The following is a 136,431-nucleotide window of genomic DNA, read 5'->3' as shown; positions in this document are numbered from 1 at the left end:
CAGGAAATAATTTTGTCACATTGCTGCTCTCTGGAAGAGACAAAACCACTTATTGAATACAAGAGGCTTAGGCACAAAATAATCACTAGGCTGCTCTGCAGCGTTAAGACTGATGTGCTTCCCAGTATATTCAGAACATCTTTTTCTAAGTCTCCGGAGACTGCAACTTCAGAAATGCAGACATTTGTGAGCAGCTGGGAAGCAGGAATGTTAGAGCTCTGGGTCCCTGAAGTCGTTGGACCCTTCCAAAGGCTGTTGTGAGAAAGAGGGCATTTGCCAGAGCAGGAATTGGACTCAGGTGAGCCTGGTCCTGCAACCTCTGCTCTTCTCTCTGTGGCAGCTGATTTGTCTCTGTGTCTTCCCAGGTCATGTGCCACTTGTGCTTGGGTTGGTTTCCAGGATAGCTGGTGTGAGTCAGTCTGCCAGAAGTATGGAAAGCCCCGTGTTGTGGATAACTCCCAGCCTGACCTTTTGTACGGAGCCAATTACCAACAGCTGGGAAAGGTCTCATCATCAAAGCTTTCTCCGGTTAGTAGAAGAATGTGGCTACTTTTAACGGTTTACTGGCCAAACTAGGTGTGTTCAGCTAGCACACTGAATTGCAGGATTGTAGTAGTTATCTCATGCAGTTGGAGGGGGGGCCCCCTTTGGGTTTTCTTGGGCTGGGTTGTTTGGGGCACAGGATTTGATGAGCTCTGCCTCTGCTGGCCTCCCAAGGCTTTCCTGCTGCCTCTTGCTGCTACGTGACATGGCTGCTTTTGCCTGCTCCCACGTGAATATAATATCAGATTCGGGGCAGGGGCACAGGAGAGCAGCAGCTCTTTTGTTCTTTAAAGGCCGTTTGTAAAGACAAAGGGCTAAATACTGGTTTACTCAGGCAGGTTTTTTTCCTGGTGATATCAAAGCAAACCCATTTAAATAATTACAGCATTTTCCCCATATTTCCTTTACGTACAGTTTTTCACAGACCACGTGGCAGTAATAATTGCCTGTTATTGCAATATATTCCAAATAGACTGGTGCATCTGAGTCTTATGTAGTAATGCTGATGCTGAGCAGCTGTTGTGTTTCTACCTAGAAAAGCTCCATGTTGCTGTGATTGCCTTATCTTGACTGTAGAACATTGGCTTTTGGTTCTTGTTGTGAGTGAAAAATAGTTATTCATAGAGTAGAATTATTTTGCTTTACTACCAAAGTGTTCCTTCTCCTGATGGAACAGGAGGCTATGTTGGGCAAGCGTATGTCAGGATGCGAAGATACTGTAGTCCCAGCACCTAGCACTCTACAGGCCCTTGTTAAGAAAAGATCCTTTGTCCTTCAGTGCATTAATGAGGAATTCCTTTCCACTTACAGCTCTGATAATGGCAACTATAACACTTGCTCTAGCAGCTGATCTAGCTAAGGGAGCAGTTGTTTTGTGTGTTTCTTGGAGGCTAATGCAGTGCTACTGCTAAACCTTTACAGCTCTGTCATGTTAATGCCAAAAAAAGAGAGAGTATTTGATTTTCTTAAAAAAACAAACAAACTGACCACAAGCCTTGCTTTTTGTGGTCAGCTCCTCCTCACAATTGTCCTGGACTCTGTCCACTTCTTTCTATTGAATAATTTCAGCATAAGGCCCTTGTAAAGTTTGCTCTAAAATGGATTCAGTCCAAACCTTTTGTTTGTTAGTAAAGAACAAGTTATAGACAGTAGATCTTTCTTTCTTGTTTAATATGTATAAGCTCCTTTTACAGGCTCTATCCAAAGAACATTCAGTTAATTACTCAAGGCATCTTGTTTTTTGGAGCCACTGCTTGTAGGGGAAGTGAAGCTGCTTCTTTTGTGAAAGCGCAAGTAGTGCTTTGTGACTGTTTTGTTCCCTGTTGTATGGCCCAGCCAAGCGCTGCGTATTCTTCTCTCACTGAGGGGAGACCCTTGCTGTGTCTGATTCTCCTGGTGCTCCCACACAGGGAAGGAGTAACTGACATGAGACAAACTGCACCTAGGAACAAAATTGAGCAGCGTGAGAGGAGAGTTTGGGACCTGGAGGCTGCCAGGGCAAGGGGGTCAAGCTGACTTCTCTACTTTCCCATCTGGCCAGTCCCTTCCATGGCAGAGTGGAGCTGGGCAGGGATGCAGAGGTGGTGCGTGCTGTTGCAGGACACTGTATGCTTGATTCTTCCAAAGCAGGTCACTGATGTTTTCAAGTAAGTGCTGTAAGCTGCTGGTGATTCAAACCTGTGTTTCAGCATAGCTGCCAGCTGATGGGCAGCCTTTCTGCTTCCAGCAGAGCCTGGCACATAGCTTTCCCCCAAAAGGGCTGGCATATAGCTTTCCTGTCCCCTTTCTCCCAGCCCAGGGGAACAGCAGTCACATCACGTGCCTTTAGGGAACGGCCCTCAGTGTTGGGGACCCATGTGTCCTTTCTTAGGGTGCCCAGGAAGGGGTGTGCTGGGGAAGTCTGAGCCTGGTCAGCAGGTAGAGGGATGTTGTGGGCAGGCTACAAGGGCTTCTGCCCTTCCATTAGTCCTGTTCCAGCTCCCTTGCTACAAGCCAGGAACTTTCATGCTACAAGAGCACTGTAACAGCTCCTCAGCTTCCCTTGCCCCCGGATACTGGGTACGGGGAGCAGGGCAGAGTGTTCTTGCCTACATCCCATAGACACCAGCCTCCCGCGGCTGTCTGGTCCACTGCTGCCCCAGGCTGGCCCTGCTGGGGTGCTGGCATCCCAGCGCTGTCGTGGCCCACAGACACACTGGTGACCGGCCTTCATGGCTCACGTGCTGTGGACACACAAGGTGGGAACTGCTTCTCCTCATGTGCCGCATTAGTATACAAAATGGAGGCTTAATGTTAATCCCCTGGGGAGCTGCCATAGAAGCAGCCTGTCAGGACTGTGGCACAGCAGTTAGACCCGGGTGATCAGCGAGGGAGCATTGTGGCTCTGCTCCGGCATCGAGGGAGTGCGTGTTCTCTTGTGAAGTGAGCAGAGCTGGGCCTGGACGTGAGTCTTGGCTTTGGGTGGAGGCATGAGCCAGAGGAGTGGCTTTCAGGATTGCCGGTTTCCATTCCTGGCCTGAGCAGAGCATGGGTTAGTAATCAGGGCAGGAGTCCAGAGTCCCCCTGAGGAGACACCGTGCAGCACTGTAGAGTGGGATGGGACCCTGTGTATCGCTGTTCCTGCTGCCAGCAGCCACAGTCCTTTCCCTCATGTCAGAGAGTCTCAGTTGTGCTCCTGCCCAGTAAATGCACAGGACAGAGCCACAGCATATGTGACGACAGCGAGGTGTCGCTGGCGGTTGTGCCCTCGGAGTGCAGCAGCTCTTTCACATCAGAAAGAAGGAAACATCCAATCGCAGAGACGATTGCCTCTCTGTAAATAGCAAACGAAGTGCCCTAATTCAGCGCAGCAGCAGCTCTTCGGAGGCGTCCCTCAGCAGGCTCCATGGCAGACTGTGCTGGAGCTGACTCATCACTTCCAGCGTGGCAGAGATCGGAGTTTTTAGGCCCTAAGGATTTCACTGTTTCTTTATTAATTTTAAATTGATTAAAATGAATTTTTAAAATACCAAGAGAGACTTGCCTAAAGAAATGGTTATAAAAAAAGAAGGAAATAGTTGGTCTGTGGGAGTTAAGTGTGCTTAACAATCTCTGGCTCACACAGCTGTGAGTACCCATTGCAGCTTGGACGAGTCTTATGTCAGCTGTTCTGTCCTGGTGGATTAGCAAAGACAGGATTAATCCATCATTATTATTAAAAAAGTGAGAATTATGAACTGTCCTTGCTTATACACAGTGCAGACCCGCCAATGTCCTCATCCATGGCAGGATGGTATTACAGGTTTCTGCTCTCAGCTACAAGGCTTTGTCCAGAAGTTAAGATCTCCTAGGGAAGTGCAGCCCTGCAGGAGCATCCCATTCTTTCCCAGCATCACCCAGTGCTGAAGAATCTCCTCATATGGTCCGGAGACTCCCTGGGGTAGCCTGTGGGATGTCTTGTACCAGAACAGGCTGTTGGGTCCTTTGCTCAGCCTCCAAGTAAGGGTGCTGTAGCGAGTGTAGGCAGTAACAGATGAGTGGAGGATCCTTTTCCCACTGTCAGAGGGCAGTTACAAACGAGCTTTTCCCCTGGGCCATTCTCAATTGCTGTTCGTGCCCCCACTTTGTGGGATGGAAGCTGCCTTGCACTGAAGCGAAAGGATTCCTGTCCCTTATGATTTCCTTTTTCTCCAATGTAATTGTACAAGTCAAGGTACTGCAGATATTTAAAGCTTTTCCCTTCTGCCTCTCCCCTTTCACAGTGATGTGGAGGTGGGCGCAGTCTACCATCCAGCCAGCAGCCCAGGGATGCCTGCGGACCCACCTTAGTGAGCACCAATAAGGAGCCTTCCATGCCATGGTGGAGTCCAGAGATGTAGGAACCCCCTTCTTGGAGGCTGCAGAAGCAAGGTCAGAGCCCTCTCCACATGGGGAATCGTCCCTGAAGGTTCATCCTAGGGACTCCACCCCTCAGCATCCTACCTCTGGCTTTGGAGGGGGAATGACACTCACCCCCATAATGCTGCGCTGCAGCACAGGACCTGGCCCTAACTTGTCAGTAGGGTTTGTTCTCCATTCTGATGAAGGTCCGGGCTAGCTCAGACAGCATATACCGTGGATTAATTGATAAATCTTTTTGTCCTGTAAATAAATACCAACAAATTAAAAAGAAAAACAAAAGGCAAGTGGAAAGCCCCGTGGTACTTTAGAGAAGGCAGAGCAGGAAGCTGAGAGGAGTGAAGGAACAGAATATGAAATTTACGTGGAGATAATAAAGCAGCAGGTTTTGTCAGCCCCTTTTATGTCTATCTAAAAAAAGAGACTATTTCAGTGAAACTGAAGAATAAAAATAAAAAAAAAAACCAACCCAGAAAACCTCTGCAAAAACAATTTGACACTTGCTATTGATTGAAGTAATGGAGCAAGCAGAGTTCTAAGAAGTTGCATAAAAGCATCTTTGGTCTGCTTGAAAAATCCCTCTAAAAGATACAGTGGTATTACTCATATGCTGCCCACCTATCTGTCTCTTCTCATCTCTAGATCTCAAAAGCTGAACTGCTCTAAATTCACATGCCAATGCAGAACCTATTTTTCCTGACTCCGTGCCCTGCACTCAGCTATCAGTCTTGCCTGTGATGCTGTAAAGCAGATATTGCTGTGGAAGAGCCTGGCTGATGAGAAACACATAATTCCTGTTCACCTGCTTGAGCATCAAGTGGTGTCAACTGGGATAACTGGAGAAGCCCATCTCTTTCCCTTGTCCTCTGCTATCAGGTAGGATGGGTTCTTTCTTAGGCCTTGATGGCTCGCAGACAGCAGCAGAGCTTTGTCCTGGGTGGGTCATGGCTTCTGTGGTATGCTCCCTTTGGCTTCACCTCAGAGTCTATGAAAGATGACCAAGGACCAGTTTATTTTGTATGGCATGCAGATTGATGTTTTATCTGAGAGTGGCTTCTGTGTAGGTTTTAACATGTTTTATTTTTTTTGCAACCAAGGTGCTTTCCAAATTAATAAATGGTACCAGCGAATTCCTTCCTGTGCTTAAACAGACTCAGATTGTTTTATTCAAATTAGGAAATTATTAAGTAGGGTAAGAAGAACACTGGGTTACAGAATGTTCTCGCTTCATTCATTTTGTCAACTGCAGTTTTAGTTTTAATTATTTATAACACACCATAATGTACTAGTTAATTTACAGTAGCATATTCCTGTACAGTAATGAAATTAGTGACATGAGACTTAGTGCAGCATTTGCTGTTTACTCTTTACTGAGTAATATATGCATTAATTATGTGCATATTAGAATGGCTTTAAAATATATATAGACTTTGCCAGAGGGTTAAGGTGTTTTAGACTTGCTTGTTCTTCATGTAGTTAAAAATAGTATCATCTAAGACCTGATCCTAAAGAAGTACATGAAATCAGTGTGACTATTTGTGGAAGGAAGGTTCTGGCAATGTGAAATTATTTCAGTCTCTGCAGGACCAGGCCTTAGCCAGCAGCCATTAAAGAGCAAGTTTCAGTGCTTTAAGGACAATATTCTTGTGTAAGATTATCTTATTTCTGTTTCCTTCTAGTTAAAAGATACCTGACAAGACTGCCTTCTCTTTCCCATATGAGTTGCTGCAAAGTCTGTTCAACCTCTGCTGCTGTTAATGATGAGCATGGATGTAAAGGTCAGAGAAGTGCTGGCCCTATGGGCCTGAAACATGACTCTGACAAAAGAAAATGCTGTCAGATTCACAAGGCAAACAGGTTTGGAAATAGAGAAAATATTTTTTTTTCACATTTTTTAAGTTTTATCACTTAGCTGTGCTATTTGTAGTAGTAGTAGACATAACATTTGCAGAAAGAAATGTGACAGATCTATTCAGCTGGCAATACTAAGTTTCTCTGTACTGATACCACATCTTGCCAACAATTCCTATCCTGTGGTGAAAGTTGTGTGTAGTTACCTAACAAGACAACTGGCTGTCTTCATTATGCATTTCCATTTTTTCGAGCTAGAGATAAGACCTGCCCAGCTATGCCAGGAATTAAAACAACCCAACATGTCCGTTCTTGTTTGGTGAAAATGCTTCCCTGAATTCTTAGAGCAAAACAATTACATTCTCTGTATTGTCACAGGTTCTGCTATTTAGGAGTAATAGCTGTCAAGCATCAAAAAAACCCACAACAAAACAAACAAAAAAAACCAAGCCAAGGACGTTCTTCTGAGCATGTGCCCTACCTTACTCTCGGTTTTGCTTCTTTTAGCTCCAGGCTAAGAATACTGCTTCTGAAACAAGAGTGATTCACCCCTTCCAGCTATACCAGCAGCCGGCCTCCTAGGGTCTGGTTTTCCTATTCACCCTCTTACAGTGGCTTGCTATGGAACATGCATAATCAATGCTTTCTTGCAGCCTCATGAAAGTAAGGACTGACTGGAGGAACAGAACCTGAGGGGCTTTGCCCCTCAAAATTCAGCGTATGTGAATAGGTCACATCAAGTAATTGAGCTGCATTTTCTTTCTCCCTGAGACTTTTCTGGCGGAACTGCCATCACCTTGCTGGGAGACTGAAGTGGTGAGATGCAGACCTGTGGATGCCTTGCCAGGTAAGCACTCCTGCACTTCTTGCAGCAGAGGTGGGTGGGAGGGCTGGGCGAGGGAGACGGGAGGGTCAGAAGGTCCTCACGCAACTCCTGGGTGACCCACCACTCCTTTTGTTGAGTCGTGCAGCTCCGGCCAGGCTCTGCATGACCGAGGGAAGAGTCACACCCCCACACTACTGCATAGGAGGTGAATACAGGGACTGCCAAGAACAGAGCCTCCTTTAGCCTTCTGAAGGATGAGGGTTCAGGGTGTAAAGCTTTGCCACAAAATCACACCTGACATTTACACAAGCATCCCTTTGGGAGAGGCCATGCCGCACACCCTGCAGGTTTCTCCCAACTTGCAGCCTCCCCCTTTGAACAGGTTGATGCAACAGATGGGTTTTCTAGAAAGCGCGTGGCTGAGTAAACGCTGTGGGGTGGACAGTGGCCCTCTGAATAAATGCCACAGGGGAAGAGCACTCGGTGGAGGTGGACGAGGATGACAGTGGAGATGGGCAAGGGTGACGTGACACTTGGAGAGTAATGCAAAGAAGTGGACTTTATCTCCTTGCAAAGGGGACCTGCGGGTGGCCTTTGGTTTAGATAAACAGCTATCAACAGCTGAGTGGATCAGCTGGGAGTGTAAATGTCTCCCTGAGTTAGCCACACTGGCATGGAGAGGAGATTACATGGCTCAGCCCAACCTAGGGTAAAACATCTAAACGACTAGCAGAGGAATTTCAAAGAAAGCAATGGGTTTGAGCTGGTGTCAACTTACATATTCCCTCCTGGTGACCAGGGATGTCCAGTGTCATGGCAGTGAGCGTATTATGGAGACCAGTAATAGTAATCATACTGGTATGGTGACTGAATTGTGTATTGCAGTTGCTAACTCATATTTGTGTTGTGTTTTCAGTATATTTTATATCACCCTGCTAAGTCAGAAATCCTGGGTGCAGATGGTGCAGGAGTGCCCGGGCGCTGGCAGGGCTGGTGGCTTTAGGCCATCTCACACCACATGGTGCCAGCACTTGTTACAGCTCTGCACTCTCTGTTACTGCCTGGTCTCTAATGTCCCTCCCAGGCCACAGGGAGAGCACCCCTTTCAAATGACGGGCTGTTACAGTGGGGTAATATCCCATGTATGTTATTTAAACATCACAGTACTTTACTGCACAAATGTATGCATTTCAGTAAAGCAAAGTATTACTTGGTGCAAAGACTAATGATGGAATTTGATCTCCAGTAGTTGATGGATAGAAACCGATACATAAATTGTTCCCTTATCAAACACAAAAAGCACTTTCCTGCAGAAAAATTAGATCATAGTATCCAGCCAAGGAACGGAGAATTTCCTCCTTTCTGAAAATGTCTTTTGTCTCTCAGTCTATCAAATTCTACCCCATTATTATTTTTCATACAAGCAATGTTTTCAACCAAGCATTTTACAAGAAGTTCTGCCCCCTCCTCTTGTGTTACATAAGGCTCAGACATTTTAAGTGATACTGAACTGCACATCAGTAGTGGCAACCCAAGTGTCCCCTTCCATATAAGCACTCCAGGCCATGGTGTACAGCATGACACCTGGTTTCACATACTACACCCCCTTATCTCTGAGGGCCTAGTGTCAATTGTGGACATGACCTTTGCCAAAGAAAACTTTAGAAAAACACAATATGCATTTGCTTAAGTCTCCACAGAATTAATGTCCAGGGTAAAGTTTGGCCCATGGTCTTTTATGACACCAACATAATTTTGCTTCTAAGAATAAGGGTTTGGGGATATCAAAAATTCCAGTGCTCCAGACAGAGCAAAGCTAGATCCACCCCATTGTCATAATGTGCCATACAGCGTGAGATGTGATAGTGATGAACTGCCATCATTGCTGAAGCAGAGTATATTCAGACTGGAACACAGTTCACAAGGGGCTGGTGCAAATTATTTTTATAGTGGTACCATTATTTCGCGCACGTCCATCCAGATAAACAAGACTCTGTGTTGTCCAGTCAGTAACAGATTCTTTGTGATTTAGTCTTGCTGATTTTTTAAAATTGTTACCATCAAAATGCTGGTGGCCCATGGTTTCTCATCTTCACTTAGACACCACAACCGTTCAGTACTGGGTTAGCAAAAATGACCTGTGCCTAAAAAGCCCGTCACCCAGGCTCTGCCTGTCGTCCTGACCTCCAGAGTACAGTGCCAGTGCCACTCATTAGCAGCTCAGTGACTCCCTGGGCTTTCAGTAGAGATGCAGGGAGACAGCCAGCACTAACAGTATGGATGGAACAGTAATTTATTACAGTATTGTCCTCTGTGTCCTATTAGGAAGAAAACTGCAACAGTTATTTGTTCAAACCATTCAACATGAACTTAGGCAGGACTTTGTTAATCCATGTTGAGAGACACTGTTCTTTGGTGGCAGTTGGTTTATCACATTTCTTTAAAGAATGTGTGCGCATGTTTCTATATATATATATATATTGCAGAAAGGCAGAAAATAATTGAAAGAATTACTCTTTTCATTTTTGCTTCTAACTTGCTCTTTAGGGATTTGTTAGAAGGAAACCTAAGCAATGAAGAAAGTAAGGAAATCTCACCAGGAGCAACACCCACGTGCAGGTACCAAATGCCTGCAGGTACCTGAATTCAGCTGATGCAAAGAAGCTGAACTTAAAATGCACTACAGAACAAAACAGGGCCAGCTGGAGGATTTCCTGTAAGAGAAAGGAAAAGCCTGGGGAGGCAGCAGGCAGAAACACTTTGCTGTGACGCATTCTTCCTGGCTGTGAGTAGTGTATCTGGAAGGAGGGGAATGGAAATGTCTTGGTTTGGTTATTTGGCCTGGTGAACTAGGCCAAATGTTAACTTCTAGTTAACATTTTTTTCATCTAGCATTCAAGGTGTTAGAGAGATTTATATATTTTTATATAGATATATTTTTAAAAAGTGTGTGTATATATATATGGGGTATTCATTATAAAAGGCTCCAGAAACACTGTGCTTCTGTGTCTGATCACAAAGAGAAACAATAGAAGATACAGAAAAGCTTGTGAGGGTTACTCTGAGTTAAATGACTTACAGCTGTGTAAGGTGTGCAGGATTTGATGCGAGAAAAGCTTTTGTTGGTGAGCAATGGTGTCACGCGTTTCAGGTTGTTGCTCTTTACAGATGGTGGGGAGGTGAGCACTCGACTGCCTGCAGCATCTCCCTCCTGCGCAGGGGAGCGGGTGCTGGGGCTGTGCTGGCTTCCCGGCACCCGGAGGGAAGAGGTGGGTTAGGGGACACCACCAGGAGGATCTCAGTAAATGGGGGCTGGAAGAGCCAAAGGCAGCTGTGGAGGTTGTCAGCGGGAGCCCTCGCTGCTGGGACGCAGCTGCTGATGGGTAAGTGTGTGGCATGATGCAGCCCCTGTCCCTTTTCATCCTGGCCTCACCTCGTCCTCTGACACGGGCAGCCCGTGAGATGTGTGTGAGGTGACTGCAGCATTGCAGGGAGTGAGGCCCGTGGTGCCACCCCTACCCCATGCAGCTCCCGGCGCTCTCAGCTCTGGCTTTCCTACAGTGGAGGTGATGGCAGGTGGCACTCATAGCTCCATAAAATACCTCCCCATAGGTTTGACTATTTCACAGACTTTTAAAGCTGCTAGATTTCCTGTATTTCCTTTACCAGGCATTAACAAAAAAGCTTCTTTAAGTCAAGTAAAAATGCATTTCATTCGGTACTTATCTTGCAGTCTCAATCTCGTCATACCTCTAATTTTAATGTAGGCTGAGTCATTTTCATCCTACTGCTTTAAAATCAGGCTATGGAGCAGAGTCTTGTTCTGGTATGTTTGGGATGTAGAACATTTTTTTCTCTCTCTCTTGGTCAGATCTGTCCTGCCAAGCTTCTATCACTCAGTGCTCTTAGATATAAAAATAACATATAACTGGGGATGATTAGCAGAGCTATTTTTTTACTGTAAGCAAAATTGAAATGGGAAAGATGCCTGCTTACACTATGCAGATTGATTTATAAAAATAAATTAAATGAAAGTATTAGTCCCAATGAAAAATTTAACCTTGTTTTGACACATAATTCCTTGGGGAAGAATTTGCATTGCATATGTGGTACAAGTTATGCAGTACTTGCTTTCTCTGTTTTGTTTATCTGTGGCCTACTGGTTCCTCTCCTGCCTGCCTGTCAAACCCTCCTCTGAGGTTGCAGTTGTTAACGTTTTTATGTGTAAAGTACTACATTGTTCTCTATTCTTGTTATTGAAAATAGCTGATTTGGTTTTTGCAAATCCAAAACTTAAGACAGACTCTTGGCATGGAAAATACAGGTGAAACAGTTGTAGTCTGGTAATGGTATAAACTACTGGAAGTGGTTGTGATGCAAAGCCTTGACAATAGGTAGAGTTATTCCAAATGTTGTATCTGCAGCTACGTATCCCTGCATGTACAGGGAGAGAAAACAGAAAACACAAGGGGAACACTACAGTATCCGTGTGATTGTAACGCGTCTAAAATACTGCACTCCTGGATCTGCCGTTTAGGAAGAACATGGCAAAACTAGAAAAATACTGAAAATGGGACAAATCTAAGATTGCAGGATTGAACAAGCCTGATCTGTTTATGTACAAAATATGGTTGTGAATCTGGGCTGATCTAAATTTGCATTCACAAGTTGTTTTCTTCCTATGAACTTGAATGGTAAAGCAGTGACTGATTTTTATTTTTAAATTTATTTATTTTTGCTTTGCGTTCATTTGAACCTTCATCTCGGCAACAATTTGGATCTTCACACAATGTGGGTTGTAACAGAAGTGAATATGTACGCATTATACCAGCCCATGTAGAGTTGTTTCATATCTCGGTATGTAGCAAGTCAAAGTGCTGCGGTTCTGCCTCAAATTGGCGGCTGTCCTGCTTCCCTGTTGGTGCTGCACTGGCAAGAGGGAGGTGGATGGAAGCCGTGAGATGAGACCTGGGCCTCAGCTGCATGACTGTAATATTCCTCCCAGGCTGGCACAAGTTTAACCAGCCAATGTTGAGTGTGGGTTTTGGCCCATAACATGAAATTAAGCCTGGTGAGGATTTGCTTTATTTCTACTATCAAACAGGCATTAAAGATCTCTGTTCACTCTCAAGTGTAAGTCAGTTTGCACAACCAAGAAACCTCTGATTTGCTAGGCTGGTCTTGGCAAGACTGTCCTTGCTTACAGAGACAGGCTAGCAATAGCTAGTCACATTAATGGAAATGCCATCTCTTTTAAATGGAAAAAGATAACTTGTTTTTATTTGGCTTTATCTGCTTCTTTTCTACTTCTGAGTAGTTTCAAACCCAGTTTACTGGTCTGCTAGGTGAAAGTAAAGCATCTTAAAACAGCAAAGAAATCCAATATGTTGTTCAATAGGGGTTTTTTGTGTTGTACATTAAGTCACTATCAGTTGTCTGCTTAAAAAGTTGGTTTGGTTGAAAAAATGCTAACAATATGACAGATAATTGTGTGTTTTCCACATTTATTGTGGCATATAAGCAACAACAAAGTAGATGAGGGTAGCAGACTTTATTGCCTCTTATAGGAAGTCATACCAGGATTTACAGTTTGTAGTGTAAAGGGAAGTCATATTATGCGTCTTTGAGGCTTCTTACCTACTCTTCATTGCCCAGGACCTTAGTATAAATCAAAAACAGGCTCCACGTGCTCATGAAGGAGGGTAAAGTATGTTACCTTGCACCTGTTAGGCATGAGCTTTAGCTCCCCTTTGTTGCTAGGTTGAGCAGGCTTCATTGCACTGCCTTGGTGTCACAGGGCTTTCCAAAAACCCCTTGCTCCCAAGACACTCCTGTCATCCTGTGCCAACCCAGCAGGAGTCACAGTCCCCCGGGAGGTTCCTGCATGCCCGCATATATGCTCTTTGCCCACTTCAAGCCCAGTCCCAGGAAATAAATCAGAATCCTGCTGACTTTCTGTCAGATGGTTGCCCTGATGTTCAGCCTGCCAGTGAGACTGGTGGTGGTGATCTCTGGGGGTTATTTGTGTTTCCGGAGACTACAGGATCTGCAGCCAAAGACCAGGACTGTTGGACTGGACGCTGGGCAAATGCAAAGCAGGAGGCAGGAGACAAATGCAAGCAGGTGTGGGAGGAAATGTTTGTGCATTGTCTGTTTGCTTGCTGACTGGGAACTAGGCTGGGATGGTCAGTCTGCTCTTGCAATAGCTATCATCTGGCCATACCTTTCAGTCGTTTACAAGCAGGTGGCAGCCACTGAAACAGGCTGTGTCTCATTGCAAGTTCCCTAAAAGCTGACACCTGCAAAAGCTAGTTTTCTATTTGTAGCCATGGATTTATTTGCTGTTTCTAAAACCTTGCAGAAATGCATCTCCAACCAGCTGGATAGACACAAGCTTGCATGTTAATGCAATTTCTTCCCCTAATGACTGCTGCCCTACTGCATCCCATATTGTGCATGGAGCATTCCAGCTTTTGTACAAAACAAGATGCGATGGAGCATACAGCAACATTGACTAATGTCACTTGTCAGGTGCCTTCTAAAGGACAAGGTGAGGCTGACTGTAATACACTCAAGCGGATATGTTAGTCTCAACTTCTCTATGGCTTCAGTACAACAATAGAAATGATCTTATCAGAAACACCACTTCTGGTACTGAAGATAATAAATGTATTAAAACAAATGTAGACTAAAATAAAGGAACACTTAAAATATTAAAAAGCACACAAAGGTGGATCCTGTGAATAATATATGTTAGGGCAGGGCTTCAAGTAGGTTGTCCCTTTGTACCAGCTACATATCTAGATTTAGTATCTAGATAACTAAACTGATTATTTTTTGCTAGAGTACTTCAGAGTTTGAAAGCTCTCAGTTCTTGAAAGCAAATTCACCATTTGCAATGTAACTGATAAAAATGCAGGCATTAGTTGGAATGAAGTTAGTATTTGGCTAAGCAACAATCTTCTATTCTCAGGCTGCATTTGGGGTATTTTTAGGGTATTTTATTTCTGCTTAGATGTGCAGTGTGCACATTGATAATAGCAAGTTAAATTCATATGAGTCTTGAGATCAGATTTCTTTTCTTACCTGTCTCTTCCACTGAGCTTTCTTTAAGATTGCAAAACCTTCCTACAGAATAAAGATTTTTCCCAGGGGATGGCAAAAAAAGTGTTGTGATGCTTTCTGCCACTGAGGACCAGTGTACTTTGTACATGGTGAAAGACTCAAACCAGCTAGTTTGCTGGCAAGAACAAGGTCACAGTGGCTTTTCCCTCCCCAGTTACCCTATTTAATGAATATTTTTCTTTTCTGTCATTTTGGCTTGTGGCCTGCTGATGATAAAACAAAATGACTATGCCCTCTGGCTCCCGCAGTTCTCCATCTGTCTGTGTACACCTTCCTTTAAGAACCGCTGTCCACAGATCCTTCTTCCTGCCCATTGCTGGCTTCTTGCCGTGCTGGTTCCACCCGAGCAAGGACTTGCTGAAGACGTCTAGGCTGAAGCCACCTATTCTCTGCTCTATTATCCAAGTGGTTGAGGCCACTTTACTGAAGCCACTGTCTGCTCCTGGCTGAGCTGAGCTTTCCTGTGTGTCCGTGTAGACTGGCAGCTCTGTGGAGTAGCAGAGCTCTGGATGTGTTCATAGCTAGCACTTTTCTGAGCTTGCTTTATATGGGGAAGAGCAGAGAGTGGCTAGACACTGATAGTGGCCTTGTCTACTAAGGAATCCTCAGCTGGTTACTTAGGGAAACTTGGCAGTCTTACCACATTCTGAGGCAGTGGGAAGGATTGAAGCAGGGGCTGAAATCCAAGAAGTAGAGGAGCTCTAGGTCAGCAGAGAATGGGGCCCAAACTCTTCCTTCAAAAAAGAAATCACTTGCACTTAAACACCAGGGTTTTTGGTGATGTTTCTTTCACTTCTCTTACTGTATGAAACTGCTACCACTGAGGCCAAGACACAAATATTTGGGAGTCAGAACCTGTGTGCTTGGTGTCTCAAATGAAATGCTAAGAAAGTAAGTGTACCTACAGTAATGCATTCTTCTAACACTATGGAAATTATGAAAGTAAGACTTTGTACTATTAATAATCACCAGGTGTGACCTCAGAGGGAAATTTTTCACAGTGAGAACAGTCAACCATTGGAATAATTTCCCCAGGGAAGTGGTTGACATGTGTCCCACATGGGACACTTTCAAGATTTGGCTGGACAGGGTGCTGGGCCATCTTGTCTAGACTGTGCTCTTCCTAGAAAGATTGGTCTAGATGATCCCTGTGGTCCCTTCCAACCTGGGATTCTGTGAGCCTGCAGTAATGCCATCAGCAGTGGTGACATGTCAGATAAGACAGTGAACTGGCCAGTGGTACATGTTACTAGATGTTTATCCTGTGTGTTGGCATGGCAGCCATTAAGCCCAACAGTGTTTTACTTACAAGATTGGTAAAATATTTCTATGCTTTTCCTGTGATTCTTGCCCTGGTTGCAGCAGAGACTTGCTTCACTGTTAGGGCTATCTAGGGCTGGGCTTAAATCACAGGTGGAAGTTATTTGAGCTTAACAGAGGAGGCAGAGCTTCCCATTCACTTAGGTGGTCCACCTGGCAGCATGCACTAGATCTTTGTCCTGACTCTTTTTTCCTTAACCACCTGTGTATTATGCCACAAACTGTTTATGCCACGTAGGACCATAATGTCTATGCTAAGCTGATCAGAGAAAAGAAAAGGGCAAGCTAGTAAGCAACATCTACACTTGTCGTACAGCCCCTCCCTAGCCATGGTCCACATCCGGTGGCTATTGGCTGAGTATTGCTCAAATGCAAAAGGAGGAGGAGGACTGTTGTGGCCAGCTTTCCCACAGGCTGATTTGGAGAAACACATGGTGAACAGGAGAGTTTGTCACTTCTGTTCAGTGATCCGCACAGTTTTGTGGAACCAGACAGGAAGATACTAGCCTAAGCTAATAGGTACGATTCAGATGACCACAGCTTACCTTGGGTTATAATAAACCACGCATATTTGAACAGCATATAAAAGCCAAGCTTCTGTAGATTTTAGTTTTAACTAAATGAACCAAATAAGAATTTTTGAAATCACCAAGCAGTTTTTGAGGAATTCATAGACTGGATTAAATTGTGTTTTCATTGACCATAGAGTACAAATTGGGAAAGATGTGTGTTTCCAGCTTTCAGAAAGTTGAGACTTTCACTTTTTTATATCACTTTTCTAGCTCTGAAGTATGAAATCTATCAGTGCAACTGGAATAGTATTTCTAAAAAGATGCATTGTTTTTCTGAGCCTTTATAAAGCCATTTCAGAGCCTTCCACATGCTACAGATAAAAAAAAAAAAAGTTTGGGCACAGAAGTTTGGTGTTGTGGGACAGCAGAAGATTGGGGGAGGAGGATAGATATCTTTTAAGTCACTAAAATATGATAAGAAGTCAGGTCCCCTCTGAAGCAAGATTAGTAATACCTAGGCCATCCTGATGGCTGTTCACCCATTGTCCTCTTTAAATATGCTGCTGGTGGGATTCCATGGTCTGTTCCAGCACTTAGATACTCCTACCAATAGAAACGCAACCTACATCATCTTGCCCCAAAACTAGCCTGTTACTTCTTGATCTGTACTGGGAAGAAGAAACATGGATAACTGTCTTCAAAAGGATCTGTTATGCCCACCCTCAGCTTTATTTCTAAACGAAACAAATCACATTCTTCCTGTTTCTCACAGAATTGAAGGACAGCTGAGGTTGGAAGGGACCTCTGGAGATCATCTAGTCCAACTCTTCTCTTCAAAGCAGGGGAAACTAGAGCAGGACGTGCAGAGTGCTGTCAGCTGTACTGAATATCTCCTGAGCATGGAGACTGCACAATCTCCATGGGTAACCTATCCCTCTGTTTGACCAGCCTCACAGTAAAGACATTTTCCCTTGTGCTTGAACAGATCTTCCTGTATTTCAGTTTCTGCCTGTCACCTGTTGTTCTGTCCCTGGACATCACTGAGAAGATTCTGGCTCTGTCCTGTTTACTTCCCCTGTCAGTACTTGCACATTGGTAAAATCCCCCCAAACCTTCTCTTCTCAAGCCTGCATGCTCCCAGTGCTCTCAGCCTCTCCCTGGATGTTATGTGCTTCTATCCCTTCATCATACTCATGGACCCTTGTTGGACTCTCTCTGGTATGTCCAAGTCTCTCTGGTACTAAGTGATGTTTAATATTGCCAAATCTTGAGATCACACCAGTCCAAACTGCTGTTCTGCTCCCCAGTGAGAGTAATGGACACAAATACAGTTCCTTCTCAGTGTGTTGCAGGGTGTTTTTCTTGTAGGGTAATGCTCTGTAAGTCACTTCAATCTCTGTATTAACTCTTACGTAAGCCTTTTCCTGGCTGATGACTGTGAAATGAGATGTCATGAACTGCAGCTGAAGAATGAAAAATAGGATTTCTTCTCTCCCTGGTACCGGCAGTTTGGTCACTTCAATCTCCCTTCGTGAATATGGGCTTTAAAAAGTAGAATTACAGATTTCAGAGTTAGAAGATTAAAAGATTTAGGAAATCCTAGGAAAAAATTCCTGCTACTGGCTGTGGTGGAGAGGTTGGATCTATCTGTAGATAGAGAACTCCTGTCTCTTAAACAGCCGAGGTTGCTATGGGTTTGGAGGAACCACAGTGCGTGCTTGTCAAGGAGGCTTCTCTAAATGGGAGAAGTAGCAAAACTAAAATAGGGTTTGTGTGTGGTGGCCAGAATTGGATAGTATAAATCAGAAGGGTTTGAGTCCTTGTCTCAGTCTCTCCCTTGCTTGTTGATCTTGACCAGGTTTCAGCAAGTATAGCTGTATTCTGGGAAGTAGTTTTGTATGAGGGCCTGGTGGATGTATTGCCTTGTGTTGACTGCTGTGTCTGTGTTAGTACAGCAGCGGGGCAGGCAACTGGAGGAGAGTGCAGAAAGCCATGAGCTAGCTCATCTGTGCTGAGGCTGTGTTGCATTGTAAGGCATGGTTTTGGGGGGCAGCAGAAAGGCTTAGCAGGGTTGGGGGGATGGGGTTTACTTGGGGTGGGTTTTTTGTTTGTTTTGGGTTTGGTTTTTGGCTTTGCTTTTTTTCCCCCTTACGTCTTTCTGCCAGCTCTGCAAGCACAGCCAGGGTCCTCAGAGTATCTCCACATGGAGAACTGCATGTGCAGGATACCAGAACATGAACACATGGCTCACAAGTTATCCTAAGCCTTCACGTGGACAGTGTCTGACAGAGGGGTAAGCTGCCTTGCACCCAGGGCATGCTGAGGGTGTCTGTGCGAGGGATTTGTCGGCTGTTGGTTCACACTGTAGCTGACTGTGCTGATTCCTTCAGGCAGGCTGGCTCCAAGACTCACACTGGATCCCTGACATGGCCCTGACCTCTGCCAGGAGCAGAGATGCTGTCAGGCACGCTGGTCTGATGGCACAAGTGGTTTCCTTTACATTAGGTTTTGTAATGTACATCTGTGCAGATCTGGGATTTTATAAATGGTTTTGTTGGCAGCGAAGAAACACTGTGGTGATGGGACCATTGTAACTTGTAATCACTGCTCCACTGGAGAGATGTTTTGAGAAGGCATGCTCTTTTCTATTTGCCCTACTAATACAGTTAGGGGGGAAAAAAATCCACAGTGCAGGAGGCACATGAAGCCCTCTGGAGAAGCAGCAGAGGACTTCAAGCTGGGTGTAGGTACAGTAATTGTCCTGAGTTTATCTGAACTGAGTTAATCATATAATTGATTTGTTAGAGAGGATGTCCAGTAAAAGGGTGTTTGGTGACGGAGCAAGGGGTGAGGTGAGATCCGTGGTTGTTACGGAGCAGAGAGGGGGAGAGAGTCAATGGCTTGTGCTCCTGTGTTCCCGTGGGTTTGTAGGATTAACGTGGTAAATGTAGAGCAAACACAAGGGATTCGTAGCATTCAAAAGCAGCTGATCTGGTGATTGAGAAGGTGCCATTTTGCATCCTTGCCTTCAGGAGGGGCTTATTTTCCTGTCTGTAAAATGGGGATCACAGTCCCTGTCCACAAGCCTCACTGTACCATGTGTTACTGTCACGGAGCTGCTGTCACTGTCTGAAGTGATTTGTCACAATTTCTTTCTTGGGAATCACAGTGTTTCTGTTCGGCAAAGGTACAGCTAACCTAGACGTAAAAAAAGTGAAAACAGTAAGTGTGAGATTGTGTGGTGCGCAGAAAGAGGAGACAGCTTGTCCCAATAAACCATGAGGTGGCATGTTTAGGTGGAGCTGTGAATCTGGTCTGCAGGATGCAATCTAGGATTTCTCTGAGCTTTGAAAGTGTATGTGGTAATCAGAGAGCGGTCATGTTTTCTGCTGCCATGGCTGCCAGTATTCTGGAAAAGAGTTTTGGCACAGACATACGCACCTGGTGACAATGCGTTCATGAATGTAGTTAAAAAACAACCAAACTCCCCCCCCCGCCCAAAACACAGCAGATTGAGTCCCACGTCTCCTCTGTGGAGACTCCCATTTATTGAAGTGGAGGCTCGCGTTTCAGAGTAGTCCCACAGAGCCTGGTGTGCTACGGGGGTGCTGATGCAGAGCCTTTTCCTCGGCTCAGTGCTGCCTCCCTGCCTTGCCTACCCCAGCTGCGGCAGAATTTTCTTCTGGTGCTTTCTGGGCACTTCCTGCTTGTATTTGCTGCTCTGGAAGCCTTGGGAGGACAAACACGAAGGTTTCTGATGCTTATAGTGTATGTAGCCTTTTTCTTTTAACTTTCTCCTTCCACAGACTATCCAGTAGTCCTTTAACAGTTCTGTGTAACCTCTAGTTTTACAGAGGTTTTACGCTTGTGTCCCCTGCCATTTTCCACATTCTCTCGTGCTCCAATTCTATTTTTTACTTACCAGTTTGTCTTCTAATCATCTCCTCCTGCCTGCCTTCACCTTTCTGTCTGAGTCCTGGGCTCTGGCATGTGAGTGGACAGCGGCCAGGGGAGCACGTGGTGTGTCTAGCAGAGAAGAGTGGATGTTTCTCACCTGAGTCAGCCCTGGGGGGCAGCCACAGCAAATAAACAGTTTCCAGATTTGGTCTGCGGTGCATTCTGAAACTGAAGCATGGATGTTTTGGGATAAGCTGTGCACATCGGAGCCTTCTGTTACAGATTAAAAAATACTGCTGTGGGGCAGAAGCAGAACTAATGGCTCCCGGCGATCACACTGAGCTGGATTTTGGCTTTAGGCAGCAGCCGAAGCTATCCTGTGCAACAGGACAGAAACTGGGAGCGAGTGGGACTGTAGGTGTCTGTTGCCAGTGTTTGACTGGGATGGAACAGGCTTGGCCATTGTAACAGTCCCCTCTGCTGCTGCAGCTGTGCTAAGGAAACCTCTGCCGTGGTTATTCACTGAAGACTAGTGTGAACTAAGGACCTTTCAGGTTTTAACGTACATCTGGTGCTTCCTTCCAGAGGTTGTTGCATGTCTATAGCACAGATTATTGCAGGCCGATACAGGGTGTGCCAGATTGAATGACGTGCCGTCTGGCATGGCTGAGACAGTTTCAGTGAAACTCCTGTTGATGAGACACTTCAGCTGACATCATACCACGCCATGGGCTGGCTGATATGGCTGTTGGCAAGGGCTATGTCAGCACCAGTGTGCTCCCTGAGCCACTGCCTGAGGCTTGGTGTAACATCAGTTGTGAGTGGGTATTTCTCTCCACCACCGGTAGGTTGTATCCTGTGCTGTTACCAGGCGAAGCTTCTTTAAAAAATTGCTGGCATCCAGCAACACGGGCTATCTTTAACTGTGGGAGTACTCTTCTATAACCGTCTCCCCACCAAATAGTGCTCAGCGTCCTGCTTCTCTCACACAGGGATGCTGTGAGGATGAATCTAGTCAGGTATATCAGAGACATCTACTTCCACAGCATCCAGGCACCTCACAGGCACTCGATTATAGCAACGTCTGCCTCGTCAAACACCCAGTGGGTCAAAATAATTGCAAAGGGATGCTGTACCTTTTTTAACACTTAATTTCTCTTTTATCGCTTGGGTTAGAGCCTTTGTTCCAAACACAGTCCAAACTGCCTTTGAAATCCGAAATGTGACTGCACCTAGATGCGCCACATTATTTCCTTTCTTTTTCAGATAGTCTAATTCTTTCTCTCCCTTTCTTCTTAAAGCGAGCAGCCTCTGGGGTGTTTTGCAGTACTACTGATGTTTAACATGAAGAGGCTGAGAAACTGATGTATGCAATGATTAAATCACTTTCACAAGGTCATGCAGCAAATCATTGGTGATGCCAAGAATAGCACCCCAAGTCTCTTGGCTCTCTCTAGCCCACCCTAAACACTACAGCCTGCCTTTTCCTGGTGAGCATGATCTGATTCATAATGCAGCAGTTCTGCTGTGAGGCTGGCTACCTCTCTGTGATCTCTCTGCTGCTGCAGAGAAAAGCAGTCAGGCTCAGCCAGCAACAGAGATTGCACGTCCGTAGCAAAAAAGTCTAAACCTCAGAAATGGTATTTAGCAGCTTATCTTATCTACAGATAAGCTCATAAAATGTACTGACTGGTTAAAAATAGGTTTTAAAGTTCTTGGCAAACATTTCAAACTTCATATTCTTTGTTTTTTGCTTCAGTACAAAAATACCATTTCAATGAATCTGATTCATATTGGCTTTTTCTGGTCTTTCTGGAGAAGTACCAAATTATTGATGGGTGGTTTTTGCTTTTAATTGTACTCTTGAATGCTAAACCTATTCCTGCTATTTGCTTGCAGTATGTTTAGGCTATGTTTAGGCAAACGCAAATGTAAGTGGTTACTCAGTGCCTTTGGCACTCTGAACAGAATGTACCGAACTCCTGGGGCTTGTTACAAAGCCTCAGCCTCCAGCACTAACAAAGCCTGTGCAGTCAATAGCTAAAATATAAGAAGTACCTGGGTTTGACAGAGGGAGTTCAGGGGATCTGAGAAGACCACAGATTGTGAACCTGCTCCCAGTTTTTGTCTTGTGGATTGGGTAAATGAAGTAAGGGGTCTCCTGCCTTGTGTGCTAGCAGCTGAGGGTACTCTCAAGGGGCTACCCACGCTGGGTGTGCATGCACTGCCTGTAACGCTGGGGCTGGGTTGCTTTAACATTGTGGTCTGTGGATCCTTTTGCAGTGTGTAGTTTGCCGATAAAGTTCTTGTCTGGCTGTATCAACACTCAGCTCAATGAGTTCCTGAATCATAATGGAGGCTTTCCTTCTATGAACACCACGGTCGTTGGAAGTGAAGTGAACCAGTGCGATGCTGCTGCCCACTGTGTGTCTGTTGGCAGCAGCTTGGGATTTTTACAGTTCTTTGCCTTGTTACTAAACCTATTTTAAGCTCTGATGGAATAAGGATGGCATTTGATCACAGTACTGGGCACAACTGTTTGGCTTTTATAACCTATGTTTTAAACCGGAGGCTTTTACCATATATGTGTGTGTCTTCAAATAACTTCAGACTCGTGGCTTTAGGCTTGTGTGCTCTTTAGCTGGCCTTGCCATTGCCTCTTATGAGAGAGCTCCTGACTTTTGCTCAGGGGGGTGTTGTTTACCTACATGAGAACCCCTCAAACGAAGGAACATAGTGATGACTGGGGGGGCACATGAACAGAGCACTTCCTTGCCTCCATCCTTGGTCTAGTGCTCACGATGGGAGTTAAAGATGTCTTTGTATCTCTGTCTTTTTATTGGATTTTCTTTATTATCATCTCTACATGTGTGCCAGTGTCTTGTGATCTTGATTCTGATCTTTGGGGTTATTGTGTGGGTGGCACACTATGTAAAGACTTTAATATCTAGTGCTGCAGGATAAAACTCTCCTGTCTTGGAAATGATCAGCTGCTAATGCTGGTTCTGTGTTCATCTACCTCTAGCATGCTGAATGAGCAGCCTCTGTCTACCATGTAAAATACTCTTAAAACTGGTGCTCTGCATTTTACCCACAGGACTGAGACTTCTGAGCTTTTTACTAGATTAGATGCATTTATGGTTAGCAGTGAAGTTTAGTCTTGTGTAATTTAATACTGTGCAGAGCAAGGCAGAAGGCTTGTTTCTTCTTGCAAGTGAATGTAGCCAGGAGATGAATGTTTGCCATCTGGGAGGAAAACCAGGACTGGCAGTAACATGAAGTCAGGAGAAAAGAAAAAGGAAGAGCTCTGTTGAGGGAGGGCCAGAGTACAGAGAGGAGGAGAGGCAGGTAGTGAGATGCCCATCATGGTTGTCTCTTGTCTCCTTACGTAATAATCTAAGAAATTCAGGAATCTAAACTACCAAAGCTGCTGCTTTACACTGTCTTTGGGTGGTAACAAAAACCGTGGGACCTCTTAACTGCTTTATTCCATACAAGTGTTTTTCAAGACCCATGCAGATAACTAATATCCATAAAACTAACACGCATTTACTGTGCTTTGAAATTAGGTTTCTGCCCATATATTTTCCTGCTTTCGTGTTTTGATGACCAAGCTTTACCAAATCAAATTTCTGCCTTGTGTTTCTGTATTTCCAAGCTGCACACACATATACCAGCTTTGGTGTAATTCTGCACCATATTCATACACACAAATATCTAATACTTGTGACACCCGGAGAGTGGGGTTGGAGACCTCACTCTAACCTCTAAAATGAGGAGCCCAGTTATGGGACTGCTGGGTTATTGTGCAAGCTGGTGCTTGATGCATGAAACAAAATCACATTCTGCATGGAGTAAAATTATAGCTGCTGAAACCTCTATGCTCTATATAACGTAGGTTAGAAAGAAATTTGGAATAGCTGGTATGTTACAGTAAACTACAGTTCGTGCTGTTGGGGCCTAAGGACTGCTTGTTACTGCAAATGCTGTTTCCCCCTGGAAAACCTTCACTTGCAGTAAACAGGCAAACTATAGTAATTCGGCCAAACACAGGTACATAACACCCCAAAAGCCATGTATGCAATCACTAAAGATAATGCTGTTTGAGCCAGCTTTTAATGAGAAATACAAAGAATTTGATCATTAAAACAATCTAGCTAATTCATTGTTTAAATGTAGACTATAAATAAAACAAAAGCTAACACAAAAAAGCAAGTTCAAGCCGTTTATGGGAAGGGAAATGGCCTTCACTGACGCCTCCTTCTTAGTATTTCCAATAGCATCCAGGACTGAGTGTGCATCATGGATGCAGGAAAAAAGGGAATATTTCAGTTCTTAACAAAGACTTTTTAAGCTGGAGCATGATCTGCTCAGTTGTGGGGGAGACAAGCAGACCACTGACTGTGCTCGCACTGCTGGGTCCTGCTGGCTCTCACCTGTGGTAAGAGGCAGCATGGCTTGGGGGAGAGATCTGCAGAGGAGACTTGCATGCCTGGGTCGTGGTGCTGGCAACATGCTGTCTGTTTCAGAGCTGTCTGTTCCCTCCTGGCCTTCCCCTGGAGTGCCTGGGAAGGTGAGGAGCTGACACCAGGGCCTGTTGGGTTGCTGCAGACCTTCTAAAGCTGGGCATGGGCTTCGGAGAGCTCAGCTGGCTTGACTCACTGTGTTTTCACACAGAAAAGAGTTCTGGACCACTCTGTGCATTTCTCACCACCCATGTGGGCTTTGGAAAGTCATTCCTTTGCCTTGGGCATGGGGTACATCGGCATGTGTTAGCCTGGTAGCATGGGGGCCATGTGCTGTCCCTTGGCGTGGACTGGTCCGAGTACGTCCCAGGTCACCTGTGCTCGAGCGCCTGGCCTTGGGGCTGGTGCCTTGTATGTCTGGAGCCTCTCCACCCTCCCCTCTGGCTGCTTGGGGTGCACGCAGGCATCTCCAAACGCAGGAAGTCTGCAGTGAGCCAAGAGGCTGTTCCATCTCTGTGCTGTGCTGGGATCTGCTGCAGAGCCAGCGTGAGCTGCGGGCTGCACCTGGGGGAGGTGGCCCAAGCACAGCAGGCCTCTGTGTCACCAGCAGGCTTCCCTGAGCATGGCCTGTGATGTGGCCGGGCACGTCATGGGGACGAGCGCTGCAGTGATGGTGCAGGACATGTTGCACAAGAGACCGTCCTCCCGTTCATCCAAGCTGCCCTGCCTTCTCCCAGGCCTGTCCTGGGACAGGACATTGGACCCCTCAGGGAGCTGAGGCTGGTACGAGGGCCCCACCACCACAGCAGGCCCCTTGTTTGTGGTCTCTCCTTGTAACCGAGCCCTTGGAAGGGACATCTGGGACACCCTGGAGATGGTCTCATGCTGCTGGGGGATTGGGCTCAACTGGCCATGATGATGGGGAGCTGCCTCGCCAAGGGTCCCTGTCTCAATGGCCATGGGGAACCAGCAGCAGGGCAAAGGGCCACAGGTGTGTGCGGCCACGGCCATGCTCCTGCTCCCTGGTCCCGGGTATGGAGCAGGCAGAAGGCTCTGTGCAGCCCCTCTGCACAGGGATGGGGGCCAGGCTACGCTCCCTCTGCCAGCTGGGCAGTGCTGCACTGGATCAGGCGCAGGGGAGGGAGCAGGCGCCCAGCCCTTGGGGTGCTGGCAGGCTGCTGCACGGACCTGGCCTCTGGGGTCAGTGTGGCGGTGTTTGGGAGCCTGCTGTAACTCTGGGTCAGAAGATTTTCTTTCTTTTCCCAAGAGAATTGAGAAGGGTGAGGAGAGCAGTGCCACTTTTGTGCATGCTCCGCAGCTCGTTGGAGATGGCAGGTGGGGGAATTTCGGGTAGTGCTGGGGAAGTCGACTTTGCCTCCCTCTCAGGGTCTCTGGTCAACAGTGCTTCAGGGCAGGCCAAAGTGAAATGTGGGCAGGCCACCTCGAAGCAAAAAGTGGACGAACTTTGCAGCTCAGGACCATTCAAGACAATGCTAATGACATATCCCATCCTGGTTTTACTAAATCAGATTTATTCACCCCATCCCCTGATGGATCTTTTTCTTACACGTACTTCATTGCTATGTCCTCCCTTCAGTTTTCAGGATTACGAACCTTTCTGCAGCAAGATCTGAAACAGCCAGATTGCGGCTTAGATCAAAGTCCCTAGGATTCACCTGTGATTTCCAGTAAGGCTTCTTTAAGGTATTCCTGATTAACATTATGAAGCCATGAACTTTTATTTTGGGTGTCTGAAACACCATAGGAATTTTCTGATGAGGGTACCTTTCAAAAAGTTGTTGTGCTTCGCTGCCTTTTGCTTGTAATTTCCAAAATGACCTGTGTCTTATAAAAACAATTTTTCACAATGCTTTGAACGTGTTTTCCAGTACTTCTTGGGGGTGTCCCTGATCCAGGCTCTGGTTTGGTGTGAATGCGTGAGAAAGAAACTGATTGCTTTCTGCATCTCACCTCCATTTTTCCTCTTGTGCTAAGGGCCATAAAGCAGAAAAGTAATTGAAAAATGGTAGCTTAAGACAGTGCTGTATAAGTACTTGTGAGAGCTGGTTACCCTTCTTCCTCCTTGCCTCTTTACTCTGCTGTTAATGGATTTGGATAGAGAACGGAAGATTTTTGTTTCATTGAGGCAGGCTGGCTGACAGCTCCTCTTGGCACTGTTGCTGGCAGCCTCTGCTGGCCCATGAGCTTCTGGCCCCCAGACAGACTGCCTGTCCTGCAGTCACTGCAGCAGCTGACTGCTGGGTGACCAGCTTGCTTTACTTAGAAGGTTGGTACATCCATAGGCTGTAACACGATAAATGATGAGCAGCTGAATGCTTTGGAGCATACAAAGAACAACACAGAGAGTTTGGGTTTTATTGCATTTGAGCTCTTTCCATAGAAAGCAAAAGGAATACTGTGGCTTTCCTTATTTGTGTGGTCCTGGGGCAGAGTATTATGAGTTGCAAACAATGACTGAAGCAGGCAATGTTTGTGCTGGTAACAGAGACTGAAATGTTTCCTGTCATGGAAAAGATGAGCAAGCCAATTCCACATCACCTTTCTTTTCTGAGACCTGTGAGTACTGTCAGTGTTGCTGCTATTTTCATTTATGAGCTCTGCCCTATGTGGTATCAGCACCATTGCTATGCATGGTCAAGTGTCACCTTCCCAGGAGTGGCATGAAGGGAATAAGAAGGCATGAGCCCTCCCGGTACTCCCTCTGCCTGCTTCATGCTCTTCACATGTTGCTGTATCACACACTGCTCAAACCAAAGCAGGGGCAGGAAAGCATAGAGACCACAGGTGGCAGCGGAAGAGGAAGGCATAAAGGAACCAAAGGGAGGGAAAATGCAGGAGCAGTAGGTAGAGAAGGCCAGGGCACCATCCTTGGTGCCAAAAATCTTTCTGTGGCTGTGGTCAGCACCCAGTGCTGAGGAAAGAGCAGGCCTTCAGAAGTATTCCCTGTCATTCCTGGCTGGTGACAAGCCTGGCCATAGTAGCTTGTACATCGAGCAAGCAGAAAGAGCCATCCATTCCTCCATGGACTGAGAAGCCTGGCCAGCCCTGAAGAAATCCATCCCAGGTGTGTCCAGCGCTGCAGGAGCCAAACCTTCTGGTCTGGCAGGCTCAAAGGGATGTTAGCAAAAGGCTGTAGATAAACTCAACTGATGCAGCTGAGTGTTTTGAAGCTCTTGTTCCCAAACAGATGTGATATAAAAGCCTTAATCTACTGATAGATGATGCAGTACTGATAGGTGAAGTCTCTGTAGGGATGAAATTGTCAGCTAAATTCTGCTTGTGGAGGCCTGACATATGTGGAAGACAATAACTATATTTGTTGGAAGGAGCTTGAAATGCAGACTGTCAGAAGTCTCTTGGCTTCTGATCTGAACAGCTCTGACCAGGAAGCACTGAAACATTAAACAGAAGAACTTGCAGGTTCTTTTTGAGGTTATTTCTTTCTTGCTACAATTGCAGGCAAAGAGGACCGGATTTTTCTGGAGCATATACCTACGGTAAAAAGTCTTGGGTGTGTTTGCCATCATTATGGACAATCAGTATCAGGCTTGACTGAAAAGTAGCTTGTGTGTGTGCACCAAGTGTTTATGCACAAGTTCAGAGCATAAGATGCTGATCACTCTTAAGGCGGTTGTTTTCACTGGTGTTCTGAAAGGGACAGTGGGGCAGAAATCCCCTTTAGTGACTCTGAGACACTTGGGTCTTTTTTCTGTCAAAGGGGGAAGATGGCTTAATTATCCTTTCTGTCGTCACCACCCAAACCAATGGTGTATCATGTTGAGCCAGCAAATACCCCTTGCAGTGGATGTCAGTGGGTACAGAACCAGACAGCCAAGAGACTTGTTGGAGAGTTTCCTTTCCTTTTGCTTCCCTGGGAGCAGAGGCTTCTCACTGCCACCCTCAGCCACCAGGAGCTGCTCTTCCCTAGACTGATGGGAACTTATCAGCAGAGTTGCTGCCTCCACTTGGTTTGCCCCCTTATTATCTAGTTTGCTCAGTAGTGATGCAGCCAAAATCTTTCTACAGCTTAGTACCTTCAAATGTCTCCTAAAGTACATGGGCCAGACACTTTGGGAAGAGAAGCAGTGATTCAGTGCTGAAGCTGGCAGAGCCTGTCTGTACTTTCTATTAGAGCTTGTTCCCCCTGTGTGTGCGTGCACTCATGCATATCTCCTCTTCAGCACTTTATCTCCCTCTTCTCTTTAGCTTTATCTCACTTCTGCTCTTTAGCGCCCATTATCTCTTGTCAGCTATCTGTATTACAGAGTGTAGGACACTATTTAGGAGGAGTGCTGTGAATCAACCTTGTCTGTCATCTCCAAGAGAGCTGTGTATGTGTGGGTGATGCTTGTTTCACGTGAGTGTGTTTCCCCTCCTAGGGCATCATAATATATGCATGCATATATATGCATGATCTTGCTGGTGGCTACTGTAGCACATCACATACTTTGGTCTTCCCATTGGTTGGTTTGGTTTTTGTAGGCAACTGAAGACAGGTAGCCTGGCTGCTGTCTGTCTGCAGTTCCACTGTCCTGATTCGCTTTCCTCTGTTGCTCATTAATGGGTGAATACCTTATGCAAATACTATTGAATAGCTTCATAACCACCTGTCTGTAAATCATTTTCCATCTCTGGTTGTGAGCAATATCTGCATACTTTGTTCATCTTCCATGTAATGACCCTGGTTCTCCTCCTGTTTCCCAGCAGCATGGCTCCACTGCGCACAAAGAAATTATGCAGGAGTCAGGCTGATGTGAGTAAGGAAGACTCTGTCCCAGGTGGTTTTATGCTCTTCATAGATACCTGAAGTAACCCAAGAGAGCGGCTGGTGTCCAGAATATGCAAATGCAAGTGTGTGATAAATGAACCTGTTGTCCGTTTTTTTTGTGAATTAAGTAAAGCAGCTGTACCCAACCAGGCAGTGTGCTGGTGAAGGACCCTCCTGTGTCCCTGTGGCTACAGGAAACTTGTCTGCTAAAACAGGAGCCTGGTGGTCAGAGTCCAATCTCTGATTTTTGTCCCCAGTGCTGCATTATTGCTTGTGGACTGCTGCCCTTGGCCTGTGGTTGCAAAAGATGAATAGCTGGCAGGAAGGTAGCAAGTATGTGCTACTTAAACATACATTGCCTAATGGCTGTCTTCCCAGTGCCCAGATGTATGGCTTGCTCTAGGACGTTGGGACCTCCCTCTCTGCTGCGGTAGACACTTCTATTATTAGCTCAGTGGCAGCTTTCCATATGCCAACACTTGTGACTGCAGGACTGTTTAATTTTCGCTTCTCTGAAGTATTTAATTTGTCAGCTGTTGGCTTCTATTCATTAAAGACCAAACACCTAAGTCCTTACCTAGATTTTTACTCCTTTAGGGCTGGAGCACAGATCTTGTCTGAACAGACCATTATATCTATGCAGAATCAGAGAGGCAGGATAAGGTCTTAAATCCAGAAAGTCAGTCACTACCAGGCTAATCAGTAGAAAAACCCTGTCTTCAGAGATGGGTGTCTATTCTCCCTTCTTCTGTTAACTTCTATTCAGAGAAATGAAAAATCAGTTCTGCTAAAAGTACTGCCTGCTTGCATTTCAGTGCCTGACTGTGAAGACATGGTGCGCAGTTGCCAGTGCCTGTCTGCAGGTGCTGGCACTTCTCTGGTGGCTGAGGATCGCTGCTGCTGTGAGATAATCACCCAGCAATTCACTGCTGGGGGCCTCTTTTTAATTATTGAATGCCAGAATAGATGTGTATTGAATTACCTTGCTGGCAAATATCATCTCCAGCATCTCATGTAACTATACAATATTCTCAGTTTTCCTACTTGGTTAACATGAAATCTTCAAAGAATCTAAAAAAAGTCTAAATGTGTTTTTAGATATTGCTTATATAGCATACATGTTTCCAGAGAATAATAAGTTGTACACTGGCTTTGAAGATAGCCTGTCCTGGCAGTGAATAGCATGTGATTACTCTTGTTTAAAGTCAAACCTGCACTTGGATGTGCAGGAGAATGAAGCAGGATGTGCGTGGTGCATTACCAAATCAGCTAAGCAACCAAAAAAGAAAAAACCCCAAACCCCGAACCACCCAAAAAGCTACAGCCACCTAATTTTGCTCTCACTTCTCTGACTTATTTAATTCATCAGCTGTTGCTGCAGAAGATCTGGCTGACATGTCTTGAGGAAATTGCAACCTGTAGTTCTGGTCCTGTGGTGCATGACAGTAGGAAGGCGCGTCTGTATCCGTGCAGGGCCTTACTGGAGTCACCTACAGCAGCACATGAAGATGGAGGGAAAAAGAGAAAATCAACATACGCACTTGTAATTTTTCCCAACTTGCAAAGATGCAAGTAAATGCCAGTGTTCCCCCTCATCACTCCTCCTCTGTCCTGCTGTTACATACAGATTGCGGGCGTTAGATCTGCAAGCCGTGGTTGTCAAATTGGCCACGAATCCCTTGACCTTTAGTTCCTCTAAAATCCTCTGGATAGCATAGTCTTCAGTGCTTACAGACATGAGACAATTTTTATACACGTTCTCTCTAAATGTGGCAAGCAAAATTTGTCATTCCTTATTTTGCAAGAGGAATAAAACATGCCTTCTCATTTCCCAAACCGTGCTGATTCCATGTAATCCTGGTAACAATTTACAAATGAAAGGAAGAATATTACACAATGCTTAACTGGAAGGAAAGGCAATACTGTGGTTAATCAAACATTTTTGTCATTTACAAGTTTCAGAGCATTTCATGCTTCTGAATGATGTCAAGCAGGCAGCCGTGGAGCCCGAGATCCCTGCTTTGTAACCACCACAGATATGTCACATGCAGCAGCCCTAGCAGGTGCTGACAGAATAATTACAGTGCTCGAATTTGTAATACTGCAGGCATTAATGGACTCCTGAAGCTGGTGAAAGGAGAGCTCCATCTACTGTTGTTCAAAGAGAAGGCAAAAATAACTAGAATGGCCTTCCCCTCCGCCCGCGTTGAAAAGCTACTGGATACCATGTGCTACTCTTCTTTTTTTTTTTTTTTTCCCCTGTTCGTTTGGTTTTTTTTTTCTCCTTCCTGTGGCTTTTAGAGTGCTCCGCTTCAAATCCAGTTCCCTGCCTTGGATTCTGTGCAGGTACATGGCTGTATAGCTGGGGACAGTCCCTTCTTAGCCATTGCTAAACAGGCAAGGCAGACAAAGGATTTGAGAACAGCAGCATGGAAACTAAGTGAATTTTACAGGCACACATAGAATTGGGAGCAGAACTAGAAACTGACCCTGATTTCCAGTTTGTTTCTCTGACAGAAGGGGGTTCATTCTCCAAAACATGCTGAATGCAGAGATTTCTCTGAGGTTTGCAGTCAACGCTTGCTTTAGAGCTGCAGAAGCAGGGAAAAGGTCTAGATAGCACATAGTTCTGCAGCTTTTTGCTTGATTTGCCATTGCACTGTTTCTGAATTTACTGTATCTTACATAGCTAGAGAAGTATTTCTTGCCTAAGTATGTATAGGCATTTATAAGAGAATTGAGCCCTGCACAAAACATAGATCCCTCCTCTACAAAGCCTGGGGATGCAACGAGGGATGTGAGCCCTGAACTGAGCTCTGGATGCAAATTCTGCAAGTAAATTCTGTCCTTAATACTTTCAGCTAAAATCCTACTCTCTGCCCTTCGGATTATGCTTTTAATAGTGGTAATGCATGTTCAAAACTGAGTATTTTCCACTGACCTTTATCTCTGTAATAAGCTGAATTAAGACCCGCTGTTCAAGTGCCAATTGTGCTGGCCGGAGATGTATGTTATACATAGCTGTTACTGGCCAGTTTGAATAGTTCCTAAAGGACAATGTGTACAATTTAGTTCTAGAAAAAACAAAGATTTCAGGATTTAGAATACTTGTAAAAAGTGCTGATTTTTCTGTGCAAGTGATTTGCTGGTAGTGAAAACACATTGTTATTCTGTGGTTGCAGGGAACATTGGAAGTGCCTGGATTCTTAGATTTCCACAAAAAGCTTAACTTGTTGTTCTGCACTGATGTCAGGGAGAGTTTGTGCTTATGTTACTTGACTGTGAGAGCTCATCTCAAGTTATGTGAACAGATGTTTCAGATTTGAGTTCAGCCTGGCAGAAAAGAGCGAAGAATCTAGTCCCCAGCATTTTCCATCTTTCATAGTGTTACCACAACCTCACGTATCGTAGATATGCTCTCAGATGCCACATCTTCTGCAGATATTTGCAGTCCCTTTTCTGCCTGCAAAATAAAAAAAAATTAATCAGGAGTGATTTTTTTTTCCTTTTGGTATAGGATTTTTCTTTACCATGAAACTGAAATGTAAACTCCTTGAAAGGAAGAGGAGAGATTCACTCTTATCCAGCCTAGTACTTCCCATGTGGCGCTTTACTGAGTGAAACGTATGGGTAGAGTCGCAGAGGCCAGGACCTGAACATTTTAATGCTGGCCTTTGCTGTATGTATGGAGGTTTTTGCATCTAGGTACATGTTTGCTTTGGAGTGAGACTTTCCACAGATAAAGGGTGCATCAAGGACAACACAAGTCATGGCACAGTTGGGCTTTAGGTCAGAGAGGCACAGACACTGCTCATACCAGGCTCTTCTGCTTCTGGGCTGGAAGTACGGCCGTGGCCCCGTTCTTCTCTCTGTGCTACCGTTAGGTGCAAGCAGAGGTCCTATAGCCTTGCTTGGCTCCCCCTAATAACCCGCCTGCCTGCTGGCTTGCGCATGGCCAGCGTGTGGCAGGTGCCTTTGTCAGAGAGATGGACCCTGCTGGTCCTTGGAGCTTGGGCAGGGAAAAACAGCTTTGCAAGTTTTCCGAACTGACAAATGTGTTGCTGGCATTGGATGTTCCTTTGTGAAATGACACATAGCTGAGCGCACTGCATACAGTCATTATACTAATTAAGTCTGTACTTGCTTATCAATAATCTGTAATTTCAGAGCTTCACACCTGTTTGCTCAAATGCCTTTTACTGGTCTGTGTTTTAACGTACGGAGCTGCAATGATCTCTGTAAAACTGTAACAAACAATTAAATCCCCCAGTAAGCCACTCTCAGAGGACACCGTCTGCTTTCCACATCCTGGTGCATGTTACACAGCCAAGCAGCCCTTAATGTAGTAACTTGAGTGTATGCAGCAAGAGGAACAACAAAAGAAACATAAAATATTTCTCATGACACAGCTGTCAACAATTAAACTGTGTGAGGCTTTACTAGTAGAGGTTATGGAGAAGCCCATGGAAATCTGAAACAGCTTTCAAAAGAAAGCACTGAAAATATTCGCCAGAAACCGAGGAATAGAATGCAGATGGCAAATATATGTCTCCGCAGACTGTCAGGGAACAATTTGGTTTGACAAATGGCTGTGATCTACCATGGAGCTGTGCAGGAGATGATGTGCTCAGGCTGCAGAGAGGCAGTGTACAAAAATAATTGGGCAAGATAAAGCATGCCTGATACTGACTTTTATGGGAGAATTCACCCATATATTCAATGACCAGATCCCACAGACTGCTGGGAGATGGAAGACCCTCCACTCCGGCAAACAATGTTGTTTAATTTTTATACCATGCCTGTCATCTGTAAACCCTCAGGACCCGTTTTAAGAGAGATTTGGTGGTGTTCACCCGTGAACTAGGGCAGGGCAGTGAAGTGGTCTGTTAGAGGCTGGAGAGCGATGAGTGATGGTACTGGAAAGACAAGTCAAAGCCTCCCAGCCCTCGGCATTGTCTGTTCAGGGCTGGAGGAGATCAAGTCTGTCATAGACAGTGAATGAAGAGATAAAATGTTAGCAGAGTGCTTGCAGCAGCTCTGGCCCCAGCACCCTGGTGACCATGTGGGGTGGCAGCGCCTGTTTCCTGGGGACTGCAGAAGCAGGCTGGCCAACCACATAGCTTGGACAAAAAAAAACTCCCACTGTTTTGGGTTTTGCCAGTGACCCCTGCAGCTGAGCTGCTGGCTAAACATGGCCACGAACAGCATCTTGGAAATTGTGAAAACTTTGGGACTGTAGGAAGCGGAGCCGAACAGCTATACGTGTTCCCCAAGGCTGCTGCAGCCAGTGAGGCAGAGCTGCCCCCATCCTCAGAACAACCTTACCTTGGATGGGAGTGCTCTCAGCAGCAAAGGCCCAGAGCCGTTAATTGATCGGAGGCCTTCATTTACATTGCAGTGGGGCCAGGCCTTAGGCACTATGCAGTCCCTGGAAGTTTGCTTCTGCTGCAGCAGTGTTTGTAGCTTAGTCCCTGAGCTTCCCAGGGCTTTCGGTGCTGTGCAGCGTGGAGAGTAGCTCACCCTTTCCTTGGTCACTTGTTTCTCTCACAAAGTGTCCACTGGATTCTCCCGAACTAATAATTTACTCAACTCTCTTATGCTGCAGACTAAATTTTGCCTATGGTAATGCAATCTGTTAACAACAGACGGTTTGAACAAGGCTGGTAGATTCCCAGGTCCCAAGACAAGACTCTGGACTTGGCCACATTGCTGTGCTTAGGGAGAGCATGAGGGCAGTGGGAGGCGGGGATCTGCAGAGCTGCAGCAAGTAGGTCTGAAGTTGTATCTAAAATAGCTGAACTGTGACATTTTTCTCTTGACAGAATTGGTAAGAGAGGCCACAGACGCTTCCTTTCTGTGATTCAGAAACTTGCAAATCTTCTTTGATTCACACCTTATAAGTAAAATTAGCCTGTGCCTTGCTGTTGCCAAACCTTTTCAAAGCAAAGATATTTGTACAAAGGAATTTAGCAAGAGAAATGGAATTCACTCGTGGATCAGATTACTGTTATTTCTGGCTGGAAGCAGCACCAGAAATACTTGCAGGGATTTCCACTTTGCCTTTGGAAAGTTGTTGTGCATATTGTTGATAGAAAAGTAGCTATTTGGGAGGATAATTTATATACATTAAGAGACAGGAAGGGAGATGAGCCCCACCAGGCTGTCACAGGCATGAATACGAGTGTTTAGCTTTGCATTTTAATGTTCAGTCCCTTTTAAAATAGGGATCTTCAGGTGTTGTTGAGAACGTTGTGACGTGAGCTGCAGTTGCTGCTGCTCAGGAGAAGATGTTTCCAGCCGAAAGTCTAAGCTTTCATTCAAAGTGCAGTTCTTTATGTTGATTATGCCTTGGTGTCCTAGAGACTTGTCCTAGAGATCTTCCTGCATGTGGGGACTCTGCAGATGATCCTTAATAAAGGGAAATATTTTGATGATGTTTAAAGCAGTGATCGTTTGTGACACTGACAAACGTGATGTTATCTTAAAATATGAACTTACCCATCAGTTAGGGGTGTCAGTCAAAAAATGTCTGATGTTTTAAATACATCTATATTTTGTAGCCAGCTTTAAGTAAAGCCTCAGTCCACTCAATGATGCTCTCTCTCAGGGACAGAGACATCATGTGAAGAGCTGGGCTCAGAGGCCTACAGCCCCATGCAGCCTGCAGAGGGGGAGTGGGCCACTGGGGGAGTTACAAGCCCCTGCACCAATCTGCCGGTCCGCCGCAATAGTGAAACGTCATGTTCCCTTCTGGATGCCGGGACAGAGCAGAAGTCTTCAACAGCATTAGCTACCTGGGGTAAACAAGTACAGCTGTACAGACGCCTGATTGCTCCAAATACACACGGATGATTCTTAGAATAAAGTTAACAGTCCTCTGATCGTAGCCCTAAATGCTGATAAAAACGGAGGAATGAATGGATGTCTGTTGTGTAATATAGAAGGACATTTCTGTTCCTGGCAAACTGAGAATTTTAAAGCAAAAGAGTATAAAAACGTTTTACTTAAGAAAAAGTTATGCATGCGATGTTGGAAATAGGGCTGGTTATATTACTTTGCCCCCAAATAATATATTTGATATTTCTGAATGTTAAGTGAAGCCTTACTAAGCAATGACCTATTTTTTTGGCCATCTTGGCTAGGTTTCTTCATTCTGATGGATGGACTGTGCACAAAGTGTATCTCTAAGGAGTGAATTTTTTGGCTCTTTGGAAATGCATGTGAAAGGGGACAGCAACATATGGACTTGGCATACCCCAGGGGATGACTGTGGGAGCCTGAGAACATTTTGTGCCTGCAGCAAGTGTAGGAAGAAGGGAGGAGGAGAGACAACCAAGCAGCTGCAGTGAGCTGCGTGGTGACTGCACTGAATTACATGGCTGCTTGTAGGAGCGGGAGCAGCACTGGAGGAGCCCAGCCATGCCCGCGTCTTTAACACAGATGAGGCGAAGAACAGGTCTTGTACCATGCCCCTTCCTTCCACATGGGTCACAGCGGAATTGGGAGATTGTTGCAAAGAGCCATGGCCAACATCTGGACCAGAGGGTGCAAATAAAATTGCTGGCCAGACCAAAAGCAAGCCAGATGCTGAGGAAAGAATGGAAGAGGGACTGGTTTGGAAGCTCAATGCTGTGACTGGTCAGAGGCTTCAGGTGCAAGTGGAGGCAGGAGCACCCAGTGGCTTTTTCAAATATACCACTCCGAGATGTATATATGGATCAGAAACTCCAAATGTTGTACAGAACAATGAACTAAAAATAAAACCGTAGCAATCTCACACAAATGGCAGGTGAGCATGCCCCAGGCAGAGGAGCATACACAGAGTACTTGCATTGAAAGCCTGCAAGAGTCTGCATGTTGCCATACACTTCGCAGCAGGTCTTCAACACATTTTCTCTGAGGTAGAAGCAGAGCAATTGCTTGCTTCTTCACTGCTATGACTTTGCAGCTGCAATGGCAATACGTTAGGTTTCTCATTCCGGATCTTAAAGAACAATCCCCTCAACTTGAACATAACATGTACAATTAAATAGGGTGCATTTTCCTCTGCCTAAAATGTGTGATGCACCCTAGTGAGGTCAATGGAAAGGCTCATGTTCCTTTCAGTAGAAGACAATCTTCTCATTTATTTGCAAGACGTGCTCACAGAGGCTGGGCCTGTTTTCCACTCTGACACCCTGATCTGGTGTTTAGCAGGAGATGCTTTCACTTCCTTACTTGTTAATATTATCATCTCCCTATTGGGCTAGGAGCAGCAGCAGCACAAGCCTGACATCGCTTCCAGGCTTACCTGCACATAGGACCAAGTGACACCGTGCAATTGCATCTCATGATCAGGTCCCTGCTGCTCTCTGTCCCTGCAGCTGTGGACACCACATGAGAACATGGTGGCAACAAAACAGGAGACTTGCCTAGATGTAGGCACGACACGCTTCTCAGGAAGGTAGTAGTCTTGACAATAATATTAATGTAAATCTATTCTCATTGTCTTTCAGACTATATATCAATTAACTCTTTGTTATTACATGAAGAATTAATTGCATTAAATTATCCAAGAACTACAGAAATCTGCAGTTTTTCTCCAATTTTCACGCCAGTCCAGTGGACCAGAACGGCATCCCAGAAATATTAATGCAAAAAAAGGAAGTCACTTCTAGAGCTAGCATATGAACCAAGTTGCTGCTTGAGGAAGAATGTGCAGCACTGAGCTAGCTGTTCTGCAGAGCACAGGACTTGGAGTGAGAATCCCATCTCAGCCTTGACAGCAGAACAGCTGATGAGGCTCTTCCAGTACACACCTCGTGTGTGCTCACAGGTGTGCATCCTGCAACCTAGTCCTTCTCTCTGATTCTTGAATTCTCATTTTGCAAATGGTACAAGTAAATGAACAAATAGCTCTTTCCATCTCAAATGATGGTGCAAACTCAGCACTAATAACATCCCTCTTAACTCCAGTGCACTGGAGATTCGGCATGTAACTGGCAGCCTGACTTCTGCCCTTCGGTTTCTGTCTTCTCTCTCCTCATCTTCTGTCATTATCCTGCATGTGTTTTTATTTGTCAGTTTCTAATGTACTGTGTCTTGCATGTATTCATGCCCTGGTGATGGTTAATTGTTGTTCCCATGCCCTGGCATTGAATATAGCATCCCATTTTTGTAAAACGATGCTGATTTGCAGACACACAATCTCTTTCCAGGTCTGTTCTTGGCACAGTAACTGCTGGGAATGGCAAGAGCCCTGGCAGAGGTGTCAGATGGGCTCCCAGTATGCGAGGCATGCCAGCTAGCAGGTCTTTTCCTGACGGAGCAGGGAGAAGCCTGAATGGGAGCTGATTTTATGATTATTTCAGTCAAGAAAAACCAGGGATATGAATTGCTGAACTGTCATCAATTTCAGTGGCTGCAGAGCTCAGTTAAGCCTCTAATTTTAGTTTCATGCTAATGCTATTGTCAGCTCTTTCTGTGAAGCAGGTGATGCAGTTTGAGACATGGCTCTGCAGCTGCTTTGAGTGGATTGTCTAGTTCCGATAACCTGACACCCAGCAGGAGTATCAGGACAGCATTTGGAAACGCTTTAAAAGGCCCTGGGTTTTTTTACACTTTTTTTTCACTGCCATCCTGCTGCTGCCCCACTGCCACCTCACTGCCACCCCACCATCGCCCCCCATAACTGACGCAGACACCCTGGTCAGGCACAATTTCACCTCATCTGACCCCGCATTTGGCAAAAGACAGAGGTTTGCTTAACACAGTTATATTAGAGCTCACTAACTCACAAATCTGAAACAGGGAGGCTGCGAATTTCAGGATGCCACAGACATGTGCTGCTCTGGCCCCATGCGTGTGGGCAGTGAGGAAGGACAGAAGTGTCCCTCAGGCAGTGACTGCCTGTGGATGTCCACTGTGTGTCCCTGGGGACACTCCGGGCTGGAAAGTGTCAGAGCAAAGGACAGCAGCGGGTTCAGCTCTGTCCTGCTCCTGCTGCTGGCGCAGTCCCAGCACAGCCTGGTGCTCTTCCGGGTGTAATGTGCGTTGCTCTGTGCAGCGCTGCTCTGGATTGCAGCATGGCCACAGCAGCACAAGAGTCCAACCTGCCAAAGAACCATCGGTACTGCCAAGGGTGGAATTTTTGACTGTAACTGGGCTTCACAGCATCACATCTACTTGCAGGTATTTCTGCATGGCTCTAGTCTCTCCTGTGTTATCCCTCATGGATCTTAAAGTCGCTTAAAAGTGGTGCCTGGCGGGGTAACCTGGGCCCTCTAGAAAACACCTGGACACAGTAGGGTTTCAGAGCGCAGTGGGGATGTTTATTCTTTTCTGGAAGATACTGCACATGTAGATGGGAGCACGTGGGAGACAAGTGCCCAGCATCCCTGCCAGGAGCGCTCAGCACCTTCATCCATCAGAGCCATGGCATGGGAAAAACTTCCATAAAATGTAGAGGTTTATTTAAACATAGTATTTTATGTTAATGAGCTGGACCCACAGCATAGGTTTTCTGACTTCAACGACTGGTTGCTGACACAGAGCAGCTGAGCTTTATTTTCAGAGAATTCTTATTTTCCAGTGAACCTGCAGGTAGGAACACAGCATCATGTTAACTGTTAGCACTGGTTTTGGCTTCCCTGCTGTACTCTCAGCCATCCTGGTGGGTGCACATACAAGCCAGAAGATGAGAGGAATGCCATGACAGGCTTTCCACAAAGAAGACAAAACTTTCTGAAAATTTAAAAATTTCCACTGCCTGGTGCTGTTTCTGAGATATGTTCAAGATGGTGGGCACATATGAGTCCTTACAGCTCCTTTTGAAGGTCTGAAGACTTTGTTTTCCAGGAGAAAAGCCTCTCTGAACATTATTTGTGCTGGACTGAACTTCAAACAAAATCACTGTGAGGAACTGACAGCAGACTATGTATGACAGCTAGTGGTATGTAGCACAGCCCTGTCAAGGAATGGATAATCCCCTATCCTTAAATATACTTTCTATTTATGTTGGCAGGGTACAGACTTCTAGGGATTTTACCAGTTATCCCAGACATAACACTTCAAAAGCACCACCGAGGAAACATCTATGCAAATCTCTTTCTATTTCAAAACTTCTTAACTAAATAATGTGAGTGGGCAAAGATGTTGCAGCCTGTTGGGGCTTAAAGTAGAAAAATATTTAAAAATAGAAGGAAAATATTTGGAAAGTATTTTTTTACTATCACACAGACCTGGAAATTGTATCAACTGAGGGGATATACCTGTTGTTCTTGCAGCTTAATTTTCCCTGGTTAATTTATTTTTCATGTTTATCAGAATCCCAAGGTACCAAACCAAAACCCTTCCTATCATCTCTCTAAGCTTGAACTGGCAGTTTAGTTGTCAACAAATGGTCAACACTTTGACAAAAAACATCACTGTGTTTTCATTTAAGTATTAGAAGCACAGTGTATGACAAGATTTCTTTGAGAGGAGTTGGCAGCCTGGGGCTGTGCTCCTGCCCGGCCTCCACTCGTGGAGCTGCTGCTCTGGGTGAGGGGGGCTGCTCAAAGCAGCCCCTGAGTTCAGCCCCTACACAGCCGCAGAGCGTAATCTGATGAGCCCTGCCAAGGGCAGGATTTTCCATCTGCTGAACAATGGTATGCTATGCCCCACAGCCTTGGCTTGCTAAATATGCTGCACATTGGAAGTGACCTGGTGGGATCACCATCCATCATTGGCCCTGCCTGGATTAACAGGATTTTATTTTTTTAATACAGCTGCACTGTGAACTTGATTTGTGCTAGCAGGGTGCTAAGAAGGTAACTGCTTACTGCAGGGAAACATATGAATTTTCTTTCATCATTAAGATCCACAGGGCTGCAAATTTCCTTTCTTGGGTGTAGATCAGCTTGTTGTAACAGAAGTCCGTCTGCAGCACAGGGCACCGTCCCCTCACAGCCATAGTCAAGAATGTCCTGCCAGTCAAGTCATCACACCAGCTGAATAGCTGTAAGTGCTTCCTGACGGGGCTTGCAGAGGTTCACAAAGGTCTGCACCAATGTCGTCGTGTTCGCACATTCCTCAGATTTGGCCTCAACTTCTTCTGGTCCTGGCGCTGCTACCCAAACACGCTGGAGAGCCGCATCTGTACAAACACTGGCAGCAGTGTCAGGTTTCCTCCTCCTCTTCACAGTTGTTTGCAAAAAGCAGCTAATGGTGTTAGTGGAATCAGAAGTTTTCTGAGTTTGGGGAAGGAGAGACCTGGTGTTATATCCCCTCGGTTCTGTAACTGTATATTGGACACACTTCAGATTTTCTGTTGTTAGTGTTCTAAAGACATTACCTTGAAATGAAATCAGAAAATAATGAAATCAAGTATCTGTCTGTTGAGAAATTTATATAGATCCCATTTGTTTTCATTTCAAAAAGAAAGAAATTTTTTTTCATTTTTTGTGGGAATAAAACTGCAAACAAGAGTCAGGAATGTCTTTTTTATTGATGTGAAACATTTTGGTGTTCCCAGATTCAGTAGTGTTCAGTTTGTTGAACCGGCTTCAAAGTCAATTTCCACTTGAAGTCTTTATCCTGTTAAGCTGCATTTTTCAGCTCAGGAACCTAAATCTCCCTGAGTGTCAGGGTCCCCAGGGAGAGGTCAGTAGCTCCCAGGGTGTGTTGAGCAGATTGGCCATCAAGACATCTGCGTTGCATTAGGGGAAACATGATCTTCCTGGAGGCTCTGCAGCTCTAACACAGCATACGAGTAAGGAGATGCAGCATGTTTGCTTAAACTGACACATAACAGAGCATTTCAGAATAAATAAAAAAATATATAAAATGAAATAAGTTGCTTCCATTTTCTCAGCAAAAAGATGAGCATTTTCAAAAAAAAAAAATTATGGTTTTCCACACCATTTTGAGAAATTGTTGAGGATGCTGGGTCGCTCAGTAATGGTAGGATAGACTGCCGGTAACCATACCAGGAAGTTATGGTGGAGACTTCCTTGGTTTTTAATATCTGAATCCAAGGATCTGGCTTCTGGCTTTCTCTTATGCTGACTGGTGCAATCAGCACAGGCCTGGCTGGAGTTAATTGAATTAAATGGGAAGCTTGCCAGGGACTCCAGTTATCTTGGTTCAGTCATTAGCACAAAACCAGCGTAAGGATTAGCTGTTGTTTGCTGTCTCAGGTGTTAGTGGTGATACCAGCCAACAAGTTAAGGTCCTGTCAGAAGCAGTACATTCTGGAAGAGACAGCAGCCTTTCAGACTGAAAATATGTGTTTCAGTTTTTTTAAATGCAAGTATTCCTCAATGGAATAATTTTATTTTATTCCTATTTTGAATAGATTAATGTTTCATATCTTCTCTCTTTTCAGTTGGCAACCTGCACTTGCATTTTCAGGGGTTTTGCAAACCTGTAAGACAGATTTACTCATCTTTCTGACTGACAACATTTCTGAAATACTCACTTTCCAACCCTTCGTGGCTGGCTTCGCCGGGCCTCTTGCAGGGCGCGCAGCGATGCGGGTGGTTAGTGATACAGCTGCCACGCTGAGTCACTGGTCCTGAGCATTCGCTGGTGTAGCATGAACTTTGCAGGGAGGGGAGGATGGAGTTGGGCTTTTTGATTCTGAGGGATATTGCTTGAACAAATAAAGAAGAACAGATTTAACTACTAAGGGGAAGCGTGGGGTTTTGCTGTTTTATATTCTAGATGAGAAATTCCGGTCCTGAAAGTTTGTACAATTACTGAGGAAGCAATGGGAAAAGTAACATCCTTGAGGGCCCCAAGAGACCCTCTAGTAAATCAAGGCAGACTTAACGTTCCCTAAATACTTCTTAAACAAGGGGAAAAACCCCTCAGACTTGCTCCTTCTCCTGCTCCCTAGCACGTCAGGCTTTTGTTTGGTTTTATAAATAAGCAAAACAGGAGACAAGGCCAATTTGTGAGGGATCCCATTGTGAAAGGCTTGTCCTGGAGGGCTGCACGTGCCCCCACAGGGTCCCAGAGAGCAGAGCTGGCCACGGTACCAGCGTCCCATCCGCAGCGATACCTGCGGCACCTGCAGCAGTGCCCACTCTCTGTGGCCCACTTGGAAGTGAAGCGCAACCGTGTTCTCCGGCTTGGGAGCACTAATTAATGAGCAGAACTGATGACTGTACTGCCTGAACTGCTGAACTCAAGCAATTCCCCTGTGCAGGGTTGATGGGGAGGTGGTTGCAGCCAGGCTGTAAACAGGGGTTTGGGAAGTGCTTCAGAAGCAGACAAGCATCCCCACGGTGGAGCAGTCTCTAGTCCTGCTGGATGTTGCTGCGTAAAGTCTCTCTGGGTGAGTCTGAGCCCTGTGTCATTTTGATGGCAAAGTCCTGCCATGAGCTGGAGAATGTGTGTCTCTCTTGCCCTGAAGTTTGGTCTGTGCTGGACTTGGCCCAGAGTGGGTGAGAATAGCCAGGGGTGGCTCCACATCAAACCCTCGACCTCAGTTTCTTAATGGATTCATTCTTTCATGAACCACTTCTTAAAAGGCAATATTCCGTGCAACAGGCTTTGCAGTTACGCTGTGAGTCCAGGATTTGCAATAATAGCCTCAATGCATTCTGAATGTTGTGAAAGGCACTTTGCTTTAGTGAGTAATTTTAAAGTCTTTTTGAGGGGCCTTAAAAATTTCTGAACTTTCAAACTAAATTCTTGTGATTGAATATTTATTGTTGAACTCAGCATGAAATATAGAACAAAGCCTAAATCCAGGGATGCTCTTGACTTTAGCAGTAAACACTGACAGCATTTTTAATATATACTGTATTTTAGTGGTGAATGCTTAAAATTCTTCTTGTGTTTTGTGTCCTCAGCTATTTCCCTCTTTACTGTGGTTAGCCCTAGATTCTGCATTGGAATGAGCAACATGCAGAGATCTAAGACTTATGATAAGCTTAGCCTAGACTGGTCTAATACATGTTTTGTAGAAAAGTGTAGATATTTTCTGGCAATGCTGTAGAGTTTTTTCTCTTTTGTCCTTTAATGTGCAATTCCATCTGCATGTTAAAAAAAGGGGAAAAGACCACAGTAGCCACTGAAGTAAGTCTAGCAAACACAGTAGATGAAGAAACCTGTTGCTGGTTCTACTCTATGCTACACTCTTCTGCAAAGGCTGTCCCCAGCGCAGCCGCCAGCATGGCGTACAGCGTCCTGCTGGCCGGCCGTGTGTGAGGTCAGTAGCTGCGGGTGCAGAGGCGATGCTCTGGCACACCAGGCTCCGTTATGCAAGCCTGTGAGCCCCAGAGGCAAAGCTGCCCTGGGCCATGAGCCTACAGAGACCATCTGCTTGGGTCCCTTCTACTCGGGATAGCTGCACCACCGGCTTGGCTCTGTCTGTGCAAAAAGGCTTGTGAGAGGCTGAGGTGTGACCCAGCCCCACTGGGAGGTCTGTGGTGCGGCAGACGGGCTTTGGTCTTGCGGGAGCCTTTTCGTTACTGACTAAAGACACTGTAGACTAAGTCAGCCTGGTTGGTCACAGCCTCCACTATGGACCTTTCATATGCAGGAAGAATGGCTGCCTCTTTCATTAGTGCTTGCCAGACTTGAACGGGACTCAACTCTCACCGAGTTAGAACCCACCTGGCCAAGATCACCAATTTCAGGCTGCTCTGTCATTGGAAGATTGTTAATTCTTATGGATAAGTCAGAATTAATGTTCTGTGGCAGTGGAAATATGGTTCAGTACAGGGTCAGTGGTGCTGACTGATAGCCTAAGGCTACGGGCCTTGACCTAGGGTCCAGCCTAGGAGGGCTAGTATAGTTTCCAAGGCACAGTTGTTAATTTCTCATGTGCTCTGGAGTGTTATCAAGAAATAATAATATATAGGACTCAGACAAATCCAAAGATCCACAAAATGCCTTTTGTACTGTTTGACAAAATCACATAAATGTTTCTTTCATGTAAAATATCCTTGGTGTTTTGCTGATTCCAAAGAGAAATGTATTCGAAGTGGTACCTGCAGTAACTAGTAAATAGAATTATAACTGCTTACTGAAAGAAAAAACATACTGTAATGATATAAGAGCAGAGCTGGTACAAAAAATAGTCTTCATTACAGTCAAAATGAGACAGATGTGAAACATTATTCTAGTATTTCCTCAAGAGTAGCACTTAAGTAGTTCTTTGCTTACAGAAATGTATCACAGAAGGTTTGTATCAAAGTAACGTTAGCCCAAGTTATTTCTGTAAGAGAAGATAACCATCTCTTTTGGGAATTTCACAGGTAGTCTTATCAGATATGAGAAATATGGCACAAGTAATGAGAGCATTCAAAAGATGCTCTTTGTCCCTGGGCCTTTCTCTGGAGAAAATATTGTCCTGAGGGACACTGAAACAACAGTAGTCTGTATTAAGTGAAAAAGCAGATACGTTCAAATTACAGTATCAAAGCCGGTGCACAGATCACTGTAGCGTACCTTGTGACCAGCACATTACAGCGGGTAACAAACTGACATCTGAAGGCTCCAGGTTTCACAGTGTAGGAGGACAACGTTAAGGTGCTTTCCAACACTCCAGTGTTTGCCATGGTGTTGGTGTAGCCTTTGGCTGCCTGTGTGCACTATGCATGGGCCCCTTGATCTTCTTGGCTTGACTCTGCACCCAGGTTTCCTTTGCATTAAAGCTGCAGCACAAGTGAAGGGTTGCCTGCATCTTCTCCTGAAGCGGCAACCAAATGTGGCTGGTGTCTCAGACACTCTGCAGGATCCCTACAGGGACCGGAGCCCTCACACAGTGCCTGGTCTGTACCACACAGAAGTCAGTGAGTGTGAGTGGCCTTTGAACAAACAGCTGGTGGTACAGCTGCTGGCCTGATGCACTGCGTGCTGCTGGAACGCACAGCTCATCCTCAGCACAGGAAATGGGGGGAAGGTGCCGTCGGCCCCTGGAGAACTGAAGATGTTCCTGGGAAGGGACCCATCTCCAGGAGGAGGTTGACAGCTGCAGGGTCACAAAGGGCTAGCAGCACAGGAGCACGGGAACCACGAAGCCATGGGGTCCCCAAAGCCTCTCTGCTCCCTCACCTGATCTGGGCATACTGTGGATTCTGTGGGTCCTTGGGCCAGCCATGAGGCTCCGTTCTCAGCTCTGCTTTCCTCTGCACCTGAGGCAAGAAACCAAAGTGGTGTCTGGGGGAGAATTCAGGGATCCAGTTTTCCAGGAGTGAAAGGAAGGTAAGGGGAAATTTTCTCTGTTCCTCCAGCTTGCAATTTGAGCAAGTGTCAGAAGAGAAGGGGCAAGTAATGTGTGCGGCATTGCACCAGGCCCATTTTCGGATTAATACTAGCCATAAAAGTTATTGTTATTTAAAGAACTGTGCAAAGTTGAACTGGTTTAACTGAAGACATGTTCTCTAAATTGATTTCACTAAGCTGGTTCACAATCCCCATCAAATCTTGTCCTGAGTTAATATGGAGCTGTTTTGGGAATATTAGATTATGCTCCCTGAGAATAACTTTAAGCTAAAATCACGACCTGATCTACACGTCTATGCTGGGCTTTATGCCAATTGAGCTGTTAGTTTTAGTTTAAGAACCAGTGACTGGTTCTGTCTGTGGGCAGAGAGATACGTTTTTTGATCTAATGAAGTCTGATGATTTCCATCAATGAATCTGAGATACAAAAAAAGCCACTGAAGAACTCTCCAGAACAGTGACCTCTCACACAAATGGAGTCCCAAAAAATCCCGGTGGGATTTCTGTCCCAAAGGGTTCCAGCTTTTTTCAGCTATGTTGTTTTGGTTTTAATACTGTCCTATGTCATCCAAGTGTTTAACACTGAGAGTATCAGCTGGGGGTAAAACACCTTCTTTTATTTCTGAGCCAGAAATCAGCAGGCAAGAAGGCAGGACTGGATTTCAGAGGATTGAAAAGGCCCTCAGAGGCTGATGGAGCTGTCTTGGAGGTAAAGAATAAGAAGTTGTGATATCTTGGAGATACTGTAGAAGAAACCAGAGGGTGCCCATAACTTTCCAAAACTCGGTGTGTTTGCATTTGTCCCACTGTCACATCTCCGGGATATAAGGAGAGCTGAAGTGTGTTTGCAGGGGAATCTTGGGAGAGAATGACTTATATCAGGCATTCAGACTGCACAGTAATTAAACCGTAACAGTGAAGAAATTAAGGAAAGGTGCAGTTTAGTATCTATCTGTTTCCTTTTAGCAGATATGTATCTTCACATTAAGCCACTACTTTGGCATGAAAAAAAAGCTTTCCAGCAACCTCACTTAGGTAGCACAGACAATCTTTCTGTGTCTGCTCCCTTATATAAATCACAGACAAACTTCCCTTTGCCTAAGCAGACCTGTTTGGGTCAAGGACGGCCTCTGAGGGTACAAAAAACACCGCCCAGCTCTGTAAAGACCTGATCTCAGTTCAGCTTTGTGAGTGCTGCTACAGTACAAATATAACACGAACATCCAGCCATGCTGGCGGTGCAGTACTCGCTAACACAGAGGGCAAAGAGAGGCCGTTTACCTGACTTCAGAGCCTGATTTTGAGTGTTTCTATGAGGAATATGCTCAGCAGCCAAGGAGAAACCTCATGCTCCAAAAGCACCTGTTAATATGTAATAATCAAATTATTTAGTCTTTTTAAATTTTAATGCAAAAGAATGCACTTTTTTTACATTAATGCAAATGTATGAAAAGTGCTAGGCTATAAGTACCAATGCACGATTCTATTAGGCTTCAAAACAAAATGCTTTGAGTTTTCTTTTAATTTCTATTGGAAGTCTTCTCTGAATTCTATAGAAGTTTCCCATAAAAGGGCTTTGTTTTCAGCTGTAGTGCCTGGTTTTCCCCAAGAGCGCAGCGAAGGGGATGGTTAGGTATGCCGTCATACTGAGTTAGTCATGTTAGCAAATTCTTTTCTAAAAAGAGGTGTCAGATTGTTCAGCCAGCTGAAGTAATCCAGTTGGCAGGAGAGTGACTTAATTCAATAAGCAGAATTTTAAAAACACTGTGGTTCTTTGTTTAACAGCCAGATTCTACAAAATTAGCTCCAGCTCTGAAATAATTTCTCTCCCCACCCTCCCTGTCTTATCCCCCTTGCGTTCTGCATGTCACTACCTCTCCTCACTGCCTTGTTTTGTCTGGTAGTGATTCGCTCTGGAGTCGTTCTGCACGTCCCCTGTGGTGATCTGCTCAGCCCAGAGTCAAGCCAAGGCACCTACACTCTCGATTTAAGCTCAGGGAGTGAGGCAGCTGAAAAGGACGCAGGCATCTCAGTGTTCGGTGCTCCTGTCCCTCTGTGTGTGCCCCGTGCAGTAATTCACTTCTATGTGAAGGGAGTGCCAGGTGTCTAAAATAAATCCTCAGCGGGAATGCATGATTTGTGCAGGCAGATGACAGAGGTCCATCTAAATCTATCTATAGACACGACGGGCAGGGAGGGCCCACGTCCCTCCTGTGCTGAGAAAGAAGAGCTTACACCCACAGCGCCCTGCTGGATTTTACACAGAGGAACTTTTGTAAAGGGTTGAGTTTAATTACCGCAAATAAGGAGCACCCTTCAACCTGTTGTTGCTGTCACGCTATGAGCACCAACCCAGTGGAAGTTAGAAACACTCGGGACCTCCAAAAGCCTTTGCAAGAGAAGTGCCGTAGTCCTAAGCCTGCTATATTGCTGCTCCTTGCTCCCAGGAAAATGCCTTGCTCCCTTATTTTTTCTCATCTCTTTTTTTTCTTTTCTTGTCTATTGAGATGGATGAGAACACCAGTTACCTACCTGCTGCTGCTGGCAGTTACTGGTAGGGGTAGGGTGGCTCCACCGCTGCTCAGAGATGCTTCTTAACCTTTTCTCTCTCTTTTTTTTTGCTGTCTTTCCAGAGTGTTTTTGGTTTGTGCACTGACCGTGTTCGAGGTTGTGCATTTCATATCACCAGCAGCCCTGGGGCTTTTTTCCAAAGACATTTCTTCCCTTCTCCTTGCCTGTGCTCCTCTTCATACCTTTCCTGATTTGAGAATAGCATCAGTGTTGGTTAGTGGATTCGCTTTAGTGGGGAATTCACTTTGATCTGTATTATTTGAAACCATGCAAAGTTTGCTCCAAAGCATATCCTGCAGGGAAGGGGCTCAGACTGCTGATCACAGCTGGCAAGGCCTGACTCTCTCGGGCATTTTCCTTCCTCAGTGTTCTGCTGGCTTTCCTTTCCTGCAGTGTGCACCCAGCAGCAACATCTGGGAAGACGAGAGATGGTGAGGGAAGGTAGTGTGCAAAATACTGTTTCATACTGGATGTCCAGGCGCCTGCAGCTGCCTGCTCCTGGTCTTCAGTGCAAGCCTGCCCACAAGGTGCTGTTGGAGGAGCATCCCAGGACAGCACCGGGGAAGGTGGGGGAACAACACAGACCTCCACACTGTCTGGGAAAGGAGGTGGCTCCAGGACTGGTCTCACAGCTGTTCTTCCTTTGAATTCACCTCTTTTTCTTGCTCTCCCCACCCCAGTGGAAAGCAGGAAGGGATCCGGACAAACAGAAGGAAGTCTTCCTGGCACTGCCTGAGCTCTCAAGGGTGGCAGAGGAGAGTGGCATGCAGATCGCCGCTGTGTCTGAGTTCACAAACGGGGAAAGCTGGAGAAAATGAAAAATGTTCTGCCCAGGTCACGTTCCTTCTGAGGAGAACTGGAGGAAGCAGGGTGAATGGTCAGGCCAGGGCAGGAGTGGTCCAGCAGCAACATGCAGAGCCACAGCGAAGCACCCCATGTCCTGCAGCAGGCTTAATCTCTTCCCTGAGTGCACCTGAGCTGCTCTGTCGTTCCAGGGAGGAGGCAGCCAGCCAAGCTCAGTCCCATCAGAAGGAAAGCACCGCGAGGTGGTCCCGTGGGGTTTTGTTCAGGTTGATGAATAATGCAAATCAAAGCTCCTGAAGGTCTTATTAATGGAAAATGCCAATTAATATCACTGGTTTAGCCCATGTTTCAAATCATGTGGAGATCAGATGTTCAGAAATAACACTGGCTTACACTGATAAGTATATGACGATCTTATTTATGTGGTCCCAGTTTTTACCACCCTTTTCACTGAGTGAGCTACTGTTGGCTGCGAGTACGGCAGATAGCCTGGCTGATGGAGGACGAAGGTACGCAGCATATTGCTCCTGTCTCAGTCTGGCAACTGTGCTGTTATGACTTGTGTCTATCATCGACAACTCCTTTGCTTTCTTTCTCAAGTGTACCTTCATAATCTTAAATAAGCACAGCTGTCACTGAAATTCTAGGCAAAAGTGCACTACAAATGTTACCCCTTTCCTTCTTTTCTACTACCGCTATTTGATTTATCATTTGCTTTCCATTTCAGGTTTTGCTGTTTTCTGGTTGGAGTATTTTTTATAGTCTTCATTGTAAGAAAACCCACACATGAAGAAAGAAGTAAATGGAAAACAAATTATAGGCATGGCCATTAATTCTTCTGGGGAAAGGATGCCCGACTTCTTCAAGTGTCCAGACCTGCTGCAGAATATGTGAGGTAAAAATAGAAAGCAGGGTACTAAAACAAAGAGGGAGTAAGGATTAACACGGGGGACTTGGTGGCCTAAATATAGACAATTCTGCCCCTCTCCAGTGACTTACAGTAACGGAGAATATTCTGCAGCCAGCACAATTTGTCCAATACCCAAAATATAACACAGCGATCTGACAGTAGGGACTGCAGCTAGAAAATGTGGCATTCTCTTTGGCACAGCTGTCATATTATACTAAGCCAGTTACTTCCCTTTAATCCTAATTAATACTCTCTCTTTCCACTCTGAGCCAGGTTCTCTGGTCAGCAGTAATTCCGAGGGGTCTGCTGCTGTCCTCCCGGCAGGAGCCTTCTGTCTTCAGGCAGCCTGTTCCTTTGTGCTCCTTCCATGAAGGAGCAGCTGAAATAATGAATGAAACGTTTCTGATACTAAAGAGAACTCCTGGCATCCGCCCCAGCAGAAGAAACCAACGTATCATTCATTAAAGATGTCCATACTTGCACAGGGAACACATGAGTGCAGGACGGTGCCAGTTCAGAGTTGCTATCAGAGGGACAGGGAGAGGGAGAGGTCTGCCCCTGCCAGGAACAGACTCTTGCCCTGACTGCCAAATCCATCCCAGCCCCTGGGTTGCCCCGAGGGTGCTAGCTCATCTCCTGTGCAGCCTGGGAGAGATGCCACCAGACCTCTTCCAGCTTGGGCTGCATTTCAACCCCAGGGCTCTAAGTAATGTACAAAATAAATATATTTTGTGGGAGGGAGGGAGGGAGGGAGGAAGGGATACAAGCTGAGATCTAGTATCTAGATGCCATGCTCTTTTTGGTAGTGCTGATACAGGTATTATTTTATTCACCACATTTTTTCAAATCGTGTGATTTACTACAGTTTGCGAACACACACAGTAACTAAAAGTTATTAAATATAGCTGATTTTAAAGGACAATGTGTATTTAACAAATGCTATATATATGTTATGTCAACACTGCAAATATTATACCATATATTTTATAGTTTTAGACTGCTATTAATGGGGACAAACAACATGTTTGTAGTCTGAGAGTAATGAAATGGTTTGGTCTCTATTTTCTTCTAATTATAGAATTTCATATTTACTCAAAACAGATCTCCATCTAGTGCATGTTATGAAATATTTCATTCCGAACACAAGTACAAGATAAATGTGGTTGGAGTGGATCTTGACTTGCATCAAGAAATCAAAGCAGGCATGAAGGGAAGAGAGTACAGTATGTCAAACAGCATTTTTTTAACCGTGCAGAAAGTACTGATTAAAAGATGCTGGTTTTGCACTTCAGTAGAGAAAACTGTGGGTGTGTGGATGTGATGGACTGTTATAATATTAGAAATAATTAGAATTAACACACTTTTTCTTACTTCTTAAAGAACATGTATTTCTGTGGAATGGTACAAGTGCACGGTGATGCTGTGAGCGACACTGAGCAGTATGCGGTGCACGGCTGGGTGGTTTCTTCTGCCCACGGCTTGTAGCCGTACCCAGGCAGGGCACTGTTCACAGCTGGCAAGCGTGCTGCATCATGTGTTACTGTCACTCAGGGGACGCTCCATCTCACACAAACCTAGCTCAGCCAGGGTTTTCCCATCCCACTCACAACAGGAGAGGGCTGGTGATTCTTGCCGCAGCTGCAAAAGGGCGCTGTGCAGCCTGCGAACGTCCGTTTTGCCTGTGCTCCCTGCCAGAGCCAGGCGGCAAAAGCGAGGGGAGAAGGGAAGCTGGCTGCAGCACTGTGTGGCAAGCCGAACATCAGTGACAAATGAGGAGGGTCCAGTTTAGCGAGCGTTCCTTGACCTGCCCGTCTACTACCAACAGCCAAATATCGTCAGCGCTTCTCCATCCCAGGAGCACCCGGTCCCTTTCCTATTGACAAAAATACCCTGAAAACATCTCATTCTGTCTCACACTCTCTTGTCTGCAGCTCCTTTCTGGAGCCCAGCACTTCTAGCTCATCCACCATCTCTTTTGGCACCCAAGGATCTTCCCAGCCCACAGAAACTGCACAGCTTTGTGGCTGTCAGGTTTTGTTCAGCAACAGTGTATCTTGCTGTGACTATTGCTGTGGCAAGATGGGTTGACCTTATGTTGGTATCTGTGGCATTATGCAAATTCTTGCATCTATGAAAGTTACCCAGTTAAGTTGTGTTCCTTAAATGTCTCAGGGTTTCTCAGAAATTGTCTCTGAGCTGATGCTCACTGCTCTAACCAGCACATGCCCAGCTTAGCTGCGTGCACCGCCGAGCAGCCCGGCTGATGGCTGAATGCCACGAATCTTGGTGTCTGAGGAAGACCTTCTCTCAGGAGAATCATGCTTTACTGGGTGAGCAGGAAGACCTGTCTCCATGTCAGCTGTCAGCCAAGGAGCAGCAAATCAGTAAGTTGAGTAACAAACCTCCAAAACTAGGGTTTTGCTGCTCAAGAGTTCTAGAAGTATGTGAAACCGATGCTGCTCAGCCAACTGTGGTGTGGATTTCACTGTGTAAGTTAGCACTGATGGCTGAGAAATGGAAGTCAGCATATGTAGCTAAGCCTTTTAAAAGGCTTCAGAGGTAATCCATTGATCTGCTAACGAATGTCAAGGTTTTTTACCAAACAACCACTTGGGAACTGAATTTGTGTAATTATTGTTTCTGCTCCTTTATGGTTTGCAAAATGTTGGGGATAGCAAATACTTTCCAGAAGACTGGAAACGTTCTTGATGTCTGATGCCTCTACTGGAAATCTTTGAAATAGTCTGCAAGAATGTGGTTAAAGCGATACAGTCAGCCCCAAGTACTTCAGCTGCCTTCCCGTGAGGAGCTGATAATGACAGTTATTGAAGACACTGTTGGGCTGGATGAACCTCAGACACATTTTTATGTCCCTTTGCCTTTGATGGCATCTAAAGCCTGAGGCAGTCTGTGTTCTCCAGAAGAGCTTGATACAGAGGAGTCACTTGCATCATCTTGATTTGTGCAACGTTTTCCTAGTAGAGGTGCAGATCTTTGTGCAATAACAACAGCTTGCAAAAATTACTTTTTGTGGAAGTTGTAGAAATAATCAACAGATCTCAGTAGTCCAGGGCCATAGGCAGGAGGAGGAAGGAGCAGTGCACTGCTTCACTTTGTCTTGATTTGCTCTTATTTAGTACATGCCCCCAAAGGACATCCTTGAGCTTTTCCATGCCTCTGACAGCGACGCCAAAAGCAACAAATACCTCTAGCAAGCATCTGAATGCCCTGAAAACCGATGAGTTTTATCATCAACCCAGATCTGGAGCAACTCTAGTGAATAAATGCTATTTTTCTAGATTTGATCGGGTGTGTGGCAGATAACTACTTTGCCCAGTACAGCTGGTAAGATGCCTTAATGACTCCGTGCCCAGGAAGAGCAGCAACAATAGATTCAGATGGCAACGAGTAACTTTTGTTCAGCATTTAGCCACGTATATACGTAGCCAACATTAGTCATCTGGAGTACACAGAAAGCCTCTGGAAGCTTCACAGGAGAGCTGTTGATGTTCCTTGTTCTTCAGAGGTCCCTCAGCAGCATCCCCCAAGAAAATGCGGTGAAACGAGTAGTTTAATTGTCGGGAATAGCATGTTGCCACCGAAGAGCACATTTCTTCCAGCCTTGAATCTGCTTTTATATTTTCTTTCTCTAAGCCAACAGTATCGATCACCTCGTCGTGCTCTGCCCTTGCTGTGCTGATGAGTTAACTCCCATTGTTCCCTGGAAGCACATGCCGGCGGGGACCTCATCACTCCGATCACTATCAGTCCTTGCTGGACACTGCATTCCTTTAGGATAAAGCTTTAGAAGGGCTTTTGTGGGATCCATCAATGAGGCAAACAGGTCTGACAGCCCCAAGAGCCCAGCATCACTCAGGCTAACCCAGCCGCACTGTGCTGAAGCAGTGACTGCTTTCCTTTTTTTCACTAGCTTGTGAGCGCGTTTTGCAGCTTCTTTTTTGTTAATTCTTGCAAAAGCTCTCCTTCCTCTCTGGAGCAGAACGGCACAGGAGTTCGAGCTAAATCCTTAAATGGGGTATGGAGTTTTTCTGGCATTTATGTATATTAAATACAGGTTTAACTCTCTGGCTGGAGTGGACCACCACGCTGGGGTCAGCGAGTCCAAAGCAGTGACTGGTGTGAGTGGGGCAAGGCTTCCCTCCCCAGGAGGACGTGGACCCCCCGTGGCAGCAGACACAGCAGAGGTGGGAGGCTTGCCTGTCACCTTTCCAGAGGAGCAGTGGGGAGGATCAGGTGGACGGTCCCACGTCCCCCACCCAGAGCCCACAGGGGCTGGAGCTCATGGGGAAAAGGGTTTGCGCCCAGTTATGGTCCAGCGTGCAATGGAAGGTGGAGCTCAGCTCAGCGAGTGCTGCCTGGTGCAGGGTGCAGAGCTCGGCTCTCTTGGGTGACCTGCTGCAGCCAAAGCACTCCCCTGTGCAGCTGTACTGGGGATCAGCAGTAAATGCACTTGCGTTACATTAAAATTACTTCCTCAAATATATTTGTTTGTATTCATGTTTTCCTTACTTAAATTGAGCCCATTTCAGCATATACGTGCCCATTCATGTGCATCTGTACATGTATGTCTGATCACAACTGCCAGCATATTTGGGTCTGTATAATTGTTATCCAGAGTCTGGAAATACTTTGCACATTCACAGTTATGTGCAGGAAAGGAATCCTGTGCAGTGCAAACTCTGCGTAACCTCTGTAGTGTCTGGAGCAACAATAAAGAATTTGGGATTGGGAATTTACCGCATTGTTATTTATTGGAATTGCATTCCTAAGAGGACAAACCAGGGCCTTGTTGTGCTAGGTTCTGCAATTTAAAAAAGCCTTTGCTTTGATGGATTTACGGCCTAGGTGGCATTGTTCTGTTCTTGATTACAAGTTGTTTTTCAGAAAACAAGTCCAGTTTATTAAATTATCTCCTAAAATAGAAATTTTACTTAGCAAAGTTCCTCTGTGCTTCTGTTCTTAGTATAAAACAAATGCATTGACTTCTGTAGTTGAAGTTGCACATACTAAAGAAGAACATAAAGTTTCTTTAATTTTGTTTTATATTCTTTGTGTAGTTTTGTATGAAAGTTGGGATTATGTGACCATCTTGTGGCTGTAACACTTGTCAGTTCATTCAAATGAGTGTTTTAATTTCTTATTTATTATCACAAAGTTTATTGGTTTGTTAGTGGCAATACCCAAATTTAGAATGCCTGGAAGGTGAACTCACCTCTAACCCTCGACATTGGAGAAATCACACAGAAAGCAGCTGCAGATCGCCAGGTTCACAAGCACTCCCGTTTATTTGTCTGTGTGTTTCAGAGATTATTTTTAGCTTGTTTTTCATATCATGATGCAAATGTAAAGTAAGCCTTATTTTGCAAAAGCTTGGAAGTGACTTTGAAGCGTAAGAATCTGTCGGGAAGTGTATTTGAAAATCTCAGCCGTTCTCAGAGCAACAGCGAACAATACAAATTTTGTACAGGCAGGTGACTTGTGAAGATGGGAGTCATGTTAAGAAAACGTAGAAGGAAATCATGCAGTTCTGGGGCGCGCACATTCATGGGGCCAGTGAGTTAGAGACTTTTACAAAGCCACCTTGTTCTTCTCCCAGTTTCAGTGGGCTTTCATTTAACAAAGAAAGTAGCTGGAAAAATTACCCAGAAATATTTGACCTTCAAAAAGGCCTCTAAGGCACAATTACCTGATGTTCACTGAACTGGTTCATGTGGTTCCCAATCTAAATGACTCTCTAGGTTCACCCATGTGTGAAAAGGGGTCTGATTATGTGGAAGAGGGCAAATGAGAAAAGAAACTTCAGGAAGGAGAGAAATACACCAGGAATTTTACTGGTTATGTTTGCTTCAAGGGAAGGAAAGGGCAAATAAATGTAGCCAACTGGCTTTGAACTTCAAAAGAAAGTAACATAGGAGAGATGTGGGGTATCAATAGCACTCAATACACGCTGTTCCATAGAGTTAGGTAGGGATTGTAGAATACATCGTACTTGGCTTTCTTAGCCACATAACAAATCCTTTTTTTTCCTCAAGTACACAAAAATATAACAAAAAGCCTGTTTCCCCCCCATGTCTTTTCTTCTGCCCTTTGTTGCTCTGCACACAGGAGATCACTTGGCTGTCTGGCCACCAGTGTTCACATCAGGATCTGGCCATGCCCTTTCTGCAGAATTTCAGCTCTTTCCACTGCATGCTCCTGACACTGGAACAAAGCAAGCGAGTTATCTAGGGCTGCAATCTCCATTAGGCTTTAGGGAAAATACTTTTTTAAGGAAATAAATTCCATGGTTGACACAAAAGTGCCTCTACCATGCACTCTTTTCAGTGGAAGGTATAGCCAGGTGCACATAAAAGTATGACTTTAATAGTTCAGTATTGGCAGAGACACAAAGCAGCATTTTGTGTGCTGCGCCTCTGCTCTGAACTGCCAGCAGAATTGCATGGGTGCGCAGAGAGGCAGACCCTCATACGGTGTGAAAACAGCAACACCTGAAAACTTGAAGACTTCTTGAAACTAGGGAATTGGATTTCCATCTTTGATGAGAGAGCACAGTATGCAATGGGAAGTGCGATTGTATGGAAGCAAATATTTCTAAATAATCTTGGAACATCAAGACTTTCATGAATAAAAGCAAGTAGTCAGTACCCCTTCTGGCTGCATTATCTGACAAAAGGAAAAAATTCTCTGAGGCAGGGTAGAAAGGTGAGAGCATCAACATGATAATTGTACCATTGAAGCAGTTTTCCATTATTTGACCAAGTATCTTTGTAAAAAAAAAAAATCAGATTTCACATTGGAGATAGTGGCTTGAAAATTGAAACTCTAAATCCAGACAGGTAACGATCAGAATTTTTGAGTAGTCCAATGTTTCAATCTTGCTTTGTTAAAATAGCAGTAATCTCCAGTATCCATGGGGCATCATAGCCAGCTCTGCCTGAGAAGTCCTTTGAAGACAGGTTTTGACCGTGTCCCACTGTGGTCTGCAGCGTGTGTCTGATTTATGGTTGAAATCTTTCTCTTTGGGGACTTTGGTCATGGTTTACTAAGCATGAGCAGGCTCATACTCCAAGGCATGGCATTGGCACCTGGAACTGCAGATAGGTGTCTAAATCCCAAATCAAATGCGAAGGTGCCCTGTGAGTGTAGCACCTGCCAGCACAGCTCCTGCGGTGGTCAGCAATTGCCACGATGTATGGCTCTGCCACAGCGCGCCCTGCGTTGCCCAGCCCTGTTCCCACTGGGACTCACGCTCCTGGCTCTTCTCTGCATCTCGCTGCTGGGCCAAGACCCTCAACATTCCTGGGGTGAGACCCCGTGGCAGTGCCGCTCCCAGCAGTGCTGTGGCACTTGGCGGAGCACCTCCAGCCAGAGGCTGCATGCTGCACAGCCGCTCACCTTAGCACTGAGACACGACGGGAGTGAGCAAGATGTGGGGCTTGCGGCCTTTCAGGCAGAGGCTTAATTGGAGCCCCGCTTGCCAGTGACGAGCTCTATCTAACCAGCAGGTCACTGGGTGAAAGGAGGTTGCCTGTAGGCTGAGGCACCCACCTCCAGGAGGCAGTTCATGTCTGTGGATGATGCCTCCAGGGTAAGCAGGAGTCGGTGGTGGCAGGTGGGCAGAGATACAGTGAAATGTGGAGCAATTCCTGAGCGCAACTATCCCAAAAGGATGGAATTATTGCACCTTTCTTGTTGACATGAGATTTTTCCATTTGGTGCTATGTGGCTCAACATGCCAAGTTTAAATTTGGATCTAAAGCATTAGACTCGAGTTTCCACAGAATTCTGGGACTTTGGAAATGTCCTGCTGTTTTTCGGCACGAACTCATGAACTTGGAATAAAATGTTTGGGAAAAAACAGAACAGATGAAAAATAAGTGCTCATGTAAGATCTGAAGGCTGAGGCGGTCTCAAAGCAGTGGTCTTTCATCTGTGTTTGGTTTCCATCAAATGCAAGAGCAACTCTGAGCAGGACTTGCCTCAGTTTAGGGAGGCAGAAAAAAATCAGAATACATTGTAAATAAAAGAAGAATCCTGAATAAGAACATTTTTCAAAAAGCCATTTCTTTTCCTAGATAAGACATCCAGATCAAAAGTGAAGGGTGATTCAGAAGAGCGCTCAAGCACATGGTTACAACAGCTCCCAGGCTCCTTCTGACTGGAAGGCCAGTTTAGTTTCAGCTCATAGCAGCATAAATATGGGATGGTGTGGAGTTTGTCAGGCTCAATTCTCTTCCTTTGGAGGCTAAAGACACACATGTCCATGCTCCTGAATTCATGCCCATTCTGGAAATTTGTTTGCCTGATCCTTAAATTTATGTGTTCCTCTTGGTCTACACAAAGTGCGCCAAGCTCTACCAAGCCCATGGCAGTTAGCTGTGGGCCACAGATGGATGCCTCAGCTTACTGGAGAGACAGCATGGAAGTGTTCTGCCTTCCTGCAATGCGTGCTGCTTGTTAACAGCTGATCCCAGAAAGGAGCTGACATAAGGGCACTGAGGAGCATGGCTTTATAGAAATGCACTCCCTGCAATTCTGACTGAAAGGGTATGTGCTGAGTAGTTAAACTACAGCAGCGAGACTGAAATATTTGAGAGGTTTCTACTGGAGCCTGCTTTTAACCATCTGCAGCCCTGTTTGGAAAAGGAGTGTAGTTAGTACATGCTTTGAGCTCAAATTTGCACTACTTTGGTCTGGGAGGAAGAATGGAAGAAATGTTCTGAGAGCAAATTCCATGTATGTCTTCTGCCATCTGCTAATAGCATGTGTAAGCAGCTCTGCTGCCAGAAACAGAGGAACAAAGATAACATCGTTGTGGAGAAAATTGCACTGCTCTGAAAATGAGACTCTTATTCCAGATGACTTGATAGCTCAGCACCCGCTGGGGACGAGTCTGCTCACGGACACTTGCATACACCCAAGGTAACGTTGCTCAAAGTACCATGAGCCCTTACAGGGGCAATGTTGTTTCTGCTGAGCCTAAAGAGCAAGTAAGTTTTATCATCCATTCAGTATGATGGCCTTGTTGGAATCCCAGAAATGAAATTATTTAGGGCGGGAGGAAGGGCAAAAGCTGAAGAGAAGCTTTGCCACCAAGGCCACATGCACGCAACTTGCAGAAAAAAATATGGCGAGTCCAGGCAGCAGTGAAACACCGAGGAAACTGTCAGAGTTAACCTTCCCATGTCTTTTTGCATCATGTCATTTGCGTGATGCACGTGTCATTGCCCCCTCTAACACTGCAACAACGGCAACGGGATTGGAGCCGCCCCAGTCCCAAAGCATGAGTCCCTGCAGGAGCCATCAGAGCTGCGTGCCTGTGGCCGGCAGCGTGCCGGGCTGCCTCCCTCCTGCTGCGCAGTGGGTATGCAGGGCAAGGGGTAACCATGAAAAACGAGATTTACGGGTGTGATCTCTGAGGTCTAACACAGTCTCTCTCTGCACTGTGCGGCTGGCACGGTAGAGTCAACACAGAGAAATTCTACGCAGTACGGTTCTTCAAACCCCTCTGTTGCGCACTGGTTTGCAATGGCTGGGTTACAGGTGAGACTGGTTATCAGGAAGGAAAATGATGAAACAAATTGTGCAAAACATGCAGGTAACGTGTCAGAAAAGGAATAAAAATGACAACAGGATTTTTGTTTGTTTGATACAGCCTGTTAGAAAAGACCCCAGTAAATAGCACTGTCTGTATTTCTGCTTGCAGTCAGCTGAGCTTCATCCTCTTCCAGGACTTAGTCTGTGATATTTGAGAAAAAAATGTTATTAGTAGATTTCAGAAGTGTTTAAATTTCAGTGTGGAGCTGGTACAAGGACTGTCTGGTTGCTCTGACAATCCTCTCAAAGGCAGAACAATGAGGAAAAAGATCTGCATTTTCCTTAGCAGACTGTAGTGTATATTTAAATATTACTGCTGGAGCAGGAGGGGACATGAAATACAAGGTGGGTTTCTGCATGGCTCACACTATTTTTGTGGCCCCCTTTTCTGCTTGGAAAACTTCCTTGGTTTTTCAGTGGCATCTGTAGCGCTGGAAACTGGCACCAAGTTTCCTGCTTGATGTTACATTATGAAATATTTAATAGCATTTTTAAGAGGGAATGGGAGCTGTTTATAAACAGCTTTTGCATCTTTCACGTTTCTTATTTCCCTGTTAGTGTTAGAGTAATTGTATTTGTGGCAGTGCTAGATGAATGCAGGAATGGCACTACCTGGAGTCATGTGGTTGCCGCAGATCTCCACTGTGTGATCCACCACGCCAGCCCTGGCTCTGTGCGCCCTGGACACCCAAATCTCTGGGTGAGTCAGGCAGCCATGATGTATGTGCAGGGTATGCAAAGTTTCTACCAAAGATGTGTAAGCTCCTGGTTCTCGCATCACTCCTAAAATTCTAGTATAATAAAATAATAAAATCCTAAAATAGTATTACAGAGTTCCTCGGGAAAGTTCTTACATGTGTTATTGCATGTGCCAGTGAATTGCACATTCTTTCTGGACCTACTAAAACAACTCTGGCTGAAATTTTCTTGGTGAGAGATGTGAATTCATCATTCCCAAATGGCAGCATGTTCTTCTCATGAAAACCAAATGGTCTGGTGACAAGAAAACACCAAGCAAATCCCCCAGATCTGAAGATGTCTTTATTTTTTATTCCAAGCAAGCAGTCATGTCCCTGGAGAGGTGAAGTCTTGTGCTACTCTCCATCCTCTCAGTGCTGAGAAGTTGTCTTTTGAAGGACCCCAACCCTATATCCCACGAAGCCCCAGGCCCACTGCGAGGGAGGGACAAGCCCAGCAGGCGGAGGGAGGGCCAGTGGCATGCAGGAGGGGCTTGGGGGGAATGAGCGGGGCCAGGCGGGCATGGGAGAGGGAGCAGATGCCACCATGGATGGAGCCTGGGAGGCCAGTGTCCATGTCAAGGGGCAAAGAAAGAAGGCAAGAAACGGCACAGTGGCAGAGAAAGAGGGGAAGGAGAAGAGGAAAAAGGAACACTGTAGTCTTGGGGCAAGGAGAGGCACCAAGGAAATGAACATGGTCATCATGACATGAAAATTGTCCTCTGTTGATGTTGTCCTACCTTTCAGGCTTCACCACTCCTCCTTGTACCCAGGCTTTCCTATTCCTCTTCTCCTAGAAGCTGTCCCTAGCCCTCCTGAGCTTACCTACCAGAGCTGAAAGGACATGCTATGTCACAATGCACATCCATCCATGAATCAGACTTTTCTTCATCCGTGGCCTACTTAATACAGGCAAAGGTGGCTAAAGGATATTAACAACTGTCAAACTGCCAGGTAAATATGCTAGTTTGAGAACTATTATAATGGCAGCTCTTCAAAAGTAAACATCCATTTACAGCAGGATTGTAAAAATCTTTGAGGCACTCGACAGCAAGTTGTCTGTGGCTTTTTACCCTTGTATCTCCAGGAGTTATTGCTCAATCTGAGGGAGTAAGTGGTGTTTTGTGTGAACCGAGAGGTAATCGTGAGCAGCTACTTAAATAGCCCTAATTATATTTAGAGAAGACTGTTCTCTGAAAGCAGCTAGATTCTGTGAATAAACATATTGCCACAGGTGATCACCTGATCTGTGGATAGGGGCCTAAAAAAAGCCAGTTTGCTAAGTTTAAGTACCTCAAAATAAAGCTGAGCAGACACCAGACGCCAATAGCTGTGCCTGCTCCGTGCACACTACCAAAAGCAGCATTGTACAGGGGCTTTATAGTGGAGGAGAGTGCAGCTCAGGTCCCTGTGGCATTGCAGTTGACCACATAATGTTTAGCCAGCCTGTAATGCACTCCTGAGGGGTCTAGTGGACTTAAAATATAGGCCTTTAAATACCACATGGACAAAGAAAGATGAAGTGACTAGGGCCTGTGAACGGGGGCATGGAGAAACCCAACAGCTTATTTTGCTTAATCCTTTTGCAAACATACTCAATGTCTGCTGAAGTCCAGCTGCAGCCCCTACCTTGGCGAGCGCCGCCCCATGCAGCCGGCCTGGGGCTCCCTGGGGGACGGTGGGCACCCGCTCCCCACCCAGAGCCAATGGGGCTGGGTGGGCACAGCCTCGGCCCCGAATGTATCCCCTGGTGGATAATGCCCAGAGGCTGTAAGACCTTGTGGGGCACCTGAAGATGTGCGCTTTCTTTCTCTGGACAGGGTCTCTCCACCAAAGGTGCCCACCTGGGAGCCAGGAATGTGGCTTATGCTGCCCCTGGCCGCCCGGCTGCGCCTGAGCGTTGGGAGGATCCAGAGGACTGTCCCTGCACAGCTCAGACTGGCAGTACTATCGCTCCACAGCTCAGCCATGTCTCCAGGAGGTAGGATTGGACAGCAGGAGCCCTCTCCAGCCTCCTGGTAAAGCTTGGTGCTTCAGGTGGAGCTGAACTCCATCCTGCTCATGAGTACCACCAGCCTGGAGCCTGGCCTCTGGGAGGGCTGGGACCTGCTCGGCTCTGCCAAGCCTGCTGCCTGACCAGGGAGGTCAGCAAGTCCTGGGGGGACACGGAGAAACAGCGGCCTCCTGGCATTTGTTTGCAGCAGCTGGGCAGTGAGCTGGCAAGCAGGGCTCAGGCAAGGGGGGCTCAGGCTAAGCGGGGCTCAGGCGAGCAGGGCTCAGGCAAACAGATCTCAGCGCACAGGACCCAGCTTCCAGCTTGGCTGCAGCCCTACACTGCCAGAATTTTTGAAAGAGAAAGTCTGTGACAAAGGGGACAAACGTGAAGCTGTTTAACGTCTGTGAGGGTTGAAGAGTTCACAGTGGCAGCTGAGATAACGCCGTGCCTGGCTCCGGGCCCAAGCCCTCCCTGTACTGCCGGCCTTCTCCTCCTCCTGGAGTGAGCGCCCAGCTGCCTCACCCCACCACTAACCACGTGTAGCTTAAAATTAACAGCTATGCATAAAATCGGTACATAATTATTATATATTATGACAAGGAAGTACAGTAGGTCTAGCAATAAACTCTGCCTTTTGGAACAGCTAGAAAAAAGTCTTAATATTCATGATAGTCAGTCACGTTTTCTTCCTCTTTGTTCTGTTTTGATCAATAATTGCTTTCAGCACTCCTTGTGCACAGCTGCATGAGGAGGCATGCTCAGAGCCCCAGCCCCCTTCCCCAGGGCACTCAGTCCTGCTGACAGCACAGGGGACACCAAGGAGGCACCATCTCCACGGTGGCTCCTCCAGACAGGTGATGATGATGCCAGTTGCCTCACAGGAAGCACCTGGCGTTGCCCTGGACAAGACAGGTTCACCTTGTGTGCAGCACCTACCCATTTTGGCACCAGCCATCTCGCCATCAACCTGGGCTTACAGGACTCCTGTGACCTGTGTCCCCCTGGCAGGCACCAGCTCCTGCTGCTGCTTTCTTCGCTGCCATGTGACCATGCCAAAGGTCCTCCCCACCCACTGCTGGGCTCCTGGCTTTTCCCCTTCTCCTTCAGCTCCCTGTCTCTGAATGTTTCTCCACATTGCTCCCCTCCAGTATCATCCTGGTGTTTGTCTCTGGACTTGGGCTCGCTCTGCAGGGAGCCATGAGCTCTTTGGTTGCAGCAGAGGGATGGGGAACATACCCTTGTGGCAACTCTAAAAGCTGGCACAGACTGGTAAGTCTAAAGACATTTTTCCAAGGAAATTCAGGACAGTCCCAAGTAAAAGGCGCAGCAGAGTATTGCCATTGACACTTGGCTACCACCAGCGCCAGCTCCAGGCAAAGGAACGGCTGGATGAGGCTGCCATCTGCGGAGCGTAAAAGCCTCACTAGTCCTTTTAGCAAACTCTTCTGATGTCCCAGGGCTTTAACTAGAAACTGCAGCTGCAGACAGCTGGAAACTGTGCAAGACGGACAGCACCGCCCACTTGCTCCATCATTCAGAGCCATGGGCACAGCTCCCCGCTGCCCCCCGCTGCCCCCCAGCCCCACCGCCTCCCTGCAGCGCAGAGGAGACACGGGAGGTTCAGCTCCTACCAAAACAAGGACAAGCTGCGCTGCTCGGAGCAATGGCTGAGCTTGCCCAGCACTTAGCCTATACCAGTCTATTGGCTTGCACACAAGAAGTGCAGAATTCAGTCAACTTTCAGATTCTTTTTTTTTTTTAACACTTGTAAAAGAAGTCCTTAGGAATACAATTTAAAATACACTTTTTGACAGCAAACTTTTAAAGACATTTTACAGAATTGTTTTAGAGCACTTGTGGAATTACAGTTGAGGTAACTCAGGAAAGAAATACAGATGGAAGGGAAAAAACAGTATAGCCATTCAAACAATAATAAGGTGGGAATAAGAATAAAAGTAAGTTTTAGAGAGGTGAGTACTACGTACCAGATCAATGAAGGATTGGCACGAGTCCTCTGGATGATCTGAGTTTGTCGGGGTCTTCAGTCAGAGCAGCCCTTGCACCTGGCTGTTGCAGCAGATCAGGGCCGGTTTCAGATGGGTGTGGAGCTGTGCTGGTCTGTGTTACACAGGTTGCACTCATGGCTCGGAGGCTCTCTCAGCCCTGCTATCTCGCTGCTTACGGCTTGACGCAACGCCAATATCACCTCAGGCTGTAGGGCGAAAAAGTCCATTGAACAACATTGCCTCTTTGCTAGACAAAGCCCAGAAAGATGACTCACACCTGGCATGATTTAATGCCTGGACATCAATCAGCGGATTTCTAAGATAATAGGTAAAGAGACAATTACGAATCAAAATATCTGGTGCTTCCTTTGCACACCACAGAAGCTTTCAGCAGAGCTTTGTGCACGTTGCACCGAGCAGGAGAACAGTCACTGCATACTCTCATTGGCTAAAATCTGTGCCATTAGAGGACAGCTGAATCTAGTTATAACTTTGTGAAGCTGTAATGAAAAACAGAGAATACCAGAACACAGTAAGATCCAGTGAAGCTGCAGGCATGAACCCAACATGCTAAGGAAGTCACTGCTTAAATAAGGACACTGTTCAGCAGGACGTCTTTTCTGATGCTATTCCTGAGACCAGAGACCCACGACGTTAGAGTCAGCGTATGAAAGCAGATCTGTCTCCCTGCTTGTTTACACAGACTCTCACACCTGTGTCAGTGATCACTCGGAGCAGTGGCTCTAAATATCCACAACCAGCGCCACATCCCTCTTTCAGAGAAGTGTTTTGAAACACTCGTCCAGACTTTTCAGCAAGAAGCAACAATTATCAGAAGGGGAATAGCAACACAAAATTAGAAAAAAGCAAGCTATGGTGGAAGGGGTAGACTACCTGACCCTTCAGCTGCACGTCAGAGATTTATCATGCTCTTAACGGCACGTCAGCTACACTTCTGCAGGCAGAAGGCCTAGAGACTGGGTATGTTTCAACAGCTGCGTACTTCTCATAGGTTTAGTCTTGGGGTAGCAACTGTATCTATCTCAGCAATGGCAAGGCCACGTGGTGAAGAGCTGGCTCGCTCGAACATGTTTCTTCCCTCTTCATGAATATTTTGAACCCAACCCAGAGACATTTTTTGCTGCCTGGATCCCTGCTAGAGATCAGTCTTGTTTTTCTTCCCTGGCTTCTCTATAATTATAGAGCGTGAAGCTGGTAAATGGGATACAGGATTGCTGCTGGCCAATTCCCTGTGCTGAAGACGTGCAGGCAGAGGCAGGGCAGTTCATACTGACTCTTGTGTTCAGTTCCTTAGTAAATCTATCATGGTGCAGTCGGATGGTGATCATGTGCAGTGGTGGACTGAACCGCACGCCCAAAGCTCTTACAACCGCAGGCTGCGTTCCACATCACTATCTCGGAGGCAGCTGGCCCTAAAGCAAGAACAGATGAGTAGGACACACAGCAGCCTCTGAAAAGCCACACTTTATAGTCTGGTGTATGATGTAACACAGACCATACTGCATCAGACCAAGGCCCCTGTTAGTCTGGCATCCTCTCTCCCAACCCAGCTGCAAGCAGATATCTACGAAACAGTAAGAAAATGGCAAACATATCTGCTATTTTTCCCCTGTTAATCTTCCAGCCTTTAATATTTTCAGTTCAGGGACTTTGTGAGCTGGTTGTGGTCTTTTTGGTAATTCCCGCTGGCTCTATTCCTCATACTTGTCCACTTTTCCCTCAAGTTCCGGAGAAATTTTTGCATGTTTTTTTGCAAATGCCCTTTGCAAAGCATTCTGCAGGGCTAGTGCTGTTGTATGAGGAACGATCTCCTCTTATTTGCTTTGAACCTGGCTTTTATGATCCTTCACCCCTTGTAGGCACCCTTATCCACCCTGTTTGATGGCTTCTAGCATGTTGCCCTTCTCTGAATCTTTTCCAGTTCTAAAGTATCTGTTGGAGATGAGGCGATCAGAACAGCAAACGGTGCTCAACGTGTGGCTGAACCCTGGATTTGTACCATAACTACGTGTTCTGTTTTGGTCTTCTAATAGTTGCCAGTGTTAAATTTTGGGGTTTTTTTGACCACTGCAGAGCACTGAGCTGAAGTTTTCACTCTGTCTAGCACAAGCTCGAGGCCTTACTCCTGCCCAGTAATGGTCAGCTCATTTTTAATAGGTGAAGCTATATTTAATTCTAGTTACATCACTTTACAGTTATATACATTAAATATAATTTGCTGTTGTATTGCCCTGTACCCAGTTTTACTAGGGACTTACGCATTTCTTTGGGGTCAACTCTTATTACTGCAATATATTGAAATAAGTGCCAGTAACCTTTAATGTGCTGGGCTGTAAGCTGCACTGAGTCAGGAGCTGCTAGAAGTCCTGTTCAGCGTTTTCCCTCCAGGGTTAGCAACATCCAAGAGATTCAAGGCAGGAAACTGGAGATGGTTACAGCATCACTCATCCCAGTTTAATTTACTGTAAGATGTAAATCAACACCTTAATCCCACTGTGATAAAAATCTTTATGATTATGATAAAGCTGTTTGGTCAGGCCAAGTAGCCAATTTTAAACCAGTCACTATAATCCCATTTTTCACCAAAGCAGGTGATTTAGTAATCACTGTATATACTAGATCCCACCAGGAAATCATTATTCTACAATGTTAGCTGCAACACTAAATTTCCTTTGGACTTTGCTAGAATACATGATGGAGTTGTTAGTTTGCTTCATTCTCACATCATAAACTGCACTGACACATACCATACAAAGTTAAGTTTCTTTGCACTGTTACACGAACAAAAAAGATTAGAGTAGCATCTTCTTCAAGAATGATGAGCAAGCATCTTTACTGAGATGAAGATGGGAAGTCTTGTGGTTAGACACCCACTTAGGAGCCACAGGACTTGGCTTATTTCCAGTACTGAACAGATTTTTTTGCATTATTTTTGAGCCCCAGCTTCCCCATTCAGGAATTTGTGAAGTTCAAGTGATTCATATTTCCTAAATTGATTTCTCTCTTCCTCCTATAACCATTTTGGCTGACTTGGCTTGTTCTTCTTCTCTTGCAACAATTAGATTTAAATATGAGTCAACCTGGAAGAAATCAGTAGCACCGGATGCACTAGCTTTGCTGAAAGAATACCCCCAAGTGCATACATTTAAAGAACAAGAGTTTAATTGCGATGTTACAGCACTCTCCACGTACAAGGTCAACTTCACTTTTCTCAGCTGACACAAACCTGTTCAGTTCAGAAAAGCCAGGGACTCAGCAGGTAACTGCTGCAATGACATTCATTTTCCTCTTGGGTAGGGATACGCAAACCTCCTGTAAAGGAATGACTAGCATTCTCTTCTACTGGTGTGTAACACCAGCTTTCCAAGGATCAACCCATGTGAACAAAAGAACTCATGAGACAAATACCATAAGCCTCTAGTCCCCTCACTTATTGCCAGGAAACTTTCTTGCTGACATACATAGCGATGAGAACCCCCTTTGCATTCCTCCTGGCACATCTGCTGGCACATCTGACTCAGAGATGGCCTCTTATTGTGGACAGGATGGCATTTCTTAGCTTTCACAATAACCAGACATTAAAACATAGATGACTGTACCAGAACAGTCCTTTTTTTTGAACAGCAATGGTAACATTTGGCACATACCTCACGTTTCCAACAAAAAGCCCTCATTGCATTACCCCAGCACAGAGTACAGCATGTGCTTCCCCTTCCTCCTGATGTGCCCATTTCCCACCACACTGTGCAGGGCAGGGCAGGCGCTTGCAGCGACTCAGAGTACTGCGGGGGGGGGGAACACATCCCCAAGAGGCTGTTGGCACCGTATAGTCAATCCACATCAGCAGACCTGGGTTAGTGACAAGACAGATAAAAGAATAAGGTGCAAAGTCAGCAGACACCCACTGTAGCTGAATCTGTCTGGCTTTTTTAAGGAACCAAAAATCCTGTCTGGTAGTAAACATCTTAAGTTACCACACAGAAAAAGAAAAACAAACAAACAAACCAACCAAACATCAATCACCCAGACAAATCTTTGGGATGGAAAATCTCAAAAGTCTAGATGATATAGACACAGCATGTCTCCTGCCTGGAATAGCTGGGAGCGTTTGTTGGTAGCATGCCTGATCGTGTACTGCTGGTCGGACATGGGGCCAAGCCCACAGCCATTCCCCTGCCGGCTGCATGATCCCTGTCCCTCCTTCTGGCTGGGGGAGAAGCAGGTGACACCTGGGTGAGACAACTGCCAGGCATTAGGAAAGACCACTTACGCTATGGTTCATTTCCCAGGCAAGGCATACCTTGTTCCCAGGTGCAAAGCACTGATTGCAGCCAGGGTGTCCACCGCCGTGCTGTGACTGTTCTCAGGAGTGTGGCACCGCACTTCACGGCTGTATGGGACCACCGAGGGGGACTGTGAAAGCTCTGTGAACAGCACCAAACTTTCAGGGGGGAGCGATTTTGGTGCAATGATGACCACCCATACTGCAGAGACATTCTCTGCAGCGAGGCAATGTGGGCAGGCAGAGCAGCATTCACGTATGGATTGTGTAGGTCCCTTTGGTAAGCCACAGCTGAAGCACATAAAATGAAGAAAGAGACACTCGCAACTCAGTCGCAGGGCTGAAACGGCAGGTTCAGATCCTGCCAGAGCTTCCACTCACAGTCTGACAGACTCTGTACATTGCAAGTTGCAGAACTCAAGCTTTTCATATTTCATCTTTACGAACACTAGACAGTGGTTTTGCCACACATCATCTATCAGATTTCTCAGTTTTATCCGCTCTCCATCTGAGTAAATTATACCCCTAATTTTGCTGCCTTTCCTCCCTTATAAATGGGTGACAAGGAGATCAGCTTCAGAGAGGCCTTATGAAGAGGAGGGTGATAATATCTGTGAAGTTCCCTGTCTGGTGAAGTCTCAAATGAAAGACAGGATGGCTGTGCAAGGCATTATAAAGTCTTTGAAAATTAAGATAATAACAAGGCAGACCCATATCTTTTGCTAGCGTGTGAGATTCAGAATCACTGCTGCTGAACAGCATTTCCATGTCAGGAACGTGCACTAGCTGCTACAGCCACAGATCAGTCCTTCAGCTGATACCAAAGCATGGGTTGTGCTCCAGCTCTTGGACTCCTTCACCTCTGTATCACCAGGATTTCTTCAGCACAGTCATTAACAGCTCACACATACCTGCCACACCTTCCAGCACACGCCTCTGCATTCCTCGCCCTGCTCCAAGACATGCCTTCTTCATGGACTTGTGCTCTCAGAGCTCACGTTCGCTGTCTGGCTTATTCATGCAGTCCTGTGAAGTGCTGCTAAGTTGCGGTCATGATGAATTTAGGCCACAGGGACCCTATCCTTGCAAGAACTGACCGATGGTAGATTATCCTGTCACCCAGTACTTTTTGGAAGTATTTTACAACTTACATAAAGAAAATAAGTGCTGGAAATACCTGAGCTGTAGTGACAACCTCTGGACCTTACTACACATGTAATACAAACTAATGTCCATCACTTAATGTGTTTTTGTCTGTTCTCTGATCTGTGACTGGAACTTGCAAGCTTTTTCCCAGCCTTTTCTCAGCTTGTAAAGCTTTTCCTACCATCTCTTACATTTACCAAGTCGCCAGTTCCCACGGGCTGTTGATATTTCCAGCCCTCAGAGTTTCTGTGATAGAGACAGCTCTGTCTTCCAGGGGATGCAGGACCTGGTAGCGCTGATGAAATAAGCTGGGGTTCCCGTCCCCAGACCCTGGAGGGTACCTTGACTCTGGACCCTGGCACAGGGCAGCCAAAAAATGATCCCACCTTCCCCCATTCTTGTTGTTCTTACACAGCACAGCAAATCAAACCTCAGACCGGCACAACTCCTATGGCTGCTTGATTTGCAGTCTAGAAAAAAAAAAACAAACCCAAGCTCCTAATTTCCATACAGCAAGTGGGAACCAGCAGCGGTTGGCAACTTTCTAGCCTTGGCCAAGGGCAAAGGAAATAGTTAATCTATCACTCCTTTGAAACACAAATCTCTCTGCGTCTTACCCGGCAAGGGAAAGATCTGAGTCCTTGACTAATGTTAAAGCACTCAGTTTAGGCTGATTTTATTTCCCATTTTTCTTTTCTAGTCTGAAATTTTATGACTTGATTTTTAGTTTAATCCTTTATTTTTAAGGCTTACCTAGCATCAACTGCTTGTCAAAAGTATTCATTCTGTCCATTAACTAGACCTATTAACTGTTTACCTAACATGTCGCCTGATTATAATTAAAACAGTATTCTGGTCTGGAAAAAAAAAATCTAAGAAGTGGTATCTCAAGAAGAGTTTGTTAGATTTGTATGGGAGAGAACGCGTCCCCAGTCTCCGAGTGGGAAAGACAGCTCGCTGATTACCCTCGTTTCCTCCCAGTCACCTTTCTGCACTTGCAGGTCCTGCTGACCATTAGATATGGCGGTCGTGACAGGGTAAGGTATGTATTTTGTGAACTTGTTTCTGGTAAATAAGTTGTTGCTGACAGATTCACCTCAACCCCTTTGCAAAAGAGCTTTGTTTAGGAGAGATGCCTGGGAAGAGGGATGGAAACACACACAGGAGTCAGAGGGTTTGGGGCAGAGAAGCCTGTCATTGCATGAAGGTTTGCAGTCCTGCTGCAGGGCAGGTGCTCTGCAAGCCTTCCCAAGGGAAGAATGACCTGGTGGTGGGAAGGGCTTTTCTCTGGGACTGATCCCAACCCACGCCTGCTTTGAGGCTGTGGATTTCTTTTGTTGGTTCACTGCAATACTGTTTTGATTTAGGAAACTGACACACCTTAAGATATGATATCACTTGCCTTATTACAGCAGAAACTCTTCTGACCACACACCAGTGCAAGGCTTGCCTACTTTCTCAGTTTTATTTTCTACTCTGAGCTTTGCAGTCTTACATCCATGCTATATTGGCATACATAAAACGGCACTTTAAAAGTGGCCAGTCTGTTTTCATTGAAAAAAAATCCCTCCTTCTGGTATTTTTGCTAGCATCAGTCCCCAGAATATGATCCCTAATGCAGGGAACATGTTCCCCACCAATGTGCCAGACAAAAGTTCATGGCTTTGTCTTACTGAAAATGAATTCTTGATTATTCATGCAGTTCCCAATGAGTCACTCCACACCCTTGAATTATTTCTGACAGATGTAAAATGCCTTCTGCCGAATTCCTACTCTGAAGAGCCGTTTGCATGACCGGTTTATCAGTGAATGCGAGCAGACTCATGATTTACAGTGCTTCATCATCATGGCATGTGTAATACCAAACATAATGACTAGGGAAACCAGACCCACCTTTTTTTTTTTTTTTGCCATAGGCTCACAGCCTCCAAAATCTCCCAGCACCCGCATAAGAGGCATTCGTGCAGGGCAGGTGTGTGTGCCAGGAGACCCTGTGTTACCCTGTGGATCTCAACACAGCTATGCAGATGAAAGAAAATTGATCAGCTGAGGGAATCTGAATCAACTGGCAGGGATGATATGGAGACTGAAGGTTCCTGAAGGCCTATTTCTGTCACTTTTAACTTTCTTGCTTTCTCTTTGCTGCCAAGAGTGTGCTTACCACTGGCTAAATACTCAGCTGTGGTGCAGGTCATGCATGGTCACTGTCCTTGTGTGTGAGCAGTGGAGACGAGACCTTTTCAGCTGTGAGCTGAAGCTTAGCTCCGCTCTCTCAGCCTGCCGTGCTGACCTTACCTCCTTTAAGCTAGAAGTACACCCTCTGCGGTGTTTACCCACAAACATGGTTAGTACACTTCAGTACCCAGTCAGGAGACGCAGATAAACTTTCCTCCACAGTCTGCAGAAGACGGGCATGGGCTGTTTCCCAAAGGCTCTATGGCTTCTTCCTGAAAAAGGGGGTACCCAGGCTGGCCTGGGGATTTTCACAGACCTGCCTTCTCCCACAAACAAAAGCTCTTTTAGGAGCTCCAACATTGAGGGGACCTTCTCCAAATGAGAACCTCCTCCAAAGCAAGAAGGCAGTTGCAGTAAGGATGCCCTGAGGGCTGCCGACAGCTTGGAGCTCCCCCGTGACCCGACGCTGCTCTCGGGCGCAGCTCCATTGTGCATCGCTCCACTGTGAAGCTGGAACCCACAGTAATTCAACTGCTAACTTTGAGATAATGCTAACGCCACGAGGTTTCATCTGGTCAGACGTAACTGTTATCCTGTACATGACACTGCATGTGTTTCACAAGAAACGGTGTGATTTCTTATAAAAGGGAGCTCTGCTGAGCAGCTGAGCACTCACCGTCAGAAAAGACCACGTAAGAATCCCTGTTGCCATGCCTGCAGTTAGTGAGGAGGGCTGATGTGCCTTCGCTGGCGGCTGCAAGCATTTCAGTGACTTCCCTAGCAGACGGCCAGTTCTGGCACAGTATGAGGCTGAAGACATCACCTCTGCAACATGAGATTTTAGGCTGGGTTTCCACATTTTTCTCCTGTGTAAATCTCTCTCACTGCAAAACACGATGACAGCACCAAAACCCATGTTAAGCAGTCATTTCAGCAATTCTGAAATCTATTATTCATCTGGCTAATTAGAAAAAAAAAAAGCCTCCCTTCTTTCTATTCACAGATGGTCATGATGATACCTTTTTGTTCAAGAATTTATCATTTTTGTGTCAGGTTTGACTTGTTTTAGGGAGTTAAACTGGATGTCTCGTTCAAGGAAATCTGTAATTGAGATACAAATCTCTGTGCAGCTGTGCATCTGTGAAAGACTTCAAGATTTGTGCAGATGACTAAGTATATGTTTTTAAACATATATTTTACTACCTTAAAGGCATCTACACAGGATGTTGGTAGAGGCTGATCTGTCATCTCTCTGCCTTGTCAGTAGGCCCACTGGATTCTGACAGCTGAATAGGGGCTATTAATTAGAACTACCAGGTTTTGGCAGACTTTTGTCATACTCACTAGATAATTCAGTCTTATGCATTTTAAGGAGCTTCAGTGGGAATATGACCAAACCTTTTAATTTCCCCCTTAAATTCTATGCCTGTCTTTCTAAGAAAGAGGATTTATTCCTGCAGTAATAAACCTTTTCATTTTTTGGGGTCAGTGTAACTCAGTGCTGCGTTAAGGAGTGCCCGGGTTCGCGCTGACTCCTCTGGCTGGGAGCAGCCATGCAAAGGTTCTGGTATTAACTCCCCACCCTCATGAAGGTTACAGAGGATAATGCCACAAGTTTTGCAAGAATAAAGAGCCCTTTTCTTGCTTTTCTAAGGAGGATCTATGCTAGAATAAGCAAACAAAATTTGGACCTGATTTCACATCCCTCTGCTCCCACAGCTATCCTCACCGGAGTCAGTAACTCCGCTTGGATGGACACACGATTCATGGTATCAGCAGCTCTCAGTTATTCATTCTTAAAGGAGAAGCATTATTTTTGCATATAACTATGGCTTATTTTTTAATTTTGCTATATATACAAATTTACTATTTGTAGCACATCTATGAATCCTTTGAAATGCATCTAATGCAGAGCAAATGGTTGGACCTCAGAGGCATATTTAGAAAATGCCAGTTTTGCTAATTTTACATGTTTTTAATAACCTCTGGCCATATTATCATTGACGATTTTCCACAGTAGCTTTCAAAGTAATGTCGGTTTCTCTGGATATTCATCATTGCTAAAAAGCACTGAAAATGTCAAACGCAAGAGTTGTTTTTTCTTACTACCACAGCCTAATATATGTTTGCACCACGAGCCATCTCGTTACAACTTCTGAAATCAAAGTAAAGCTAGATAATTTAAAGCATAGCGCAAACACATCCTGTAAAGATACAGAAGTATCTTTCGTGACTCCACAGCATGGAAATAGATGGACCTTATAATATTTTTTCATTTTATTTTCAGTATGTGCTGGCTTTTCCTCCAAAGGCATTTGAAAATAAAGTTGTTTGGGTTGAGCGATTGGTTTGGGATGACATTATAACCTGTAGACATAATGGACAGGTCTTTTATTGTGCTGCTTACTGTCTAGATTATCCTCATCAGAGCTTTTCCTTAAACATTTAATTGCCTCTGCTCCTCTCTGCTCCCCAGACTTCTCTAGTCAGTAGGGATCAAACTGGGTTAGTAAGTGGATTCTTATGGAAAAATAAAATCTCTTGTCACTGGATCAGAAACAGCTTTTCCTTCCCTGTAGCTAGACCATAGTAATTTTATAAATTTTATTCTTCTGTAAAAGATTTTATTTGTTGTAGCTGAAGTAATACTAGTAATTTATATTTAAGCACAGTGTGTGCATATTATAATTTTGTCCATTTATTTGCTTGTAGAGCTCACCAGAAGAAGGAAACTGATTTTTAGAAAATCCAGAATAAGATATTGTTTCAACTGTAAAAAAATATTTGGGGGGGTCACACCATCATCAAGCTATATGACTGATCCACCCAAGCTCAGCCCCAGCTGGGAGTGGGACAGCAGGCCCCTGCCCCACTGCCTGGGGGCACACGGCCCTTCTGCAAGGTCAGCTTGGCCGAGTGGCGCTTCACCACTGTACACCCGTGCAGAAGGTGGTGCAACAAAACTGACTTCCCCATGTGCATCCCCTGCTTTATCCTGTCCTGAAGCATCTTCTGTGCACCAGTAGCAGGGAGCTCTCTCTGGCATGTTTTTGGTGGAAGCTCTCGCTGCGCATTAGAATTAATATAATTATATTAATTAATAGGATTAGTCATGGATCTCAATCGTCTTATATAGCATAAGTGATTGCCACCAAGAAGTCTGCACCTAAATTCCCCTACCCTAAATGCTGCTGAAGGTATCCTTTGAGCACACAAGGACCCTCAGCACCCTGCTCTCAACTACCTGTGCTGTAGACAACTGGAGTTAGACAAGCAAAAGTCAAGTAAATTCTAGCTTTCAAGTCCAGCTTACGCTGCCTGAGCACCCAGTTTCATAGGAGAAAATGAGGGTATATGATTAGAGGTTAATAACAACTTCTCACTGCCCTAGAATGCAATAGCAATTACTTTGCATGGAGAACTTGTTCCTTCCATGTATTGCTCAAGAGAGGGATCCTTTTCAGAAACAGATTCCCTGCCCGAACAGCACAAAGGGCTAAGTCTTCTTCAGGAGCAATTTCTGTTCAACTGGGATGCCACAGATTTGCCCCTGAGGCCAACCCAAGCTGCAGTAGAGTGTGGAGAGGCTGGTTTCAGGTAAGACAGCACATGCAGTTTCCACACTTGTGAGATTTTTGACTGCCAGACTTCCATGTGGAAGTCACACCAGGAACGAACGTGTTCCAAAGGGAATTTATACGGCATCTTCCACGGGGGCTCCCACGGCTGCGTGGAGGCAGCTATGGAGGCAGGTAAATGGCGCCTTGGGCATTCAAGAGGGTTTTCCCACAGCTCACCTGGATTCAGGTGATAGTCCCTAGAGACTCCGTTGCCCATCATACTTTTTCCTTTGACGTGTCCTCTGCAGTAACTAACACGGTAGCCAGGTTTCCTGTTCTTGGTCACTTCTCATGGGCCTCCCCAGGGAATATGGGACTTTGGTCCACCCTTGGGCCACCTCTCATGACAGGGTCAACCTACCTGAGGAGCGTGCTTTTATTCTTGGCGCAATGATGGCATCTCATAAGACCACTTGCTGTTAATTTCTGCACTTCATGATGCAGTGTAAGGGCTAAGTATAACTAACGTTCAATTACAAAGTGGTGTGAATAAGAGCATCTACCAACATCTGAATATATATGAGGTCAGTGGGTTTACATTCCTTCAGGTCAGAAAACAGAACAAGCATGATCTCATCCCCATTGCCAGTTTCTCCACATTGCAAAGTCACTGCAAGACATGACGACACATTGTTCCTGCTCCGGGTGGATGGGACTGAGGGCTTGTCTGCATTGCTTGGAAGAACAAACACAGACAAGCAATCTCAAGGTAAGAATGTGGTGGAGAACAAGCATGCTGGTTTTCCCACAGCGTGAAACAGCTGAGCTCACAGTATATAACTTCAAAAAAACCTTAAATGCCTGGCCTTTACTATATTTTTACCATAATCATTCATGCCCCTTAGTAAAGCCATACTGTATTTATGAGGGACTGCAAGATCTTAGTGACCACATTTGCTTGGTCTTTGCCCACCTGGTGGGCAAAAGGGGTCTACCACTTTAAAGGAACGCATACGATCTAGTGTCCAGCCCTGATGATCAGCGAGGGAGAGGAAAGCAGAATAGTGGGAGGCAGCTATGCGAAACCACCATAGAGGAATCATGTTTTCCCACTCCTCGTTTGTTATTCTGTGTGGTAATGTATTAATTCCTTAACTAAACTCTTTTGATTATTTTTATAACCCTTACTGATGTCACTCTGAATATTACTGTTATCCTTAAAAATACACAATCTTCTTTCTGAAGAAATTTTAGCCATCCAGCTAACATGCCCTATGACACTAAAATCAGTACAATAAATTCATCAATGGAATGGAAAACAAAATTAAGCTTTGGATGAAAGCTACACATATACCCCTAAGGCTTATAAATTTCGTCTGGTCCAAAGTATAAGTACATGTCCCCAAAATTAATATAATTCTGATGGGGTTTATATGTGTCTTAGACAGGACTAGACAATTTTAAAGGCACACATATGTGTGCAAACCAACGTTCTGGTTATAAAGGCATGTCCTGGGTTAAGGAAACAAACATATCATACAGAGATTTACATTAAGGATGAGAATTGCTCAAAATTGGTATGGGTAAAGTATACCTTTACATTTTATTCACTTTGGCAATACCCAAAAGATCAGACTCCATCTTGCACACCTTTGCGCTGTAAGCAAGCTTGCTGCAACGTTATCTGTCTAGAGTGGAAACAGCTCTGCACCTAGCTCTGGGCCTGGCCAGGGCATATCCAGCTCTGGCGGGCAGCAGACTGGCAAGCTGAGGTTGGCACAAAGCTTGTCCCCAGCAGTGGACTCTACTGGGTGTACCTGTATGGACAGCCACGCTGTAATAGATAATGGAGACATTTTTCTCCTGGAAGCTCACTGTAAGGCCATCATATGCATGGGTTTGTCAGAGGCAAGAGTAGGCACCAGACAAGAGGGGCTGTAACACTGGCGCTGGCAGGATTTACTGAAATGCAAAGTCACTGGACGATGTCTTAAAGGCCTGGGTGGTCTTGATTCTAGAAACAGGGATGCATCCATTCCCCAATTTAATACAAAAACACTGGACTCTCCTTAAGCACACCACATGTGAGAGTTGAAGTTAATGTTGGTGAACGGCACACATGCCTCTGACACCCCTTTGGACCATGTTTCATTGCAGAAGGATTGTCTTCATAGAGACTAGCACTGGTTATATGTTCAGGACCTATTTTCCATGCTCAGAGATAGTTTCCTACTTCTTTTTTTTTTCAAAAGCTAGAGAACCTCAATATACTTGCTACCTTTGAGCCCAGCCCTATAAATCTTGCTCCCACGAGTAAGCTATATTCATGAACATTCTCATGTCATGAGAAAAAGCTTTTATGGGATCATATTTTGTAAGAAGTAATAAAAAGCTAAGCTAGATAGTACTTGGATAAGTCAGTGACGAATACCTGATAATCAGTTTTTTGTATTTATAGCCAGACCCTAACACCCACAAAATGACCATACATATTGAGTAACAAACAAATCAAGAAGTCAATTTCTGAAGACCTACTTGGATAACACAATTATTCTTTTCAATGCATAAAAATTGAGTAAGGCTCTGAGAATTAGCAACATAAAAATAACGATGATGGTGATGAATTTAAAGTGCTCTCCAAACAAGAAATTGAGGCAGTCTTTAGAGAAGCCTTGTGGTGAACTTGATAAATCTTTCCACAGTTTTTAATTCTGAGTATTAGTTATTTCATAATCTACAGTGCTTACTTAGCAACTGTTACAGGCTATTGAATAAACTATCATGGCAACATACAGCTTTTGCCATAGGCCAGGATCACGAAACTACATGTGGATCATTTGTCATTCTGAATCTGCCTATGCTGTTGTTATTTTATAACTGCAGATCTCAAGGTGACTAACAATGCTGGCTATTCATCAGCCTTATTTCAAAAATGGAGTAACAGTGATGTAATGAGATTAAGAAATTCGCTTGATATCGTTGAATGCATTAGTGTCCATACAAGGATTAGAACACGTTTCCTTATTCCTGGTGCCATTTGTAACCTACTGCACAAGAATGCCAAAACCACTTCTTATTACCATTCACCATGTTTCAGCAGACTAGGGCACTGAAAGACTAGGCATTAAATCTTCTTCACTTTTCAGTTTTTTTTTAACAAAGTCTGTTATGACTAAAAAGAGGACTTCAGCAGCTGGAGAAAAAAGCCCATGATGTGCACTCTTTCACCATATTGTTCCTCTCACAGGTCTACCTCTCTGTTCCCTCACTCCATCCTCCCAAAGAACTGTGAGTCCAGCCGAGTGTCAAGGCCTGCAGTGATATTGCTATGACAGATTTTTGCAGTTCTTGACCCTTGCAGGAACATAGCATGTAGCCAACACAGCTGTGATACAGGATTTTGCATTTGTTCTTGTTGAATTTCATAAGGGTCACTGCCCCAGCCTCAGTATTTCTGAGTGGCAGCTCTGCACATTTCTTCCAGTGATAATAATTCATATTGTGGCTTATTGCAACAGGAATCCTTCAAGGACAAAGGTAATACCTTGTTTCAAGGGTGGCTTTCCTTGAGTAAGGACTGTTTTCTTTAGCTTAGACTATCACGCCTTTTTAGTGACTGAAATTCAGATTCCACAATACCTCTACAAATTCAAGGCAAGGATCATATTTACACAGAAGTGATTTTCTCTGTATATAGAAGTGTGGGTTTTGGTAGTCCTTTTAAGCTTCAGGAAGCCACTAAGGAGAATAAAATGAGAACATACAGACATGGTATTTTTATTACATTTACTTTCTTGGGCCTTTTTTGGGGTGGGTAATAAATTTTTTGGTGGGTAGTTCGCATATGGTTAAAAAGGTGTGGTGGAAAATGTAAACTTAGGAAATTGAAACAGTTGTTATGCAAATCCAATTTTCATGGGTACCCACTGGGTAATTCTCAGGTCCTTTGTGCTACCACAAGCCAGTTTTTACACAGTCAGACTGTACACAATTTCTGTATTCCTTCCACTTGATAGTGCAGTTGTTCCAGACAGATACCAGCACAGTAAAGAACAAGGTTTGCCTTGCATTATATTTAGTGAATTTGGAAGCACTCTTGACATCAAATTTCTTTGCCTCTGTTGTTTTCTTCTAAACACCTATGCAACGCACTATTGTGAATTTTTAAAAAACTCTGCTAATACTCATAAAATTTATGAAGAAAAACATTGCTGAATTACTCTTTTCTTCTTGTTTTAGAACCTGTGAAAATAAGCTCATAAAACTCTAACACATCTTTAACTTCCATGCCTTCCAAGATATTTTGTTACTTTTTCTTTACAACGCAGCATGGAGGGGACTGAGGACAAGTGCTTTCAAGTTTACTTATTATCAGAGCTGTGATGTGAGCTTGTAATTCAGGTTCTGTGTTGTCTGGGAAAAATGGTACAATGTTCATCTCTGCCCCCTGCACCCACCCAGATGTGGTATCAGATTCCGATTGCTTTAATCATTGAAACTTTTTGTTGTTATTTGAATTAGCATACTGTCCAGATAGATCCCTTACAGACCAGAGTGTTATGCTGCTATATGTTACCCAGCTTTTCCTGCTCTGTATTTGTAGATCTCCGATGGCTTAATTCACTATGTGTTATTCCCTATAAACGTAACTTCAAGATAAAGGAAGAAGGACTGTCCTGCAGTCATAATCCTATCAGCGCTCTGTCATAAAGCTTTTCCTTTTGCAGTTGAGAGGACTAGTGCTAGTAACTACTGCTGGGAGGAATTAGTCCAGGATGGAATGAGGGTCAGCAGGGACTGTGAGGGTGTGGTTTTTCATTTTAGTATTTCAGCAAGATGAGGCTGAAAGGTATTAAGTCTAATGATTTACAAAGCGAAACTGGGTTACAAGGCTCCTAACTATGTGCAACTGTGTATGAGTCATGGAAGGAAGTAATATGTTACAATTCTACAGGGTAAAGTCATAAGAACTTGTCACTTGAGGCTTCTTGGTACATAATGCAAGTCTCTGTCAGGTTCCTGTTACTGACTTTAGTTCATGTCCCACAGCTTGTCTTTGTGAGGAGTGGCCAAAGCAAAACCCCAGATCTAGCTACTGTTTTCAGTTATGCTGATGTGACCTAAATGCACATCCTTATGTAAAATCTCTAGCAATCTGCCAGGATGACAGAAGACGTCAGCTTGCAGTCCTCAAAGTGCTGGGCTCAAGAACTTTGATGACCAACCACAAGACCACCAGCTCTGGGAAGCCACTGCAGCTCCATGGAAGTCAGCAACACTGACTGACTACCAGTGGAGAATCTTACACTGGTGACCTAGCAAATTTCCTCCTGCTGCCACACATACAAAGGGGGAAGCAGGAATGAAAAAGCAAACGTGATACAGAAAGATATAAGCAGAAAATTTGGGAGGGAACCAAAAGCATCTTCCTTCTCCTTGCACAACTTTATCTCCAGCTTCCCAAGTGTCTGCTCTGCATCACCACTGTTATTCAGGGAACCTTGTTTCCCTTCTTGTCTGAGAACATACAAAGAAGTATAGGCTCAAAAATACTTTAGTAATTTGACACTCAAAATCACTTTCCCCACCATATCCTATGTGGTGTCTATGCATCTGCAAAAATACAGATGCAGAAACAACAGACTAGTGCAACATGTATTATACAATGCACATATATGCTCAAGACAGTTTACACACTGCACTGTTCAGTGTTTGCAGTAGTAGCCAGGAGATCAAGAAATCATATATTTTAATTTTACTTTGGGCACTGACTTGGTCTGCAGCTTTGAGTGAATCATTTGCAATTTAGGTTTCAGTTTTGTTATCTGAAAAAATCAGGAAATATTATTTATAAGCCTTGTAGAACTTCCAGGAAATTCCCCTATAATCCACCTGTTAATTACATTTCAACAGAAGCTGAAATGTCTCTGCATACCATTCACAGAAGCAGCACTACTGAAACAGACAGTACACGATACAGAAGATACAACATATTTCTTCTAACAGTTGGGTGTATGATGGTTTTGAAGGCCTGGTTCTGTGAAATACACTGGAAGAAAAGTGGCTATTTTCTTAGCTGTCGAGCTATAGAGCAAGAAACGTGAATATGTCAGCATTCTTGAAAAGAGTAATTTCAAATAAATGATAATGTGCATACTGTCATGCTAATTTGAACAGAATGTCTGCATGCACATTTTGACTTTAAAAAAATATTAACCCCCCCTTTCTGCTACTTGTATGTACACTGATATCGCTTAACCTTCATATTCTTACAGAGCTCACCAGGAATTTTCCTGCGTGCTAAATCTATCATACTATATATTTACTTATCATTATAAAAGTCTTTTGCCACATGAGTAAATACTGCAATATTTACACAGGTTAACCGTGATATTGGTCTACATAGAATAAAAATACAGTTCCACTGCGCAGTTCTGTACTTCAGCATCATAATTCCACCATCATCTTTGTATCCCCCAGTTTGTTCTGACCTATATGTACTCCTAAAGACCTTGATGATATGATAATCTTCCAACCAGAGCAGGCTATTACTGGACAGAGTCACTCTGGGAAGAAGCTCTGATTCACTGAAGTACTATATAGCTGTCAGACCAAGAATTACACCCTGTGTGTCTTTCACTGAAGGGAACTGCTTGCTGTAGTCACCCTCAGCCAAGGTAGAAGAGACCAGGAACATGCCCTCCATCTCCCTGTCGTTGCTGGCAAGGCGAGCCGCCGTGCTGAAACAGCACAAGGGCCACCCACACTCTGACAGTAACATTTTCTCAAAGCCTACATCCTTTCCTTCAGAAGATTTCCATTTATAGTTCGCATCTTGTGCTTAGCTTGTTTTGCATTGGTTTACACATACCAGCATTCAATTAGCATTTTTAAATAGTAAGGACTATCGGGTAAGGGACATACAACTTGTAGGCAAACCTTCCCATCGAGGTGTTTGAGATCTGGAGGACAGCTGCAGACCTTCTTTCAGAATTTTGTTTGATCCACTGTATAGCACTGTGCAACCTGCAATCCTGTAACAGAGAACAATATTGATTTCACTTATCTTCTCTGCCCTTTGCTATTTGCACCAGATGAGAAGAAAAAAAATTGGCTCCAAGATAATGGAGAAATGTCCTAAAACTTAAAAAAACCAGGAGATTTTTGATCTAGACAGTGCCTGATTCATAAGATATGTAATCTTCTGAGTGCCTCACTGAGGGGGGAAAAGTGAGAAACTGAATGGCTTTTCTGGGGTCATCATAATGCAAACTGAAGGTGCTAATGCTGAAAGACTAGGAAATTCAGAAAAAAACTTTTTCCTTTTCCTTCAACTGATCTTCTCTTTGTATGACTATATAATCTAAAAATTGTGTATGACTTAAAGCTGAAAAAAAGCCAAAGCCTCCTATACCGGAGAGACCACAATAAAACTGCTTACGAGCTGAATTAGTCATAATGTACATTACCATACGCTGTTCAAGTGAGTTATCTGTAGACTGTGAGTATCAGCCAGCACAAACAAATACTATTGTCCACGGAGGGAAATGACATCACTCATGGTATTCAGTAATCAAACCCCATCTGTCTACTACTCAAGTAGAGCAGACGATTTTTTTCCCATTTTCAAATATTATATAAAAACTGAAAAAGAAAACAAATGAAAAATATAGGCCAATTTTATGCTGACCTAGACTAGGGTCATTTGAGTGGAGAATAATTCCAAAAGCATTTTAGAACTGTTCTCAAGGGAACCACGGTTATGTGAGTTGAAATTTTTATTGTCTCTAAAGAGGAAGGGAGAAAAGGTGAAAAAAAAAGAGGTGAATAGACAAGTGTAAGATTTACTACTTCAGAGAGAAACAGTCTATATATTTTCACAGAGCAAATCTCCAAGGAGATATTGGATAATATGTTGCGTAATAATTGCTAAATATTTCATTTTATTAGGGTGGCCCATTCTCAAATGAATGCATATTATCTTTACAGGTTTATGACCACAGTGTTGAAATAAAAGGAAATCTTGCAGTTCACTTCAGTTAGAGAGGGATTCACATCTATTTTCTACTATTTTTCCAAATCATGTTTGTTTTAATATAAATGCATCTGACAATTTTTCTAGTATTTGGAAGAGTATTAAAAGAACCAGTCATAACAATTTGATGCCTGCAACTTCAGGCAGCTTTCAGAGTGATATTTAATCTCCACGTCATCTCCTGCCAAAACCAAACCACAGCACAGTGCCATAGTATTTATGGAAAAGGCAATAGGAATCCATTTTCCTCACTGGAGTTCCAGCAACTGTTATCACATAGGTTATGTTTGAACACTCTGGTTGTGCATTCATCTCAATTTCAGATCACTGGAATTCTCAAGAATTCCACAGGCTTTGTCACCAGTTCAGTTTAAGTTAAATCATCAGCAGTGCCAGCACTTGACCAGCATTTTAATGAAAGAAAAAACTATGAATCTATGCATCACAGAGTGCAAAGCATTTAGAAACTGCTTCTTCATGGTAACAGATATTGCTAAAACTTGTTAAGTGCTTGCTGACACCTATTTCCAAACTGGATTTTGATGGGAATTCTGCTTGAAGAAGGTTTCAAGCTTGATTCCTTCATTTCATGTATGCCTGATAGTATTAATTTCAGTTACCCAACTCTATACATTTTTAGTAGAGAGCAATAAAACTTCCAGACTTAATTCCACATGATGTTTGCACCGTTCAGTAAATTTATCCACAAATAAGGAAGTCACAGTGTTGCTTCTAATTCTATCGCTAACTAAACAACCACATAAGAACTGCACTTTCTGATGTCACAGAACTACCTTTTTTTTTTGTAGTATCAATAAATGTATTTGTTTTTCCTAATCAAACTTTGATTGTTTCTTTTTTATGGCTTTGTACGTCATATTACAGCAAAACAGCAACTTCCTCTTTGAAAAGGAAGGCCAGCAATTAATTTTCTTATGCATCAATACAGAATTCTTACTAATAAAACAGCCCAGCCCTTAACTTTGTTTACAACAGCAAGGCAACCACTAAGGAAAAATATGCTCAGTGATGAAGATCTGGCAAGCCAGAAACCATATTTTGTTTTCCATGTTCTCAGCACATTACTATTTAATTTTTGCAACCATTAATATAAGGTAAATCCTGTTGATATAAATAGAATATAGAATTAAGAGCTGTGCCTGAGACTCACTGCATCATGAAATAAAACCTTGTTAAGCTACTGTCTTGTTGACCCTGGCTACAAAAGAAAGCCAGTTACCACCTTTCCAACAAGCACTTTATATATAAATCTGTTTTAGAACTACTGTAAAAGCTAATAGGTGGGGAAACAGGGTGAGTACTAAATTAGGGGACTAGTTCTCAAGTGTAAAGATTAAATGCTGTTTTCTGATGGGATACTTCTTGACACCACTGTACCAGACAGTGCTTTTCTGCCTGGCCTTTGATTAGGTTCCTGATAAAAGCCTGTTACAAGCTCTCTCTGTGACCTTCCAGCTGAGCTTCTGAGATCCACAACTACTATTCTGGGAATGGCAACAGCTAACAGAAGTAGGCCTTTTACTGCATTACACACAAAAGGAAGAGCGTTAGGAACAACAGTGGCAGCAGTAACAGCAGGGCTGGAGTGTCAAGAAAGGGAAGACTCCCCATGGCCCCCAAGCACAACTTACCTGGACCTGCACGTTTAGGAAGCCTTGCCTGATGCTTAAGTAGTGCACATGTAGTGCGGGACCGAACCCAGTTACACTAACCTCATGTTTCTGATACCACTGCTGTTCTTTGCTTTCTGGCCTCTGTACTGCTGTTGCAAGAGTATTTAGTCAGCTGCAGCACTGGGAGACGGGACATGAGTGTCTGGGCATCTGGGGGTGTGTGCATTGCACAGGTCAGCGCCACTAACGCTAACACTACCACAAGATTTCCCTTGGGATAAAGCCCAAGACCTAACTCCACTGCTTCTGTATCTGTTTTGTACCTACTGCACACATTGTGTGTATCGTTCCACACTTAAACTTGGTTTCTGTGATGTCAGGTTCGCTGCAGAGCAATGCTAACATCGTGCAGCCCATCTACTAGTTCGCTTCAGATGCTGTCAAATTCATTCTAACATCAGCAAGAGTGGGACCACGTTTGGAAAACAACCAACAACCAACCCCCTCTTTCTATAAGAGGTAGTTACTACGTCCTGACTACTCACCACAGAGACCACAGCTCCTCTTCTTGGAGACCACTCCATATCAAGAGCCTTTAATGACTTTTCAGATGCCTTAACAGAATATAAGCCCCTGAAGAAAAACACCCTATGGTCTTAACTTGCAAAATTTACAAGCTAATTTTTATCCATATGGAACGACTTATTTACAATGCAATTGAGAAAAAAAATTCTCCTCCAAATGAAAATGCGTAGTGTATCACTGCTTTTGTAATGTATGGCTTATGAGTTTCACACTGTTTAACACCTTCAGGACAATTCCAATGATCAGACTTCTAATGCAGAAACTGCTAGGGCTTGCCATGAAATAGGTGATTATTATGGAAATGCTAGTAGTGATTTTTTTCTAGGTGTTGTGATATTTTTCATTTAACCCAGAAGGAAGCTTGTACCACTTCTGACAAGCTTCAGAATACTCACTTCCCCAAATTTTCTCATTTTTCTCAAGCTCCCAAGTCAGAACTCTGGAAGTGTTTTGAATTTTTTTGAAAATTCAGAAATTTTTAAAATTTACACACACAGATATACACTGAGATCATTCAGCATTAATGATGAAGGACAGCAAATCATGCCTGTTCTTTTAATCAAGTTTATAATGGAACTGTTCCATTATAAAATAATAATTACAGTACAAAATACAGATAAACAAAAACAACTATTGCTTACCTACTTCCAACAATTTTATTTTTGCTGAGTAATCTCTCCATTTCACTGACTGTTCTATTTCAGTGGAACTACTTAGGTAAGTTTTAAAACAAAATTAACAGCAGAAAAACAGAGACTTATGTGAACAGAATTCAGGCATATATTCACCACATCATGGCAGTGTCTGGCAGCATGAGTGTTTCAGTAGGTGCAAAGTCACAGGCTTTTATAGTACCTGTACAGTCCAATAAGAGAAGCAGGAATTAGCCACAGAAGTATTACTTTTTTGTATATATTTTGTATACAGCTTCCATTTGGAGCCAGAGAATCCATCAATCCACTATCCACTACAAAACCAATATTTGTGCTTTTGTAGAAAAGTTGCAGCTATTGCAGAACATAAGTTTTATGTAGCATGTTTATGCACAAAAGGCCAGGGAATTGGCTTTGGCTAATCAGATTCCCACATGACATGGTAGCAATAGATCTGTCAAAAGCTACTCAGAACCTAAATATGTAGACGTTCCCACACACCTTTATTTATCTAGCTCTAATATTTGCTCTTGAATGCATGCTTAACTAATAAAAAGGGGAAGAAAAGGCATTGCGCTTGTTGAAGTGAAATGTGAGGGGAATAGATACAGGTTCACCTTTGAACCTGGGTATCTCACAATCTTGAACCAAATGAATGTTGTCTCGGCTAGTTAGAGAGCACAGGCATCACCATTCCCAACAATCAGGACTCCCTGGAAAGTCTATTTAAACAGGCCATCTAAATATTATTATTATAGAGTTGCAATCGCTTTAATGTCTACCCTAACTGGTCTCTCATCTGAAAAACAGGTGATCTTCCTACTCCACACTTCCTCTTACTCTTACGCTACAAATATTACCTAAGGACCTACACTTTAGGAACTCCGTACTAAAAACTGATCTATAACTATAGATCAAGTAATGACACAGGTTATTTAAACTGTCTGACTAGCTAGCTGAAATTTGTGTACGTTCCCTTTTTGCTTAGACAACATCTAATGTTAATTAAAAAAATAAATGCCCTGCCATTATTCATGCTTTTAACACTCAGAGATAATTGATACAGCTGGTAAAAAACCTGACTAATTGTTTATACACAAAGTAAAGTGATTACTTACTGTTCAGAGAAGAATTATTCAAGAAAACAAGCAACCCAGATTCCAGGAAATCCAGCAATGGATTAATGAAATGTCCCATTAAAATATACTCATGCTAAACAGAAAGATTTAAGACATACAAAATCTCCTTAAAAGATATGGATTTTCTCCACTATTGACATTAGTCCTTACTCAGTATGAGTTTGAAATATATGAGCGCATATGCTGCTGAACTCCACATAAGATATCTGAAACCATTTGCATTGCTCTTTTAACTAGGTTAAATGAAACCTGATCTGGATTCCACTTGATCATAAGACTGGAATGCTGAAAATGCTGTAATCTATTTATACATCAAATTGAAGAAATTTTGCGTGTCTTTAAATTTCATTGCATTCCACTGTATTAACTGAATATGGACAGTTTACAAACTGTTCCATGTTCAAACTGAGAAAGAAAAGACAGACCAACCTGGCTTATTTATCCTAAAGCCAGGATTTTTTTCCTGGCTTTTAAACAATGCACTAAACCCAGATCTTCTCGATGCCTTCCCTAAAAGCATTGTTCCTGCAGCACTAATTCATTGCTAGTGCCAACACATGGCAGTTGCCTTATAATGGTTTCAAAATACATACATTTTTTTCAGCATCAAGAAAGGATTACAATCCCAAACTGGATTTGCAGCTCAGATTTGACTTATATTTCTCTTCTTCTTTCTGCCTCTAAACCACAAATGATTCAAAATACAGCAGAGAACAAGGTTGAGAACAACCACGTAAATGAGAACAGCCAAATCAAACAGATGAAAACCACACAGGGGCTTGTACAGCCCAGAAGCAATTGACAATAACTAGTCTATTAACAGGCAACCTCAGACTCCCCTGGTGAAACAGCACTCTTTAGGCAACTGTTCCATATAATGCTGCAATTTCCCTAAATTATTTACATAATTCTTTAGGTGTGCACAATGGTCTTTGACATGTTATGCTGGAGAGAGGAAGAGACTTGCCCTGGACTGCTCCCAGTCAAACTGAACAATCAGGTGCAGCACAAGATGGTGTGGAAAAAGTAAAGGTACCCAGCATGAAGAAAAGCGTATTATGCTAAAGACCTGTCCATTGATCTGTACAAATGTTCATCTTAGATTTGAACATATCTCAGTTAAGTAAAACACAGTTCCTGCTGACATTTAGTGGCTTTTGCCATTGACTTGAAAGAGGTCAGGATCAGGATAAAAACTGATGAGTTTTCATAACATTTATTCATTTCTATTTGCACTTTAAATGTGTTTCCATGTGTGCAAGTTTCCATTTGTTCTCAGTTGTTCCTCATATTAATTTTTTTCATCAGTTGCTGGATTTAGTGTCTATTATTTTGCATATAGAAGACAACAAACGCTGCAAAGACAAAGAAGAGCAATTTTATTAGGGTCAGGAAAGAGGAAATTTCCATGCTTTTTGTCACATGAGACTTTAAGAAGAGCCTAAAGCTAAACACTGCAGCTACTATTCCCTGGTTCTCTTGATAGTTAGTGGCCTTTATAAATGTAAAAATCCTACTTAGACATTCAAGTAACTAATTTGCCCTTTTCTATGCCCTTCTTCCCTCCTGCAATCTGTAAGCTGGAATTTGTCTTCCAGGTCTTGCAGTCAATGTCTTGTAGCTTGAAATTCAAAAGGGTTTGAAATTCAAATTACCATTGCATCTCAGTCTGGTTTGAGATCATTTGTGGTAACTCAGACGAGTTTTAAGATCAAGAATAATTTGGAGAAATATCTTACTGTCTAGCACCACTAGTTTAATAAAATGGAAAATGTACAGTTTACAGTGAAGGGAATTTCCGATATTACTGTTTATTTTAAAATGTAAGGTGTTAATGCAGGATCTAGATAGAAGAGTCATCTGAAAGGGAGGACATTCTTAAAATACTATACTCGTAAACCTCAATTCACATACATGAAAGCTCCATTTTCAGTAAGTCCTAAATTTCTGTTAAAATTTGAAAAGAATCTAGTGATAAATGAATTGCTTATCACTTGTCCGTTATTGTGCCAGTATGTCACTATTTCTAAGACAGTACCACATAGCCTGACTAAAATTTAGGTCTCAATACTCACCACACAAAAAAAGGCAGGCAGAGCCCTGAAGACTTTTCTATGTCTGCAGACAAAGCAGGCTGATAGATGGGAGAGGAAAAAAAGAGGTACAAAGAAGGAAAAATAACCTGGACAAGGCCACACTGCAGATAAATACCAACTTAGGTGTAAGCCTGAAGTTAAAAAACTAATCCCCTGAACTTTTCCTACTGACTTCCACACAAACAATTTGAGTCTGGACTCCTGATACTTGGGTAAACGCCCTACCTGTTAGATCACACTGCTTCCCCAGGCTGCTTTTTATCTTCAGCAATAATCACCTGATGTTATTAAAGGCTCAAAAGTTTGAACCTGTGAACTCTAGACACCAGTAAATAGTCCAACCGCCTTTTATAATTCCTACATATTTTTTTTTAAAAAAAAAGTATTTTTAGTGCTATCATTAGTGATTTTCAAAATTTTAAATTTACATATGCACCTATTAATATACATCTTTATATGCGCATGCATACATCTCTAGATGTGAGCATGTGTGTGCCCATGTAAACTCCCTAAGTGTTTAGGGTTTTTAATGAACAGCTTTTATCCCTGTCTGAATGATATACAGATTTAAGCTATGATCAGTGGGAAGGACCACCATTTAAAATCATATAAGCAAACAAACAGAACATTTTAGCACCGTTTTCACTGGATACGTACATGGGGTCAGTGTTTGAGTCTTTACAGCTTTACACAGTCTTCTATAATCTGTGATAGTATTTCCTCGCTCTCAGTCTTTGAGGCTGAGAGATTTTGTGAAAGATACATGTATTTTGTATCCTTAAATGCCAAAATATCTAAATTCACCTGCAGTCCCCAAACAGTAGACCCACAAGTGTGGAAAGCCGCCAATAGCTCTCACTGCTGGTGCAACTTTGTCAAGGGATCCTCCTAGTGAAATGTGAAATGGTAGAAGGTGTGGAAGAGTTACACAAAACTCTCTGTTACATGACACAGGAGCACTGAAAAGGCGCCTGCTGTCCTCACCACTGCCTGCTAAATCTGTCCCTGCCAGATCTCGAAAAATCAGGAACATGCGTGCATACACACAGAAACCACAAGAGTCCCATACAGTTGACACAGAAACTCAAACAGGAGTCATGTGGGAATTTCTTTTAACTAACTGTGGCAGATGTTTTTCTTGAAGGCAAAAGAGAAATATATACATGCTTGACGCTTAATAAAAATATCAGTATGTTTGCACCCAACATACTAGAATATTGTTTGGCATTAATTCAACCTTGCAAAAATATTATCGGTGCAATGCTGCCAAGGCCATTGTGTGGATTATTTGTGTATATCTTGGCTAATCTGGCCATGGGCTGCAGCAATTTTTATACTTGACTTTTCAGAAACCTTTCTGGTTTGTTAGTGAATCGGTTTATCTTGTTCATTCTTGTTCCTCATCCTTCCCCTATTTTACCTTTTATGAATTTCCCTTTCTCCTTTGCTAGACCACACTAAATGTCAGCCAAATAGCCCATTCCTCATTACATTTTAGGTTATGTTAGAATATTCATATATATACACTTTATGAACGGAAGGTTTAGAAAACAACTATTTCAATCTGTGATATAGAATTTTATAATTTCAAAGGTTAATTTGTTCTGAAGAGCAACAGTTACAAATTAATGAATTCTTAAATAGCATTTTTGCTATTTGAAAATTCAGACCTAACTAAATTAGAAGACCACTCTACTCTACTAATGTGTATTTTCATACACTGAAGTAATACAGTAGTTGCACAAAAATGAAAAGAACTTTTCATTTTGGTTTACTGCACTGTCAGGAAAAACATCTGTTCTTACAGCTTAGCAGCCTACTGTTTAACAGCCTACTGGTAGTTGTTCAATGTTCAATGTTAAAAAAAGTGTTACCCTATCTGTTATGGGTCTGTATATCTACGTGGTGGGAAAGAACATCATCCCACTAACAATGTGTCAGCCTCCTTCCTATAATAATTTTGAAAGATCACTTATAGGGGTAGGTCTAGTAGAATAACTTCTGCCTCTGTTTTTAAGGCTCCCTCGAATGTTTTCAAAATGTCGCTTCCTGAGGGAGACTTTTTTGATTTCACGTTTTACTGAGATGAAATACCACACAGAAATCCAATGGTCGATCAATAAGAATCTTCACAACTACCTTGTATCATTGTATATTTAACATGTACTATTTTAAAGCAAAGAAAATGTTAAATATTACAGTTTGGGGGAGATTGTGCCACCTTCGCTCAGGACAAACAGTCCTGCACAGACTGCCTGATTGACTGAAAAGTATTTGTTGTATTCACTCACTCTTATGTTCTGACATCCTGCATCTATGCCTATTATTTATCTGTGTGCAGACAGCATTTTTAAAATGTATTCCTATCCAGAATGGTTTTATCATATGTTGTCCTGAATGTATTGGATTAATATGCCCAAATGCTTTCCATCTGAAAATGAAGAAATTTTAAAAATCCATACACAAAAGTTATGTCAAGTCTTTATTGTTTCATGTAGCTGGCTATTCCTTGCCCTTGTGAAATTTTCTCCAAAGATTATCATCATCATTTATAGAAGATCTACATCACATACAATCCCAGCTGCTTCACCTTCCTACAGCTTTCATACTAACCTGAAAAAACCCCCAGATCTCCTGCTGACCTCATTGGTATCTGTGGCATAAACAGTAGTGTTGTATAATACGTTGCATTATTATACATCTTTGGCCATATGACTTTCCCCTGGCTTTTTAATCCACCGTCGTTGTGACTAATTTAAAAACTCCCAGACAAATCCACATGCTGCCTGTTAAAATGAAACTTAACTTGCCAAAGCAGCATTGCCCTCTCTGCCTAAATACAGAGTTCCATTCTTTTATCAATACTTGGTCGAATTGCAGAATAAGGATTAATAGTTCCTGGGCTAATGGCAGGTTTAAGGTCTAATGCCTATGTCCTGTGCCAAAAATACACTCTCTCATGGACATAAGAAATTTCTTAGATTGAAATACAAGTTTTAACATTGCAACTTGTACTAGGATGATATTAGTAGTTTTTAGAGATCTTGTACTGTGTACGTTACATTTCCTCTCTAACATTTGTATATTTGAAATCACACAGTGATGAGGGTGCAAGAAACAAAGATTTGCATGTTGGAAGGAATTTGTTTGGGAGGAAATTCTGGGGGATTGGCTTTATTCCCTCTTCAAAGTCAGGGTTGGACAGAAAAGATGAACTCCAATAATGTAGATTTGATCAGAGGGCTGAGAGATGGCAGTAGACAGAAGATAAAGAGTATGCTTTGTCCTCCAGTGGATACCTGGTAGAAGCTACTCCAGAAACTGTTGCCTGACAGAACTCATGTTGTATCAGGAGCAGCAAGTCCTGTACACCAGGAGGAAATCCAAGAATTACAAATGGAGTTCAGATGGGAATCCAAAATCATTAAGGAGTAAAAAAGATGCCACATACAGAGATCTTCATCTCCTAACATATGCAGAATGAAGAAACTCTAGAAGGCAGAGTTTGAAGAATATGTAGGCAGGATATAATAAAGGATGAGCTAGTACAAAGAGAAACAGAATCAAAAATAAGATTCATACTAGTGTAAAAAGTAGGCAGAAGACAAAGTGCCGAGGAAGATGAGAAGAAAAGCAGGTCTTAGCACACTGTATCCACACAGAAACCAAGGATGTTACACACATAAGAAGAATTCACAAGGCACCACAGAACAGAATGCTTTACCAAAAGCAGAAGAAATGGGGTGTAACCTGAGATTCAGGACTTGACAAAGACTATCCAGTGTGTGTGGAAACAGATAAAGGGACAAGTCCTCTACTCAGGGTACACCCAGAAAAGCTGGGCTTTTTACTTGGCAGGACATAAACTGTGGGACATTGATCTGAGGCTAATGAAGAAAACCCACTGGTTATCTTCTACGTTTGGTCAAACACCACTACCAGATTCCCACTGAATTATACCAGAGCATCTTCACCAGGCTGGTGAAAAGGATGGCAATGCTCAAAGAAATGGAGGCTTAGGTGACCAACGGAATTCTTTCCTCCCTGACAAGAAGGGAGAAGGTGTTACAGGATCATGAAGACAGAAAGTTCAAGGATGGAAGCTCTGACCGTTTGAAATATGTGACTAATGGAGACACTAATAACATGAACAGACACTTACCCAAACACCTGTTGGCAAAGTTTTCTGGAATTGGGGCTAGCACGGTTGATAACAACTTCAAATTAAAGTTGAAATCAAAAAAGTGGAAAGGCATTTGCCAAAGAATTGTAATCAGCATGCATGATTTTAATAGATAAATTTATCAAGGTGGCTCATGCCAGATTAACTCAAAACTAATTTCTAACATAAATGAACACTTACAGTAAGATTAATCTCTGTTGAAGCTAGAGACGTATTTGGTATGATGTCATATTGGAAAATATTACTGAAAACAGATACAGAAGAGATGGATTAGCACGCAAAACTGCAAAATAGATCAGAACTTGGCTGAACTGTTGCATTTAAAGGGAACAGTTGAACTGAAGGGAAGATAGTAGTGGGGATCTTACATACTTTAAAACTGGTCTTTAAAGCACTTTGTGACCTTACACAAAAAGCCAGGATGGGTTAATGGTACAACTGCAAGGCGTGACTGTTCAAACTGGGACCAGATTATCATACAGGAAAACCCTAATGACATTGGTGGCTGGAATAACAGAAATGATATATAATAAAAAGTGGACTTGCATATCATAACAGGCATTTATGAGAGGCAAGCATCAGAAGACACCAAAGGTAGGCTCCTTATGGTTTGGATATGAACCACCAGCATGGTGTAGCTGTGGAAAAAAAAAACCAAACTACAAAAGAGGTTCTGGCAGGAAATGCAGTTTAAATAGACACAGTGAAAAAACAGTGCTATGATGTGATACCAGCCATGCCTCATTGGCAAGCCTGTGTGCAGTCCCGCTCGCTTTTCCGTACAAGGGATTGTTTCCAACTGCAAATCATGCAGAGAAGGGCTGTTAGAATGACCATGGGAAAGGCTGCTCTCAATTATGGGAAGTAGGAATTGGTTAGCTTTATGAATATAAAATGACTAGAAATTGGCTGTAAATAAACATAGGCTGAAAAACATGATTATGCTATTAATTAGAGGAGCGAGTTTCTGAAATAACTTCCTGTCATGTGGGGGCAACTGCCATTTGGCAGGAGGGATGAACAGCTTCAGCACTGTCACCGATTGCTTGATGGATTTATGGACAGGCCTTGGTGCTCTATTAGTAGCGTTCCTGCAGTAACCGTACATTAGACACTTAATGCAAAAAGACAAAAGGGATGTCGCTCTCGTAAGACCCCACGGGCAGCCCCGGCCTGAGGAGAGGCGACGTCTACTGAGGTGCCGGCCGCCCTCCTCAGGCCGGGGCTGCCGCGAGGGACGCCAAGCACGTGCCCAACCGCCAACACCGGCCCGCGCTCCCGGGACGGACCAATCCGAGCGGAGGAAGGCGGGGGGGAGGAGGCACACCCCAAACAGCCACCGCACGGCCTACTCCGCTCCGCCTCCTGCTCCTTCTATCCCCGTCCGGGCGTGACGTCATCACGCCGCAGCGTCGGGGGCGTGGCCGGCGCCCTACCCAGGGTGCAGCGCAGGAGAAGTTGAGCCCCATCTTGGGCGAGGGGAGCTGCAGTCGGAGCCCGCGCTCCCGGGGCCGGCGCGGCGTAGCGCAGCGGAGTGGGGGCCGTCCGCGTCAGGGCCGCCTCTCCTCCTCTGCCTCCTCCTCCTCCTCGCCGGCCCTCAGCCCCGGGGAGGGGGGGCTGTGTCTGTGCGTTCCCAGCGGGGCTCGTCCGCGGGCCGGTTCCGAGCAGGATGCGCCTGGCGCTGGTCTCCAGGTAGAGCGCGGAGACAGGGCGCGGGGCGGGGGGAGAGACGGGGCCGCCTGGGCCTCACCCGGCTGCCGCGGGGCTCCTCGCACCGGGCGGGCCCGCTTCTGCGGCCGCTGCTCCCGCCCGGGGCGCGCGCCCCGCCGAGGCCGGCAGGAAACCGCGGGGCGCTCGGCCGGTCCCGCCGCCTTCGGAGCGGGGGCTGCGGCGGGGAGGAGGAGGGAGGCCCGCGTCCCGGCCGCGGGAGGAGGGCTGCGGACGGGGAGGAAGAGGAGGAGCCCCGCCGCCCCCCGCGCGGCCCGCCAGCGGGAGCGCCGCGGCCCGCCTGCCCGCCGCAGGAAGCAGCCGGAGGATGTGCGGTAGCGTCGGGGGCCCGGCCGGCACGCCGTGACAGCCCGCCCCGGCACCGCGCTTGCCTCGCCCCGGCTGGCGGAGCCCCTCCCCGCGGAGGAAATATGTCCAAGATGCCGGCCAAGAAGAAGAGCTGCTTCCAGATCACCAGCGTGACCACGGCTCAGGTGGCCAGCAGCATCACCGAGGACACCGAGAGCCTGGACGACCCGGATGAGTCCCGCACCGAGGACGTGTCCTCTGAAATCTTTGATGTTTCCCGAGCCACCGATTACGGCCCCGAGGATGTCTGCGAGCGGAGCTCCTCCGAAGAGACTCTCAACAATGTGGGCGAGGCCGAAACTCCTGGCAGCGTCTCTCCTAACCTCCTCTTGGATGGGCAGCTGGCTGTGGCTGCTGGTGGGGTGGCTGCAGCTCCGCCAGCTGTGGCACCCAATGGGGGGGCCGTGCCCAAGAGCTCTGCTGTGCCCCTGCCAGCTGCTGCCCCTGGCACTGCTGTGGCAGGAGGCAGCAGTGCTCAGACCGCCTTGCCCTCTTCGGGGCCTTCCGCATCTGCTGCTCCTGGGACAATGTCTCAGACAGTGGCTGCTGCATGCAGCTCACGCTTCAGGGTGATCAAGCTGGACCATGGTACAGGGGAGCCCTACAGGCGAGGACGATGGACGTGTATGGAGTATTATGACCGGGACTCAGATGGTGGTGGTGTCCTGGGCAGGACTGGAGACTGCATTCGGCACAGCAGCACCTTCGAGCAGGCTGCTCAAGAGAGGGACAGTGGCCTCGGCGCCACAGGAGGTTCTGTTGTGGTCTCAGCTGTACCAACGTCAGCCCATGGCCCCGATTCTATAGCTGACAGTTCCCTGACTGCTGTGTCACAGCTGCTCCAGACAGAGAAAATGAACCAATCCTCTCTACAGCAACCTAATTTTGTCATTGGGCAACAACAGCAGCCGCAACAACCCATAGGTGGGGCCATGCCTCAAAGTACTGCTCAGCCTATGTTTTCTGGGGCTTCGGTACCAAATCAGCAAATGATGGTGCCACAGCAATCGCAGCCACAGGTAAATACGCAGGGTGTTGCGCAGGCTGGACCCAACGGGAAAGGCATGGCACCTCCAAATGTGACAATAGGGCAGCCAAGTATTCCTGTGGCGCAGCAGCAGGTGCAGCAAGCAAGCATACCAGTGACTCAGCCGCAACAATTTGCTTATTCTCAGTCCCAGATTCCACCAGTGCATCTACTGCCGACACAACCTTCTGGTCAGACCGAATACATGCAGCACATGACAATTATGCAGTCTCAAGGAGCTATTCAACAGGCTACTACGGGCTCTGTTCCAAGTACTGTGGCTTCCAGCCTTCCTGTGGGGCAGGTGACCGGCCAAAATCCTTCACCTGTGGGAGCGCCAGTGATTGGGGTGTCAGCGCAGCCTGGTGAAGCAGTCGGACAGGGATCAGGATTAATGCAGAGTGGCCAGACACAAGCTAGTCAAACTGCTGTTCCGCAACCGGGAGGTGTGGTACAGCAAGGCATTGGACATACAGGGGTTGTGCAACAGAAATCTGTGACTCAGCATCAAATGGGTGGAAGCAGTCAAGTGTCCGGAATGCCTGGTGCTCCCCATGCTGTGGTCTCTGGAGTTCAGAACGTGCCTGCGGTTGTGCCCGGTACAAGTGTGCCTAGTGTGTCTACCACCGCTTCTGTTACTATGCCAAACGTCCCTGTTACGCTGGTCCAGTCCCAGCTGACTAGCCACACTTCTGTCAGCCGAAGTACCAGCGTTGTCCAGCCGCAGCACATCGGACACTCATTGATGCAAGGCACGCCTAATGTACCTGCAAATCTGCCACAGTCAAACCTCGGACAGTTTCAGACTCAAGCGCAATCCTTAATAGGCCAGATTGATGATACTAGAAGAAAATCAGAACCCCTACCTCAGCCACCACTTTCTCTTATAGCTGAAAATAAACCTCTTGTGAAGCCTCCCATTCCAGACACTCTAGCGAATCCTCTTCAGTTACCTGCAAGTACTCCTATGAACAGTCTTGCCAGCTCTGTGTTTGGCATATCTATTCCTGTTGATGGTGATGAAGACAGGTATGAATTATTTTATAACACCATAAAAATGTCTTTCTTCAGGGGAGAAAAACCCTCAACTTTCAAGTTATTGTCAAGTGGTTTTTGTAAGTTCATGTTTTCAGAAAGTTGTATTGAAAACTGAAATTTACCTGGGCTGACGCTTTTTTTTTAAGAGTACAAAACATAGCAAGGTGTTTAGGCAACTAGTGAACTGTACTTGTTCTCAGGCTGTGAGTGTGATTAATTTTCTCTCAAAACAGGGCAGAAGGTAGCCTGAAAGCTGCTTAGTTCACAAATAATGTGAATTCTTCCAAATCAAAGACTGAAAATTTTCCTTCTGCACCTAAATGCTCCGTGTGCGAGGAAGTCTGTACTCCCCTGAGTACAGCATAAAACAGTGGAATGACAGCCAGGTTAAAATGGGCTTATCGATGCCACTGTATTGCAGTGTTGTTAAAAAGAGAAGTGTAGTGTTATTAGGGCCATCAGGTGAGGTATCTTGGAAAACTTAAAGGCTTATGACACAGATGCTTGATTTTTATCCTGCTGTTGATTTTGCACTTTATAGTATCAGCTAGTAAGGAAAGTACTTGCACCTGGATATGAATTTGTATGCCCTAAAATAGTGAAAGCTCTACAGATAATGGTCTTTTGCATGGAATAAAAAGGACGCCACTTACTCGAGCAAAAGTGTAGACACAGTGGAAAATACAACCTTAAAATTAATTTTCTTTATAGGAAAGTAGTTTGGAACTACTAGTTCTAACAAAGGTGTGTAATATGAGCAGACTAGTCAAAGGATCTGAGAAAGGAAGCATTTATGTGACTTTAATTCCCATAGATGTGTCAGACTGCTCTGAAGGGTAGAATGATGGCTGAAACTGTTCTTTCTTGATTTATTTGAGAGAAGACTTTCAGGGAGAGCAATGTTTGAGCACTGAATTAATGTCAGTAATGTTTACTGTTGGGATTACTGCAGTTTGGAGGAAAAAAAGTATGTGTGGGTTATATGTATTTGTATTTTTTAAAACAGGAGTAACACCATTATGAGAAGGTCTGATGGGCTGATTATCCTGTAAGCCTTCCCTCACCTTTGGAGAATATCAGACTTCAAGACAACACAGTCAGTGTTGCTTGGAGCGCCTTTTAGTAAAGCTGCTGTGTATGGGGGGTTAGGCTGTAGTGGATGGAGAAGGTACTTCAAAGACGAGTTAGTGTTTGGAGAGTTAAATCAGCAGTAATGCAGGCCTTGTGCTCGCTGGAGCTTCGGCTAATGCTGTGTTTGAGATGGTAACTCTGCTAATGCCTTTATGCAAGCAAAAGCTGTGTTATAGAGAGTTGTGCTAGTTCTGATTAAGATGGTAAAGGACTTAAACGAAAAAGTTAAACAGTTAAAATTTTCTAGCAGTTGTGCCTACCTTAAGAGGATTGCTGACCCAGCTGACAAACTCTTCTTTGTGCAAATAAGGTTAGATTTCAAGCTGGTAGGGTTTTTCTCATAGCTTGGTATATTATCAGAAGATGATTGGTCTTGTGTTTAATCATTCTGATGATTAAGGAGTCAGAAAAAAAGGAATGTATTTTGCATAGCTTCTAATACTTAATATTTCTATAAATCTTAGTAACAGACATAATTATTTGTGACAAATTAATCACTTTATATAATGATAAGGAAAAACTTGTCCTGCTTACTCAATATTGTAGGCTGCTAACTTTGTGTTGCCCACTCATGAGATGGTTCTTGCTACTCTTAACCCAAGCAGTGATTTTTAAAGTTATTTCCATATTTATGTCTTTGAACTTGAGCCACCTTGCAGCATTGCTTCACACATTGCTTGTTTCTAAAGAAACTTTTCAGAAATTTGGTTATAAGAGCTACAAGTAAGAAATAGGAATGGACTCTAAACGCAGAGTACTTTTTTTTTTATGTGCCACATTATGATGTTAAGTAGAGAAACTAACTTGTGGTTGTCTGAAAAGAAATGCCGCCTTCTCAGTTGCCTGCTTCTGCATTGGGTGATAAAACCTTGTCATTTGCTGAAGTGATCTGCTAAGCAAGGAGCTATATGGTATGTGAGAGTCTCTCCCAGCTTGGAATAGCTTTCTTTAGTAGTGATACTGATAAGAAAGAAAAGCTTACTTTAAACAGGCCTAGACTTCATACAAAATAGGAGGTACAGAGCTAGTATATCTAAGTTTATTCTTTGCTCCCCTCGGACAGTATCCTGACTTCTGCTGGTTTCAGGCAGAGAAAGGAGAAAATAAAAACCTAGCAGCTTGTTAAGGCTGTTTTACTACTTTAGTTTTATTTGCTTTACTCACTGAGAAGGCTTTATTATAAAACTGTCTCCTGCTTGTCTGCTGCTCTCTTTTTGCTCCTGCTTTTTACCTCTTTCCAGCATTTAAATTACACCCCTAGTCCCGTGGGTTTACGCCCAGCTGCTTTATCTACTGAAATCAGTGGTGAAATAGTTAAGGAAGACCTTCAAGTGTCATTAATAGGCTGAGGGTTGACACTGATAAAACTAATAAGGCACAAAGGGAGTTCACACATTATGAGTCACTGTTTCAGACTGCCTGCACATTCAGGAAGTTAATGCTTGGTTTTGTTTAGAGAGTTTACTTTGTGATCATAAGAGCTAGAAATTTGTGGAAAGCATTTTCCCCTTTTATCTGAATATTAATGTGTAACATACCCAGGAAAGGGGAGGGGGGATATCAGTGTGTTGGCAGATGCCTACATTTCTTCTGACACCTTCAGTTATATTTAAATGTTGGTACATACTTGAAACTTGTGTGGATCATTCTCTTAGAAGACGACTATAAAATAGTGATTCCTCAAGGAATACTGTACAGCTCTGCATATCCTGGATTTATCTAGTAAGTCATTCTCCATTCTGAATATGAAGAGGAACTGTTTTAAAGGTAAAATAGTTTAGGATGGGAGTTATTTGAAAACAGAATGTGAGAAATACAGTAAGTACAAGATAGGTCTGATATAAAAAGCTGATTGGTCCCCATCTTCCTGCAAAAAGTTCTTTGTATGGTCTACTGTTGGAAATCAAACTACGTGTAAGGTGGTAGAGCTGTAAGGTTATATAGCCTGATATATATATATATATATAAAATAGATTATACAGAACTATGTATCTATGTAGAACTGACTTTTTTTGCAAGACATTGCCTGAAAACCTTTAATTTCCTGTTCTAATGGTCTAGTACACTTTTACAGTGGTCTAGGCAAAACTGTGGTTTCTTGATCTGATGAATAATGAAGAATCAATTAGTCAAGAAATCTTACCTGGGGGCAAGACAGGGCAGGTAGGTGGTCCAAAAAAATAAAAAAACCCAACCCCAACCAAATAAAAAAACCCAAACCCAACAAACAAAAACCCCCAAAACCCCAAACAAACCTTTGGCAGGTCACAACTTTCCTTTAGATAGTGAAGCTGGTTTTTTTTTTTCAGTTCATGTGTCTAAATTGCTAAGCTCTTAAAAAAAGAAATATGATCTGTGGAAGTTATGAAAGATCTACAGCATAACATACTTTTCCTCTCCTAAGTGTGGCTACAAGTGGAATAAACTGCATCAGTATTCAGGGATGGAGGAAATAGTACTCTTATTGAGGCAGATGTGAAGATTGCAATCCACTTTGAATTTGGAGTCTGACAAATACTATAAAAACAGAAGTAGAATCTCAAAATTGCCTTGACTCTTCATTTGCTGGACTTTAGCAGCAGTGCTAATTATTTTGGATGAAGGGCAGTCAGAGCACCTGAGGGGATTTCAGGATCAGTGTCTGTCAGTTTCTCTGCTCACCTTTGTGCACACGTATACGCAAATTTGTAGTTGACAAGCATAATATTCCAGCTGGCTTACTGACTTTATTTTGGCTCTTGGGGGAAAAGAAATATGTTGCCTCTGTTAAAAGAATGTGACTGAGAAAGCTTGTTCAAACCTCCTACATGTTTGGCAGACTTTTGGGGCAAAATATTACTAGGCATGTTGGAAAAGGAGCAGAGTATAGATCATTTTCCAGAGATAGCTGACCAGCTTGAACTGTGCAGGCTGTATTCCAGGAAAGTTCATGAATGGCTGCAATTGTGAACTGTCAACTACAGCAGCTAAACTGTTGAAAACCTGATTGTGCAGACCTCTTCATAGCATATATCTCTCTGCTCAGCTAAATCATGTATTTGTGTAGTGTACTAACTATTGATAAAACTGAGCTCTTGAGACCGTGTTCATAATATAACGACAAAACTGGGCATGGGCGTTAATGAAATTTTCATAAGGGTTTCCTTATGTATTGCCCTAAATGCATATTTTATTGTATTCCTTAAAAAAAAAAAAGTAGTCTCTAAATATGTACCAGTAAGCAATACTTGAATTGCATTATTATTGAATGCTGTCCCTTTCTTCACTTTGCTCATAAACTTACTAGAGGTATGAGCTCTGCTGCAGTCTTGAATGTTTTGAGATCTCCTCCTGAAGGATTCTGTTTGAGTGTTTGTAGAAGCAGATGAACATGGACAGACATGCCCCAGTCATGAGTGCCTTCGGTTTGATGGCCAGAACTACAGCATTTGAAAAACAGTTGAGGTAGGACTTCCAAGGTGAATGTTACAGTTGGTGGTATCAAATGATGGTTAATGCAAACAAAACTAGAGTTAGTTTTGTTCACTCTTTGCTGTACTTTCTATAATAAAAATTACATAAGGTAACTCCAGCACCACACCAGTTTCTAGATTATGGAAAATCTATCTTGCCATGCATTCATTTTTTGATGTTATGAGGCATCTAAACAGATGAATGTGGTTGCTTTTTTGACAGTGCTATTTCCCAGTTTAAACATTCAAATACCTTTGTTAAGGAGGAGCCAATACATTCTTAAAATTAATGAGCTTTAAGTGTTTCAGATAAGATATTTATTAAAAGGAAGAAGGGGAAAATACTTGAAAGAAATCCACAAAGTGAAACAGTTCAGTTTGTTTTAAAGACTGTAGTGTACCAGCTCTGACATAAATGGTTCTCTGTACCTCATACTCCTAAGTATTCTGCTCAGCTGCTGTGGGTTAATTTTTTTTCTGTCCCTCTATAGAAGAGTGCAAGTGTTCCATAGCTTCTTTCTGAATGCTGTCTTGTATGGTAGAAATAACAGCATATGTTTCATGGAAGCTTTTTTAAAAACTTGTTAAAAGCTGAATATTCAAGTATTTAGGTGTTTTGTACAGGCAGGACTAGCAAACTGCTATCAAACTACTGAAGGGCTGAAAATTCTCTCCTGCTGTGCATTTTTACAGGATGTGCTGATAATCTTTTTATGACTTCAGGTGACCCTATAATAAAAAGTTGTTCCCTGTTACTGTACTAGATATTTGAGTATCGGCCTGTTGCATGTTGAGGCTATATATTAATTTTTCAGTTTTAAAGCTGGTGATGAGCAGCTTCTGTTGCTCATGGAAAATGCAAACCTTGTTTGCGCTTTCTGTGTGTTGGCAAAGATTCCATAAGAAACCTCCATGAGAACTCCTGCTAAAGTACAACTGTTTTAGTTCTGGTAGATAAATTTAGATTGTCAGCCACATGTGTCTGCTTTTATTCCTATATTTGACAAAGTGTAAAGATAGAAGTATTTATAGTAACCGCTAAAGCTACTGTCTTCTGAGAAGGTTCTCCAGACAAAAAAGGTCACTTGAAGTGCAGTGTAAGGTTGTATCTTAATTCATATTCTTGAAAATTCCTCTATCTTTAAACTTTATGCTTTATAAATACAAATGTGTACTGAGTGCTAGTAAATTCTTTGCATTATGGGATAATCTATTTTTACTCATGCAGGGCAGGTGAGTTACTCAGCCACATGAAGGACAGCTGGATGCTTGTCTCTAAATTTTTTTTTGGTCATGCAAAATTATCCCAAGAGGTTTTTTGTATATATCTATTCTCCCTTTGAAACTAGGAGTAATGCATTTGTATCGTGAAACTTGCTTGAATGCTTTTAACGGTGCAGAAGTAAGGTAGAAATATTAACTAGTACCATAGAGAGGTGTCAGCTGTCTATCATAATGGCAACTGGCATGTTTGTCTAGTACTCCTTAAGATAACAAACTGAAATAGGGGTCAATGTCAATAGCAGAAACCAGTCACAGAATCACAGACTGGCTGAGGTTGGAAGGGACCTTGGGGGGTCGTCTGGTCCAACCCCCCTGCTCAAGCAGGGCCACCCAGAGCTGGGTGCCCAGGACCGTGTCCTGATGGCTTCTGAACAACTCCAAGGATGGAGACTCCACCACCTCCCTGGGCAGCCTGTGCCGGTGCTCGGTCACCCTCACAGCGACAAAGTGTTTCCTGATGTTCAGAGGGAACCTCCTACAGCGTGTGTGTCAGTCTGTGCCCATTGCCTCCGGTCCTGTCACTGGGCACCAGTAGGAAGAGCCTGGCTCCATCCTTTTTGCACCCTCCCTGCAGGTGTTTATATCCATTGATGAGATCCCCCTGAGCCTTCTCATCTGCAGGCTTGAATGGTCCCAGCTCTCTCAGCCTTTTCTCATAGGAGAGATGCTTTCTTGTCCCATCATCATCCTCGTGGCCCTTTGTTGGACTCTCTCCAGCATATGTGTCTGTTGTACTGGGGAGCCCAGCACTGGATAGAGTCTTCCAGGTGTGGCCTCACCAGTGCTGGGGAGAGGGGAAGGATCCCTTCCCTCGACCTGCTGGCAATACTTTGCCTAATGCAGCCCAGGACACCCTGCACCTTCTTTGCAGCAAGGGCACAGTCCTGACCCATGTTTTTTTCTGGGAGAGGATGAGTGTGGTATGTATGTGAGGTGGCAGTGAAGAAGTGTAGAATGGATAGGAAATGAGATCCTGGTTTAGTAAAGTACCTGAAGATTTTGTATCCATCTAGAGCACGTTTAACTTGGTTGGTTTATTGGAGGGTTGTGTGATCAAAAATGAAGGTTAAAAAAACCACCTTGCTTGCTTTTCTGTCAGGTTGTTTCAGATGTTTTTGTAGGCGTGTAGATGACAACTCCTGGGAATGTTTCCTATGTAGAACACTGTTCAGTGGGTGCAAGGACCTTGACCAACCCTACAAATGCCTTTTCAAAAATATTGTTTCTTTAAGTCAAAAGGTAAGCGCTCATACTGACACCGCTTTAGGTTGTACTTCACTGAGTGCAGATTGGCAGGAAACTTGAAGAGTAGTAAAGTTGTAAGTGGTGTGGAAAGGCAGACAAATACATTTATGATATACCATGTAATAAACCGTACCATTACATGGTCTAGGTTCTAATATCTTTTTTAAAAGCTAAGTATTTAATTTAAAGTGTTTGCTAATAGATGCTTTCTTTGCCAATGTCACTTAAGTAAGGACAGGTGGGATTTGGCTGAGTCTGCTTGAATCTGTTTTCTCCACTTGCTTTTTTCCCCCCACAGATATTGAAATATCCTGTTGTCAGAAAAACAGGAACCACTTGTATTTATAGACAAGTGAAATATTTGAAACTGCTGTGCTGCAACTTAGTGGGGTGAAAAATGTCATTTTTGGGCTGTTTTCTTTGAAGGAGAATACTCAAGCCAGCTGTTCCACTATGCAAGGCCACTTTCACCAATAATAAGTAGCTTTCCCTTTCATCAGTAGGTTTGAGGAAATTTAACTCTGTGGGCAGATCAGGCAGTAGGAGCCTAATCCTCTACAATAATATGTTCATACGTATTAATGAGTCGCAGAATGATAGGGGTAGGAAGTGACCTCTGGTGATCATCTTGTCCAACCCCCCTGCTTGAGCAGGGACACCCAGAGCAGGGGGCACAGGACTGCACCCAGGTGGGTTTCGAATGTTTCCAGGGAAGGGACTCCACAGCCTCTCTGGGCAGCCTGTGCCACTGCTCTGGCACCCGTGCAGGAAAGAAATTTTTTCTCATATTGAGGTGGAACTTCCTGTGTTCCAACTTGTGCCCATTGCCCCTTCTCCTGTCATTGGGCACTATTGAAAAGAGCCTAGTCCCATCATCCTGATACCCACCCTTTAGATACATATAGGTATTGATGAAATCCCCCCTCAGTCTTCTCTGAGCTAAACAAACCCAAGTGTTTCAGCCTTCCTTCATAAGGGAGATGCTTCTGCCCCCTGATCATATTGGTAGCTCTCTGCTGGACTTGTTCAAGCAGTTCCGCATCGTTCTTAAACTGGGGGGCCCAAAACTGGACAGAATACTCCAGATGTGGTCTCACTAGGGCAGAGTAAAGGGGGAGAATAACCTCACTCGATCTGCTGGCCACATTCCTTTTAATGCAGCCCAGGATACCATTGGCCTTCTTGGCTACAAGGGCACATTGCTGGCTCATGGTCAGCTTGTCCACCAGCACTCCCAAGTCCTTCTCAACAGAGCTGCTTCCAGTAGTTCAGCCCCCAGCCTGTATTGATGCATGGGGTTGTTCTTCCCCAGGTGCAGGACCTTGCGTTTGCTTTTCTTGAATTTCATCAGGTTCCTCTCGGCCCAGCTCTCCAGCCTGTCAAGGTCTCGCTGGATGGCAGCACAGCCTTCTGGTGTATCAGCCACTCCTCCCAGCTTGGTATCATCAGCAAACTTGCTGAGGTTACACTCTATCCCATCATCCAGGTCATTGATGAATATGTTGAACAGGACTGGACCCAGCACAGACCCCTGGGGAACACCACTAGCGACAGGCCTCCATCCAGACTCTGCCCCACTGATCATGACCCTCTGAGTTCTGTTGTTGGGCCAGTTCTCAATCCACCTCACTGTCCACTCATCCAACCCACACTTCCTTAGCTTGCCTGTGAGGAGGCTATGGGAGACAGTGTCGAATGCCTTACTGAAGTCAAGATAGAAAACATCCACTGCTCTCCCTTCATCGACCCAGCCAGTCACGCCATCATAGAAGGCTATCAGGTTGGTCAAGCATGATTTTCCCTTGGTGAATCCATGTTGACTGTTTCTGATAGCCTTCTTGTCCTCTACATGCCTGGAGATGACCTCCAGAATGAACTGCTCCATCACCTTTCTCAGGATGGAGGTGAGGCTGACTGGCCTATAGTTTCCCAGGTCCTCCTTCTTGCCCTTTTTGAAGATTGGAGTGACATTTGCTTTCCTCCAGTCCTCGGGCACCTCTCCTGTCCTCCATTACCTTTCAAAGATGATGGAGAGTGGCTCAGCAAGAACATCCACCAGCTCCCTCAGCACTTGTAGGTGCATCCCATCAAGCCCCATGGGTTTGCGAGGATCCAATTTGCATGGGTGATCTCTGACCCAATCCTCTCAACCGATGGTAAGTCTTCCTTTCTCCAGACTTTTCCTCTCTTCTCTGGGGGCTGAGATGCCTGAGGGCCAGCCTGAGGGCCAGCCTTAGCAGTCAAGACCGAGGTGAAGAAGGCATTCAGTAACTCTGCCTTCTCTGCATCCTGCATCGTCAGGGCCTGTTCCTTGTTCAGCAGTGGGCCCACTGTATCCCCAGTCTTCCTTTTACTGCTGGTGTATTTAAAGAAGCCCTTCTTGTTATCTTTGACATGCCTTGCCAGATTTAATTCCAAGTGGGCCTTGGCCTTCCTTGTTGCATCTCTGGATACCCTGACAGCATTCCTATATTCCTCCCAAGTGGCCAGTCCCTTTTTCCACATACTGTGAACCTCCCTCTTCCATCTGAGCATCTCTAGAAACTCTTTGCTCATCCATGCGGGTCTCCTGGCTCCTCTGCCTGACTTCTTCCTCCTGGGGATGCACTGATGCCATTTTTTTCTTTACCAGCCAAGTTGTGTAAAAGTCAGTATTTTTAAGAGTTTTGACATCTCTTCCAGATTTTTGTACGTATAATGCAATACTAGCAAATATGGATTTTTTTAAATTCAGAATTATGGAATTTGTGGTGTTTTTTACTACTTCCTTTCATCCAGCTTATTATGCTTTTTTAAATGCATTCCAAGCTTGGTCTCTTGAATGGATAACTTGCAAAATAAGAAGGCATAGTGATGTCCACTGGCAAATTACAATAGATGCTGAAGGCCTCCGGTCCTTTGTGAGGTAAAGTTCAAGATGCTTTTTTAGACCACATAAATTATTTTCAAGAAGTCCTTCTTTTTGTTTGGTTGGATTTTTTGTTTATTTGTGGGGTGGTTTTGTTTGTTTTTGTTTGTTGGGTTTTTTTTTTTGTTAAAGCTTGTCTCAGTGCATCCAAACATGGATAATGTTGATGGGCCTGTCTGGCTTTTCTTAATAGCGGCAAGAATCCCTGAATGGGTCAAGCAAAGACTTTCTGTATTGCCATTAAGTTTATAAACTTTTAATCTAGTTGTTTCTCTTTGGAAATGTGATCTACTGTTGGATTTTTTTTTTTAAGCTAAGCTGTGTGGCATGTGAACTACACTGTCTCGTATCTTCCCTACAAGAACTGAAGGTTAACTTTGCCCAGTGAGAAGACAAGCCAATAGTATGAGAAATCTTATACTTGTTTTGTGTTTCCATTTGAGAACAGAATCACTCAGATTAGTCCTTACACAGTCTGTAATTAAAATTCAGTCTTAGTGATAACCATGACAGCCTTCACAATACAGCCTTGCTTTATTAGCACGCAGTGGTTTAATAAGCGTATTGGTGACGATGCTATTAGCAGGGAGGAAGAGCATGAGAGTTTTGGTTACCTGGCTGGAACAGAAGTACTAGTCAGGAGTGAACTAAGAGTGCACCAAGTCTGGCTTTGGAAAGTGGGAGGATGGGATGCAGAGGATGGAAAAGATAATCAGTGAGTCCTGAACGACCTTAAAACTGTTCTGATTACAGAATTGTCTACTATACAGGACTCCTGAGGTTTGGAGACCAGTTTCTGGGACTCAAGAGAGTTGGACCCTAGAGTTTTGAGTTGCAGCTGTTGAAATCAGAAGAAATTTAGAAGATGAGCACTTGCATTGCTCTTTCCATTATTAGTATCAGTCATATCAGAATTTACTGAACTCTTCAGCAAAGCTCCTTCAGAAATACTGAATGATTATTACCTAACACAGTTACTGACTGCTGTAATTCAGTTATGTCTTAAGGCAAAGTGCCACTGTTTTACTGATCCGAGGCTCTGAACAGGAAGCATGATGTCCTACTGGCCTCATTAATGTTTGCTAGTATATGTAAACTTTAACTCTTTCGTTAGAGAAACTTGGACTTGTGCTTTCAAAGAATGTAATAAAATCAAGGGAAATGTCTCACTTTTCATGTCCTTATGCTCTACAGATTTAGTGTCTACCAGAGGCATGAAAGGCAGAGACTACAAAGTGGTATTAATCAGAGAAGGCTTTGAATTACTAGTAGCAAAACTTAGTAGGCTTAAGTGAATAACTAGGTGAGCTCCACCTAGCACATCTAGGCTGGTTAGCTTCTGTAAAGCAAATATGTATGAAATGCCTGTGCTAAAGTATGTTTTGTACTAGCTGTTCTCGGGATTATATAGAAGAAGAGACTATCCTGATTTTACAGCTAGAAACTGTATTTGCAGAAGACTTGTTGGTACTAAATTATTGTGATCTGTTAAGTGAGTTTGAATTTAATATCTTGTCAAAATGCTTCTTGGTTTTTAAACCAGATTTTCATAGTCAATAGTCAAATCCTTTGGCGGGGGGGTGGGAGAAAACTTGCTGTTATTCTGTCAGGTAATAGAGTGTAGAAGTGAAGCCTGATCACCTTTTGTCTCAAATCAGTATCACCTCAGGTCTGTTCAGTGAAGATATTAAATGGTATAGTGCATCTGTTCTAATTTGGTACAAGACTGTTAAAGGCTTTGACTATGATTTAAAATGCAGTGGTGAGTAAGTATAAAAGTGTTTTCTACAACTGTTCAGTGCTGGGACAAGAGAAGAAATTGAGATTCCTCCTGTATAACTGAGGAGAATGGTGATCGTCCTCAGGCGAGGGCATGTGGTAATACCAATGACTACTCTTTGTTCAGGGTGGGCTGGAACATTTGAGAAGCTTCCAACTCTTGCTCACTAAATACTCATATTATTCGCTACATCTATCTGGCCTGACCATTATTAATGTTGATCTAACCTGCTCTGTCCGTGCAGCATTCTCATTAGCAGTTTTCTTAAAAGTGGCTTTCTTCTGTTCTCCAGTGTTCATAGGGACTGAAAAATGTTATCAGTGTCATTTTTGAGAGCCAAGCTCCCAGATCAGGGGAAAGCTGATGCCAGCATCTCAACAGAGCAAGCAAGTGATCAGTGGAATGCCTCTGCCAGACTTTCTTACCCTGTACTCTTGAGACAGTTATCTCTCATTCCCTTCTCCTTAGAGACTTCTAGTCAGTGAAGAAGAATATTTCCCAAAATCCTCTTTTGAGAGCAAGGTGAAGAAAGTATGGGCTACTGTTCTGATCTTTACTATGGAAAGGAGGGAGCAACTCTGGTAGCAGTCTAGTTCTTTCTTTTCTGATACTGGAAATCCAAACATCAGGAGTTGCAGCTAGTTGAAATGGAGCTGCTGATATCAGACTTTCCTGTCTTATTCCAGGTGATGTATGCTGCTTTAGTTCTCTCAGTAAAGTTACCGAAAGGCAATTTTCATCGTTTCTGAAAGTGTTGGGAGGGAGTGTGTAGTTTGTCTGAAAGCAGATGAAACTGAGGGCTGGTGCTACTGGCATTGCCTTGCTAATGATTGTGTAGTACATCTGGGTGTTCTTTCATCTCTTTCCTCTTGAATTCAATTACAAAACTGCTGTACGCATGTCCTACTTTGGTGATTTTTAGCACTTGAATTCATGTTATCTCTTGATTTTTTACTTTTTTTTTTCCCCCCAGTGGACATCAGATCCATGCGGTATGTTTTCTCTCCACCGTTACGTTACTTTCAATTAGAAGTAGCCTGTGAACACCTCTAAAGTTCATCATGGTGGTTGAGCGCCACTGTCCGAAGAACTGTCATGCTGGCTGTTAATTGAGTCAGCCTTTCCTGTCATGCTGGCCGCTAATTGAGTCATCTATAGCTAGAACACACCTAAAACTGAATGTAACAGCATCTAATATTGCTGTTTTTTCGGGGTATGTACTTCAAGTATAATGCCTTTAAGGAACTACATGAACAGAATAGGTAATTAAACACAAAACTTAAGAGCTTTAGTCTTGAGATTTTTTTTCCCTTAATTCCACATTGACTTCCCCCACACACTTGGTCTTTGTTCAATTCTCTCCTGAAAGCTTTATACTCCAGTTACTCTGTTTTGTAGGTGGAGTCTTATGAAATAAAGCTGATTCAAAGTTGCAGTTGCTTTGAACAGAAGGAGATTAAAAAGTGAAATGTCTTTTAAAAGAGGAGGGATGGAAGAGGAATTCTGTTACTAGTGTAAACATAATCTTGAAATACCATAAACTTTACTGGGAGTTTCCTGATACACTATGATGAAGTGATTGCAAAGCACCTGGATCAGATCCTAGATAAACCGTCCTGAGTGTTATAATTTGGAGACCAACTGTAATCAGTCTTCGTTGCAGGTCATAGCTAGTGGCTTAGTTAAACACAGCCTTTTATTGGTGATAAGTTAGACATGTAACTAAAAACTAACTTGGGTTTGAAATGCCTCTGCGTAATAAAGCATCCAATCTTTTACAAACTTTAGAAACTAAGGAGGGATTAATTTGTCCTTTAGTGCACATGGAATTGGGCAGTTGATGTATCTACCTTAATTTTTTTTTTTTGATGCCTTGATTACTTATCACCATAGAGAAACACACCCATATATGCTGATAGTTCTCTTAAGTAAGCTGTGACTGTGTGCTTACCATCAGGTCTCTTGATTGTTAAATAATAATTCTGATGTTGCATAAAGGCTAAATACTTTCACTTGCTGACTTCATCTTCAGGCTGTTTTTGAGTCACTTCTTTCTCAAAGTGTTTAGTTCACTTTTTGCACTGTAGAAATAATGTAGATGTACAAAGCAACATAGTAGCATCTTTTTTTTTTTTATAAAACTGTGTTCTTCGGCCATATTTACTTACAGGCATATTGTCAGGCTCCTATAGCTTTCTGTGCAAAGGATAGGAAGCTAGAAGCTTGCTGTTGAATTCGTGGTCCTATCGATGCATCACTGTATGATTAATGACCTTACTTCTAAGACTAGCAACACAAGACTAATGAATGTTTTACTGATACTTTCTATTCTTAAACTTGGTGTTTCAGTAGGAGCTTTGTCTGCAGCTAAGAATAATTTTGGTTTAGAATGGTCATTTCTCACTTTCCACCAAAAAAGAGACATGAACTTTACAGTTGAACAGAAGGGTAGTTTGATTTCGAAGTATAAACTAGCTTCTTTTTTTACCTCTTTCTTTTATATTTCATAGTTACATTTGGTTCCTATAGGAGTTGATCCTATTCAGAAGCAGAACTTCTGCTTTGAATTTCTTGCTAGCGATGTCCTGAATTCCCAAAGAATTGTGAAAGATGGGCCTATGGGCTGGTCTGGAGACTTAAGGGCCTGATATCTTTTGTAGCAATGATGGCTTGATTTCTTCTAGAAGGACGAGTATGGGAATCCCACCGCTTCTGTAAGAAGTCTTTTCTGTTCTTTGCTGTTTGTGTGGAAAACGATTCTGATATGTTTAAACTTACTTTGTGGCAGTTAAACCCCAGAGTGTTTGTGCTGTGTTTATACTTAACAGGTATGAGAACAAGTTTTCTTCTCCTTTGCAGATACTTTAAACTATGTGAAGCCTGTAACTGTCCCTTTCATCTCTTTAAATGCTTAGTTTTCCTACTTAGTGATTCTGGTTATTGGGAAAAAAATGGAATATGACGTGTCTTCTAGTGATCTTACCTGGACTTTGTTAGGCTTATATACTTGCGGAGAGTTGGTATCCAAAACTGGCCATAAAATCTAAGTTAAGGGCTCAGAAAGGCCAAATAAAACAAGGCTTCGGTTAGTATGTGTACATCCTGTGTAAGAGGAGTATTGCAAGTTTGACACCTTTGCAAGATTTTTACTTTTTAACTTCTGTTTAGATTCGCGTCTGTGGAATTGCAGTCAGCTACTCATTCCATGTTTTGTACTTGTGCAGCTGATTATTGCTACCAGAGCATAATACTTCGTGCTTGTCCTTATTGAATTGCATCCTTTTTATTTCAGAACATTGCTCCAATCGGGCAAGATCTTCCTGAATTCTATTCCTGCTGTCCAGAGTGCTTGCAGATCATCTGCAGGTATAAAGATAGTCTGTACTCCACTGTCCAAGTCATGGATTAAAGTATCCTATAACACACTCCGAGGAGACCCCTGGAGAGCTCTGTTTGATGCATCCTTCCACTCTTCCACTGAACCATTGGAGAGCCACGTGTACAGAGTAGTTATCCGTGGTGGACCCACCTTGTATAAGCTGTGTTCTTGCTTACAAAAATGTCATGCAAGATGGCATTAAAAGCTCTACTAACTTTATAACGTGGTCACATCTTCTGTGTTTTTTTTCTATATGAGGCCTGTTAATTTTCCTCAGAAGGAATTTTTGTCTGACATAAGCTTCTGAAAAAGCCAGCCCTGTTGGCTTGCTGCTGTCTAGGTAATAATAAATAGGTGATTCTGCTTGGCTTTGGTTTTCCTCTGCGGCACTGAGCATGGGTTGTCTGATATGTTATTTTCATGTTCTTCAAAGATAGGTGCTTAGGCGTTTTTAATCTCTGGATCGTTCCTGTTCATAAAGTTAATGAAAATAATAGTCAGTGATATTGAGAGAACTGTCTGAAGCAGTCTAGTGTGAATTTTTTAGTTTGTCACTGGGGGGGAGGGGGGAGAGAAATGTGGTATCCGTCATGTGTTCCTCCTCTTGTTGCCCTTAATTGCTGATGTTGGTCAGTAGTCTGAAGATTGAAACATAGCTTCAGCTATGTCATGAACAATGATGTTACTATTCCTCCTTCAAAGGTAGTAGCTGGAAAAAAGGCATCTGTTCAGCAACCTCTATATGCCAAGCTGATACCCAGCACTTCCAAAGCCAGTATCATTATTTAAACTAAAAGGCATTTATCTATGTACTTGAAAATTTGCCAGCTTTCATGGACATGGTTTCTAGCAAAGCAGGGCTCTCTAGAATAAAGTTTGTATTTGGCATATGCTTTTCCTGATTAATGGCAGAGGGAGGATATCCTTTTGAATATGAAGTGAGACTTCGGATGTGATTTAGACTTCACTTTAAAGGTACAACTTGAAGTTAAAAGTATTCAGGGAAGCAAATAAATTATCATCCTTTAAATTTAGATCAAATTTCTGTTGCATGAAAACTGTTATTTGTGTCAGTGTGTGTTGTGAATATTGATGTTTGTGAGCTTTTAAAGGAAATAAATATGGTATGTGTTGTAGGACTTCTTTATAGAGACGTGGAGGCATTTTTTACCAAGTGAGATACAGTTTGAATGTTTAAATGTGCTAAGCTAGTTGTCTGTCATAGTCTCTGGGACTGGAATTGAGCCTCTCTATCCTTGGAGAATACCTGTTCTCCTCTCTCACCAGAGATGGAGGAAGAAAAGTGCCTGGTGTGCCTCCTGTGGAAGAGGAGGTGGGCTCTCGTTCTCTTGTTCAGCATCAGGGACGTCCCCTTTCTAGCTGGCTGTTGGCTCCACTGTGTCGATCCGCTAACAACTGGGACTGAGTCCTAACGTCCTGGACCTGGCTGTCTGCTGGGGAGGGGACCTGTGGAATCTGCTTTTCTGGTCCAGGACATCCAGTTAAGGCAGTGTCAGAAAGACTTCTGGTGTTTCAGCTGAGGGAAACAGCAGCAGCAGGCTAGATTATACTACTCCTGTAAGCCATTTTCCCAACCATTTCTGCAAACTGAATGAAGTTTTAATAGTTCTCTAACCTTTTACTGTTTGATGTGGTTAAAAATAAGTGCCTTGACAGTCTGAAACTCAGTTCTGTTAGTTCAGACCTGAGCATTAGGCATCATTCATGTTACCTCTGTGGGTTTGCTTTTCCTGTTTGGGTAGCCCCTGTCCCCCAATTAACATCTTGCTAAAATACAGCTACGGAGTAGAAAATGTTCTCTAAATTGTCTGAAGTAATGCAAAAGCAATTTCAGCAGCAGGGGTACAAATGAGAATTCAACGAGGAAAACTTTTTCATATCTTCACAGATAGTTGCTTAAGAATAGTACAAGAATATGTAGCATATAGGGTATCAGTATAAAAATAGACCTTATGAAATATGTGCTGTGTGGTTATAAACCACAACTTTTTACACCTAACAATAGCAACAGGGTTTTATATGCTGCAAGTAAATATATCTTGAAAGTTAAATTACTTTCTATTTACAGTCAGTTTCTGAGGAAGAGACTTTTTACATACTCCTCACGACAACTGAATTAGAAGACCTTGGGCCTTGTCCTTCCCTTCAACAAAGGAATGCTCTTTTGATCTGCAGATGCCAATTGCTTTCCATGTGTTAAATCTCTATATCATCCAAATGTCCTTTAGCTATTGTGTTGCTGCTCTTTTAACTAGTTGTATTTAGTTGTCACTCAAGTGTGCAATATTTCTTATGAAAAGTAATACCAATGTAAGAGCATGGTATTTATCAGCTTGGTCGAGCAACTTCTGTAGCAGGCTTTAAACTCAATTCCAGACTTGAGTGGAATTTTTTTTGAAGGGTAGAGTGGTGAAGGTGGGGGAAAAGGGAGTGATAAACACTTCAAAAAAGTGATTCCTGATCACTGCTGATGGACAAATATTGTTATCTTGAGAGGTTTTTGGTATACACCTGCCATGGGAATCAAATTATTTCAGATATTGTTTTGTTGTGGTGCTTCTGTAATTTTTTTTTGCTTTGTTCTGATTTCAACTATACAGTAATTGTACATATATGGAAATAATTAAATAACTTAGAAGACAGTTGTTTTGAGAAGTATTTTTCTCGTAAACTTAGAAAAGGGGTAGGCACCTGTGCTTCTAATGTTGATATAAACGTCTAATTTTAAAACTGGCTTTAAAAGGAATTTGATCTAATAGTAGCTTTTCCTGAAGATTTTTCAGCTAAGCTTTGCATTCTTCTCTAGGGCTGGTATAGCTATACCAATGTCAGGATGAACTGCAGTATTGATAAAAGGAGTTTCTAAGCTTAAGTGTAATGCTCTGATACAGCCACTAGCAGTAGAGAGTTTTGACTTTGTGCTTCATCCAGGTGAGACTTTGGAGAATTACGATCTTCAAATTACACTCTTGCTGTAGTTGCTATCTATGGGGCAAATGCACGCTGAATGAGGAGGGTCAGGCTGCCTCAGGCATTTGGCACTGGTGACAGGATTTGTGCTGTAGTATCTAGTTTTCGGCAAGCTTACGGGAGCCTGTGCTGAAGACTTGTGAGACACAGGGTCTCACAAGCACTAAAGCACTCCGATTTACTGCTTGGCAAAGTGCCTCCAAATAGCAGTTGCCCTATTGCACACCAAGAAGGGGAAGCATGAGGATGACTGACAACTGCTTATAAAGTTAGTGATATTTTAGATTATACTTTTCAATTTTAACTTGATCTGGCTTTCAGTTGTAGCTTAATCTTTTGTAGCTTGAATGTAGCATATTTATCTCTGACTTCTAGGTCTGCTTGGAGAACTTGTGTGTTTTGAATATAACATAGGGTGCTAAGTAAAATAGAAATATTGGGTACTGTTGCAGAGACATTTTGTGAAATATGAAAAATTTGAAAGGTATCTTTTGAATTTAGGTATGTATAGCATTAGAGTGGTATGCAGCCTGCCTATACGAGATTGTCAGCATGACATGAGATGTTTCATTAATGGCTTTACAATTGTCTTTTGACAGTAGCAACTTGAAATAGCATTAAAATTCATAGGGCTCAAGGATGACTTTTTCTTTCTGAATCAGTATGTCCCTAATGGAAACCCATAGAAACACTAAGGCCTTTCAGTTATTGAACTATTCTTTAGACATTCTGTGAAGTCTGTAAACTTTTCGACATAAACTTAACGTGTTTGGACAGCTAATTTACTTTGTAATGCAGGTTGAATAAGACAGTTAGTATTTTTATTACGTACCCATTTTCAATATGTCTGTCTGATTCTTGGATCTCATAGGAATCCGTCAACTGCATTCTACCAAGCGTTCCATTTCAACAAGTTACGTGAGTCAAAGACCTTCTGGGATAGGTATGAATGCTTAAGTATGGAATGCATACGTGCTAAGGTATGCATGAACAGCTTTGCTCTATGCAAGTTTCTCGTCATTTTTGTTTGCGCAGAACTGCTGCTTGTGTTTAGAACTTCATATTGGACTTCTCTAGCCTGAAGGTCTGAAAGCAGTCATGGAAGTGAAGTATTTGTACTGCAGCTTAAAACTAAATAAGTCTAAAATATATGGCATTTTTTACTTTTTTCTTCCTCCTTCCATTATGCATGTATCATAAATAATGTGTAAGCCAAAAGAGTTTAATGCTACTCAGCTAGTGAGCTGACCTGCACTAAAATATTTATAACTTCCTTTTCCAAAAAAAAACAAAGAAAACTTTTTGGCACTGTGGCTATTGAGTCCTGTATCAGAAAGCAAGTTGTGAAAATGTTAGATTTAACCACAAATTTGACAAAGTTAAAATATTTCAGTCTTAAAACCAGGAAAGGAAGCTTTCTGGCTTGCTTTCATTCTGCTGAAGTAAAGCTAGATGGGGAACAAACATGAATTGTGACAAGATATGAGGACAAAGTAAACCTACTAAGTTAGCATTGAACTCATGGCGAGAAACTGCAATGAAGTGCAACAAAGTCATATCTCCTACAGGTATGACTTGTCAGAGATGCATTACTAATTCATCAGTAGCTGCAAACTGTTTCTTTCCTGCACTTTAATGAATTTGAAGGGGTTTTTTTTGTCACCATGAAGTTGAAGTCCTAGTGATTATGTGACTTCATGCCTTGTGATGCTCTGGCTTGTCACAATACTTCTGCTTAGCAAGCTCTGTAGAAGCTATTGAAGTATTGATAACTATTTCATCATTGTACTGGCTGTATTTGACTTGAGAGGCTTTTCAACTTGCAAAGCTTAATTGAATCCTTTAAAGTTTGCTTGGCAACAATTTGTATACTGTGCAACACTGATGGTTAAAAGTAATACTAATGCATCCTGCTCTGTTTTTTGCTGAAGTGCTAGCATTAGGCTGAGTTTCAAAAGCTCATCTTCCTTTTCTAGCAGAAACTGGTACAAATTTGCAATTTTGCTTTAAGCTCTGGATGATGCCACTTTCCTATATTTATGGGACAGAGTTGGTATTCAGGTTCCAAGGACTTCATTATTTAACTGAAATAAACTTCAGAGCCTTGAATACAAATTTGGTAGTTACCTTCATCTGCTTCTCTATTTTCACATTTCTTAACTTGAAATAATTCTTAAAATGAGGAAGCTGATTAAAAAAAACCCTAAAATCAAATCATTAGTGATTGAGGCTTCCCAAGTCTGGGGTTTATGTGCAATGTCTGAAGCAAGAACTGGAAGCATGGGATACAGAAAAACATCGAATTCAGGGAAAAGAATGTAAATGGATTCCTTTGAAAGTAGTCTTGCATCTTTGCTGTTGAACATTTTGTGGTAAAAACAAGTATTTGTAAAAACATAGAAGCAAATTCATCAGAACTGATGCAAGTTTTAAATTTCTAATCTGTTAAAATTCTGGAGTGTTTGACAGAGTTTAGCAGGTTTTGCATTTATAACCTGGTTATTAGATTTTCTTACGATCACATTATATAGTTCTGTTTTACTAGATGTCTGAAACTAAACTTCTCATTAAAACCTAATGGAGGGTACTTCAAGGGCATAGCCGGTAAAGCCAGTTCTGGGGAGCACTTCAGAGGGTGGGGGCACAGTGGGACTCGATTCTGCGGCTCTGCCGGCGACGTGTGTCCTGGCAGCAGCAGGAGGGGAGGCTGATGGTGCCCCAGTAGCTCCACTTTGCATAGGCAGGGTGGCCTCTGATGCAGGTGGGGATCTGTTGTCAGACTTGAGTAGTCTGATAACAAGTGCAGCAATTAGGGCTTTTTTAGTGATCTCTGGTTTGTGGAAGAGAAATCTGTGCTGTGAAAATAAGCTCATCTGATTTCCTCAGAATCCCTTTGTTTTCCCATCCCAAAACGTGGGGGTTAACACACTGCAAAACATAAGGATCTTAAGCCTGCTGGTAGTAGACTCTTTACGTTTTGCAACTCCTTAGAAGTCGTTTGCGAACCTCAGGGGTTTGAGTTAGGAGACTTTACTGTAAACATAATAGAAAAATCTTCCTGTGTATTTTCCGTAATTTTTTCCTAACAAATACAGATTATTCTCTTATGAGCAGCATCTCTTGGGACCATTTGAAGTCAGCAAAGCTAACCACATGGTATTGCAATAGACAGTAAAAGATTGCTAAAATGCTTCAGTAAAATAGACTTGTTTGGTTTTGCTAATGTACCATGGCAGGGAAGAGTGCTGGTAACATTCAAACCATTAAATATTAGTGAAATACTAGTTGTTACTGACACCTTTACAGGAAGCCTGCAAATGTCTTTCTGCATGGTGTTTGCATAAGTATTGTTAAGGGCACAAGTCTCATGGGTCTCTCTTTTCAACTGGCATGGTTACTGAGAGGATTAAGAAGGGGAATAATGGCTTCTTGGCATACTCACGAGTCTGTGTGACTGCTCTTCTGTGCCTGGATTGCCTTTGTACAGTAACAGTGCCATAGGAGCGTTAGGTGGGTTTGCCTAAAACATAGCCATGGTTGGTATACTTGAATTTAAAGCAGTAGGATTTATGTTTCCATTGCGTTTTTGTGCTTTTTATATTCACAATGTAAAATAACTCATAAAATGTGGATTTTCTCCCCACACTAGCACACGGATAAATGTATTCTAAGTGTTGCTGGTAAACATTTTTCTTCTTAGGTAAAAGTGATGAATTAGACGGTATTTTTTCACGTGATGGATTTTGCCAAACTTCCATTTCCTTATTCTGTGCCTTTCTGTTAAATGAGGTGATCCTCCTGGAGACAGGAGAAAGTAAAGGGTTACACTCTCCCACTTTTTGATTGTAGCCTTATCTGGAGGTTATCCTAGGGGTGAAACTTTTCTGATTTGAAACTAAAAGTCCAAAACTCCATGTGAAATTTAAAAAGAGTCTTAGGAGGAGGCTGACATTTCATGTAACACACTGATCCAGTCAGTGTTGTGGTTAGTGTGCTGCTTCTTGATGCTTGCTTCTCATGGAAGTGGTGAGCAACATGACTGTCTTCATGCATAGGGAAGAGTGGTTTGTTAGTGTAACTCAAAAACTTAGCAAAACTATGAAGGAGCCACATTTTTGTTTAGTGTTTAAAAAAAAAAACACAAACCAAACAAAAATAACAAAAATCCCAACAAATCCAAACTAATTCAACTCAAAAAAGGTCTTGGTTTTCCCCGGAAGTATTCTGTCTTTTATAGAGCTCATGCATTACTTCTAAGATCAATTATGATGTTCTGTTGAATAATTGATCTTTGGAGTTTCATGTAAAACTGAAGAAAATGTAACTGTCCTATGGAAGCAAGTACCTCTCTGACAGAGGAGCTGACTAACGTGGAGCTTAAGTAGACTTGCAGGGAATGCCAGGCACCTGCCGGTAATCCTGAGGCTGCAAATTCACTGCCCCAAACTTTCTCACAATCTCATGTGGCTTTGACAAAGAATGATGAAAATCTGAAATACTTGCATTGATACTCTTTCAAGGCTGGACAGTTGGTCGTATTGAGAAGCTATCATTATAAAATCTCATAATTGGATGGAGGCTAATTAAGCATACTTCAACTGTTTCAAGAACAGACAAGGTTCCTCTGGACAGACTAAATAGCTGAACTGGTGGTAAGACATGAGTGGCTGGTTAAGGCACTACAGTAGCTCATAAATGACTAAACCAATGAGGGGAAAGAATAAATTCACACACTGTTTTTATTTGTAGTTCACTTGCGAGCAAAACAAATAGGAACACTTCAAGGTACCTTACTCTTCCTTGCAGAAAGGTTGCTTGGTAATTTGATTTAAAGCAGTAACAATGAAAGAGCCAGAAGAGCTAGGGGAGATCACTTGGTTCAGGGATGTCTGCCTGAGGCTGTGGTGTATAACATCTTTTCTGCTTTAACCTAAAGCGAAGTAGATCTAGTGGTTTAAAGGAAGAGTTATCTTATAGAGGCTATTGGAGAAGGCCCTTGCTAGCGTTGCGATGCCCTTTTGTAGTCTGTTCTACAGGCAGTCTTTCCCACTCTTGCAGGATTAGCAATGTTGAGTGATAGGTTTTATGTATCTAAAAGCATGAAGTGCATAGTGCAGTAACTCTTGATGCCAGAATTGAAAAGAAATATCAAGAGCAAGAAAACCTATGCATTCTGGCAGTCTTCTGGGGGGTGACTTGCTGCTAAGAAGTTCTTAGGAAAGTAGTATGCAGATAATCAGTAATACATCTGAATACAGATTATGTTTTTTGTTATTGACTAAAAAACCTGAAACTTGAAAATCAGTTTACATCATCCAGTCAGTAGGATTTGCAGTCTCATTTAAATGTGAAATGCTGTTACCTAGTGTAGTACTTGACAGTGCCAAAGAAGGGCTGTTTATATCTCTCATTCCTAATGCATCCAATGTTGGAGTAAAATACATTATTGAGGACTGTGGAGTCTCTAAAAATGAACCACTGTGTTCTTTTTTTAAGCACACAGAGTGAATTAAGCTGCAAATGCCTTTATTTTGAATTTTGATTCCTAGTCTTTCTACCTAGATTTCGAAGTGGATTTTGAAGTTGAGAATATGTCTCTTAGAAGGATGATAGTTATATCTAAAGATATTAATGGTGATAACACCACGCTGGGTACAGTGGCACATGTTGAATTCACTGTTGAAATGGATCTTGGATCTACGAATGTGAGGTGATGTTGAACGTTAAATTTTCTTCCAGCCATTAACAAGTTAGCATTAAGACATTAACTTTTTTTGCTGCCTTCTGATCCACTCATCCTTAATTTTTCCATTAGTCACTTATTTTATTCACTTTCCCATTCCGTGAACAGCATTGTTCAAGTTTTGGAATAGTTTATAGTAATTAAGCTTACTTGAACTGCAAAATTATGCTTTACAAAGAACACTTGATCACTGGAAACACAGATATTATATAATGAAGTTGTACACTGGTACCTGTTGTGCTAATAGGGTTACAAACACCTTTTTTACCTACTATAGCTTGATGATACTGAATCATCTTTCCAGTCGTATCTTACCATACTTCTGGGATACCGTGTCTCCAAAGGAAGAGTTCTTGCAGCAATGAAGTCAGTTATACTGAAGCTTTTAATAATGTGATGCGTTATGGAAAGTGAGATTGTTGTATATTGTGTAATATGCATTAGAAATCAGGCTTGCACTTAGACTTACCAGTTCTCTTCCCATTTTCTTAATCTGTATGTACATGATTGTCCAAGACACTTCTCGCACTTTGTTTGCAAGACATTTGAAACAAAAAAAATTACAGTGCTATTCTTGAGTTGTAGGCATATAGAAGAAATATACCTAAAACACAACATAAAGAATACTGAGGTGCAAGCTATAAGTATTTGATAAAATACTTTGTTCCAAACGCTGCATACCTGATTGTGAGCTGTAGCAAAGCAGTGTTATTAGCAGTCAAAACCTAGTTTTTCTCCTTGGTCTTTCAAAGTAAAATGTGGAAAAAATTACATTTTAAGACACTAGGACTTTTTAAACAATCAAAATGAGGATTTCTCAGACTAAATAGTGTTTTCCCTGTCTGGTGTGTGAGGTAGAAAAATGTCGGGTTTACCATCCATCTCTGGAAATGGCAGGCTGTACTTGGTAATCTTTGTCATTTTTGCTGACTATAAATCTTGCCTTGTACTTGATGGGCTTCAGAGTGATCTTAGTATACGGATACACTTTTTGGTCGGAGCCTTCATTTATGTAATCTTAATTACATAAATTAAAAAACTTGGAGGTCCAAGTTAAACTACAGTGTATATCTATGGTAGCTAGTTGGCTGCCAAAGCTCAGTTTGAGGTGGGGGTGGGAAGTTTGCAGTTACCAAAAAAAAGAAAAATTATATGCCTAATGCACCCCTTTCAACTGCCCTACGTTACTTGATGTGGATTTTTGTTTGCATTACAGCTTTGACAATAACTATCAGACTTCAGTAGTTCCTGGAGCAATCAACTTTGTCTAAAAACGGCATAGTAATCAGTCTTTTTTTATAAGAGCTCAATAGTGTCTTTCTACTTTTAACTCACAAATTTGCAAGTTGAGGCATTGGATATACCGTGAATTGTGCACTCACAGAATGTATCAATATCTTCCCAGTTAGGACATCCAAAAAGACTTATTTAACAGATTTTATTTTTTTTTTCCCCCTGGCCTTTCATAAGGACTGGTTTGTATCTATAAATTTCATTCTGCAGCCATGGGATAAAATATCTTTATGCAAACTGGGATTTGATATCAACAGCTAAGGATTAGAGAAAAATAGAAAGCCTTAAGATTTGGCAGCATATTTGGACCGTACTGTAAGAATAGCTGGCACTGGAGTACTCTGCTCCTGAATGTTGTTGTGAGGAGCACTGTGAAAGGAATAAAGGACAGAATCATATGGGCATTGTGCTAGCATAAAATCTAATTCTCATATGCTTTTAGAAAGTGAAATGAAATATTGTAATCAAGATAAAACCTCATCTGACTAACAGAAGGCCGCTCTGTCACTGTGGAACTTCTCCTGGAGCAGGCGGGCAGTGGTCTGTGTGGTCCTGGACTCTGCCTGCTGGAGACAGCAGGACAGACACTGGGATTTGTGCAGGGAGCAGGTCTGGAATCCTGACTCGGTACTTCAGTAATAGTGCCAGCTGCTCTGGGGATAAGGGCAGTGTGAATATTGAAATGTATGAAGGTACTGTACAAAGTACTTATGGCTTTCAGCACTGTCTGTTAGTATCATTTTAAGTCTAAAACGTGGGTGAGAGATACCCACGTTGTAAACACTGCACTCATTTGAAAGGCAGACGAGAATTCAGAGCACACGGGACAGCATGAGAAAGGCGCTTCTGCAACATGCCATGCAGGTACAAGTGTCGCAGGTGATTAAGGAGAAGGCTGCCTGTCTTCGCTTGAGAGGCTTTCTCATGGAAATGATTGAATGCCTTAACTTTGAGTGGTGTAGTGGACTTTATTTTTGTAAATAAGCATGCTGCAAAATGGTTGAAATGGGAATAGAAGAACAAATTCCCAATCTGAGTTAAGTAGAAAACCATTGACAAAAGGTGTATAATTATGCTGTAAAGATGTAGAAGCAGGTAGCATTAAAAGGTGTGCTGTTTGTTTTAATTTTGCTCCTCTTTATCTCTTCAGAGCTGCCTCACCTGACTTTTGGAGCGGTGTTCATGAAAGGCTGTGTCAGAGACATGAGCAGTCTTGGGGATTTCAGTGACTCTTGAACACAGATGTTTTTGACCCTTTCAGATAGATTTGAAACACATTAATTCAAGATGGAAAGGAATGCTTAACCTTGCCATAAATTATACTTTTTATTCTGAGGAGGTTTACCATGAGTATGGCTTGAAAGAGGCTTGGAAGGCAGTAGGACACTGGAACAATTTTCTTGTTAAATGGGCATTTAGCACTTTGTTCAGTTTAGAAATAGAGGCTGTTACCCCCTCAGTCTGAAAAGCTGATTCCCTCTACTTGTAAATGCTTGGTGGTAGGTACTGACAATTCTTGTGAGACTTGTTAAAGTGGATCTCTCTAAATAGTGTCATTCAATAGTTGAGCTTTGCTTCACGTATGTAATGAGCACTGCTGAGCATGTTGCCAATACTCATTTTTAAAAGCCTTATGTAGTTTTTTTTGACGGTTGGTTTCAGTGAGTGTTATATATTTTCAGGGAAGCGAGTTTCCAAGCATGACTGCAAACCTTGCATTTTTCCCCGTATGTCAACTTTTTTGAAACGAGGCTGCACACTGCTGATAGCAACTTCCATCACTGGGGAACACTATCAGTAGTTATCACTGGCAGGCCTGGTAAATAGTCCAAGAACTTCTGTCTTATGTCAGACGCGGAGGTGTGGAGTAAAATCGGACCACTGAGACCTAGTATGGCAGGGCAGACGTGGAGAGTGCGGGACTGACAGAGCCTGTGTGTGGGTGGAGCGTTCTGTGGCTGCTGTGGGGGTGTTGTTCGCTGTAGTCGGGGGTGCAGGGTGCCCTGTCTGACCTCCTGGGGCGAGCTACAGCTCCTCTCCAAATGGAGAGGTCAGAGCCTATGAGAGAACAGGGACACCTCCCATCCCCCGAAACTCCGGCTCCAGAGGGTTACAAGTGAGTGACTGGCTTGTGTTCCTGTATTGTGACTTGAAATGAGACCAGAAATATTAAGGCTTGGATTGTCGTAACCCAGGATTTAAAGGTGTAGTTTAACATCTTGGTTCGCACAGTAAATTCACATTCTAATAGTGATGACTGAGATGTTTTGGTGGACTGTTTTGCACTAGTATGTCTTTGGAACAAGACCGACCCTAACTGTAACCAGCCAACTGCAGTGTATTTCTTAGATATTAAACGTGATCCAGTGAGAATTTACTGAAAGCAAGTAAGTGCGCTTGTGGAGTTCAGAGCTTCGGTCGTGTCTTACCCTTCTGTTGACTGCTGCCACTCGGCTGCAAAGTTGTAAACACAGTGCTGTTCTAGGAACTTTTAAACTGGAAAGTAGTATTCAAGTGAAGTCAGAGAACAAATATTATAACAGGTTTTTTTTTCTCCAATGCTTTATATAAGCAATTTAGCAGAAATAAAACTGGAGGTAAGGACCTCATGAATATCCCATGAATCCCTGTTTTTCCCTGTGAAGAAAGCTGAAAAATGAGGCAAGGAATCAAAGCAGTCCATTTATTGTTTATTCTAATGCATTTTTCTGGTTATGGGTGTCATACGCATAATCTGATGAATTATAAACTGAAGGAGCAGTGTGTCTTAAGAGAGCTCTAACTGCTGGGAAATACAGCATGTGGGGGGACACCCCATGATTGTGTACTGAATTCTTGAACCTGAAGCTTTAGCCTTCCAGTGAAAGCATGCTCTGGGAGTCCTGCAGGTGCCAGTGGGTACATAGTTTTAACTGAATGATACAGTAATGCTCACAGAGTTTTCTTCTTACATTTACAGTGCATCTGGTGCAAGCGTTGTTGCCATTGACAACAAAATAGAACAGGCAATGGTAAGTAAAAAGTTATTTCTAATAGGATCAGTGGTTCGTCCTTGAGTGTAAGTTTCCAGCTGCCTTGTGTTTCTGTGAGTCTGTAATATCCCTTCTGTTGGGTCAGACTGAGACCGTCCTTTGAAAAAGATTCTCTGTATCAACTATGGGATGACCACAAACCATGATTGCCTTTACGGTTGACCCAGAAATGTTCTTAAACGATTTTTCTATTAATTTCTGTGAACAAGCTGATTGAACTTAAAGGGGTGCTGAAAACAAATAGCACATTTAAGTCTCTTACTTTAGAGACTTGACTAATTTTTCTTAATTGTCACTTACGCTATGCTATCCTTGACATTTTGTTCAGCTTCAGTTACATCTGTTTGGTTTTTGCCTCTGCTGGTTTAAAGGCTTTTTTATTTCTTGGTTCTCATACACCTCAGTGCTTGGGATTGTGTAACTTCGACTCCTACCTCCAGGTCAAAGCTTCAGAGCTGATACTTTTATTCTGAGTAGCTGGAACATAATTCTCTAGTCCTTGTCTTCGGCATAACTGAGGTGACTAGAACTTAATGCTGAATGCTGGAAACAAAGCTTTTGATGTAAGGACCACTTTGCAGTGAATAAAAGGGATAGGTTATTTGCTCTTGAAGGCTAATTTGGTCATATATTTTTAGTGACGAGTGCTTTATTTTTCTGGGCTTACCACTAACATCAGTGAAAGCAGTAAAATAGTAAATCCTTGGGCTGGAGTAGGATGAAACTGTTTTTTCGCCTGGTGTAACTGTTAACTTGTTCTTCACAGGATCTAGTGAAAAGCCATTTGATGTATGCAGTAAGAGAAGAAGTGGAAGTCCTGAAGGAACAAATAAAAGAATTAGTTGAAAGAAACTCTTTACTTGAACGAGAAAACGCACTGTTAAAATCTCTTTCAAACAATGATCAGTTATCCCAACTTTCAACCCAACAGGCCAATCCTAGTAGCACTTCACAAGCGCAAACAGTGATAGCACAGCCTCCGCAGCCAACGCAACCTCCACAGCAGCCGAATGTCTCCTCAGCGTAAAGCTTTCTTGCCTCCTTTGAAAACAAAAACCTGAGAGCAGTCTGTCCTTGTGTGCCACTGATGTTCTTTCCACTTTATATGAAAGCGAGTAGCCATGCTTCTGTTGTGTGTTTGGCCTTTTCAGTATTAGACAATCATTCTACAAGAGCTGTCCCTCACTGGTATATCATGAAGTGCAGTTGGTGTCCGTTATGTCATCAGTGCACAAGGGAAGTCGTAGAAGGAGTTATTAATGCAAAGAATGCATTTGCTTGGTGTGCAGGAGTGAGGTCTTTAAAAGCTTTGGTGGCTCTCCAGGGTTTCCATTTCCCGTGGATTACTTTGAGCCTTGCTATCTGGTAAGAAGTAACAATTCATCTTAAGAGCCACTGTTCTTTCAATATAGGTAACAATTGCCTACATTAGTTTCATTTATTTGTTTTATTTATTACAGGGCTGCTATTTTCATAATGTACATGAACAATGTCACAGAACTTTTTTAATTTTTTTTTTTAATAAATGTATGTATCAGTAAAATGATAGATGGGATTGCGTTTAATAGATAAAATGTTTAGGCAATAATTGAACAAAAGAATCCTGGCATATTTCTAACACTAATGGCAATTTACCTTTGGTATTTATTTACGGTAGTAGAGATCCAGCTTGAATGTAAATTTTGTATAGAGTGTAAGTATGAAGACCATAGTGCATCTGTACAGGTAGTCACCAGTTATTGTGATATAATAAATAATTGATGGGCTATTTTGATGAAGAAAACTTTGCTCATTTCTGTTTCTACTTTCTAATAGAGAGAAATTGCCATGATTCCTCTGCTTTTTGACATTTCGTATAATTTTTTTTTTCTGGGTGGGAATAAAAAGCTGTGAAATTGTTCAACCTACTTTGTAACCAAAGAAGCAAAGCTGTGTAATTGAGGTTTTTTTTTATTTTATAATGCACTTCTTTATGTATTTTTATTTAGTGTTTTCTCATTCACAACTTTCTTTCCTGTCTAGCATGATCTGCATGACCTATAATCTTTGAACCACTTTCGTACCTCATGTTTTTATCCAGCACTCTTATTGTAATATGTAATAGTCTGTGAACAATGTCAAATAAAAAAGGAAGAACAGCCGGTGTTGGTGGAGCTGAGCTAGTGTGCTATGCACTAGTTGTTAAAAAAAAAAAAATAAATGAAGTGAGCCATCTTTTGTTCATTTAAAATGGTGTTTTGAATTTCGTATGCAGAAAACGTTTTGTTACATTGCAGATTTTAATGTATTTAATAAATGCAACATGCAGATTAAGTGCTGTGTATACTGAGTATTTAAATTAAAAATGTACATTTCATAAATACAGTTTCAAGAGAGACCATCATTTGTGTAAACTAACATGGTGTCAAATTGATGTATAAATATATATTTTAACACATTTTTCTGAAATTAAACTGCATTTTTGGTTTTGGGGGTTTTTTTTGGCTGTAGATGTTGTTACAGTGTAACTAAACTCAGTAGCACTTTTTTTTTCTTAACAAAATGGAGAAAGGTAACTTCAGTGAGCCAGTTACAGCATAATGTGGAAATTATAACTGCTGCTCTGAAAAGCATAATTCTGATGCTGTCAGTGACCCTATTGGTTTTCATTTTGCACTGAGAAATATATAAATTAATATTTGCCTGTGTGCCAGGGTGTTGAAACAGTTTGGTGTCTTGGTGTGTTAAAACCAAGAATTTACTTTTGATAAACAGCTACAAGAGTAAGCTGCACAGCATGCCTTCCCAGGCAGGTGCCATGGGTGCAGCTCTGCGCCGTCATCCCTGGGTGCTGCAGTCCAGTTCAGTCTTGAGCATGTACCTGTTTTCTCAGGTTGCCTGCAAATATTTGCTTCAATATCTTTGTATATGTCAAACTCTGGTCAGGTTTATGTGTTAGGTGAAACAAAACAGAAGGAACAACACTGAAAACTGCATGTTTTGGTATCTTCAGATCTCAAGGAACCATCCTTCTCCAATGTTCCAGAGACTTAGAGCATCACACCTTCCTGGTAAGCATCAGTTCACAGCACAGTTCAAAAAAGCCACGTGAGTATATATATAAAGTAATACACTAAAATGATCCTCATTTCACTTATAGATTGGTGCTCTTGGCCTGCTATAAGCACACATGTATGCTGCTGTAAATCCTTTAGTGAAACTACAGCTTTGCTTGCAAATTAGAAAACAAAACATTTCAGTAGCTAAGTGTATTTTCCCTGCAGTGTCATCAAGAGCATACTCCAGCTATACAGTAAGGATGTAGCTGGTTAAGTAAAAAAGGGACAAATTGGGGGACTTCTGGCAACAGAATTCCTTCAGATGAGTAGTTGATTAAAACTTTTATGGAGGGAACACTGTAAATGTCAATTCATTCTTAAAGAGTGAAGTAGAAAGGAGACATTTGAAACATGACTGAAGCTGTTAATGTCCTGCTGATGGTAAAAGTAGAGAATCAAGCCCATGAGACGACAGTCCTAAATGCTCTTGTGTTCCCATGGAGCTGGTCTGTGCATCTCCTCTCCCTCGTGTAACATTTGTGACCTTGTTCCGTGGAGTTGTCTTTGTGTGAGCCCTGCTGCACAGTGACCGTTGGATCTGCTTGCACACAGGTGTTCTGAAGAGGTTTTTTCTCCAAAGGAAAAAAGCATTTAGTAAATCTGCTGAAAATATGGGATGAAGCAAAGATTAAACTGATCCTGTTAGAAATCCTTTGTTAGCTTCACTCCACTCCTATCAGGTTTGGTTTTGGTTTTCAGTTTTAGTTTTCTCCTAGTGGTAAGTTGTATTCAGCTCTAAATGCCAACTCGGCTTGCTGTGCGAGAACACTATAAAATGGCAGACAAGGGTCTTTGAATTGCTGCTGTCTCTTCCTGGGAGGCAGTCTGAGGCTGCTGCCTGGGGAGAGAAAGGAATAGCAGTTCCTCAATGTAAGATCATCATCTTGATGTTATTAAATGTTTGATTTCGGGGGGGGGGGGGGGAAGAAAAGCTTGTTGACAAACGATCGTGTTACTGTCAGGCTGTATTGGCTGCTCTGCTGCTTTGTGCACACGGTGTCAGTCAGCTTCCCGCTGCTGTAAAGCCTTTCTTTGTTGTCTTTACGTGTGACGGCACCAGCCATGTCAATCAGCGGCCTGTCAGCGTTTGCACTGCGTGAGGCTGGGCAACAGGGAGATTGCTCCCCACGCTCGGGGGTCTGGCTGGCGCTGCGAAGGGGCGCTGGCAGCTGTGCCTGCTGCTTGCTGGCAGCTAGTTGCTTTTGGGTGCTCTTTTGGGAAATGACTCTGTTTAGGGAGCTGTGTGTGAAAGTGGGTTCTTAAGACGTGATGCCGTCCCCTGTGGGAAGCGGTGCTGTTTCATATATCTGTAATGTCTTTGAAATTATTCCATAGCTTCAGCGTAACAAATAGAGAAGTAATTCAGCTACTGGACTTGTAGTGTTTTGCAGTGGGGTTGACCTTATGGCTCTGTGGGTGCTTAGCACAGGTGGGAGGGAGAATGCGATGGTGGTGTCTGCGGCACAAAGCATGCTAGAGCAGAATGGTCTTAAAGCAATGACACTTAGCTTTGTGGTGGCTCTGAATTAGCCCCTGCATCTCAAAGAGGATGTGATAGAACATGCAGGGAAGGGCTACAAAAACAATGGAGGATGTGGAGGAAGTACTTAACAAGGAGAGCCTGAGAAGGCTGTGACACTGGCTTGAAGGGGTGTAGGCTGTGGGAAGGCTGACACAAGCAGCTTGGAGAGCCTTCAGAAGTGGTGTCGGGTGAGGTGAGCACAGAACTGATGTTCACCGGAGCTCACCTACAGGAAGTGCGTGGTTTTTTGTGTCACAGAAAGTGAACTTTGGAGGTGGTTGCCACGGGGTGTTCTCTAACGGGTTAGGCACATCCTTGGACAGCGGGTTGGTGAAAAGGTACATACCCTCTTACCATCCCTACATAACGCTTCTGGCTGTGAGGAGCAGGAGGGAAATGAACTGTAAAGGGTGGCTAAACTTGCCTGTCCTTCATAGCATCTCTTACTTACACTGCTCGAGACAAACTACTGGGCTAGTTGGGGCGTGTCTTTTCTGAAAAAGAGCTTTGCTCTTCAATAAAAAATTCACAACTTTCTGTGGTCTAAGGTAAGATTTCTGTTGAGCAATAGTGTAGCAAATCAGCCCCCTTGAATTTTAGTTTGAGCAAATTTTATTGCATTCCTACTAGCATGCCCCAGAAAGGCAAGTCACCGGGATGCATGTGGCAGTTCCGAGTTCCTGTAGCCAGCACAGCCATCTTTCCTTGATTGTTCTGTGTGTGTCCCAGCCCCATCAAGCATGGCAGGGCATTTATTTCTGCTCACACCATGTCATATGTTGCTTTTGTGACTAACAGGTGCTTTTCTTTGTGTGGACAGTTTGTGTTCATTTAAAGGGCCACGAGTTTTTCCTTTCTTGGCAAAGTCCCAGGTCCTCTGTCTTTCCATGGCATGTAGGCCAGTTCTTTCTTTCCCAGGTACCAGCTGTGAGGCTCTGCTGCTCAGTGGCTGAGGTGGTAATGCCGCATCTTCTCTTGTTTGCCTGTCAGAGCCAGACTCGAGCAGGCTGCTGCTTTTGTAGCTAATGATGAGAGCTGCCCACCCAGAGCCTCCCTGGCTGACTGGCTTTGCTTGAAACTCATGGGTAGGAGCCCAAGCTTGCTGGCACCAGTGTTGGGGGATCCAGCTCAAAGAGAGGGTGGTGTTTTTCCACAAATTCTGTACCATTAGTGGGAATGATTTACTATCTCGGTTTCACCGGGGCGTCACAGAGAATGGTGTAATGGGGAGTGCCGGGGAGCCACTTGCCTCAAATGCCCCAGAGCCCCCTGGGGCAACGGGGGGATGCAGGCCTCTGCTCAGCAAGGGGTTAAACCAGAAAGCAGCGCTGCGAAAAAACGGAAAATTAATATTTAATGTGAAGTGAGCCTGCTGCTTTCTCAGCACTTGTGTGATAAATAGGAAGAAGTTCGCCCCTGGAGGGGCGACCAAGGGACCGGGCACCCCTCGGGGGCTGGGCTGGGGCGGGCCGCGGGGCGGAGAGCCCCGGCGAAGAGGGTGAAACGCCCGGCCCCGAAACGGGAGGTCGGGCCGGAGCGGCTGCTGCCCGGGCGGGGTCGAGGCGCCCGGTCTCCGCCGGTGCCCGCTCCCGGCTGCTGGCAGGAGCCCGGGCCGGGGCCGCTGACTCCACGGGCCCTCCGGCAGCAGACGGGGACGCCGGGGCCGGGGCGGTGCGGCCCAACGGGGCGGGCGGGCGGCTACCGGCACGGCCCGGGTCCCGCGGGCGCTGCGCGGCCGCCGGGCGCCGCTGTGGTGCGGGTCTGCCCGGCCATGGCGGCCGCCGGCCGCGGGGCGGCGCAGCGGGCGGGCGGGACCGCGGCCTGCCGTGGGCCCGGCGCCCCGGTGCCCCCGGCCCGGGCCGGAGGAGAGGCCTTGCGGGAGGCCGGGCCTGTTCACCGGGGTCTCCTCCCCGCGGCCCCCGGCCCGGGCTGCTGGCCCCGAGGTCGGTTCCCCGTGGCTGCGATCCGCTGAGCCGGGCCTTGCTTGGCTGTCAGAGCAGACCCTTCACTCGCCCTCCTTTGCTCCGGGGGATTGCCACTGTGTCTCCTAACCACCCTCCCTGCAATCTGTGGTAACCAATTGGTTTTTTACACTGCCCAAGTAACAGCCTTTAAGCTTCCGAGTAATAATTGTTGCAAAAGGTAGGATTATTCTCTTTCTGTAAGTTGTTTGTCTTAAAGCAGCCGTGAGGGAATCAACGTCCAACATCTGATCCTATCAGGTCGGCTCTATATGCCCCGTATGCTTATAGCTGCGTGGGTGCGCATGGTCGATGTCAGCTCATAAAATCAGTTTTATCACCAGACATTTTCCACATCAGCAATAGGTCGATGATTTTTCAGTTTGTGCCGTACACAGAGGTGAAGGGAACCTTGCAGTGCGGTTCCAGCTGCAGCTGGTGCTGCGCTGTGTGATACTGAGTGGGGTGTAAAATGCCAGAGGGGCGGCTGCAGTCACCGTGCTGCACCGACTGCAGCTGCAGTTCAAGTCGTGCAGTGACAGCTAGGAAAGACTTGGCAGGAGCAGAGGCACCACTTGCCTTGTGAAGCAAAGCATATGCCAATCCTAATGTGTGTTACTGAAGCACAGTCTCACAGCCAGCCTTGAGAACGCTTCTCAGGAAAAAAAGAGACAAGACTTTGAGATAAAAGTGAGTTGCATGTGGTTAATAGCACCTCAACAGGACAGCGAGTTCAGCTCTACTGAAGAACCTGACCATTTCTGTAAACTGTTACTGCATTACTTTGCCAGGACAAAGCTGCAGGCCATCATATTATAAAAGGTGCTCTGTCAGTTCCTGGAAATGAGAAGTTGCAGGCTCATGAGAGGGGAAATAAACCTGACTATTGCTCTCTGAGGTTTTTGAAAAGAAACAAGCCTGGCGCTTTGCAGCATTTGCAGTTCAGAGTCGGAGCACAGCTGGGGCGGACAGGAGATGCCCTGGCCCAGCCCCTGCTCTGGCACCACAGGCTGCCAGGGGCCCTCTGTCCAGTTGGGTGGTGACTGTCTCTGAGGATGGAGAGTCCACCATTTCCCTTGGCAACTTCTTCCAGGCTTTGATCACTCTCACAGTAAAAGAAGGTTGGAGGTTTTTTCCCCCCCTATGTTTAAATTGAATTTCTCATATTTCAATGTGTGTCCATTGCTGCCATTTTTCCCCCCTATGGTTAAATAGAATGTCTCATAGTTCGATGTGTGCCTATTGCTGCTTGTCTTGTCACGTGTCAGATCTCCCTGAGCCTCCTCTGCTCCAGCTCTCTCAGCCCCCTGGTACGTCTGATCAACTTTGCTGCCCTGTGCTGGCCTCCAGTGCATCCCCATCCATGTTATATGGGGAGCCCAGCAGCAGCAGCGAGCACAGCACTTCAGAAGTGCTCAGCAGTGCTGAGCAGAGGGGAAGGAGACTTCAACCTGCTGGTAATGCTCTTTCCAACCCCAGCGACTGGCCCTCCAGTGGGATTTCACGACGCTGCCGGCAGCCCTGCAGCCCAGCAGTTCAGCCGGGGCTCAGCCGTCACTGTCCGCTTACCCAGCCCCTAGTTCACCAGCTTGTCTGCGAGGCTGTGATGGGAGGCCGTGTCGAAAGCTGTGCCAAAGTGAAGATAAGCAGCATCCGCTGCTGTCTCCTGCTCCACTGAACCAGTCATCTCACGGCATATGGCTGGCGGGGTAACTGAGCACGTTTTGCCATTTAGAAATCCATGACTTCTCCCGATCACCTTCTTGTCATCTGTGTACCTGGAAGTGGTTTCCAGGAGGCTTTGCTCTATCACCTCGGGGTGATAGGGTGAGGCAGACCAACCTGCAGTTCCCCAGATCCTCCTCCTTGCCTTTTGTAAAGACAGGTGACATTTGATTTCTTCCAGTCCTCAGGAATCTCCCATGGGTGCACCCTGTCAGGTCCCATGGACTTGTGTATGCCCAGGTTGTTTAAATGTTCCCTAACCTGAGCCTCCTGTGCCGGTGGCTCATCCTCCTTGCTACATGGCCACCAAAGAGCATCCGCCACTCACACGAGCCTAGAAACAAAGCAGGGGGTTATCCTCTTTCTTTTTTTTGTCTTTTTAAGTTGTACAGTGTCACACACAGTTGGATCTTTCTGAGCACATTGAGTCTACTGGTCAAAGGAAATTTTGTAGTAGCTTCATGTGCTCAAATCAAGTTGTTCTTCCAGTGTAACGCAAAGCTGTTGTAAAATAAAGACCCGTTGCCTGGAAGGAATAATCTAGGGTATCAACGTCCCCTCAACTGTCACCTTAGAGCAAACACCGCTCAACGCAGTTTCTAAAGATGAACAGCGCATGCCTCAGATCTCAACAACCCACTGCTGCTTCCTCTCCTTGTCCCAATAAATGACTAAGCTGCCCTCTTCTGCCCCGGCAGAGTCCCTTGTTGTGTGGACTATGGGAACACACCTGGAAGCAGAGAACCCCCCCACCAGGGGCTTTGGCCACCAGGCACAAAAACATCCACTCATCATGCAACTCCTACAGCGCTTCACTGTGCTCCTCTTCTAACCGTGTTTTGCTGCTATTTAATATTACATCACCTGCAGAGCCACCTCGCTCACGTTTGCTCAGCTCACCACAAGAGCAGCTGTGATCTACAGATCCTTCTCATCCTTGTGCAGTTGCCTGTTCTTGGCTGTAACTACTCTGTCACCACTTTTCATCGTAGAGCACACCCAGAACACTTTGGTTTCAGTCTGACAGTGCTTTTCAAGTGGCACCATATGCCAAACTGTTATCTGACAGAGGCCATTGCTGGCCCATGGTCTGTCAGACAAGGATTGCTGTTCTTGCTGTAATTACAGCAAAAGCAGCCACTGCACATCCCTTTATTTCCACATGACTAACAATGCGCTTCTGTTCTGAAT

General features: G+C 43.8%; 1 protein-coding gene and 3 long non-coding RNA genes across 9 annotated transcripts; 2 read left to right on the top strand and 2 right to left on the bottom strand.

The window, feature by feature from the left end:
* Positions 1 to 39,513: 39,513 nt before the first annotated feature.
* Positions 39,514 to 49,492, bottom strand: LOC142059737 (uncharacterized). Of its 2 annotated transcripts, XR_012661504.1 has the most exons (4): positions 48,937 to 49,492; positions 47,686 to 47,766; positions 46,234 to 46,313; positions 39,514 to 39,780 (listed from the first exon to the last, which is right to left on the bottom strand). It is a non-coding gene; the product is annotated as an uncharacterized LOC142059737 (long non-coding RNA). The 2 variants fall into 2 exon arrangements; XR_012661503.1 differs by lacking the exon at positions 39,514 to 39,780 and having other exon boundaries at positions 44,991 to 46,313.
* On the top strand, positions 49,481 to 60,022 carry LOC142059736 (uncharacterized). Its single transcript, XR_012661502.1, has 3 exons — positions 49,481 to 50,288; positions 50,507 to 50,674; positions 51,791 to 60,022. It is a non-coding gene; the product is annotated as an uncharacterized LOC142059736 (long non-coding RNA).
* A 4,778-nt stretch (positions 60,023 to 64,800) lies between these two features.
* On the bottom strand, positions 64,801 to 88,499 carry LOC142059733 (uncharacterized). Its single transcript, XR_012661501.1, has 4 exons — positions 88,256 to 88,499; positions 83,170 to 83,264; positions 73,347 to 73,554; positions 64,801 to 65,252 (listed from the first exon to the last, which is right to left on the bottom strand). It is a non-coding gene; the product is annotated as an uncharacterized LOC142059733 (long non-coding RNA).
* A 7,478-nt stretch (positions 88,500 to 95,977) lies between these two features.
* Positions 95,978 to 129,247, top strand: TSC22D2 (TSC22 domain family member 2). 5 transcript variants are annotated; one of them, XM_075098675.1, is made up of 5 exons: positions 95,978 to 98,687; positions 113,789 to 113,862; positions 117,738 to 117,809; positions 126,862 to 126,913; positions 127,701 to 129,247. In XM_075098675.1, exons 1-4 carry the CDS (start codon positions 96,694 to 96,696, stop codon positions 126,900 to 126,902), a joined length of 2,181 nt encoding a protein of 726 aa, XP_074954776.1. In that variant the 5' UTR covers positions 95,978 to 96,693; the 3' UTR covers positions 126,903 to 126,913; positions 127,701 to 129,247. The 5 variants fall into 5 exon arrangements, with proteins under 5 accessions (XP_074954776.1, XP_074954777.1, XP_074954778.1 ...); XM_075098676.1 differs by lacking the exon at positions 113,789 to 113,862 and having other exon boundaries at positions 117,738 to 117,846; XM_075098677.1 differs by lacking the exon at positions 117,738 to 117,809 and having other exon boundaries at positions 95,979 to 98,687.
* Positions 129,248 to 136,431: the final 7,184 nt, after the last annotated feature.

Source organism: Phalacrocorax aristotelis, chromosome 7, assembly GCF_949628215.1.
Source record: "Phalacrocorax aristotelis chromosome 7, bGulAri2.1, whole genome shotgun sequence".
NCBI lineage: Eukaryota > Metazoa > Chordata > Aves > Suliformes > Phalacrocoracidae > Phalacrocorax > Phalacrocorax aristotelis.
This window is presented reverse-complemented; position numbering and strand designations above follow the sequence as displayed.

What these genes read in the sequence shown, in the direction of transcription:
- TSC22D2 (XM_075098673.1), top strand. Translation starts at nt 96,694, where the DNA reads ATGTCCAAGATGCCGGCCAAGAAGAAGAGCTGCTTCCAGATCACCAGC. An exon ending in TCAAAGACCTTCTGGGATAG is followed by an intron (nt 117,810 to 126,861) that starts GTATGAATGCTT and finishes TTACATTTACAG; the next exon opens with TGCATCTGGTGCAAGCGTTG. An exon ending in ACAAAATAGAACAGGCAATG is followed by an intron (nt 126,914 to 127,700) that starts GTAAGTAAAAAG and finishes TGTTCTTCACAG; the next exon opens with GATCTAGTGAAAAGCCATTT.